This window comes from Calliopsis andreniformis, unplaced genomic scaffold (assembly GCF_051401765.1).
Source record: "Calliopsis andreniformis isolate RMS-2024a unplaced genomic scaffold, iyCalAndr_principal scaffold0002, whole genome shotgun sequence".
Classification (NCBI taxonomy): Eukaryota; Metazoa; Arthropoda; class Insecta; order Hymenoptera; family Andrenidae; genus Calliopsis; species Calliopsis andreniformis.
The window spans coordinates 4,071,220-4,215,398 of NW_027480423.1; positions in this window are offsets into that span (position 1 = coordinate 4,071,220).

Genomic DNA, 144,179 nt, shown 5'->3' on the forward strand with positions numbered 1-144,179 from the left:
AAAATACAATAAAGATGCAACAGTTTTTCCATCGTATGACAGGAATAATTGCAACCAGTGTGAAGGTAATGGTATGTTCTACGTTCCGGGCAACCTAGGCTTCACTCTAGGGTGGTGCTCCGCCTGGTTAAATAGTTAGGGCCTAAGAAGTCAACGCCAGAAGCACAAAATACAATATAAATACAACAGCCTTTCCATCGTATATAATGTATATTTGCAAACAGTGTGAAAGTAATGGTCATTTCTACGTTCCTGGCAACCTAGGCTTCACTCTAGGGCGTTGTTCCACCAGATCGAATAGTTAGGGCCTAAGAAGTCAACGCCAGAAGAATAAAATGCAATATAAGTACAACAGTTTACCATCGTATAAAATGAATAATTGCAAACATTGTGAAAGTAATGGTCATTTCTACGTGCCGGGCAACCTAGGCGTCACTCTAGGGCGTTGCTCCACCACATCGAATAGCTACGGCCTTAGAAGTCAACGCCTGAAGAAAAAAATGCAATAAAAATGCAACAGTTTTTTCATCGTATAACAGGAATAATTGCAACAAGCGTGAAGGTAATGATCATTTCTACGTTCCGGGCAACCTAGGCTTCACTCTAGGGCGTTGTTCCACCAGATCGAATAGTTATGGCCTAAGAAGTGAACGCCAGAAGCATAAAATACAATATAAATATAACTGATTTTCCATCGTTTATATCGAATAGTAGGAACCAGTGTGAAAGTTATGGTCATTTCTACGTTCCGGGCAACCTGAGCTTCACTCTAGGGCGTTGCTCCACCACATCAAACAGTTAGGGTCTTAGAAGCCCACGCCCGAAGCATTAAATACAAAATAAATAGAACAGTTTTTCCATCGTATAAAACGAATAATTGCAACCAGTATGAAAGTTAACGTCATTTCTACTTCCCGGGCAACATAGGCTTCACCCTAGGGCGTTGCTCCAACAGATTGAATAGTTAGGGCCTTAGAAGTCAACGCCCGAAGCATAAAAGGCAATAAAAATACAACAGTTCTTCCATCGTATAACAGGATTAATTGCAACCAGTTTGAAAGTGATGGCCAATTCTACGTCCCGGGCAATCTAGGCTTCACTCTAGGGCGTTGCTCCACCAGATCGAATGGTTAGTGCCTTAGAAGTCAACGCCGGAAGCATAAAATACAATATAAATACAACAGTTATTCCATCGTATAAAACGAATAATTGCAACCAGTACGAAACTTATGGTCATTTCTACTTTCCGAACAACCTAGGCTTCACCCTAGGGCGTTGCTCCAACAGATTGAATAGTTAGGGCCTTAGAAGTCAATGCCCGAAGCATAAAATGAAATAAAAATACAATAGCTTTTCCATTGTATAGCAGGAATAATTGCAACAAGTGTGAAAGTGATGGTCATTTCTACGATCCGGGTAACCCAGGTTTCACTCTAGGGCATTACTCCACCACATCGAATAGCTACGGCCGTAGAAGTCAATGACTGAAGCATAAAATGCAATAAAAGTACAACAGTTTTTTCATCTTATAACAGGAACAATTGCAGCAAGCGTGAAGGTAATGGTCATTTCTACGTTCCGGGCACCCTAGGCATCACTCTTGGGCGTTGTTCCACCAGATGGAATAGTTAGGGCCTAAGAAGTCAACGCCAGAAGCATAAAATACGATATAAATGCAACAGCTTTTCCATCGTAGAAAACGAATAATGGCAACCAGTGTGAAAGTTATGGTCATTTCCACGTTCCGAGCAACTTAGGCTTCACTCTAGGGACTTGCTCCACCAGATCGAATGGTTAGTGCCTTAGATGTCAACGCCACATGCATAAAATACAATAATGGTCCAACAGTTTTTCCATCGTATAACAGGAATAATTGCAACCAGTGTGAAGGTAACGGTATGTTCTACGTTCCGGGCAACCTAGGCTTCACTCTAGGGCGTTGCTCCACCAGATCGAATAGTTAGGGCCTTAGAAGTCAACGCCCGAAGCATAAAATGCAAAATAAATAGAACAGTTGTTCCATTGTATAAAACGAATAACTGCAACCAGTGTGAAAGTACTGGTCATTTCTATGTTCCGGGCAACCTAGGCTTCACACTAGGGCATTGCTCCACCAGATCCAATAGTTAGGGCCTTAGAAGTCAACGCCCGAAGCATAAAACGCAATAAAGGTGCAACAGTTTTTCCATTGTGTAACAGGAATAATTGCAAACAGTGTGAAAGTAATGGTCATTTCTACGTTCCGGGTAACCTAGGCGTCACTCTAGGGCGTTACTCCACCAGATCGAATAGTTAGGGCCTTAGAAATCAACGCCAGAAGCATAAAATACAATAAAGATGCAACAGTTTTTCCATTGTTTAACAGGAATAACTGCAACCAGTGTGAATGTACTGGTCATTTCTACGTTCCGGATAACCTAGGTTTCACTCTAGGGCGTTGCTCTACCAGATCGAATAGCTAGGGATTTAGAATTCAACGCCAGAAGGATAAAATACAATATAAGTACAACAGTTATTCCATCGTATAAAATGAATAGTTGCAAACATTGTAAAAGTAATGGTCATTTCTACGTTCCGGGCAACCTAGGCGTCACTCTAGGGCGTTGCTCCACCACATCTAATAGCTACGGCCTTAGAAGTCAACGCCAGAGGCGTAAAATACAATATAAATACAACAGCTTTTCCATCGTACAAAATGAATAATAGCAAACAGTGTGAAAGTAATTGTCATTTCTACGTTCCGGGCAACCTAGGCTTCACTCTAGGTCGTTGCTCCACCAGATCAAATAGCTAGCGACTTAGAATTAAACGCCAGAAGCATAGAATACAATAAAAATGCAACAGTTTTTCCATCGTATAACAGGAATAATTGCAACCAGTGTGAATGTAATGGTCATTTCTACGTTCCGGGCAACCTAGGTTTCACTCTAGGGCGTTGCTCCAGCAGGTCGAATAGTTAGGGCCTAAGAAGTCAACGCCAGAAGCATAAAATACAATATAAATACAACAGCTTTTACATCGTATAAAACGAGTAATTGCAACCAGTGTGGAAGTTATGGTCATTTCTACGTTCCGGGCAACCGAGGCTTCACTCTGGGGCATTGCTCGACCAGATCGAATAGCTAGGGCCTTAGAAGTCAACGCCCGAAGCATAAAATACAAAATAAATAGAACAGTTTTTCCATCGTATAAAACGAATAATTGCTACCATTGTGAAAGTTATGGTCATTGCTACGTTCCGCGCAACCTACCCTTCACCCTAGGGCGTTGCTCCACCAGATCGAATAGTTACGGCCTAAGAAGTCAACGCCTGAAGCAAAAAATGCAATAAAAATGCAACAGTTTTTTCATCGTATAACAGGAATAATTGCAACAAGCGTGAAGGTAATGATCATTTCTACGTTCCGGGCAACCTAGGCTTCACTCTAGGGCGTTGTTCCACCAGATCGAATAGTTAGGGCCTAAGAAGTGAACGCCAGAAGCATAAAATACAATATAAATATAACTGATTTTCCATCGTTTATATCGAATAATAGGAACCAGTGTGAAAGTTATGGTCACTTCTACGTTCCGGGCTACCTATGCTACACTCTAGGGCGGTGCTCTACCAGATTAAATAGATAGTGCCTAAGAAGTCAACGCCAGAAGTATAAAATACAATTAAATACAACAGCTTTTCCATCGTATATAATGTATATTTGCAAACAGTCCGAAAGTAATGGTCATTTCCATGTCCGGGCAACCTAGTCTTCACCCTAGGGCGTTGCTCCACCACATCTAATAGCTACGGCCTTAGAAGTCAGCCCCAGATGAATAAAATACAATAAAGATGCCACAGCTTTTCCATCGTATAAAACGAATAATTGCAACCAGTGTGAAAGTTATGGTCATTTCTACTTTCCCGGCAACCTAGGCTTCACCCTAGGGCGTTGTTCCACCAGATCGAATAGTTAGGTCCTAAGAAGTCAACGCCAGAAGCATAAAATACAATATAAATATAACAGTCTTTCCATCGTGTAAAACGAAAGATAGCAACCAGCGTGAAAGTTATGGTCATTTCTACGTTCCAGGCAACCTAGGCTTCACTCTAGGGCGTTGCTCCACCAGATCGAATAGTTAGGGCCTCAGAAGTCAACGCCCGATGCACAAAATACAAAATAAATAAAACTGTTTTTCCATCGTATAAAACGAATAATTGCTACCAGTGTGAAAGTTATGGTCATTTCTGCGTTCCGCGCAACCTGGGCTTTACCCTAGGGCGTTGTTCCACCAGATGTAATAGTTAGAGCCTAAGAAGTCAACGCCAGAATCATAAAATACGATATAAATACTACAGCTTTTCCATCGTGTAAAACGAATAATTGCAACCAGTGTGGAAGTTATGGTCATTTCTACGTTCCGGATAACCTAGGCTTCACTCTAGGGCGGTGCTCCACCAGATCAAATAGTTAGGGCCTAAGAAGTCAACGCCAGAAGCATAAAATACAACAAAAATAAAACAGATTTTCCATCGTATATAATGAATAATTACAAACATTGTGAAAGTAATGGTCATTTCTACGTTCCGGGCAACCTAGGCGTCACCCTAGGGCGTTGCTCCACCATATCTAATAGCTACGGCCTTAGAAGTCAGCCCCAGATGAATAAAATACAATAAAGGTGCCATAGCTTTTCCATCGTATAAAACGAATAATTGCAACCAGTGTGAAAGTTATGGTCATTTCTACTTTCCCGGCAACCTAGGCTTCACCCTAGGGCGTTGTTCCACCAGATCGAATAGTTAGGGCCTAAGAAGTAAACGCCTGAAGCAAAAAATGCAATAAAAATGCAACAGTTTTTTCATCGTATAACAGGAATAATTGCAACAAGCGTGAAGGTAATGATCATTTCTACGTTCCGGGCAACCTAGGCTTCACTCTAGGGCGTTGTTCCACCAGATCGAATAGTTAGGGCCTAAGAAGTGAACGCCAGAAGCATAAAATACAATATAAATATAACTGATTTTCCATCGTTTATATCGAATAATAGGAACCAGTGTGAAAGTTGTGGTCATTTCCACGTTCCGGGCAACCTAGGCTTCACCCTAATGCGTTGCTACACCAGATCGAATAGTTAGGGCCTTAGAAGTCATCGCCTGAAGCATACAATACAATAAAAATACAACAGTTTTACCATCGTATAACAGGAATAATTGCAACGATTCTGAGAGATATGGTCATAACCACGTTCCGGGCAACCTAGGCTTCACTCTAGGGCGTTGCTCCACCAGATCGAATAGGTAGGGACTTAGAATTCAACGCCAGAAGCATAAAATACAATATAAATACAACAGCTTTTACATCGTATAAAACGAGTAATTGCAACCAGTGTGGAAGTTATGGTCATTTCTACGTTCCGGGCAACCGAGGCTTCACTCTGGGGCATTGCTCGACCAGATCGAATAGCTAGGGCCTTAGAAGTCAACGCCCGAAGCATAAAATACAAAATAAATAGAACAGTTTTTCCATCGTATAAAACGAATAATTGCTACCATTGTGAAAGTTATGGTCATTGCTACGTTCCGCGCAACCTACCCTTCACCCTAGGGCGTTGCTCCACCAGATCGAATAGTTACGGCCTAAGAAGTCAACGCCTGAAGCAAAAAATGCAATAAAAATGCAACAGTTTTTTCATCGTATAACAGGAATAATTGCAACAAGCGTGAAGGTAATGATCATTTCTACGTTCCGGGCAACCTAGGCTTCACTCTAGGGCGTTGTTCCACCAGATCGAATAGTTAGGGCCTAAGAAGTGAACGCCAGAAGCATAAAATACAATATAAATATAACTGATTTTCCATCGTTTATATCGAATAATAGGAACCAGTGTGAAAGTTATGGTCACTTCTACGTTCCGGGCTACCTATGCTACACTCTAGGGCGGTGCTCTACCAGATTAAATAGATAGTGCCTAAGAAGTCAACGCCAGAAGTATAAAATACAATTAAATACAACAGCTTTTCCATCGTATATAATGTATATTTGCAAACAGTCCGAAAGTAATGGTCATTTCCATGTCCCGGGCAACCTAGTCTTCACCCTAGGGCGTTGCTCCACCACATCTAATAGCTACGGCCTTAGAAGTCAGCCCCAGATGAATAAAATACAATAAAGATGCCACAGCTTTTCCATCGTATAAAACGAATAATTGCAACCAGTGTGAAAGTTATGGTCGTTTCTACTTTCCCGGCAACCTAGGCTTCACCCTAGGGCGTTGTTCCACCAGATCGAATAGTTAGGTCCTAAGAAGTCAACGCCAGAAGCATAAAATACAATATAAATATAACAGTCTTTCCATCGTGTAAAACGAAAGATAGCAACCAGCGTGAAAGTTATGGTCATTTCTACGTTCCAGGCAACCTAGGCTTCACTCTAGGGCGTTGCTCCACCAGATCGAATAGTTAGGGCCTCAGAAGTCAACGCCCGATGCACAAAATACAAAATAAATAAAACTGTTTTTCCATCGTATAAAACGAATAATTGCTACCAGTGTGAAAGTTATGGTCATTTCTGCGTTCCGCGCAACCTGGGCTTTACCCTAGGGCGTTGTTCCACCAGATGTAATAGTTAGAGCCTAAGAAGTCAACGCCAGAATCATAAAATACGATATAAATACTACAGCTTTTCCATCGTGTAAAACGAATAATTGCAACCAGTGTGGAAGTTATGGTCATTTCTACGTTCCGGATAACCTAGGCTTCACTCTAGGGCGGTGCTCCACCAGATCAAATAGTTAGGGCCTAAGAAGTCAACGCCAGAAGCATAAAATACAACAAAAATAAAACAGATTTTCCATCGTATATAATGAATAATTACAAACATTGTGAAAGTAATGGTCATTTCTACGTTCCGGGCAACCTAGGCGTCACCCTAGGGCGTTGCTCCACCATATCTAATAGCTACGGCCTTAGAAGTCAGCCCCAGATGAATAAAATACAATAAAGGTGCCATAGCTTTTCCATCGTATAAAACGAATAATTGCAACCAGTACGAAACTTATGGTCATTTCTACTTTCCGAACAACCTAGGCTTCACCCTAGGGCGTTGCTCCAACAGATTGAATAGTTAGGGCCTTAGAAGTCAATGCCCGAAGCATAAAATGAAATAAAAATACAATAGCTTTTCCATTGTATAGCAGGAATAATTGCAACAAGTGTGAAAGTGATGGTCATTTCTACGATCCGGGTAACCCAGGTTTCACTCTAGGGCATTACTCCACCACATCGAATAGCTACGGCCGTAGAAGTCAATGACTGAAGCATAAAATGCAATAAAAGTACAACATTTTTTTCATCTTATAACAGGAACAATTGCAGCAAGCGTGAAGGTAATGGTCATTTCTACGTTCCGGGCACCCTAGGCATCACTCTTGGGCGTTGTTCCACCAGATGGAATAGTTAGGGCCTAAGAAGTCAACGCCAGAAGCATAAAATACGATATAAATGCAACAGCTTTTCCATCGTAGAAAACGAATAATGGCAACCAGTGTGAAAGTTATGGTCATTTCCACGTTCCGAGCAACTTAGGCTTCACTCTAGGGACTTGCTCCACCAGATCGAATGGTTAGTGCCTTAGATGTCAACGCCACATGCATAAAATACAATAATGGTCCAACAGTTTTTCCATCGTATAACAGGAATAATTGCAACCAGTGTGAAGGTAACGGTATGTTCTACGTTCCGGGCAACCTAGGCTTCACTCTAGGGCGTTGCTCCACCAGATCGAATAGTTAGGGCCTTAGAAGTCAACGCCCGAAGCATAAAATGCAAAATAAATAGAACAGTTGTTCCATTGTATAAAACGAATAACTGCAACCAGTGTGAAAGTACTGGTCATTTCTATGTTCCGGGCAACCTAGGCTTCACACTAGGGCATTGCTCCACCAGATCCAATAGTTAGGGCCTTAGAAGTCAACGCCCGAAGCATAAAACGCAATAAAGGTGCAACAGTTTCTCCATTGTGTAACAGGAATAATTGCAAACAGTGTGAAAGTAATGGTCATTTCTACGTTCCGGGTAACCTAGGCGTCACTCTAGGGCGTTACTCCACCAGATCGAATAGTTAGGGCCTTAGAAATCAACGCCAGAAGCATAAAATACAATAAAGATGCAACAGTTTTTCCATTGCTTAACAGGAATAACTGCAACCAGTGTGAATGTACTGGTCATTTCTACGTTCCGGATAACCTAGGTTTCACTCTAGGGCGTTGCTCTACCAGATCGAATAGCTAGGGATTTAGAATTCAACGCCAGAAGGATAAAATACAATATAAGTACAACAGTTATTCCATCGTATAAAATGAATAGTTGCAAACATTGTAAAAGTAATGGTCATTTCTACGTTCCGGGCAACCTAGGCGTCACTCTAGGGCGTTGCTCCACCACATCTAATAGCTACGGCCTTAGAAGTCAACGCCAGAGGCGTAAAATACAATATAAATACAACAGCTTTTCCATCGTACAAAATGAATAATAGCAAACAGTGTGAAAGTAATTGTCATTTCTACGTTCCGGGCAACCTAGGCTTCACTCTAGGTCGTTGCTCCACCAGATCAAATAGCTAGCGACTTAGAATTAAACGCCAGAAGCATAGAATACAATAAAAATGCAACAGTTTTTCCATCGTATAACAGGAATAATTGCAACCAGTGTGAATGTAATGGTCATTTCTACGTTCCGGGCAACCTAGGTTTCACTCTAGGGCGTTGCTCCACCAGGTCGAATAGTTAGGGCCTAAGAAGTCAACGCCAGAAGCATAAAATACAATATAAATACAACAGCTTTTACATCGTATAAAACGAATAATTGCAATCAGTGTGAAAGTTATGGTCATTTCTACATTCCGAGCAACCGAGGCTTCACTCTAGGGCGTTGCTCCACCAGATCGAATAGTTAGGTCCTTAGAAATCAACGCCAGAAGCATAAAATACGATATAAATACAACAGCTGTTCCATCGTATAAAAGGAATAATTGCAAACAGTGTGAAGGTAATGGTCATTTCTACGTTCCGGGCAACCTAGGCTTCACTCTACGGCGTTGTTCCACCAGATCGAATAGTTAGGGCCTAAGAAGTCAACACCAGAAGGATAAAATACAATAAAAATACAACAGACTCTCCATCCTATAAGAGGAATAATTGCAACCCGTGTGAAAGTGATGGTCATTTCTACGTTCCAGGCAACCTAGGCTTCACTCTAGGGCGTTGTTCCACAAGATCGAATAGTTAGTGCCTAAGTAGACAACGCCAGAAGCATAAAATACAATATAAATAGAACAGTTTTTCCATTGTATAAAGCGAATAATTGCTACCAGTGTGAAAGTTATGGTCATTTCTACGTTCCGCGCAACCTGGGCTTTACTCTAGGGCGCTGTTCCACCAGATGGAATAGTTAGGGCCTAAGAAGTCAACGCCAGAAGCATAAAATACGATATAAATACAACAGCTGTTCCATCGTATAAAACAAGTAATTGCAACCAGTGTGAAAGTTATGGTCATTTCAACGTTCCGGGCTACCTAGGCTTCACCCTAGGCCGTTGTTCCACCAGATCGAATAGTTAGGGCCTAAGAAGTGAACGCCAGAAGCATAAAATGCAATAAAAATACAACAGTTTTTCCATCGTATAGCAGGATAAATTGCAACCCGTTTGAAAGTAATGGCCATTTCTACGTTCCGGGCAACCTAGGTTTCACTCTAGGGCGTTGCTCCACCAGATTAAACAGTTAGGGACTTAGAAGTCAACGCCCGAAGCATAAAATACGATATAAATACAACAGCTTTTGCATCGTATAAAAGGAATAATTGCAAACAGTGTGGAAGTAATTGTCATTTCTATATTCTGAGCAACCTAGGCTTCACCCAAGGACGTTGCTCCACCAGATCAAACAGATAGGTCCTTAGATGTCAACGCCAGAAGCATACAATACGATATAAATACAACAGCTTTTCCATGGTATAACAGGATTAATTGCAACCAGTTTGAAAGTGATGGTCATTTCGACGTTACGGGCAGCCTAGACTTCACTCTAGGGCGTTGCTCCACTAGATCGAATAGCTAGGGCCTTAGAAGACAACGCCAGAAGCATAAAATACGATATAAATGCAACAGCTTTTCCATCGTAGAAAACGAATAATGGCAACCAGTGTGAAAGTTATGGTCATTTCCACGTTCCGAGCAACATAGGCTTCACTCTAGGGACTTGCTCCACCAGATCGAATGGTTAGTGCCTTAGATGTCAACACCACATGCATAAAATACAATAATGGTGCAACAGTTTTTCCATCGCATAACAGGAATAATTGCAACCAGTGTGAAGGTAACGGTATGTTCTACGTTCCGAGCAACCTAGGCTTCACTCTAGGGCGTTGCTCCACCAGATCGAATAGTTAGGGCCTTAGAAGTCAACGCCCGAAGCATAAAATGCAAAATAAATAGAACAGTTGTTCCATTGTATAAAACGAATAACTGCAACCAGTGTGAAAGTACTGGTCATTTCTATGTTCCGGGCAACCTAGGCTTCACACTAGGGCATTGCTCCACCAGATCCAATAGTTAGGGCCTTAGAAGTCGACGCCCGAAGCATAAAACGCAATAAAGGTGCAACAGTTTTTCCATTGTGTAACAGGAATAATTGCAAACAGTGTGAAAGTAATGGTCATTTCTACATTCCGAGCAACCTAGGCTTCACTCTAGGGCGCTGCTCCACCAGATCGAATAGCTAGGTCCTTAGAAGTCAACGCCAGAGGCATAAAATACGATATAAATACAACAGCTTTTCCATCGTATAAAAGGAATAATTGCAAACAGTGTGAAAGTAATGGTCATTTCTACGTTCCGGGCAACCTAGGCTTCACTCTAGGGCGTTGCTCGACCAGATCGAATAGTTAGGGCCTTAGAAGTCGACGCCCGAAGCTTAAAATACAAAATAAATAAAACAGTTTTACCATCGTATAAAACGAAAAATTGCTACCAGTGTGAAAGTTATGGTCATTTCTACGTTCCGTGCAATCTGGGCTTTACCCTAGGGCGTTGTTCCACCAGATGGAATAGTTAGGGCCTAAGAAGTCAACGCCAGAAGCATAAAGAACGATATAAATACAACAGCTTTTCCATCGTATAAAACGAATAATTGCAACCAGTGTGGAAGTTATGGTCATTTCTACGTTTTGGGCAACCTTGGCTTCACTCTAGGGCGGTGCTCCGCCAAATCGAATAGCTAGGGCCTTAGAAGTGAACGCCAGAAGCATAAAATAAAATAAAGATGCAATAGTTTTTCCATCGTATAACAGGAATAACTGCAAACAGTATGAAAGTACTGGACATTTCTACGTTCCGGGTAACCTAGGTTTCACTCTAGGGCGTTGCTCCACCAGATCGAATAGCTAGCGACTTACAATTCAACGCCATAAGAATAAAATACAATATACGTACCACAGTTTTTCCATCGTATAAAATGAAAAATTGCAACCAGTGTGAAAGTTATGGTCATTTCTACGTTCCGGGCAACCTAGGCTTCACTCTAGGGCGTTGCTCCTCCAGATCAAACAGTTAGGGGCTTAGAAGTCGACGCCCGAAGCATTAACTACAAAATAAATAGAACAGTTTTTCCATTGTATAAAACGAATAATTGCTACCAGTGGAATAGTTAGAGCCTAAGAAGTCAACGCCAGAAGCATAAAATACGGTTTAAATACAACAGCTTTTCCATCGTTTAAAACGAATAATTGCAACCAGTGTGAAAGTTATGGTCATTTCTACATTTCGAGCAACCTAGGCTTCACTCTAGGGCGTTGCTCCACCTGATCGAATAGTTAGGGCCTAAGAAGTCAACGCCAGAAGCATAAAATACGATATAAATACAACAGCTGTTCCATCGTATAAAACAAGTAATTGCAACCAGTGTGAAAGTTATGGTCATTTCAACGTTCCGGGCTACCTAGGCTTCACCCTAGGCCGTTGTTCCACCAGATCGAATAGTTAGGGCCTAAGAAGTGAACGCCAGAAGCATAAAATGCAATAAAAATACAACAGTTTTTCCATCGTATAGCAGGATAAATTGCAACCCGTTTGAAAGTAATGGCCATTTCTACGTTCCGGGCAACCTAGGTTTCACTCTAGGGCGTTGCTCCACCAGATTAAACAGTTAGGGACTTAGAAGTCAACGCCCGAAGCATAAAATACGATATAAATACAACAGCTTTTGCATCGTATAAAAGGAATAATTGCAAACAGTGTGGAAGTAATTGTCATTTCTATATTCTGAGCAACCTAGGCTTCACCCAAGGACGTTGCTCCACCAGATCAAACAGATAGGTCCTTAGATGTCAACGCCAGAAGCATACAATACGATATAAATACAACAGCTTTTCCACGGTATAACAGGATTAATTGCAACCAGTTTGAAAGTGATGGTCATTTCGACGTTACGGGCAGCCTAGACTTCACTCTAGGGCGTTGCTCCACTAGATCGAATAGCTAGGGCCTTAGAAGACAACGCCAGAAGCATAAAATACGATATAAATGCAACAGCTTTTCCATCGTAGAAAACGAATAATGGCAACCAGTGTGAAAGTTATGGTCATTTCCACGTTCCGAGCAACATAGGCTTCACTCTAGGGACTTGCTCCACCAGATCGAATGGTTAGTGCCTTAGATGTCAACACCACATGCATAAAATACAATAATGGTGCAACAGTTTTTCCATCGTATAACAGGAATAATTGCAACCAGTGTGAAGGTAACGGTATGTTCTACGTTCCGAGCAACCTAGGCTTCACTCTAGGGCGTTGCTCCACCAGATCGAATAGTTAGGGCCTTAGAAGTCAACGCCCGAAGCATAAAATGCAAAATAAATAGAACAGTTGTTCCATTGTATAAAACGAATAACTGCAACCAGTGTGAAAGTACTGGTCATTTCTATGTTCCGGGCAACCTAGGCTTCACACTAGGGCATTGCTCCACCAGATCCAATAGTTAGGGCCTTAGAAGTCGACGCCCGAAGCATAAAACGCAATAAAGGTGCAACAGTTTTTCCATTGTGTAACAGGAATAATTGCAAACAGTGTGAAAGTAATGGTCATTTCTACATTCCGAGCAACCTAGGCTTCACTCTAGGGCGCTGCTCCACCAGATCGAATAGCTAGGTCCTTAGAAGTCAACGCCAGAGGCATAAAATACGATATAAATACAACAGCTTTTCCATCGTATAAAAGGAATAATTGCAAACAGTGTGAAAGTAATGGTCATTTCTACGTTCCGGGCAACCTAGGCTTCACTCTAGGGCGTTGCTCGACCAGATCGAATAGTTAGGGCCTTAGAAGTCGACGCCCGAAGCTTAAAATACAAAATAAATAAAACAGTTTTACCATCGTATAAAACGAAAAATTGCTACCAGTGTGAAAGTTATGGTCATTTCTACGTTCCGTGCAATCTGGGCTTTACCCTAGGGCGTTGTTCCACCAGATGGAATAGTTAGGGCCTAAGAAGTCAACGCCAGAAGCATAAAGAACGATATAAATACAACAGCTTTTCCATCGTATAAAACGAATAATTGCAACCAGTGTGGAAGTTATGGTCATTTCTACGTTTTGGGCAACCTTGGCTTCACTCTAGGGCGGTGCTCCGCCAAATCGAATAGCTAGGGCCTTAGAAGTGAACGCCAGAAGCATAAAATAAAATAAAGATGCAATAGTTTTTCCATCGTATAACAGGAATAACTGCAAACAGTATGAAAGTACTGGACATTTCTACGTTCCGGGTAACCTAGGTTTCACTCTAGGGCGTTGCTCCACCAGATCGAATAGCTAGCGACTTACAATTCAACGCCATAAGAATAAAATACAATATACGTACCACAGTTTTTCCATCGTATAAAATGAAAAATTGCAACCAGTGTGAAAGTTATGGTCATTTCTACGTTCCGGGCAACCTAGGCTTCACTCTAGGGCGTTGCTCCTCCAGATCAAACAGTTAGGGGCTTAGAAGTCGACGCCCGAAGCATTAACTACAAAATAAATAGAACAGTTTTTCCATTGTATAAAACGAATAATTGCTACCAGTGGAATAGTTAGAGCCTAAGAAGTCAACGCCAGAAGCATAAAATACGGTTTAAATACAACAGCTTTTCCATCGTTTAAAACGAATAATTGCAACCAGTGTGAAAGTTATGGTCATTTCTACATTTCGAGCAACCTAGGCTTCGCTCTAGGGCGTTGCTCCACCTGATCGAATAGTTAGGGCCTTAGAAGTCAACGCCAGAAGCATAAAATACAATATAAATACAACAGTTTTTCCAGCATATGAAACGAATAATTACAACCAGTATGAAAGTTATGGTCATTTCTACTTTCCGGGAAACCTAGGCTTCACCCTAGGGCGGTGCTCCACCAGATCAAATAGTTAGGGCCTAAGAAGTCAACGCCAGAAGCATAAAATACAACAAAAATAAAACAGATTTTCCATCGTATATAATGAATAATTACAAACATTGTGAAAGTAATGGTCATTTCTACGTTCCGGGCAACCTAGTCGTCACCCTAGGGCGTTGCTCCACCACATCTAATAGCTACGGCCTTAGAAGTCAGCCCCAGATGAATAAAATACAATAAAGATGCCATAGCTTTTCCATCGTATAAAACGAATAATTGCAACCAGTGTGAAAGTTATGGTCATTTCTACTTTCCCGGCAAACTAGGCTTCACCCTAGGGCGCTGTTCCACCAGATCGAATAGTTAGGGCCCAAGAAGTCAACGCCAGAAGCATAAAGTACAATATAAATATAACAGTCTTTCCATCGTATAAAACGAAAGATAGCAACCAGTGTGAAAGTTATGGTCATTTCTACGTTCCGGGCAATCTAGGCTTCACTCTAGGGCGTTGCTCCACCAGGTCGTATAGTTAGGGCCTCAGAAGTCAACGCCCGAAGCATAAAATACAAAATAAATAAAACAGTTTTTCCATCGTATAACACGAATAATTGCTACCAGTGTGAAGGTTATGGTCATTTCTGCGTTCCGCGCAACCTGGGCTTTACCCTAGGGCGTTGTTCCACCAGATGGAATAGTCAGGGCCTTAGAAGTCAACGCCCGAAGCATAAAATACAAAATAAATAGAACAGTTTTTCCATCGTATAAAACGAATAATTGCAACCAGTGTGAAAGTTATGGTCATTTCTACGTTCCGGGCAACCTAGGCTTCCCCCTAGGGTGTTGCTCCAACAGATTGCATAGTTAGGGCCTTAGAAGTTAATGCCCGAAGCATAACATGCAGTAAAAATACAACAGTTTTTCCATCGTATAGCAGGAATAATTTCCAACCAGTGTGAAGGTTATGGTCGTATCTACGTTCCGGGCACCTAGGCATCACTGTAGGGTGTTGCTCCACCAGATCGAATAGTTAGGTCCTTCGAAGTCAACGCCAGAAGCATAAAATACGATATAAATACAACAGCTTTTCAATCGTATAAAAGGAATAATTGCAAACAGTGTGAAAGTAATGGTCATTCCTACGTTCCCGGCAACCTAGGCTTCTCTCTACGGCGTTGTTCAACCAGATCGCATAGCTAGGGCCTAAGAAATCAACACCAGAAGAATAAAATACAAAATAAGTAGAACAGCCTTTACACCGTATAAAACGAATAATTGCAACCTGTGTGAAGGTTATGGTCATATCTACGTTCCGGGCAACCTAGGCTTCACTGTAGGGCGTTGCTCCACCAGATCGAAATGTTAGGGTCTAAGAAGTCAACGCCCGAAGCATAAAATACGATATAAATACAACAGCTTTTCCATCGTATAAAATGAATAATTGCTACCAGTGTGAAAGTTATGGTCATTTCTACGTTCCGGGCAACCTAGGCTTCACCCTAGGGCGTTGTTCCACCAGATCGAATAGTTAGGGCCTAAGAAGTGAACGCCAGAAGCATAAAATACCATATAAATACAACAGTTTTTCCATCGTATAAAACGAATAATTGCAACCGGTTTGAAAGTTATGGTCATTTCTACATTCCGAGCAACCTAGGCTTTACTCTAGGGCGTTGCTCCAACAGGTTGAATAGTTAGGGCCTTAGAAGTCAACGCCAGAAGCATAAAATACGTTATAAATACAGCAGCTTTTCCATCGTATAAAATGAATAATTGCAAACAGTGTGAAAGTTATGGTCATTTCTACTTTCCGGGCAACCTAGGCTTCACCCTAGGCCGTTGTTCCACCAGATCGAATAGTTAGGGCCTAAGAAGTGAACGCCAGAAGCATAAAATACAATATAAATACAACAGTTTTTCCATCATATAAAACGAATGATAGCAACCAGTGTGAAAGATATGATCATTTCTACGTTCCGGGCAACCTAGGCTGCACTCTAGGGCGTTGGTCCACCAGATCGAATAGTTAGGGCCTTAGAAGTCAACGCCCGAAACATAAAATACAAAATAAATAAAACAGTTTTTCTATCGTATAAAGCGAAAAATTGCAAACAGTGTGAAAGATATGGACATTTCTACGTACCGGCCAACCTAGGCTTCACACTAGGGCGTTGCTCCACCAGATCGAATAGTTAGGGCCTTAGAAGTCAACGCCCGAAGCATAAAGTATAAAATAAATAGAACAGTTTTTCCATCGTATAAAACGAATAATTGCTACCAGTGTGAAAGTTATGGTCACTTCTACTTTCCGGGCAACCTAGACTTCACCCTAGGGCGTTGTTCCACCAGATGGAAAAGTTAGGGCCTAAGAAGTCAACGCCAGAAGCATAAACTACGATATAAATGCAACAGCATTTCCATCGTATAAAACGAATAATTGCAACCAGTGTGAAAGTTATGGTCATTTCTACATTCCCGGCAACCTAGGCTTCACCCTAGGGCGTTGTTCCTCCAGATCGAATAGTTAGGGCCCAAGAAATCAACGCCAGAAGCATAAAATACAATATAAATATAACAGTCTTTCCATCGTATAAAACGAAAGATAGCAACCAGTGTGAAAGTTATGGTCATTTCTACGTTCCGGGCAATCTAGGCTTCACTCTAGGGCGTTGCTCCACCAGGTCGTATAGTTAGGGCCTCAGAAGTCAACGCCCGAAGCATAAAATACAAAATAAATAAAACAGTTTTTCCATCGTATAAAACGAATAATTGCTACCAGTGTGAAAGTTATGGTCATTTCTGCGTTCCGCGCAACCTGGGCTTTACCGTAGGTCGTTGTTCCACCAGATGGAATAGTCAGGGCCTTAGAAGTCAACGCCCGAAGCATAAAATACAAAATAAATAGAACAGTTTTTCCATCCTATAAAACGAATAATTGCAACCAGTGTGAAAGTTATGGTCATTTCTACGTTCCGGGCAACCTAGGCCTCCCCCTAGGGCGTTGCTCCAACAGATTGCATAGTTAGGGCCTTAGAAGTTAATGCCCGAAGCATAACATGCAGTAAAAATACAACAGCTTTCCATCGTATAGCAGGAATAATTAGCAACCAGTGTGAAGGTTATGGTCGTATCTACGTTCCGGGCAACCTAGGCTTCACTGTAGGGCGTTGCTCCACCAGATCGAAATGTTAGGGTCTAAGAAGTCAACGCCCGAAGCATAAAATACGATATAAATACAACAGCTTTTCCATCGTATAAAACGAATAATTTCAACCAGTGTGAAAGTTATGGTCATTTCTACGTTCCGGGCAATCTAGGTTTCACTCCAGGGCGTTGCTCCACCAGATCGAATAGTTACGGCCTATGAAGTCAACGCCAGAAGCATAAAATACAATATAAATACAACAGTTTTTCTATCATATAAAACGAATGATAGCAACCAGTGTGAATGTTATGGTCATTTCTACCTTCCGCGCAATCTTGGCTTTACCCTAGGGCGTTGTTCCACCAGATGGAATAGTTAGGGCCTAAGAAGTCAACGCCAGAAGCATAAAACACGATATAAATACAACAGCTTTTCCATCGTATAAAACGAATAATTGCAACCAGTGTGAAAGTTATGGTCCTTTCTACATTTCGAGCAACCTAGGCTTCACTCTAGGGCTTTGCTCCACCTGATCGAATAGTTAGGGCCTTAGAAGTCAACGCCAGAAGCATAAAATACAATATAAATACTACAGCTTTTCCACCATATAAAACGAATAATTGCAACCAGTATGAAAGTTATGGTCATTTCTGCTTTCCGGGCAACCTAGGCTTCACCCTAGGGCGTTGTTCCACCAGATGGAATAGATAGGGCCTAAGAAGTCAACGCCAGAAGCATAAAATACGATATAAAAACAACAGCTTTTCCACCGTATAAAACAAATAATTGCAGCCAGTTTGATAGTGATGGTCATTTCTACGTACCGGGCAACCTAGGCTTCACACTAGGGCGTTGCTCCACCAGATCAAATAGTTAGGGCCTTAGAAGTCATCGCCCGAAGCATAAAACATAAAATAAATAGAACAGTTTTTCCATCGTATAAAACGAAAAATTGCTACCAGTGTGAAAGTTATGGTCATTTCTACGTTCCGCGCAATCTGGGCTTTACCCTAGTGCGTTGTTCCACCGGATGGAATAGTTAGGGCCTAAGAAGTCAACGCCAGGAGCATAAAAAACGATATAAATACAACAGCTTTTCCATCGTATAAAACGAATAATTGCAACCAGTGTGGAAGTTATGGTCATTTCTACGTTCCGGGCAACCTAGGCTTCACTCTAGGGCGATGCTCCACCAAATCGAATAGTTATGGCCTTAGAAGTCAACGCCCGAAGCATAAAATAAAAAATAAATAGAACAGTTTTTCCATCGTATAAAACGAATAATTGCTACCAGTGTGAAAGTTATGGTCATTTCTGCGTTCCGCGCAACCTGGGCTCTACCCTAGGGCGTTGTTCCACCAGATGGAATAGTCAGGGCCTTAGAAGTCAACGCCCGAAGCATAAAATACAAAATAAATAGAACAGTTTTTCCATCGTATAAAATGAATAATTGCTACCAGTGTGAAAGTTATGGTCATTTCTACTTTCCGGGCAACCTACGCTTCCCCCTAGGGCGTTGATCCACCAGATTGAATAGCTAGGGCCTGAGAAGTCAACGCCAGAAGCATAAAATACGATATAAATACAACAGCATTTCCATCGTATAAAACGAATAATTGCAACCAGTGTGAAAGTTATGGTCATTTCTACGTTCCGGGCAACCTGGGCTTCCCCCTAGGGCGTTGCTCCAACAGATTGCATAGTTAGGGCCTTAGAAGTTAATGCCCGAAGCATAACATGCAGTAAAAGTACAACAGTTTTTCCATCGTATAGCAGGAATAATTTGCAACCAGTGTGAAGGTTATGGTCGTATCTACGTTCCGGGCAACCTAGGCATCACTGTAGGGTGTTGCTCCACCAGATCGAATAGTTAGGTCCTTCGAAGTCAACGCCAGAAGCATAAAATACGATATAAATACAACAGCTTTTCAATCGTATAAAAGGAATAATTGCAAACAGTGTGAAAGTAATGGTCATTCCTACGTTCCCGGCAACCTAGGCTTCTCTCTACGGCGTTGTTCAACCAGATCGCATAGTTAGGGCCTAAGAAATCAACACCAGAAGAATAAAATACAAAATAAGTAGAACAGCCTTTACACCGTATAAAACGAATAATTGCAACCTGTGTGAAGGTTATGGTCATATCTACGTTCCGGGCAGCCTAGGCTTCACTGTAGGGCGTCGTTCCACCAGATCGAAATGTTAGGGTCTAAGAAGTCAACGCCCGAAGCATAAAATACGATATAAATACAACAGCTTTTCCATCGTATAAAATGAATAATTGCTACCAGTGTGAAAGTTATGGTCATTTCTACGTTCCGGGCAACCTAGGCTTCACCCTAGGGCGTTGTTCCACCAGATCGAATAGTTAGGGCCTAAGAAGTGAACGCCAGAAGCATAAAATACCATATAAATACAACAGTTTTTCCATCGTATAAAACGAATAATTGCAACCAGTTTGAAAGTTATGGTCATTTCTACATTCCGAGCAACCTAGGCTTCACTCTAGGGCGTTGCTCCAACAGGTTGAATAGTTAGGGCCTTAGAAGTCAGCGCCCGAAACATAAAATACAAAATAAATAAAACAGTTTTTCTATCGTATAAAACGAAAAATTGCAAACAGTGTGAAAGATATGGACATTTCTACGTACCGGGCAACCTAGGCTTCACACTAGGGCGTTGCTCCACCAGATCGAATAGTTAGGGCCTTAGAAGTCAACGCCCGAAGCATAAAGTATAAAATAAATAGAACAGTTTTTCCATCGTATAAAACGAATAATTGCTACCAGTGTGAAAGTTATGGTCACTTCTACTTTCCGGGCAACCTAGACTTCACCCTAGGGCGTTGTTCCACCAGATGGAAAAGTTAGGGCCTAAGAAGTCAACGCCAGGAGCATAAACTACGATATAAATACAACAGCATTTCCATCGTATAAAACGAATAATTGCAACCAGTGTGAAAGTTATGGTCATTTCTACTTTCCCGGCAACCTAGGCTTCACCCTAGGGCGTTGTTCCACCAGATCGAATAGTTAGGGCCCAAGAAGTCAACGCCAGAAGCATAAAATACAATATAAATATAACAGTCTTTCCATCGTATAAAACGAAAGATAGCAACCAGTGTGAAAGTTATGGTCATTTCTACGTTCCGGGCAATCTAGGCTTCACTCTAGGGCGTTGCTGCACCAGGTCGTATAGTTAGGGCCTCAGAAGTCAACGCCCGATGCATAAAATACAAAATAAATAAAACAGTTTTTCCATCGTATAAAACGAATAATTGCTACCAGTGTGAAAGTTATGGTCATTTCTGCGTTCCGCGCAACCTGGGCTTTACCCTAGGTCGTTGCTCCACCAGATGGAATAGTCATGGCCTTAGAAGTCAACGCCCGAAGCATAAAATACAAAATAAATAGAACAGTTTTTCCATCGTATAAAACGAATAATTGCAACCAGTGTGAAAGTTATGGTCATTTCTACGTTCCGGGCAACCTAGGCTTCCCCCTAGGGCGTTGCTCCAACAGATTGCATAGTTAGGGCCTTAGAAGTTAATGCCCGAAGCATAACATGCAGTAAAAATACAACAGTTTTTCCATCGTATAGCAGGAATAATTTGCAACCAGTGTGAAGGTTATGGTCGTATCTACGTTCCGGGCAACGTAGGCTTCACTGTAGGGCGTTGCTCCACCAGATCGAAATGTTAGGGTCTAAGAAGTCAACGCCCGAAGCATAAAATACGATATAAATACAACAGCTTTTCCATCGTATAAGACGAATAATTTCAACCAGTGTGAAAGTTATGGTCATTTCTACGTTCCGGGCAACCTAGGCTTCACCCTAGGGCGTTGTTCCACCAGATCGAATAGTTAGGGCCTAAGAAGTGAACGCCCGAAGCATAAAATATAAAATAAATAGAACAGTTTTTCCATCGTATAAAACGAAAAATTGCTACCAGTGTGAAAGTTATGGTCATTTCTACTTTCCGGGCAACCTAGGCTTCACTCTAGGCCGTTGTTCCACCAGATCGAATAGTTAGGGCCTAAGAAGTGAACGCCAGAAGCATAAAATACAATATAAATACAACAGTTTTTCCATCATATAAAACGAATGATAGCAACCAGTGTGAAAGATATGGTCATTTCTACGTTCCGGGCAACCTAGGCTGCACTCTAGGGCGTTGGTCCACCAGATCGAATAGTTAGGGCCTTAGAAGTCAACGCCCGAAACATAAAAAACAAAATAAATAAAACAGCTTTTCTATCGTATAAAACGAAAAATTGCAAACAGTGTGAAAGATATGGACATTTCTACGATCCGGGCTACCTAGGCTTCACTCTATGGCGTTCTTCCACCACATCGAATAGCAGCGGCCTCAGAAGTCAACGCCAGAAGCTTAAATACAATATAAATATAACAGTTTTTCCATCGTATAAAACGAATAATAGCAACCAGTGTGAAAGTTATGGTCATTTCTACGATCCGGGCAACCTAGGCTTCACTCTAGGGCGTTGTTGCACCAGATCGAATAGCTAGGGCCTTAGAAGTCAACGCCCGAAGCATAAAGTACAAAATAAATAGAACAGTTTTTCCATCGTATAAAACGAATAATTGCTACCAGTGTGAAAGTTATGGTTATTTCTACGTTCCGGGCAACCTAGGTTTCACTCCAGGGCGTTGCTCCACCAGATCGAATAGTTACGGCCTATGAAGTCAACGCCAGAAGCATAAAATACAATATAAATACAACAGTTTTTCTATCATATAAAACGAATGATAGCAACCAGTGTGAAAGTTATGGTCATTTCTACCTTCCGCGCAATCTTGGCTTTACCCTAGGGCGTTGTTCCACCAGATGGAATAGTTAGGGCCTAAGAAGTCAACGCCAGAAGCATAAAACACGATATAAATACAACAGCTTTTCCATCGTATAAAAGGAATAATTGCAACCAGTGTGAAAGTTATGGTCCTTTCTACATTTCGAGCAACCTAGGCTTCACTCTAGGGCTTTGCTCCACCTGATCGAATAGTTAGGGCCTTAGAAGTCAACGCCAGAAGCATAAAATACAATATAAATACTACAGCTTTTCCACCATATAAAACGAATAATTGCAACCAGTATGAAAGTTATGGTCATTTCTGCTTTCCGGGAAACCTAGGCTTCACCCTAGGGCGTTGTTCCACCAGATGGAATAGATAGGGCCTAAGAAGTCAACGCCAGAAGCATAAAATACGATATAAAAACAACAGCTTTTCCATCGTATAAAACAAATAATTGCAGCCAGTTTGATAGTGATGGTCATTTCTACGTACCGGTCAACCTAGGCTTCACTCTAGGGCGTTGTTCCACCAGATCGAATAGTTAGGGCCTTAGAAGTCAACGCCCGAAGCATAAAGTACAAAATAAATAGAACAGTTTTTCCATCGTATAAAACGAATAATTGCTACCAGTGTGAAAGTTATGGTCATTTCTACGTTCGGGCAACCTAGGTTTCACTCCAGGGCGTTGCTCCACCAGATCGAATAGTTACGGCCTATGAAGTCAACGCCAGAAGCATAAAATACAATATAAATACAACAGTTTTTCAATCATATAAAACGAATGATAGCAACCAGTGTGAAAGTTATGGTCATTTCTACCTTCCGCGCAATCTTGGCTTTACCCTAGGGCGTTGTTCCACCAGATGGAATAGTTAGGGCCTAAGAAGTCAACGCCAGAAGCATAAAACACGATATAAATACAACAGCTTTTCCATCGTATAAAACGAATAATTGCAACCAGTGTGAAAGTTATGGTCCTTTCTACATTTCGAGCAACCTAGGCTTCCCTCTATGGCTTTGCTCCACCTGATCGAATAGTTAGGGCCTTAGAAGTCAACGCCAGAAGCATAAAATACAATATAAATACTACAGCTTTTCCACCATATAAAACGAATAATTGCAACCAGTGTGAAAGTTATGGTCATTTCTACGTTCCGGGCAACCTAGGCTGCACTCTAGGGCGTTGCTCCTCCAGATCGAATAGCCAGGGAATTAGAAGTCAACGCCCGAAACATAAAAAACAAAATAAATAAAACAGCTTTTCTATCGTATAAAACGAAAAATTGCAAACAGTGTGAAAGATATGGACATTTCTACGATCCGGGCTACCTAGGCTTCACTCTATGGCGTTCTTCCACCACATCGAATAGCAGTGGCCTCAGAAGTCAACGCCAGAAGCTTAAATACAATATAAATATAGCAGTTTTTCCATCGTATAAAACGAATAATAGCAACCAGTGTGAAAGTTATGGTCATTTATACGATCCGGGCAACCTAGGCTTCACTCTAGGGCGTTGTTCCACCAGATCGAATAGTTAGGGCCTTAGAAGTCAACGCCCGAAGCATAAAGTACAAAATAAATAGAACAGTTTTTCCATCGTATAAAACGAATAATTGCTACCAGTGTGAAAGTTATGGTTATTTCTACGTTCCGGGCAACCTAGGTTTCACTCCAGGGCGTTGCTCCACCAGATCGAATAGTTACGGCCTATGAAGTCAACGCCAGAAGCATAAAATACAATATAAATACAACAGTTTTTCTATCATATAAAACGAATGATAGCAACCAGGGTGAAAGTTATGGTCATTTCTACCTTCCGCGCAATCTTGGCTTTACCCTAGGGCGTTGTTCCACCAGATGGAATAGTTAGGGCCTAAGAAGTCAACGCCAGAAGCATAAAACACGATATAAATACAACAGCTTTTCCATCGTATAAAACGAATAATTGCAACCAGTGTGAAAGTTATGGTCCTTTCTACATTTCGAGCAACCTAGGCTTCACTCTAGGGCTTTGCTCCACCTGATCGAATAGTTAGGGCCTTAGAAGTCAACGCCAGAAGCATAAAATACAATATAAATACTACAGCTTTTCCACCATATAAAACGAATAATTGCAACCAGTATGAAAGTTATGGTCATTTCTGCTTTCCGGGCAACCTAGGCTTCACCCTAGGGCGTTGTTCCACCAGATGGAATAGATAGGGCCTAAGAAGTCAACGCCAGAAGCATAAAATACGATATAAAAACAACAGCTTTTCCATCGTGTAAAACAAATAATTGCAGCCAGTTTGATAGTGATGGTCATTTCTACGTACCGGTCAACCTAGGCTTTACTCTAGGGCATTGTTCCACCAGATCGAATAGTTAGGGCCTTAGAAGTCAACGCCCGAAGCATAAAGTACAAAATAAATAGAACAGTTTTTCCATCGTATAAAACGAATAATAGCAACCAGTGTGAAAGTTATGGTCATTTCTACGTTCGGGCAACCTAGGTTTCACTCCAGGGCGTTGCTCCACCAGATCGAATAGTTACGGCCTATGAAGTCAACGCCAGAAGCATAAAATACAATATAAATACAACAGTTTTTCAATCATATAAAACGAATGATAGCAACCAGTGTGAAAGTTATGGTCATTTCTACCTTCCGCGCAATCTTGGCTTTACCCTAGGGCGTTGTTCCACCAGATGGAATAGTTAGGGCCTAAGAAGTCAACGCCAGAAGCATAAAACACGATATAAATACAACAGCTTTTCCATTGTATAAAACGAATAATTGCAACCAGTGTGAAAGTTATGGTCCTTTCTACATTTCGAGCAACCTAGGCTTCCCTCTAGGGCTTTGCTCCACCTGATCGAATAGTTAGGGCCTTAGAAGTCAACGCCAGAAGCATAAAATACAATATAAATACTACAGCTTTTCCACCATATAAAACGAATAATTGCAACCAGTGTGAAAGTTATGGTCATTTCTACGTTCCGGGCAACCTAGGCTGCACTCCAGGGCGTTGCTCCTCCAGATCGAATAGTTAGGGAATTAGAAGTCAACGCCCGAAACATAAAATACAAAATAAATAAAACATCTTTTCTATCGTATAAAACGAAAAATTGCAAACAGTGTGAAAGATATGGACATTTCTACGATTCGGGCTACCTAGGCTTCACTCTATGGCGTTCTTCCACCACATCGAATAGCAACGGCCTCAGAAGTCAACGCCAGAAGCTTAAATACAATATACATATAACAGTTTTTCCATCGTATAAAACGAATAATAGCAACCAGTGTGAAAGTTATGGTCATTTCTACGATCCAGGCAACATAGGCTTCACTCTACGGCGATGCTCCACCATATCAAACAGTTAGCGCCTTAGAAGTCAACGCCCGAAGCATAAAATACAAAATAAATAGAACGGTTTTTCCATTGTATAAAACGAATAATTGCTGCCAGTGTAAAAGTTATGGTCATTTCTACGTTCCGGGCAACCTAGGCTTCACCCTAGCGCGTTGTTCCACCAGATGGAATAGTTAGGGCCTAAGAAGTCAACGCCAGAAGCATAAAATACGATATTAATACAACAGCTTTTCCATCGTATAAAACAAATAATTGCAACCAGTTTGATAGCGATGGTCATTTCTACGTACCGGACAACCTAGGCTTCACTCTAGATCGTTGTTCCACCAGATCGAATAGTTAGGGCCTTAGAAGTCAACGCCCGAAGCATAAAGTACAAAATAAATAGAACAGTTTTTCCATCGTATAAAACGAATAATTGCTACCAGTGTGAAAGTTATGGTCATTTCTACGTTCGGGCAACCTAGGTTTCGCTCCAGGGCGTTGCTCCACCAGATCGAATAGTTACGGCCTATGAAGTCAACGCCAGAAGCATAAAATACAATATAAATACAACAGTTTTTCTATCATATAAAACGAATGATAGCAACCAGTGTGAAAGTTATGGTCATTTCTACCTTCCGCGCAATCTTGGCTTTACCCTAGGGCGTTGTTCCACCAGATGGAATAGTTAGGGCCTAAGAAGTCAACGCCAGAAGCATAAAACACGATATAAATACAACAGCTTTTCCATCGTATAAAACGAATAATTGCAACCAGTGTGAAAGTTATGGTCCTTTCTACATTTCGAGCAACCTAGGCTTCACTCTAGGGCTTTGCTCCACCTGATCGAATAGTTAGGGCCTTAGAAGTCAACGCCAGGAGCATAAAATACAATATAAATAATACAGCTTTTCCACCATATAACGAATAATTGGAACCAGTATGAAAGTTATGGTCATTTCTGCTTTCCGGACAACCTAGGCTTCACCCTAGGGCGTTGTTCCACCAGATGGAATAGTTAGGGCCTAAGAAGTCAACGCCAGAATCGTAAAATACGATATAAAAACAACAGCTTTTCCATCGTATAAAACAAATAATTGCAGCCAGTTTGATAGTGATGGTCATTTCTACGTACCGGGCAACCTAGGCTTCACACTAGTGCGTTGCTCCACCAGATCGAAAGTTAGGGCCTTAGAAGTCAACGCCTGAAGCATAAAGTATAAAATAAATAGAACGGTTTTTCCATCGTATAAAACGAATAATTGCTACCAGTGTGAAAGTTATGGTCACTTCTACTTTCCGGGCAACCTAGACTTCACCCTAGGGCGTTGTTCCACCAGATGGAATAGTTAGGGCCTAAGAAGTCAACGCCAGAAGCGTAAAATACGATATAAATACAACAGCTTTTCCATCGTATAAAACGAATAATTGCAACCAGTGTGAAAGTTATGGTCCTTTCTACATTTCGAGCAACCTAGGCTTCACTCTAGGGCTTTGCTCCACCTGATCGAATAGTTAGGGCCTTAGAAGTCAACGCCAGCAGCATAAAATACAATATAAATACTACAGCTTTTCCACCATATAAAACGAATAATTGCAACCAGTATGAAAGTTATGGTCATTTCTGCTTTCCGGGCAACCTAGGCTTCACCCTAGGGCGTTGTTCCACCGGATGGAATAGTTAGGGCCTAAGAAGTCAACGCCAGGAGCATAAAAAACGATATAAATACAACAGCTTTTCCATCGTATAAAACGAATAATTGCAACCAGTGTGGAAGTTATGGTCATTTCTACGTTCCGGGCAACCTAGGCTTCACTCTAGGGCGATGCTCCACCAAATCGAATAGTTAGGGCCTTAGAAGTCAACGCCCGAAGCATAAAATAAAAAATAAATAGAACAGTTTTTCCATCGTATAAAACGAATAATTGCTACCAGTGTGAAAGTTATGGTCATTTCTGCGTTCCGCGCAACCTGGGCTCTACCCTAGGGCGTTGTTCCACCAGATGGAATAGTCAGGGCCTTAGAAGTCAACGCCCGAAGCATAAAATACAAAATAAATACAACAGTTTTTCCATCGTATAAAATGAATAATTGCTACCAGTGTGAAAGTTATGGTCATTTCTACTTTCCGGGCAACCTACGCTTCCCCCTAGGGCGTTGATCCACCAGATTGAATAGCTAGGGCCTAAGAAGTCAACGCCAGAAGCATAAAATACGATATAAATACAACAGCATTTCCATCGTATAAAACGAATAATTGCAACCAGTGTGAAAGTTATGGTCATTTCTACGTTCCGGGCAACCTAGGCTTCCCCCTAGGGCGTTGCTCCAACTGATTGCATAGTTAGGGCCTTAGAAGTTGATGCCCGAAGCATAACATGCAGTAAAAGTACAACAGTTTTTCCATCGTATAGCAGGAATAATTTGCAACCAGTGTGAAGGTTATGGTCGTATCTACGTTCCGGGCAACCTAGGCATCACTGTAGGGTGTTGCTCCACCAGATCGAATAGTTAGGTCCTTCGAAGTCAACGCCAGAAGCATAAAATACGATATTAATACAACAGCTTTTCAATCGTATAAAAGGAATAATTGCAAACAGTGTGAAAGTAATGGTCATTCCTACGTTCCCGGCAACCTAGGCTTCTCTCTACGGCGTTGTTCAACCAGATCGCATAGTTAGGGCCTAAGAAATCAACACCAGAAGAATAAAATACAAAATAAGTAGAACAGCCTTTACACCGTATAAAACGAATAATTGCAACCTGTGTGAAGGTTATGGTCATATCTACGTTCCGGGCAGCCTAGGCTTCACTGTAGGGCGTTGTTCCACCAGATCGAAATGTTAGGGTCTAAGAAGTCAACGCCCGAAGCATAAAATACGATATAAATACAACAGCTTTTCCATCGTATAAAATGAATAATTGCTACCAGTGTGAATGTTATGGTCATTTCTACGTTCCGGGCAACCTAGGCTTCACCCTAGGGCGTTGTTCCACCAGATCGAATAGTTAGGGCCTAAGAAGTGAACGCCAGAAGCATAAAATACCATATAAATACAACAGTTTTTCCATCGTATAAAACGAATAATTGCAACCAGTTTGAAAGTTATGGTCATTTCTACATTCCGAGCAACCTAGGCTTTACTCTAGGGCGTTGCTCCAACAGGTTGAATAGTTAGGGCCTTAGAAGTCAACGCCCGAAACATAAAATACAAAATAAATAAAACAGTTTTTCTATCGTATAAAACGAAAAATTGCAAACAGTGTGAAAGATATGGACATTTCTACGTACCGGGCAACCTAGGCTTCACACTAGGGCGTTGCTCCACCAGATCGAATAGTTAGGGCCTTAGAAGTCAACGCCCGAAGCATAAAGTATAAAATAAATAGAACAGTTTTTCCATCGTATAAAACGAATAATTGCTACCAGTGTGAAAGTTATGGTCACTTCTACTTTCCGGGCAACCTAGACTTCACCCTAGGGCGTTGTTCCACCAGATGGAAAAGTTAGGGCCCAAGAAGTCAACGCCAGAAGCATAAACTACGATATAAATACAACAGCATTTCCATCGTATAAAACGAATAATTGCAACCAGTGTGAAAGTTATGGTCATTTCTACTTTCCCGGCAACCTAGGCTTCACCCTAGGGCGTTGTTCCACCAGATCGAATAGTTAGGGCCCAAGAAGTCAACGCCAGAAGCATAAAATACAATATAAATATAACAGTCTTTCCATCGTATAAAACGAAAGATAGCAACCAGTGTGAAAGTTATGGTCATTTCTACGTTCCGGGCAATCTAGGCTTCACTCTAGGGCGTTGCTGCACCAGGTCGTATAGTTAGGGCCTCAGAAGTCAACGCCCGAAGCATAAAATACAAAATAAATAAAACAGTTTTTCCATCGTATAAAACGAATAATTGCTACCAGTGTGAAAGTTATGGTCATTTCTGCGTTCCGGGCAACCTAGGCTTCACTCTAGGGCGATGCTCCACCAAATCGAATAGTTAGGGCCTTAGAAGTCAACGCCCGAAGCATAAAATAAAAAATAAATAGAACAGTTTTTCCATCGTATAAAACGAATAATTGCTACCAGTGTGAAAGTTATGGTCATTTCTGCGTTCCGCGCAACCTGGGCTCTACCCTAGGGCGTTGTTCCACCAGATGGAATAGTCAGGGCCTTAGAAGTCAACGCCCGAAGCATAAAATACAAAATAAATACAACAGTTTTTCCATCGTATAAAATGAATAATTGCTACCAGTGTGAAAGTTATGGTCATTTCTACTTTCCGGGCAACCTACGCTTCCCCCTAGGGCGTTGATCCACCAGATTGAATTGGTAGGGCCTAAGAAGTCAACGCCAGAAGCATAAAATACGATATAAATACAACAGCATTTCCATCGTATAAAACGAGTAATTGCAACCAGTGTGAAAGTTATGGTCATTTCTACGTTCCGGGCAACCTAGGCTTCCCCCTAGGGCGTTGCTCCAACAGATTGCATAGTTAGGGCCTTAGAAGTTAATGCCCGAAGCATAACATGCAGTAAAAGTACAACAGTTTTTCCATCGTATAGCAGGAATAATTTGCAACCAGTGTGAAGGTTATGGTCGTATCTACGTTCCGGGCAACCTAGGCATCACTGTAGGGTGTTGCTCCACCAGATCGAATAGTTAGGTCCTTCGAAGTCAACGCCAGAAGCATAAAATACGATATTAATACAACAGCTTTTCAATCGTATAAAAGGAATAATTGCAAACAGTGTGAAAGTAATGGTCATTCCTACGTTCCCGGCAACCTAGCCTTCTCTCTACGGCGTTGTTCAAGCAGATCGCATAGTTAGGGCCTAAGAAATCAACACCAGAAGAATAAAATACAAAATAAGTAGAACAGCCTTTACACCGTATAAAACGAATAATTGCAACCTGTGTGAAGGTTATGGTCATATCTACGTTCCAGGCAGCCTAGGCTTCACTGTAGGGCGTTGTTCCACCAGATCGAAATGTTAGGGTCTAAGAAGTCAACGCCCGAAGCATAAAATACGATATAAATACAACAGCTTTTCCATCGTATAAAATGAATAATTGCTACCAGTGTGAATGTTATGGTCATTTCTACGTTCCGGGCAACCTAGGCTTCACCCTAGGGCGTTGTTCCACCAGATCGAATAGTTAGGGCCTAAGAAGTGAACGCCAGAAGCATAAAATACCATATAAATACAACAGTTTTTCCATCGTATAAAACGAATAATTGCAACCAGTTTGAAAGTTATGGTCATTTCGACATTCCGAGCAACCTAGGCTTTACTCTAGGGCGTTGCTCCAACAGGTTGAATAGTTAGGGCCTTAGAAGTCAACGCCCGAAACATAAAATACAAAATAAATAAAACAGTTTTTCTATCGTATAAAACGAAAAATTGCAAACAGTGTGAAAGATATGGACATTTCTACGTACCGGGCAACCTAGGCTTCACACTAGGGCGTTGCTCCACCAGATCGAATAGTTAGGGCCTTAGAAGTCAACGCCCGAAGCATAAAGTATAAAATAAATAGAACAGTTTTTCCATCGTATAAAACGAATAATTGCTACCAGTGTGAAAGTTATGGTCACTTCTACTTTCCGGGCAACCTAGACTTCACCCTAGGGCGTTGTTCCACCAGATGGAAAAGTTAGGGCCTAAGAAGTCAACGCCAGAAGCATAAACTACGATATAAATACAACAGCATTTCCATCGTATAAAACGAATAATTGCAACCAGTGTGAAAGTTATGGTCATTTCTACTTTCCCGGCAACCTAGGCTTCACCCTAGGGCGTTGTTCCACCAGATCGAATAGTTAGGGCCCAAGAAGTCAACGCCAGAAGCATAAAATACAATATAAATATAACAGTCTTTCCATCGTATAAAACGAAAGATAGCAACCAGTGTGAAAGTTATGGTCATTTCTACGTTCCGGGCAATCTAGGCTTCACTCTAGGGCGTTGCTGCACCAGGTCGTATAGTTAGGGCCTCAGAAGTCAACGCCCGAAGCATAAAATACAAAATAAATAAAACAGTTTTTCCATCGTATAAAACGAATAATTGCTACCAGTGTGAAAGTTATGGTCATTTCTGCGTTCCGCGCAACCTGGGCTTTACCCTAGGTCGTTGTTCCACCAGATGGAATAGTCAGGGCCTTAGAAGTCAACGCCCGAAGCATAAAATACAAAATAAATAGAACAGTTTTTCCATCGTATAAAACGAATAATTGCAACCAGTGTGAAAGTTATGGTCATTTCTACGTTCCGGGCAACCTAGGCTTCCCCCTAGGGCGTTGCTCCAGCAGATTGCATAATTAGGGCCTTAGAAGTTAATGCCCGAAGCATAACATGCAGTAAAAATACAACAGTTTTTCCATCGTATAGCAGGAATAATTTGCAACCAGTGTGAAGGTTATGGTCGTATCTACGTTCCGGGCAACCTAGGCTTCACTGTAGGGCGTTGCTCCACCAGATCGAAATGTTAGGGTCTAAGAAGTCAACGCCCGAAGCATAAAATACGATATAAATACAACAGCTTTTCCATCGTATAAAACGAATAATTTCAACCAGTGTGAAAGTTATGGTCATTTCTACGTTCCGGGCAACCTAGGCTTCACCCTAGGGCGTTGTTCCACCAGATCGAATAGTTAGGGCCTAAGAAGTGAACGCCCGAAGCATAAAATATAAAATAAATAGAACAGTTTTTCCATCGTATAAAACGAAAAATTGCTACCAGTGTGAAAGGTATGGTCATTTCTACTTTCCGGGCAACCTAGGCTTCACTCTAGGCCGTTGTTCCGCCAGATCGAATAGTTAGGGCCTAAGAAGTGAACGCCAGAAGCATAAAATACAATATAAATACAACAGTTTTTCCATCATATAAAACGAATGATAGCAACCAGTGTGAAAGTTATGGTCATTTCTACGTTCCGGGCAACCTAGGCTGCACTCTAGAGCGTTGGTCCACCAGATCGAATAGTTAGGGCCTTAGAAGTCAACGCCCGAAGCATAAAGTACAAAATAAATAGAACAGTTTTTCCATCGTATAAAACGAATAATTGCTACCAGTGTGAAAGTTATGGTTATTTCTACGTTCCGGGCAACCTAGGTTTCACTCCAGGGCGTTGCTCCACCAGATCGAATAGTTACGGCCTATGAAGTCAACGCCAGAAGCATAAAATACAATATAAATACAACAGTTTTTCTATCATATAAAACGAATGATAGCAACCAGTGTGAAAGTTATGGTCATTTCTACCTTCCGCGCAATCTTGGCTTTACCCTAGGGCGTTGTTCCACCAGATGGAATAGTTAGGGCCTAAGAAGTCAACGCCAGAAGCATAAAACACGATATAAATACAACAGCTTTTCCATCGTATAAAACGAATAATTGCAACCAGTGTGAAAGTTATGGTCCTTTCTACACTTCGAGCAACCTAGGCTTCACTCTAGGGCTTTGCTCCACCTGATCGAATAGTTAGGGCCTTAGAAGTCAACGCCAGAAGCATAAAATACAATATAAATACTACAGCTTTTCCACCATATAAAACGAATAATTGCAACCAGTATGAAAGTTATGGTCATTTCTGCTTTCCGGGTAACCTAGGCTTCACCCTAGGGCGTTGTTCCACCAGATGGAATAGATAGGGCCTAAGAAGTCAACGCCAGAAGCATAAAATACAATATAAATACAACAGTTTTTCAATCATATAAAACGAATGATAGCAACCAGTGTGAAAGTTATGGTCATTTCTACCTTCCGCGCAATCTTGGCTTTACCCTAGGGCGTTGCTCCACCAGATGGAATAGGTAGGGCCTAAGAAGTCAACGCCAGAAGCATAAAACACGATATAAATTAAACAGCTTTTCCATCGTATAAAACGAATAATTGCAACCAGTGTGAAAGTTATGGTCCTTTCTACATTTCGAGCAGCCTAGGCTTCCCTCTAGGGCTTTGCTCCACCTGATCGAATAGTTAGGGCCTTAGAAGTCAACGCCAGAAGCATAAAATACAATATAAATACTACAGCTTTTCCACCATATAAAACGAATAATTGCAACCAGTGTGAAAGTTATGGTCATTTCTACGGTCCGGGCAACCTAGGCTGCACTCTAGGGCGTTGCTCCTCCAGATCGAATAGTTAGGGAATTAGAAGTCAACGCCCGAAACATAAAATACAAAATAAATAAAACAGCTTTTCTATCGTATAAAACGAAAAATTGCAAACAGTGTGAAAGATATGGACATTTCTACGATTCGGGCTACCTAGGCTTCACTCTATGGCGTTCTTCCACCACATCGAATAGCAACGGCCTCAGAAGTCAACGCCAGAAGCTTAAATACAATATACATATAACAGTTTTTCCATCGTATAAAACGAATAATAGCAACCAGTGTGAAAGTTATGGTCATTTCTACGATCCGGGCAACATAGGCTTCACTCTACGGCGATGCTCCACCATATCAAACAGTTAGCGCCTTAGAAGTCAACGCCCGAAGCATAAAATACAAAATAAATAGAACGGTTTTTCCATTGTATAAAACGAATAATTGCTGCCAGTGTAAAAGTTATGGTCATTTCTACGTTCCGGGCAACCTAGGCTTCACCCTAGCGCGTTGTTCCACCAGATGGAATAGTTAGGGCCTAAGAAGTCAACGCCAGAAGCATAAAATACGATATAAATACAACAGCTTTTCCATCGTATAAAACAAATAATTGCAACCAGTTTGATAGCGATGGTCATTTCTACGTACCGGACAACCTAGGCTTCACTCTAGGTCGTTGTTCCACCAGATCGAATAGTTAGGGCCTTAGAAGTCAACGCCCGAAGCATAAAGTACAAAATAAATAGAACAGTTTTTCCATCGTATAAAACGAATAATTGCTACCAGTGTGAAAGTTATGGTCATTTCCACGTTCGGGGAACCTAGGTTTCACTCCAGGGCGTTGCTCCACCAGATCGAATAGTTACGGCCTATGAAGTCAACGCCAGAAACATAAAATACAATATAAATACAACAGTTTTTCTACCATATAAAAAGAATGATAGCAACCAGTGTGAAAGTTATGGTCATTTCTACCTTCCGCGCAATCTTGGCTTTACCCTAGGGCGTTGTTCCACCAGATGGAATAGTTAGGGCATAAGAAGTCAACGCCAGAAGCATAAAACACGATATAAATACAACAGCTTTTCCATCGTATAAAACGAATAATTGCAACCAGTGTGAAAGTTATGGTCCTTTCTACATTTCGAGCAACCTAGGCTTCACTCTAGGGCTTTGCTCCACCTGATCGAATAGTTAGGGCCTTAGAAGTCAACGCCAGAAGCATAAAATACAATATAAATACTACAGCTTTTCCACCATATAACGAATAATTGGAACCAGTATGAAAGTTATGGTCATTTCTGCTTTCCGGACAACCTAGGCTTCACCCTAGGGCGTTATTCCACCAGATGGAATAGTTAGGGCCTTAGAAGTCAACGCCAGAAGCATAAAATACGATATAAATACAACAGCTTTTCCATCCTATAACAGGAGTAATTGCAACCTGTGTGAGAGTGACGGTCATTTCTACGTTCCGGGCAACCTAGGCTTCACCCTAGGGCGTTGTTCCACCACATCGAATAGTTAGGGCCTAACAAGTGAACGCCAGAAGCATAAAATACAATAAAAATACAACAGTTTTTCCATCGTATAAATCGAATCATTGCAACCAGTGTGAATGTAATGGTCATTTCTACGTTCCGGGCAACCTAGGCTTCACTCTAGGGCGTTGCTCCACTAGATCGAATAGCTAGGGCCTTAGAAGCCAACGCCAGAAGCATAAAGTATAAATAAATAGAACAGTTTTTCCATCGTATAAAACGAATAATTGCTACCAGTGTGAAAGTTATGGTCACTTCTACATTCCGGGCAACCTAGACTTCGCCCTAGGGCGTTGTTCCACCAGATGGAATAGTTAGGGCCTAAGAAGTCAACGCCAGAAGCATAAAATACGATATAAATACAACAGCTTTTCCATCGTACAAAACGAATAATTGCAGCCAGTGTGAAAGTTATGGTCATTTCTACGTTCTGGGCAACCTAGGCTTCCCACTAGGGCGTTGCTCCAACAGATTGCATAGCTAGGGCCTTAGAAGCCAATGCCCGAAGCATAAAATGCAATAAAAATACAACAGTTTTTCCATCGTATAGCAGGAATAATTTGCAACCAGTGTGAAGGTTATGGTCATATCCACGTTCCGGGCAACCTAGGCATCACTGTAGGGCGTTGCTCCACCAGATCGAATAGTTAGGTCCTTAGAGGTCAACGCCAGAAGCAAAAATACAATATAAATACAACAGTTTTTCCCTCGTATAAAACGAATAATTGCAACCAGTTTGAAAGTGATGGTCATTTCTACGTTCCGGGTAACCTAGGCTTCACTCTAGGGCGTTGCTCCAACAGATTGAATAGTTAGGGCCTTAGAAGTCAGCGCCCGAAGCATAAAATGCAATAAAAATACAACAGTTTTTCCATCGTATAACAGGATTAATTGCAACCAGTTTGAAAGTGTTGGTCATTTCTACGTCACGGGCAACCTAGGCTTCACCCTAGGGCGTTGCTCCACCATATCAAACAGTTAGGGCCTAAGAAGTGAACGCCAGAAGCATAAAATACAATATAAATACAACAGTTTTTCCATCGTATAAAACGAATAATTGCTACCAGTGTAAAAGTTATGGCAATTCTACGTTCCGGGCAGCCTAGGCTTCACTCTAGGGCGGAGCTCCACCATATCGAATAGCTACGGCCTTAGAAGCCTACGCCTGAAGCATAAAATACAATAAAAATACAACGGTCTTTTCATCGTATAACAGGAATAATTGCAACAAGCGTGAAAGTAATGATCATTTCGGCGTTTCGGGCATCCTAGTCTTAACTCTGAGGCATTGCTCCACCAGATCGAATAGTTAGGGCCTAAGAAGTCAACGCCAGAAGCATAAAATACCATATAAATACAACAGTTTTTCCATTGTATAAAACGAATAATTGCTACCAGTGTAAAAGTTATGGTCATTTCTACGTTCCGGGCAACCTAGGCTTCACCCTAGGGCGTTGTTCCACCAGATTGAATAGTTAGCGCCTAAGAAGTGAACGCCAGAAGCATAAAATACAATATAAAAACAACAGTTTTTCCATCGTAAAAGACGAATAATTGCAACCAGTGCGAAAGTTATGGTCATTTCTACATTCCGAGCAACCTAGGCTTCACTCTAGGTCGTTGCTCCAACAGATTGAATAGCTAGGGCCTTAGAAGTCAACGCCAGAGGCATAACATACAATATAAATACAACAGCTTTTCCATTGTATAAAACGAATAATTTCTACCAGTGTAAAAGTTATGGTCATTTCTACGTTCCGGGCAACCTACGCTTCACCCTAGGGCATTGTTCCATCAGATCGAATAGTTAGGGCCTAAGAAGTGAACGCCAGAAGCATAAAATACAATATAAATAAAACAGTTTTTCCATTGTAGAAAACGAATAATTGCAACCAGTGTGAAAGTTATGGTCATTTCTATATTCCGAGCAACCTAGGCTTCACTCTAGGGTGGTGCTCCACCAGATCGAATAGTTAGGTCCTTAGAAGTCAACGCCAGAAGCATAAAATACGATATAAATACAACAGCTTTTCCATGGTATAAAAGGAATAATTGCAAACAGTGTGAAAGTAATGGTCATTTCTACGTTCCGGGCAACCTAGGCTTCACTCTACGGCGTTGCTCCACCAGGTCGAATAGTTAGGGCCTAAGAAGTCAACGCCAGAAGCATAAAATATAATATAAATACAACAGTTCTTCCATTGTATAAAACGAATAATTGCTACCAGTGTAAAAGTTATGGTCATTTCTACGTTCCGGGCAACCTGGGCTTCACCCTAGGGCGTTGTTCCACCAGATCGAATAGTTAGGGCCTAAGAAGTGAACGCCAGAAGCATAAAATACAATATAAATACAACAGTTTTTCCATCGTATAAAACGAATAATTGCAACCAGTGTGAAAGTTATGGTCATTTCTACATTCCGAGCAACCTAGGCTTCACTCTAGGGTGTTGCTCCAACAGACTGAATAGTTAGGGCCTTAGAAGTCAGCGCCCGAAGCATAAAATGCAATAAAAATACAACAGTTTTTCCATCGTATAAAACGAATAATTGCAACCAGTTTGAAAGTTATAGTCATTTCTACATTCCGAGCAACCTAGGCTTTACTCTAGGGCGTTGCTCCAACAGGTTGAATAGTTAGGGCCTTAGAAGTCAACGCCCGAAACATAAAATACAAAATAAATAAAACAGTTTTTCTATCGTATAAAACGAAAAATTGCAAACAGTGTGAAAGATATGGACATTTCTACGTACCGGGCAACCTAGGCTTCACACTAGGGCGTTGCTCCACCAGATCGAATAGTTAGGGCCTTAGAAGTCAACGCCCGAAGCATAAAGTATAAAATAAATAGAACAGTTTTTCCATCGTATAAAACGAATAATTGCTACCAGTGTGAAAGTTATGGTCACTTCTACTTTCCGGGCAACCTAGACTTCACCCTAGGGCGTTGTTCCACCAGATGGAAAAGTTAGGGCCTAAGAAGTCAACGCCAGAAGCATAAACTACGATATAAATACAACAGCATTTCCATCGTATAAAACGAATAATTGCAACCAGTGTGAAAGTTATGGTCATTTCTACTTTCCCGGCAACCTAGGCTTCACCCTAGGGCGTTGCTCCACCAGATCGAATAGTTAGGGCCCAAGAAGTCAACGCCAGAAGCATAAAATACAATATAAATATAACAGTCTTTCCATCGTATAAAACGAAAGATAGCAACCAGTGTGAAAGTTATGGTCATTTCTACGTTCCGGGCAATCTAGGCTTCACTCTAGGGCGTTGCTGCACCAGGTCGTATAGTTAGGGCCTCAGAAGTCAACGCCCGAAGCATAAAATACAAAATAAATAAAACAGTTTTTCCATCCGTATAAAACGAATAATTGCTACCAGTGTGAAAGTTATGGTCATTTCTGCGTTCCGCGCAACCTGGGCTTTACCCTAGGTCGTTGTTCCACCAGATGGAATAGCCAGGGCCTTAGAAGTCAACGCCCGAAGCATAAAATACAAAATAAATAGAACAGTTTTTCCATCGTATAAAACGAATAATTGCAACCAGTGTGAAAGTTATGGTCATTTCTACGTTCCGGGCAACCTAGGCTTCCCCCTAGGGCGTTGCTCCAACAGATTGCATAGTTAGGGCCTTAGAAGTTAATGCCCGAAGCATAACATGCAGTAAAAATACAACAGTTTTTCCATCGTATAGCAGGAATAATTTGCAACCAGTGTGAAGGTTATGGTCGTATCTACGTTCCGGGCAACCTAGGCTTCACTGTAGGGCGTTGCTCCACCAGATCGAAATGTTAGGGTCTAAGAAGTCAACGCCCGAAGCATAAAATACGATATAAATACAACAGCTTTTCCATCGTATAAAACGAATAATTTCAACCAGTGTGAAAGTTATGGTCATTTCTACGTTCCGGGCAACCTAGGCTTCACCCTAGGGCGTTGTTCCACCAGATCGAATAGTTAGGGCCTAAGAAGTGAACGCCCGAAGCATAAAATATAAAATAAATAGAACAGTTTTTCCATCGTATAAAACGAATAATTGCTACCAGTGTGAAAGTTATGGTTATTGCTACGTTCCGGGCAACCTAGGTTTCACTCCAGGGCGTTGCTCCACCAGATCGAATAGTTACGGCCTATGAAGTCAACGCCAGAAGCATAAAATACAATATAAATACAACAGTTTTTCTATCATATAAAACGAATGATAGCAACCAGTGTGAAAGTTATGGTCATTTCTACCTTCCGCGCAATCTTGGCTTTACCCTAGGGCGTTGTTCCACCAGATGGAATAGTTAGGGCCTAAGAAGTCAACGCCAGAAGCATAAAACACGATATAAATACAACAGCTTTTCCATCGTATAAAACGAATAATTGCAACCAGTGTGAAAGTTATGGTCCTTTCTACATTTCGAGCAACCTAGGCTTCACTCTAGGGCTTTGCTCCACCTGATCGAATAGTTAGGGCCTTAGAAGTCAACGCCAGAAGCATAAAATACAATATAAATACTACAGCTTTTCCACCATATAAAACTAATAATTGCAACCTGTATGAAAGTTATGGTCATTTCTGCTTTCCGGGCAACCTAGGCTTCACCCTAGGGCGTTGTTCCACCAGATGGAATAGATAGGGCCTAAGAAGTCAACGCCAGAAGCATACAATACGATATAAAAACAACAGCTTTTCCATCGTATAAAACAAGTAATTGCAGCCAGTTTGATAGTGATGGTCATTTCTACGTACCGGGCAACCTAGGCTTCACTCTAGGGCGTTGTTCCACCAGATCGAAGAGTTAGGGCCTTAGAAGTCAACGCCAGAAGCATAAAGTACAAAGTAAATAGAACAGTTTTTCCATCGTATAAAACGAATAATTGCTACCAGTGTGAAAGTTATGGTCATTTCTACGTTCGGGCAACCTAGGTTTCACTCCAGGGCGTTGCTCCACCAGATCGAATAGTTACGGCCTATGAAGTCAACGCCAGAAGCATAAAATACAATATAAATACAACAGTTTTTCAATCATATAAAACGAATGATAGCAACCAGTGTGAAAGTTATGGTCATTTCTACCTTCCGCGCAATCTTGGCTTTACCCTAGGGCGTTGTTCCACCAGATGGAATAGTTAGGGCCTAAGAAGTCAACGCCAGAAGCATAAAACACGATATAAATACAACAGCTTTTCCATCGTATAAAACGAATAATTGCAACCAGTGTGAATGTTATGGTCCTTTCTACATTTCGAGCAACCTAGGCTTCCCTCTAGGGCTTTGCTCCACCTGATCGAATAGTTAGGGCCTTAGAAGTCAACGCCAGAAGCATAAAATACAATATAAATACTACAGCTTTTCCACCATATAAAACGAATAATTGCAACCAGTGTGAAAGTTATGGTCATTTCTACGTTCCGGGCAACCTAGGCTGCACTCTAGGGCGTTGCTCCTCCAGATCGAATAGTTAGGTCCTTAGAAGTCAACGCCAGAAGCATAAAACACGATATAAATACAACAGCTTTTCCATGGTATAAAAGGAATAATTGCAAACAGTGTGAAAGTAATGGTCATTTCTACATTCCGAGCAACCTAGGCTTCACTCTAGGGCGTTGCTCCAACAGATTGAATAGTTAGGGCCTTAGAAGTCAACACCCGAAGCATAAAATGCAATAAAAATACAACAGTTTTTCCATCGTATAACAGGATTAATTGCAACCCGTTTGAAAGTGATGGTCATTTCTACGTTCCGGGCAACCTAGGCTTCACTCTAGGGCGTTGCTCTACTAGATCGAATCGCTAGGGCCATAGAAGTCAACGCCAGAAGCATAAAATGCGATATAAATACAACAGCTTTTCCATCGTATAAAAGGAATAATTGCAAACAGTGCGAAAGTAATGGTCATTTCTACGTTCCGGGCAACCTAGGCTTCACCCTAGGGCGTTGCTCCACCAGATTAAACAGTTAGGGCCTTAGAAGTCAACGCCCGAAGCATAAAATACGATATAAATACAACAGCTTTTGCATCGTATAAAAGGAATAATTGCAAACAGTGTGAAAGTAATTGTCATTTCTATATTCTGAGCAACCTAGGCTTCACCCAAGGGCGTTGCTCCACCAGATCAAACAGATAGGTCCTTAGATGTCAACGCCAGAAGCATACAATACGATATAAATACAACAGCTTTTCCATCGTATAAAAGGAATAATTGCAAACAGTGTGAAAGTAATGGTCATTTCTACGTTCCGGGCAACCTAGGCTTCACTCTAGGGCGTTGCTCCACCAGATCAAACAGTTAGGGCCTTAGAAGTCAGCGCCCGAAGCATAAAATACAAAATAAATAGAACAGTTTTTCCATTGTATAAAACGAATAATTGCAACCAGTGTAAAAGTTATGGTCATTTCTACGTTCCGGGCAACCTAGGCTTCACCCTAGGGCGTTGTTCCACCAGATCGAATAGTTAGGGCCTAAGAAGTGAACGCCCGAAGCATAAAATATAAAATAAATAGAACAGTTTTTCCAACGTATAAAACGAAAAATTGCTACCAGTGTGAAAGTTATGGTCATTTCTACTTTCCGGGCAACCTAGGCTTCACTCTAGGCCGTTGTTCCACCAGATCGAATAGTTAGGGCCTAAGAAGTGAACGCCAGAAGCATAAAATACAATATAAATACAACAGTTTTTCCATCATATAAAACGAATAATAGCAACCAGTGTGAAAGTTATGGTCATTTCTACGATTCGGGCAACCTAGGCTTCACTCTAGGGCGTTGTTCCACCAGATCGAATAGTTAGGGCCTTAGAAGTCAACGCCCGAAGCATAAAGTACAAAATAAATAGAACAGTTTTTCCATCGTATAAAACGAATAATTGCTACCAGTGTGAAAGTTATGGTTATTTCTACGTTCCGGGCAACCTAGGTTTCACTCCAGGGCGTTGCTCCACCAGATCGAATAGTTACGGCCTATGAAGTCAACGCCAGAAGCATAAAATAAAAAATAAATAGAACAGTTTTTCCATCGTATAAAACGAATAATTGCTACCAGTGTGAAAGTTATGGTCATTTCTGCGTTCCGCGCAACCTGGGCTCTACCCTAGGGCGTTGTTCCACCAGATGGAATAGTCAGGGCCTTAGAAGTCAACGCCCGATGCATAAAATACAAAATAAATACAACAGTTTTTCCATCGTATAAAATGAATAATTGCTACCAGTGTGAAAGTTATGGTCATTTCTACTTTCCGGGCAACCTACGCTTCCCCCTAGGGCGTTGATCCACCAGATTGAATAGCTAGGGCCTAAGAAGTCAACGCCAGAAGCATTAAATACGATATAAATACAACAGCATTTCCATCGTATAAAACGAATAATTGCAACCAGTGTGAAAGTTATGGTCATTTCTACGTTCCGGGCAACCTAGGCTTCCCCCTAGGGCGTTGCTCCAACAGATTGCATAGTTAGGGCCTTAGAAGTTAATGCCCGAAGCATAACATGCAGTAAAAGTACAACAGTTTTTCCATCGTATAGCAGGAATAATTTGCAACCAGTGTGAAGGTTATGGTCGTATCTACGTTCCGGGCAACCTAGGCATCACTGTAGGGTGTTGCTCCACCAGATCGAATAGTTAGGACCTTCGAAGTCAACGCCAGAAGCATAAAATACGATATTAATACAACAGCTTTTCAATCGTATAAAAGGAATAATTGCAAACAGTGTGAAAGTAATGGTCATTCCTACGTTCCCGGCAACCTAGGCTTCTCTCTACGGCGTTGTTCAACCAGATCGCATAGTTAGGGCCTAAGAAATCAACACCAGAAGAATAAAATACAAAATAAGTAGAACAGCCTTTACACCGTATAAAACGAATAATTGCAACCTGTGTGAAGGTTATGGTCGTATCTACGTTCCGGGCAACCTAGGCATCACTGTAGGGCGTTGTTCCACCAGATCGAATAGTTAGGGCCTAAGAAGTGAACGCCAGAAGCATAAAATACCATATAAATACAACAGTTTTTCCATCGTATAAAACGAATAATTGCAACCAGTTTGAAAGTTATGGTCATTTCTACATTCCGAGCAACCTAGGCTTTACTCTAGGGCGTTGCTCCAACAGGTTGAATAGTTAGGGCCTTAGAAGTCAACGCCCGAAACATAAAATACAAAATAAATAAAACAGTTTTTCTATCGTATAAAACGAAAAATTGCAAACAGTGTGAAAGATATGGACATTTCTACGTACCGGGCAACCTAGGCTTCACACTAGGGCGTTGCTCCACCAGATCGAATAGTTAGGGCCTTAGAAGTCAACGCCCGAAGCATAAAGTATAAATTAAATAGAACAGTTTTTCCATCGTATAAAACGAATAATTGCTACCAGTGTGAAAGTTATGGTCACTTCTACTTTCCGAGCAACCTAGACTTCACCCTAGGGCGTTGTTCCACCAGATGGAAAAGTTAGGGCCTAAGAAGTCAACGCCAGAAGCATAAACTACGATATAAATACAACAGCATTTCCATCGTATAAAACGAATAATTGCAACCAGTGTGAAAGTTATGGTCATTTCTACTTTCCCGGCAACCTAGGCTTCACCCTAGGTCGTTGTTCCACCAGATCGAATAGTTAGGGCCCAAGAAGTCAACGCCAGAAGCATAAAATACAATATAAATATAACAGTCTTTCCATCGTATAAAACGAAAGATAGCAACCAGTGTGAAAGTTATGGTCATTTCTACGTTCCGGGCAATCTAGGCTTCACTCTAGGGCGTTGCTGCACCAGGTCGTATAGTTAGGGCCTCAGAAGTCAACGCCCGAAGCATAAAATACAAAATAAATAAAACAGTTTTTCCATCGTATAAAACGAATAATTGCTACCAGTGTGAAAGTTATGGTCATTTCTGCGTTCCGCGCAACCTGGGCTTTACACTAGGTCGTTGTTCCACCAGATGGAATAGTCAGGGCCTTACAAGTCAACGCCCGAAGCATAAAATACAAAATAAATAGAACAGTTTTTCCATCGTATAAAACGAATAATTGCAACCAGTGTGAAAGTTATGGTCATTTCTACGTTCCGGGCAACCTAGGCTTCCCCCTAGGGCGTTGCTCCAACAGATTGCATAGTTAGGGCCTTAGAAGTTAATGCCCGAAGCATAACATGCAGTAAAAATACAACAGTTTTTCCTTCGTATAGCAGGAATAATTTGCAACCAGTGTGAAGGTTATGGTCGTATCTACGTTCCGGGCAACCTAGGCTTCACTGTAGGGCGTTGCTCCACCAGATCGAAATGTTAGGGTCTAAGAAGTCAACGCCCGAAGCATAAAATACGATATAAATACAACAGCTTTTCCATCGTATAAAACGAATAATTTCAACCAGTGTGAAAGTTATGGTCATTTCTACATTTCGAGCAACCTAGGCTTCCCTCTAGGGCTTTGCTCCACCTGATCGAATAGTTAGGGCCTTAGAAGTCAACGCCAGAAGCATAAAATACAATATAAATACTACAGCTTTTCCACCATATAAAACGAATAATTGCAACCAGTGTGAAAGTTATGGTCATTTCTACGTTCCGGGCAACCTAGGCTGCACTCTAGGGCGTTGCTCCACTAGATCGAATAGCTAGGGCCATAGAAGTCAACGCCAGAAGCATAAAATGCGATATAAATACAACAGCTTTTCCATCGTATAAAAGGAATAATTGCAAACAGTGCGAAAGTAATGGTCATTTCTACGTTCCGGGCAACCTAGGCTTCACCCTAGGGCGTTGCTCCACCAGATTAAACAGTTAGGGCCTTAGAAGTCAACGCCAGAAGCATAAAACACGATATAAATACAACAGCTTTTCCATGGAAAAAAAAGGAATAATTGCAAACAGTGTGAAAGTAATGGCCATTTCTACATTCCGAGCAACCTAGGCTTCACTCTAGGGCGTTGCTCCAACAGATTCAATAGTTAGGGCCTTAGAAGTCAACACCCGAAGCATAAAATGCAATAAAAATACAACAGTTTTTCCATCGTATAACAGGATTAATTGCAACCCGTTTGAAAGTGATGGTCATTTCTACGTTCCGGGCAACCTAGGCTTCACTCTAGGGCGTTGCTCCACTAGATCGAATAGCTAGGGCCATAGAAGTCAACGCCAGAAGCATAAAATGCGATATAAATACAACAGCTTTTCCATCGTATAAAAGGAATAATTGCAAACAGTGCGAAAGTAATGGTCATTTCTACGTTCCGGGCAACCTAGGCTTCACCCTAGGGCGTTGCTCCACCAGATTAAACAGTTAGGGCCTTAGAAGTCAACGCCCGAAGCATAAAATACGATATAAATACAACAGCTTTTGCATCGTATAAAAGGAATAATTGCAAACAGTGTGAAAGTAATTGTCATTTCTATATTCTGAGCAACCTAGGCTTCACCCAAGGGCGTTGCTCCACCAGATCAAACAGATAGGTCCTTAGATGTCAACGCCAGAAGCATACAATACGATATAAATACAACAGTTTTTCCAACGTATAAAACGAAAAATTGCTACCAGTGTGAAAGTTATGGTCATTTCTACTTTCCGGGCAACCTAGGCTTCACTCTAGGCCGTTGTTCCACCAGATCGAATAGTTAGGGCCTAAGAAGTGAACGCCAGAAGAATAAAATACAATATAAATACAACAGTTTTTCCATCATATAAAACGAATAATAGCAACCAGTGTGAAAGTTATGGTCATTTCTACGATCCGGGCAACCTAGGCTTCACTCTAGGGCGTTGTTCCACCAGATCGAATAGTTAGGGCCTTAGAAGTCAACGCCCGAAGCATAAAGTACAAAATAAATAGAACAGTTTTTCCATCGTATAAAACGAATAATTGCTACCAGTGTGAAAGTTATGGTTATTTCTACGTTCCGGGCAACCTAGGTTTCACTCCAGGGCGTTGCTCCACCAGATCGAATAGTTACGGCCTATGAAGTCAACGCCAGAAGCATAAAATACAATATAAATACAACAGTTTTTCTATCATATAAAACGAATGATAGCAACCAGTGTGAAAGTTATGGTCATTTCTACCTTCCGCGCAATCTTGGCTTTACCCTAGGGCGTTGTTCCACCAGATGGAATAGTTAGGGCCTAAGAAGTCAACGCCAGAAGCATAAAACACGATATAAATACAACAGCTTTTCCATCGTATAAAACGAATAATTGCAACCAGTGTGAAAGTTATGGTCCTTTCTACATTTCGAGCAACCTAGGCTTCACTCTAGGGCTTTGCTCCACCTGATCGAATAGTTAGGGCCTTAGAAGTCAACGCTAGAAGCATAAAATACAATATAAATACTACAGCTTTTCCACCATATAAAACGAATAATTGCAACCAGTATGAAAGTTATGGTCATTTCTGCTTTCCGGGCAACCTAGGCTTCACCCTAGGGCGTTGTTCCACCGGATGGAATAGTTAGGGCCTAAGAAGTCAACGCCAGGAGCATAAAAAACGATATAAATACAACAGCTTTTCCATCGTATAAAACGAATAATTGCAACCAGTGTGGAAGTTATGGTCATTTCTACGTTCCGGGCAACCTAGGCTTCACTCTAGGGCGATGCTCCACCAAATCGAATAGTTAGGGCCTTAGAAGTCAACGCCCGAAGCATAAAATAAAAAATAAATAGAACAGTTTTTCCATCGTATAAAACGAATAATTGCTACCAGTGTGAAAGTTATGGTCATTTCTGCGTTCCGCGCAACCTGGGCTCTACCCTAGGGCGTTGTTCCACCAGATGGAATAGTCAGGGCCTTAGAAGTCAACGCCCGAAGCATAAAATACAAAATAAATACAACAGTTTTTCCATCGTATAAAATGAATAATTGCTACCAGTGTGAAAGTTATGGTCATTTCTACTTTCCGGGCAACCTTCGCTTCCCCCTAGGGCGTTGATCCTCCAGATTGAATAGCTAGGGCCTAAGAAGTCAACGCCAGAAGCATTAAATACGATATAAATACAACAGCATTTCCATCGTATAAAACGAATAATTGCAACCAGTGTGAAAGTTATGGTCATTTCTACGTTCCGGGCAACCTAGGCTTCCCCCTAGGGCGTTGCTCCAACAGATTGCATAGTTAGGGCCTTAGAAGTTAATGCCCGAAGCATAACATGCAGTAAAAGTACAACAGTTTTTCCATCGTATAGCAGGAATAATTTGCAACCAGTGTGAAGGTTATGGTCGTATCTACGTTCCGTGCAACCTAGGCATCACTGTAGGGTGTTGCTCCACCAGATCGAATAGTTAGGTCCTTCGAAGTCAACGCCAGAAGCATAAAATACGATATTAATACAACAGCTTTTCAATCGTATAAAAGGAATAATTGCAAACAGTGTGAAAGTAATGGTCATTCCTACGTTCCCGGCAACCTAGGCTTCTCTCTACGGCGTTGTTCAACCAGATCGCATTGTTAGGGCCTAAGAAAACAACACCAGAAGAATAAAATACAAAACAAGTAGAACAGCCTTTACACCGTATAAAACGAATAATTGCAACCTGTGTGAAGGTTATGGTCATATCTACGTTCCGGGCAGCCTAGGCTTCACTGTAGGGCGTTGTTCCACCAGATCGAAATGTTAGGGTCTAAGAAGTCAACGCCCGAAGCATAAAATACGATATAAATACAACAGCTTTTCCATCGTATAAAATGAATAATTGCTACCAGTGTGAATGTTATGGTCATTTCTACGTTCCGGGCAACCTAGGCTTCACCCTAGGGCGTTGTTCCACCAGATCGAATAGTTAGGGCCTAAGAAGTGAACGCCAGAAGCATAAAATACCATATAAATACAACAGTTTTTCCATCGTATAAAACGAATAATTGCAACCAGTTTGAAAGTTATGGTCATTTCTACATTCCGAGCAACCTAGGCTTTACTCTAGGGCGTTGCTCCAACAGGTTGAATAGTTAGGGCCTTAGAAGTCAACGCCCGAAACATAAAATACAAAATAAATAAAACAGTTTTTCTATCGTATAAAACGAAAAATTGCAAACAGTGTGAAAGATATGGACATTTCTACGTACCGGGCAACCTAGGCTTCACACTAGGGCGTTGCTCCACCAGATCGAATAGTTAGGGCCTTAGAAGTCAACGCCCGAAGCATAAAGTATAAAATAAGTAGAACAGTTTTTCCATCGTATAAAACGAATAATTGCTACCAGTGTGAAAGTTATGGTCACTTCTACTTTCCGAGCAACCTAGACATCACCCTAGGGCGTTGTTCCACCAGATGGAAAAGTTAGGGCCTAAGAAGTCAACGCCAGAAGCATAAACTACGATATAAATACAACAGCATTTCCATCGTATAAAACGAATAATTGCAACCAGTGTGAAAGTTATGGTCATTTCTACTTTCCCGGCAACCTAGGCTTCACCCTAGGGCGTTGTTCCACCAGATCGAATAGTTAGGGCCCAAGAAGTCAACGCCAGAAGCATAAAATACAATATAAATATAACAGTCTTTCCATCGTATAAAACGAAAGATAGCAACCAGTGTGAAAGTTATGGTCATTTCTACGTTCCGGGCAATCTAGGCTTCACTCTAGGGCGTTGCTGCACCAGGTCGTATAGTTAGGGCCTCAGAAGTCAACGCCCGAAGCATAAAATACAAAATAAATAAAACAGTTTTTCCATCGTATAAAACGAATAATTGCTACCAGTGTGAAAGTTATGGTCATTTCTGCGTTCCGCGCAACCTGGGCTTTACCCTAGGTCGTTGTTCCACCAGATGGAATAGTCAGGGCCTTAGAAGTCAACGCCCGAAGCATAAAATACAAAATAAATAGAACAGTTTTTCCATCGTATAAAACGAATAATTGCAACCAGTGTGAAAGTTATGGTCATTTCTACGTTCCGGGCAACCTAGGCTTCCCCCTAGGGCGTTGCTCCAACAGATTGCATAGTTAGGGCCTTAGAAGTTAATGCCCGAAGCATAACATGCAGTAAAAATACAACAGTTTTTCCATCGTATAGCAGGAATAATTTCCAACCAGTGTGAAGGTTATGGTCGTATCTACGTTCCGGGCAACCTAGGCTTCACTGTAGGGCGTTGCTCCACCAGATCGAAATGTTAGGGTCTAAGAAGTCAACGCCCGAAGCATAAAATACGATATAAATACAACAGCTTTTCCATCGTATAAAACGAATAATTTCAACCAGTGTGAAAGTTATGGTCATTTCTACGTTCCGGGCAACCTAGGCTTCACCCTAGGGCGTTGTTCCACCAGATCGAATAGTTAGGGCCTAAGAAGTGAACGCCCGAAGCATAAAATATAAAATAAATAGAACAGTTTTTCCATCGTATAAAACGAAAAATTGCTACCAGTGTGAAAGGTATGGTCATTTCTACGTTCCGGGCAACCTAGGCTTCCCCCTAGGGCGTTGCTCCAACAGATTGCATAGTTAGGGCCTTAGAAGTTAATGCCCGAAGCATAACATGCAGTAAAAATACAACAGTTTTTCCATCGTATAGCAGGAATAATTTGCAACCAGTGTGAAGGTTATGGTCGTATCTACGTTCCGGGCAACCTAGGCTTCACTGTAGGGCGTTGCTCCACCAGATCGAAATGTTAGGGTCTAAGAAGTCAACGCCCGAAGCATAAAATACGATATAAATACAACAGCTTTTCCATCGTATAAAACGAATAATTTCAACCAGTGTGAAAGTTATGGTCATTTCTACGTTCCGGGCAACCTAGGCTTCACCCTAGGGCGTTGTTCCACCAGATCGAATAGTTAGGGCCTAAGAAGTGAACGCCCGAAGCATAAAATATAAAATAAATAGAACAGTTTTTCCATCGTATAAAACGAAAAATTGCTACCAGTGTGAAAGGTATGGTCATTTCTACTTTCCGGGCAACCTAGGCTTCACTCTAGGCCGTTGTTCCACCAGATCGAATAGTTAGGGCCTAAGAAGTGAACGCCAGAAGCATAAAATACAATATAAATACAACAGTTTTTCCATCATATAAAACGAATGATAGCAACCAGTGTGAAACTTATGGTCATTTCTACGTTCCGGGCAACCTAGGCTGCACTCTAGGGCGTTGGTCCACCAGATCGAATAGTTAGGGCCTTAGAAGTCAACGCCCGAAGCATAAAGTACAAAATAAATAGAACAGTTTTTCCATCGTATAAAACGAATAATTGCTACCAGTGTGAAAGTTATGGTTATTTCTACGTTCCGGGCAACCTAGGTTTCACTCCAGGGCGTTGCTCCACCAGATCGAATAGTTACGGCCTATGAAGTCAACGCCAGAAGCATAAAATACAATATAAATACAACAGTTTTTCTATCATATAAAACGAATGATAGCAACCAGTGTGAAAGTTATGGTCATTTCTACCTTCCGCGCAATCTTGGCTTTACCCTAGGGCGTTGTTCCACCAGATGGAATAGTTAGGGCCTAAGAAGTCAACGCCAGAAGCATAAAACACGATATAAATACAACAGCTTTTCCATCGTATAAAACGAATAATTGCAACCAGTGTGAAAGTTATGGTCCTTTCTACATTTCGAGCAACCTAGGCTTCACTCTAGGGCTTTGCTCCACCTGATCGAATAGTTAGGGCCTTAGAAGTCAACGCCAGAAGCATAAAATACAATATAAATACTACAGCTTTTCCACCATATAAAACGAATAATTGCAACCAGTATGAAAGTTATGGTCATTTCTGCTTTCCGGGCAACCTAGGCTTCACCCTAGGGCGTTGTTCCAACGGATGGAATAGTTAGGGCCTAAGAAGTCAACGCCAGGAGCATAAAAAACGATATAAATACAACAGCTTTTCCATCGTATAAAACGAATAATTGCAACCAGTGTGGAAGTTATGGTCATTTCTACGTTCCGGGCAACCTAGGCTTCACTCTAGGGCGATGCTCCACCAAATCGAATAGTTAGGGCCTTAGAAGTCAACGCCCGAAGCATAAAATAAAAAATAAATAGAACAGTTTTTCCATCGTATAAAACGAATAATTGCTACCAGTGTGAAAGTTATGGTCATTTCTGCGTTCCGCGCAACCTGGGCTCTACCCTAGGGCGTTGTTCTACCAGATGGAATAGTCAGGGCCTTAGAAGTCAACGCCCGAAGCATAAAATACAAAATAAATACAACAGTTTTTCCATCGTATAAAATGAATAATTGCTACCAGTGTGAAAGTTATGGTCATTTCTACTTTCCGGGCAACCTACGCTTCCCCCTAGGGCGTTGATCCACCAGATTGAATAGCTAGGGCCTAAGAAGTCAACGCCAGAAGCATTAAATACGATATAAATACAACAGCATTTCCATCGTATAAAACGAATAATTGCAACCAGTGTGAAAGTTATGGTCATTTCTACGTTCCGGGCAACCTAGGCTTCCCCCTAGGGCGTTGCTCCAACAGATTGCATAGTTAGGGCCTTAGAAGTTAATGCCCGAAGCATAACATGCAGTAAAAGTACAACAGTTTTTCCATCGTATAGCAGGAATAATTTGCAACCAGTGTGAAGGTTATGGTCGTATCTACGTTCCGGGCAACCTAGGCATCACTGTAGGGTGTTGCTCCACCAGATCGAATAGTTAGGACCTTCGAAGTCAACGCCAGAAGCATAAAATACGATATTAATACAACAGCTTTTCAATCGTATAAAAGGAATAATTGCAAACAGTGTGAAAGTAATGGTCATTCCTACGTTCCCGGCAACCTAGGCTTCTCTCTACGGCGTTGTTCAACCAGATCGCATAGTTAGGGCCTAAGAAATCAACACCAGAAGAATAAAATACAAAATAAGTAGAACAGCCTTTACACCGTATAAAACGAATAATTGCAACCTGTGTGAAGGTTATGGTCGTATCTACGTTCCGGGCAACCTAGGCATCACTGTAGGGCGTTGTTCCACCAGATCGAATAGTTAGGGCCTAAGAAGTGAACGCCAGAAGCATAAAATACCATATAAATACAACAGTTTTTCCATCGTATAAAACGAATAATTGCAACCAGTTTGAAAGTTATGGTCATTTCTACATTCCGAGCAACCTAGGCTTTACTCTAGGGCGTTGCTCCAACAGGTTGAATAGTTAGGGCCTTAGAAGTCAACGCCCGAAACATAAAATACAAAATAAATAAAACAGTTTTTCTATCGTATAAAACGAAAAATTGCAAACAGTGTGAAAGATATGGACATTTCTACGTACCGGGCAACCTAGGCTTCACACTAGGGCGTTGCTCCACCAGATCGAATAGTTAGGGCCTTAGAAGTCAACGCCCGAAGCATAAAGTATAAATTAAATAGAACAGTTTTTCCATCGTATAAAACGAATAATTGCTACCAGTGTGAAAGTTATGGTCACTTCTACTTTCCGAGCAACCTAGACTTCACCCTAGGGCGTTGTTCCACCAGATGGAAAAGTTAGGGCCTAAGAAGTCAACGCCAGAAGCATAAAATACAATATAAATACTACAGCTTTTCCACCATAGAAAACGAATAATTGCAACCAGTGTGAAAGTTATGGTCATTTCTACGTTCCGGGCAACCTAGGCTGCACTCTAGGGCGTTGCTCCACTAGATCGAATAGCTAGGGCCATAGAAGTCAACGCCAGAAGTATAAAATGCGATATAAATACAACAGCTTTTCCATCGTATAAAAGGAATAATTGCAAACAGTGCGAAAGTAATGGTCATTTCTACGTTCCGGGCAACCTAGGCTTCACCCTAGGGCGTTGCTCCACCAGATTAAACAGTTAGGGCCTTAGAAGTCAACGCCAGAAGCATAAAACACGATATAAATACAACAGCTTTTCCATGGTATAAAAGGAATAATTGCAAACAGTGTGAAAGTAATGGCCATTTCTACATTCCGAGCAACCTAGGCTTCACTCTAGGGCGTTGCTCCAACAGATTCAATAGTTAGGGCCTTAGAAGTCAACACCCGAAGCATAAAATGCAATAAAAATACAACAGTTTTTCCATCGTATAACAGGATTAATTGCAACCCGTTTGAAAGTGATGGTCATTTCTACGTTCCGGGCAACCTAGGCTTCACTCTAGGGCGTTGCTCCACTAGATCGAATAGCTAGGGCCATAGAAGTCAACGCCAGAAGCATAAAATGCGATATAAATACAACAGCTTTTCCATCGTATAAAAGGAATAATTGCAAACAGTGCGAAAGTAATGGTCATTTCTACGTTCCGGGCAACCTAGGCTTCACCCTAGGGCGTTGCTCCACCAGATTAAACAGTTAGGGCCTTAGAAGTCAACGCCCGAAGCATAAAATACGATATAAATACAACAGCTTTTGCATCGTATAAAAGGAATAATTGCAAACAGTGTGAAAGTAATTGTCATTTCTATATTCTGAGCAACCTAGGCTTCACCCAAGGGTGTTGCTCCACCAGATCGAATAGTTAGGACCTTCGAAGTCAACGCCAGAAGCATAAAATACGATATTAATACAACAGCTTTTCAATCGTATAAAAGGAATAATTGCAAACAGTGTGAAAGTAATGGTCATTCCTACGTTCCCGGCAACCTAGGCTTCTCTCTACGGCGTTGTTCAACCAGATCGCATAGTTAGGGCCTAAGAAATCAACACCAGAAGAATAAAATACAAAATAAGTAGAACAGCCTTTACACCGTATAAAACGAATAATTGCAACCTGTGTGAAGGTTATGGTCGTATCTACGTTCCGGGCAACCTAGGCATCACTGTAGGGCGTTGTTCCACCAGATCGAATAGTTAGGGCCTAAGAAGTGAACGCCAGAAGCATAAAATACCATATAAATACAACAGCTTTTCCATCGTATAAAAGGAATAATTGCAAACAGTGTGAAAGTAATGGTCATTTCTACGTTCCGGGCAACCTAGGCTTCACTCTAGGGCGTTGCTCCACCAGATCAAACAGTTAGGGCCTTAGAAGTCAGCGCCCGAAGCATAAAATACAAAATAAATAGAACAGTTTTTCCATTGTATAAAACGAATAATTGCAACCAGTGTAAAAGTTATGGTCATTTCTACGTTCCGGGCAACCTAGGCTTCACCCTAGGGCGTTGTTCCACCAGATCGAATAGTTAGGGCCTAAGAAGTGAACGCCCGAAGCATAAAATATAAAATAAATAGAACAGTTTTTCCAACGTATAAAACGAAAAATTGCTACCAGTGTGAAAGTTATGGTCATTTCTACTTTCCGGGCAACCTAGGCTTCACTCTAGGCCGTTGTTCCACCAGATCGAATAGTTAGGGCCTAAGAAGTGAACGCCAGAAGCATAAAATACAATATAAATACAACAGTTTTTCCATCATATAAAACGAATAATAGCAACCAGTGTGAAAGTTATGGTTATTTCTACGTTCCGGGCAACCTAGGTTTCACTCCAGGGCGTTGCTCCACCAGATCGAATAGTTACGGCCTATGAAGTCAACGCCAGAAGCATAAAATAAAAAATAAATAGAACAGTTTTTCCATCGTATAAAACGAATAATTGCTACCAGTGTGAAAGTTATGGTCATTTCTGCGTTCCGCGCAACCTGGGCTCTACCCTAGGGCGTTGTTCCACCAGATGGAATAGTCAGGGCCTTAGAAGTCAACGCCCGATGCATAAAATACAAAATAAATACAACAGTTTTTCCATCGTATAAAACGAATAATTGCAACCAGTGTGAAAGTTATGGTCCTTTCTACATTTCGAGCAACCTAGGCTTCACTCTAGGGCTTTGCTCCACCTGATCGAATAGTTAGGGCCTTAGAAGTCAACGCTAGAAGCATAAAATACAATATAAATACTACAGCTTTTCCACCATATAAAACGAATAATTGCAACCAGTGTGAAAGTTATGGTCATTTCTGCTTTCCGGGCAACCTAGGCTTCACCCTAGGGCGTTGTTCCACCGGATGGAATAGTTAGGGCCTAAGAAGTCAACGCCAGGAGCATAAAAAACGATATAAATACAACAGCTTTTCCATCGTATAAAACGAATAATTGCAACCAGTGTGGAAGTTATGGTCATTTCTACGTTCCGGGCAACCTAGGCTTCACTCTAGGGCGATGCTCCACCAAATCGAATAGTTAGGGCCTTAGAAGTCAACGCCCGAAGCATAAAATAAAAAATAAATAGAACAGTTTTTCCATCGTATAAAACGAATAATTGCTACCAGTGTGAAAGTTATGGTCATTTCTGCGTTCCGCGCAACCTGGGCTCTACCCTAGGGCGTTGTTCCACCAGATGGAATAGTCAGGGCCTTAGAAGTCAACGCCCGAAGCATAAAATACAAAATAAATACAACAGTTTTTCCATCGTATAAAATGAATAATTGCTACCAGTGTGAAAGTTATGGTCATTTCTACTTTCCGGGCAACCTACGCTTCCCCCTAGGGCGTTGATCCTCCAGATTGAATAGCTAGGGCCTAAGAAGTCAACGCCAGAAGCATTAAATACGATATAAATACAACAGCATTTCCATCGTATAAAACGAATAATTGCAACCAGTGTGAAAGTTATGGTCATTTCTACGTTCCGGGCAACCTAGGCTTCCCCCTAGGGCGTTGCTCCAACAGATTGCATAGTTAGGGCCTTAGAAGTTAATGCCCGAAGCATAACATGCAGTAAAAGTACAACAGTTTTTCCATCGTATAGCAGGAATAATTTGCAACCAGTGTGAAGGTTATGGTCGTATCTACGTTCCGTGCAACCTAGGCATCACTGTAGGGTGTTGCTCCACCAGATCGAATAGTTAGGTCCTTCGAAGTCAACGCCAGAAGCATAAAATACGATATTAATACAACAGCTTTTCAATCGTATAAAAGGAATAATTGCAAACAGTGTGAAAGTAATGGTCATTCCTACGTTCCCGGCAACCTAGGCTTCTCTCTACGGCGTTGTTCAACCAGATCGCATTGTTAGGGCCTAAGAAATCAACACCAGAAGAATAAAATACAAAACAAGTAGAACAGCCTTTACACCGTATAAAACGAATAATTGCAACCTGTGTGAAGGTTATGGTCATATCTACGTTCCGGGCAGCCTAGGCTTCACTGTAGGGCGTTGTTCCACCAGATCGAAATGTTAGGGTCTAAGAAGTCAACGCCCGAAGCATAAAATACGATATAAATACAACAGCTTTTCCATCGTATAAAATGAATAATTGCTACCAGTGTGAATGTTATGGTCATTTCTACGTTCCGGGCAACCTAGGCTTCACCCTAGGGCGTTGTTCCACCAGATCGAATAGTTAGGGCCTAAGAAGTGAACGCCAGAAGCATAAAATACCATATAAATACAACAGTTTTTCCATCGTATAAAACGAATAATTGCAACCAGTTTGAAAGTTATGGTCATTTCTACATTCCGAGCAACCTAGGCTTTACTCTAGGGCGTTGCTCCAACAGGTTGAATAGTTAGGGCCTTAGAAGTCAACGCCCGAAACATAAAATACAAAATAAATAAAACAGTTTTTCTATCGTATAAAACGAAAAATTGCAAACAGTGTGAAAGATATGGACATTTCTACGTACCGGGCAACCTAGGCTTCACACTAGGGCGTTGCTCCACCAGATCGAATAGTTAGGGCCTTAGAAGTCAACGCCCGAAGCATAAAGTATAAAATAAGTAGAACAGTTTTTCCATCGTATAAAACGAATAATTGCTACCAGTGTGAAAGTTATGGTCACTTCTACTTTCCGAGCAACCTAGACATCACCCTAGGGCGTTGTTCCACCAGATGGAAAAGTTAGGGCCTAAGAAGTCAACGCCAGAAGCATGAACTACGATATAAATACAACAGCATTTCCATCGTATAAAACGAATAATTGCAACCAGTGTGAAAGTTATGGTCATTTCTACTTTCCCGGCAACCTAGGCTTCACCCTAGGGCGTTGTTCCACCAGATCGAATAGTTAGGGCCCAAGAAGTCAACGCCAGAAGCATAAAATACAATATAAATATAACAGTCTTTCCATCGTATAAAACGAAAGATAGCAACCAGTGTGAAAGTTATGGTCATTTCTACGTTCCGGGCAACCTAGGCTTCACTGTAGGGCGTTGCTCCACCAGATCGAAATGTTAGGGTCTAAGAAGTCAACGCCCGAAGCATAAAATACGATATAAATACAACAGCTTTTCCATCGTATAAAACGAATAATTTCAACCAGTGTGAAAGTTATGGTCATTTCTACGTTCCGGGCAACCTAGGCTTCACCCTAGGGCGTTGTTCCACCAGATCGAATAGTTAGGGCCTAAGAAGTGAACGCCCGAAGCATAAAATATAAAATAAATAGAACAGTTTTTCCATCGTATAAAACGAAAAATTGCTACCAGTGTGAAAGGTATGGTCATTTCTACTTTCCGGGCAACCTAGGCTTCACTCTAGGCCGTTGTTCCACCAGATCGAATAGTTAGGGCCTAAGAAGTGAACGCCAGAAGCATAAAATACAATATAAATACAACAGTTTTTCCATCATATAAAACGAATGATAGCAACCAGTGTGAAAGTTATGGTCATTTCTACGTTCCGGGCAACCTAGGCTGCACTCTAGGGCGTTGGTCCACCAGATCGAATAGTTAGGGCCTTAGAAGTCAACGCCCGAAGCATAAAGTACAAAATAAATAGAACAGTTTTTCCATCGTATAAAACGAATAATTGCTACCAGTGTGAAAGTTATGGTTATTTCTACGTTCCGGGCAACCTAGGTTTCACTCCAGGGCGTTGCTCCACCAGATCGAATAGTTACGGCCTATGAAGTCAACGCCAGAAGCATAAAATACAATATAAATACAACAGTTTTTCTATCATATAAAACGAATGATAGCAACCAGTGTGAAAGTTATGGTCATTTCTACCTTCCGCGCAATCTTGGCTTTACCCTAGGGCGTTGTTCCACCAGATGGAATAGTTAGGGCCTAAGAAGTCAACGCCAGAAGCATAAAACACGATATAAATACAACAGCTTTTCCATCGTATAAAACGAATAATTGCAACCAGTGTGAAAGTTATGGTCCTTTCTACATTTCGAGCAACCTAGGCTTCACTCTAGGGCTTTGCTCCACCTGATCGAATAGTTAGGGCCTTAGAAGTCAACGCTAGAAGCATAAAATACAATATAAATACTACAGCTTTTCCACCATATAAAACGAATAATTGCAACCAGTATGAAAGTTATGGTCATTTCTGCTTTCCGGGCAACCTAGGCTTCACCCTAGGGCGTTGTTCCACCGGATGGAATAGTTAGGGCCTAAGAAGTCAACGCCAGGAGCATAAAAAACGATATAAATACAACAGCTTTTCCATCGTATAAAACGAATAATTGCAACCAGTGTGGAAGTTATGGTCATTTCTACGTTCCGGGCAACCTAGGCTTCACTCTAGGGCGATGCTCCACCAAATCGAATAGTTAGGGCCTTAGAAGTCAACGCCCGAAGCATAAAATAAAAAATAAATAGAACAGTTTTTCCATCGTATAAAACGAATAATTGCTACCAGTGTGAAAGTTATGGTCATTTCTGCGTTCCGCGCAACCTGGGCTCTACCCTAGGGCGTTGTTCCACCAGATGGAATAGTCAGGGCCTTAGAAGTCAACGCCCGAAGCATAAAATACAAAATAAATACAACAGTTTTTCCATCGTATAAAATGAATAATTGCTACCAGTGTGAAAGTTATGGTCATTTCTACTTTCCGGGCAACCTACGCTTCCCCCTAGGGCGTTGATCCTCCAGATTGAATAGCTAGGGCCTAAGAAGTCAACGCCAGAAGCATTAAATACGATATAAATACAACAGCATTTCCATCGTATAAAACGAATAATTGCAACCAGTGTGAAAGTTATGGTCATTTCTACGTTCCGGGCAACCTAGGCTTCCCCCTAGGGCGTTGCTCCAACAGATTGCATAGTTAGGGCCTTAGAAGTTAATGCCCGAAGCATAACATGCAGTAAAAGTACAACAGTTTTTCCATCGTATAGCAGGAATAATTTGCAACCAGTGTGAAGGTTATGGTCGTATCTACGTTCCGTGCAACCTAGGCATCACTGTAGGGTGTTGCTCCACCAGATCGAATAGTTAGGTCCTTCGAAGTCAACGCCAGAAGCATAAAATACGATATTAATACAACAGCTTTTCAATCGTATAAAAGGAATAATTGCAAACAGTGTGAAAGTAATGGTCATTCCTACGTTCCCGGCAACCTAGGCTTCTCTCTACGGCGTTGTTCAACCAGATCGCATTGTTAGGGCCTAAGAAATCAACACCAGAAGAATAAAATACAAAACAAGTAGAACAGCCTTTACACCGTATAAAACGAATAATTGCAACCTGTGTGAAGGTTATGGTCATATCTACGTTCCGGGCAGCCTAGGCTTCACTGTAGGGCGTTGTTCCACCAGATCGAAATGTTAGGGTCTAAGAAGTCAACGCCCGAAGCATAAAATACGATATAAATACAACAGCTTTTCCATCGTATAAAATGAATAATTGCTACCAGTGTGAATGTTATGGTCATTTCTACGTTCCGGGCAACCTAGGCTTCACCCTAGGGCGTTGTTCCACCAGATCGAATAGTTAGGGCCTAAGAAGTGAACGCCAGAAGCATAAAATACCATATAAATACAACAGTTTTTCCATCGTATAAAACGAATAATTGCAACCAGTTTGAAAGTTATGGTCATTTCTACATTCCGAGCAACCTAGGCTTTACTCTAGGGCGTTGCTCCAACAGGTTGAATAGTTAGGGCCTTAGAAGTCAACGCCCGAAACATAAAATACAAAATAAATAAAACAGTTTTTCTATCGTATAAAACGAAAAATTGCAAACAGTGTGAAAGATATGGACATTTCTACGTACCGGGCAACCTAGGCTTCACACTAGGGCGTTGCTCCACCAGATCGAATAGTTAGGGCCTTAGAAGTCAACGCCCGAAGCATAAAGTATAAAATAAGTAGAACAGTTTTTCCATCGTATAAAACGAATAATTGCTACCAGTGTGAAAGTTATGGTCACTTCTACTTTCCGAGCAACCTAGACATCACCCTAGGGCGTTGTTCCACCAGACGGAAAAGTTAGGGCCTAAGAAGTCAACGCCAGAAGCATAAACTACGATATAAATACAACAGCATTTCCATCGTATAAAACGAATAATTGCAACCAGTGTGAAAGTTATGGTCATTTCTACTTTCCCGGCAACCTAGGCTTCACCCTAGGGCGTTGCTGCACCAGATCGAAATGTTAGGGTCTAAGAAGTCAACGCCCGAAGCATAAAATACGATATAAATACAACAGCTTTTCCATCGTATAAAACGAATAATTTCAACCAGTGTGAAAGTTATGGTCATTTCTACGTTCCGGGCAACCTAGGCTTCACCCTAGGGCGTTGTTCCACCAGATCGAATAGTTAGGGCCTAAGAAGTGAACGCCCGAAGCATAAAATATAAAATAAATAGAACAGTTTTTCCATCGTATAAAACGAAAAATTGCTACCAGTGTGAAAGGTATGGTCATTTCTACTTTCCGGGCAACCTAGGCTTCACTCTAGGCCGTTGTTCCACCAGATCGAATAGTTAGGGCCTAAGAAGTGAACGCCAGAAGCATAAAATACAATATAAATACAACAGTTTTTCCATCATATAAAACGAATGATAGCAACCAGTGTGAAAGTTATGGTCATTTCTACGTTCCGGGCAACCTAGGCTGCACTCTAGGGCGTTGGTCCACCAGATCGAATAGTTAGGGCCTTAGAAGTCAACGCCCGAAGCATAAAGTACAAAATAAATAGAACAGTTTTTCCATCGTATAAAACGAATAATTGCTACCAGTGTGAAAGTTATGGTTATTTCTACGTTCCGGGCAACCTAGGTTTCACTCCAGGGCGTTGCTCCACCAGATCGAATAGTTACGGCCTATGAAGTCAACGCCAGAAGCATAAAATACAATATAAATACAACAGTTTTTCTATCATATAAAACGAATGATAGCAACCAGTGTGAAAGTTATGGTCATTTCTACCTTCCGCGCAATCTTGGCTTTACCCTAGGGCGTTGTTCCACCAGATGGAATAGTTAGGGCCTAAGAAGTCAATGCCAGAAGCATGAAACACGATATAAATACAACAGCTTTTCCATCGTATAAAACGAATAATTGCAACCAGTGTGAAAGTTATGGTCCTTTCTACATTTCGAGCAACCTAGGCTTCACTCTAGGGCTTTGCTCCACCTGATCGAATAGTTAGGGCCTTAGAAGTCAACGCCAGAAGCATAAAATACAATATAAATACTACAGCTTTTCCACCATATAAAACGAATAATTGCAACCAGTATGAAAGTTATGGTCATTTCTGCTTTCCGGGCAACCTAGGCTTCACCCTAGGGCGTTGTTCCAACGGATGGAATAGTTAGGGCCTAAGAAGTCAACGCCAGGAGCATAAAAAACGATATAAATACAACAGCTTTTCCATCGTATAAAACGAATAATTGCAACCAGTGTGGAAGTTATGGTCATTTCTACGTTCCGGGCAACCTAGGCTTCACTCTAGGGCGATGCTCCACCAAATCGAATAGTTAGGGCCTTAGAAGTCAACGCCCGAAGCATAAAATAAAAAATAAATAGAACAGTTTTTCCATCGTATAAAACGAATAATTGCTACCAGTGTGAAAGTTATGGTCATTTCTGCGTTCCGCGCAACCTGGGCTCTACCCTAGGGCGTTGTTCCACCAGATGGAATAGTCAGGGCCTTAGAAGTCAACGCCCGAAGCATAAAATACAAAATAAATACAACAGTTTTTCCATCGTATAAAATGAATAATTGCTACCAGTGTGAAAGTTATGGTCATTTCTACTTTCCGGGCAACCTAGGCTTCACTCTAGGCCGTTGTTCCACCAGATCGAATAGTTAGGGCCTAAGAAGTGAACGCCAGAAGCATAAAATACAATATAAATACAACAGTTTTTCCATCATATAAAACGAATGATAGCAACCAGTGTGAAAGTTATGGTCATTTCTACGTTCCGGGCAACCTAGGCTGCACTCTAGGGCGTTGGTCCACCAGATCGAATAGTTAGGGCCTTAGAAGTCAACGCCCGAAGCATAAAGTACAAAATAAATAGAACAGTTTTTCCATCGTATAAAACGAATAATTGCTACCAGTGTGAAAGTTATGGTTATTTCTACGTTCCGGGCAACCTAGGTTTCACTCCAGGGCGTTGCTCCACCAGATCGAATAGTTACGGCCTATGAAGTCAACGCCAGAAGCATAAAATACAATATAAATACAACAGTTTTTCTATCATATAAAACGAATGATAGCAACCAGTGTGAAAGTTATGGTCATTTCTACCTTCCGCGCAATCTTGGCTTTACCCTAGGGCGTTGTTCCACCAGATGGAATAGTTAGGGCCTAAGAAGTCAACGCCAGAAGCATAAAACACGATATAAATACAACAGCTTTTCCATCGTATAAAACGAATAATTGCAACCAGTGTGAAAGTTATGGTCCTTTCTACATTTCGAGCAACCTAGGCTTCACTCTAGGGCTTTGCTCCACCTGATCGAATAGTTAGGGCCTTAGAAGTCAACGCCAGAAGCATAAAATACAATATAAATACTACAGCTTTTCCACCATATAAAACGAATAATTGCAACCAGTATGAAAGTTATGGTCATTTCTGCTTTCCGGGCAACCTAGGCTTCACCCTAGGGCGTTGTTCCATCGGATGGAATAGTTAGGGCCTAAGAAGTCAACGCCAGGAGCATAAAAAACGATATAAATACAACAGCTTTTCCATCGTATAAAACGAATAATTGCAACCAGTGTGGAAGTTATGGTCATTTCTACGTTCCGGGCAACCTAGGCTTCACTCTAGGGCGATGCTCCACCAAATCGAATAGTTAGGGCCTTAGAAGTCAACGCCCGAAGCATAAAATAAAAAATAAATAGAACAGTTTTTCCATCGTATAAAACGAATAATTGCTACCAGTGTGAAAGTTATGGTCATTTCTGCGTTCCGCGCAACCTGGGCTCTACCCTAGGGCGTTGTTCCACCAGATGGAATAGTCAGGGCCTTAGAAGTCAACGCCCGAAGCATAAAATACAAAATAAATACAACAGTTTTTCCATCGTATAAAATGAATAATTGCTACCAGTGTGAAAGTTATGGTCATTTCTACTTTCCGGGCAACCTACGCTTCCCCCTAGGGCGTTGATCCACCAGATTGAATAGCTAGGGCCTAAGAAGTCAACGCCAGAAGCATTAAATACGATATAAATACAACAGCATTTCCATCGTATAAAACGAATAATTGCAACCAGTGTGAAAGTTATGGTCATTTCTACGTTCCGGGCAACCTAGGCTTCCCCCTAGGGCGTTGCTCCAACAGATTGCATAGTTAGGGCCTTAGAAGTTAATGCCCGAAGCATAACATGCAGTAAAAGTACAACAGTTTTTCCATCGTATAGCAGGAATAATTTGCAACCAGTGTGAAGGTTATGGTCGTATCTACGTTCCGGGCAACCTAGGCATCACTCTAGGGTGTTGCTCCACCAGATCGAATAGTTAGGACCTTCGAAGTCAACGCCAGAAGCATAAAATACGATATTAATACAACAGCTTTTCAATCGTATAAAAGGAATAATTGCAAACAGTGTGAAAGTAATGGTCATTCCTACGTTCCCGGCAACCTAGGCTTCTCTCTACGGCGTTGTTCAACCAGATCGCATAGTTAGGGCCTAAGAAATCAACACCAGAAGAATAAAATACAAAATAAGTAGAACAGCCTTTACACCGTATAAAACGAATAATTGCAACCTGTGTGAAGGTTATGGTCGTATCTACGTTCCGGGCAACCTAGGCATCACTGTAGGGCGTTGTTCCACCAGATCGAATAGTTAGGGCCTAAGAAGTGAACGCCAGAAGCATAAAATACCATATAAATACAACAGTTTTTCCATCGTATAAAACGAATAATTGCAACCAGTTTGAAAGTTATGGTCATTTCTACATTCCGAGCAACCTAGGCTTTACTCTAGGGCGTTGCTCCAACAGGTTGAATAGTTAGGGCCTTAGAAGTCAACGCCCGAAACATAAAATACAAAATAAATAAAACAGTTTTTCTATCGTATAAAACGAAAAATTGCAAACAGTGTGAAAGATATGGACATTTCTACGTACCGGGCAACCTAGGCTTCACACTAGGGCGTTGCTCCACCAGATCGAATAGTTAGGGCCTTAGAAGTCAACGCCCGAAGCATAAAGTATAAATTAAATAGAACAGTTTTTCCATCGTATAAAACGAATAATTGCTACCAGTGTGAAAGTTATGGTCACTTCTACTTTCCGAGCAACCTAGACTTCACCCTAGGGCGTTGTTCCACCAGATGGAAAAGTTAGGGCCTAAGAAGTCAACGCCAGAAGCATAAAATACAATATAAATACTACAGCTTTTCCACCATAGAAAACGAATAATTGCAACCAGTGTGAAAGTTATGGTCATTTCTACGTTCCGGGCAACCTAGGCTGCACTCTAGGGCGTTGCTCCACTAGATCGAATAGCTAGGGCCATAGAAGTCAACGCCAGAAGTATAAAATGCGATATAAATACAACAGCTTTTCCATCGTATAAAAGGAATAATTGCAAACAGTGCGAAAGTAATGGTCATTTCTACGTTCCGGGCAACCTAGGCTTCACCCTAGGGCGTTGCTCCACCAGATTAAACAGTTAGGGCCTTAGAAGTCAACGCCAGAAGCATAAAACACGATATAAATACAACAGCTTTTCCATGGTATAAAAGGAATAATTGCAAACAGTGTGAAAGTAATGGCCATTTCTACATTCCGAGCAACCTAGGCTTCACTCTAGGGCGTTGCTCCAACAGATTCAATAGTTAGGGCCTTAGAAGTCAACACCCGAAGCATAAAATGCAATAAAAATACAACAGTTTTTCCATCGTATAACAGGATTAATTGCAACCCGTTTGAAAGTGATGGTCATTTCTACGTTCCGGGCAACCTAGGCTTCACTCTAGGGCGTTGCTCCACTAGATCGAATAGCTAGGGCCATAGAAGTCAACGCCAGAAGCATAAAATGCGATATAAATACAACAGCTTTTCCATCGTATAAAAGGAATAATTGCAAACAGTGCGAAAGTAATGGTCATTTCTACGTTCCGGGCAACCTAGGCTTCACCCTAGGGCGTTGCTCCACCAGATTAAACAGTTAGGGCCTTAGAAGTCAACGCCCGAAGCATAAAATACGATATAAATACAACAGCTTTTGCATCGTATAAAAGGAATAATTGCAAACAGTGTGAAAGTAATTGTCATTTCTATATTCTGAGCAACCTAGGCTTCACCCAAGGGTGTTGCTCCACCAGATCGAATAGTTAGGACCTTCGAAGTCAACGCCAGAAGCATAAAATACGATATTAATACAACAGCTTTTCAATCGTATAAAAGGAATAATTGCAAACAGTGTGAAAGTAATGGTCATTCCTACGTTCCCGGCAACCTAGGCTTCTCTCTACGGCGTTGTTCAACCAGATCGCATAGTTAGGGCCTAAGAAATCAACACCAGAAGAATAAAATACAAAATAAGTAGAACAGCCTTTACACCGTATAAAACGAATAATTGCAACCTGTGTGAAGGTTATGGTCGTATCTACGTTCCGGGCAACCTAGGCATCACTGTAGGGCGTTGTTCCACCAGATCGAATAGTTAGGGCCTAAGAAGTGAACGCCAGAAGCATAAAATACCATATAAATACAACAGTTTTTCCATCGTATAAAACGAATAATTGCAACCAGTTTGAAAGTTATGGACATTTCTACATTCCGAGCAACCTAGGCTTCACTCTAGGGCGTTGCTGCACCAGGTCGTATAGTTAGGGCCTCAGAAGTCAACGCCCGAAGCATAAAATACAAAATAAATAAAACAGTTTTTCCATCGTATAAAACGAATAATTGCTACCAGTGTGAAAGTTATGGTCATTTCTGCGTTCCGCGCAACCTGGGCTTTACCCTAGGTCGTTGTTCCACCAGATGGAATAGTCAGGGCCTTACAAGTCAACGCCCGAAGCATAAAATACAAAATAAATGGAACAGTTTTTCCATCGTATAAAACGAATAATTGCAACCAGTGTGAAAGTTATGGTCATTTCCACGTTCCGGGCAACGTAGGCTTCCCCCTAGGGCGTTGCTCCAACAGATTGCATAGTTAGGGCCTTAGAAGTTAATGCCCGAAGCATAACATGCAGTAAAAATACAACAGTTTTTCCTTCGTATAGCAGGAATAATTTGCAACCAGTGTGAAGGTTATGGTCGTATCTACGTTCCGGGCAACCTAGGCATCACTCTAGGGTGTTGCTCCACCAGATCGAATAGTTAGGACCTTCGAAGTCAACGCCAGAAGCATAAAATACGATATTAATACAACAGCTTTTCCATCGTATAAAACGAATAATTTCAACCAGTGTGAAAGTTATGGTCATTTCTACATTTCGAGCAACCTAGGCTTCCCTCTAGGGCTTTGCTCCACCTGATCGAATAGTTAGGGCCTTAGAAGTCAACGCCAGAAGCATAAAATACAATATAAATACTACAGCTTTTCCACCATATAAAACGAATAATTGCAACCAGTGTGAAAGTTATGGTCATTTCTACGTTCCGGGCAACCTAGGCTGCACTCTAGGGCGTTGCTCCACTAGATCGAATAGCTAGGGCCATAGAAGTCAACGCCAGAAGCATAAAATGCGATATAAATACAACAGCTTTTCCATCGTATAAAAGGAATAATTGCAAACAGTGCGAAAGTAATGGTCATTTCTACGTTCCGGGCAACCTAGGCTTCACCCTAGGGCGTTGCTCCACCAGATTAAACAGTTAGGGCCTTAGAAGTCAACGCCAGAAGCATAAAACACGATATAAATACAACAGCTTTTCCATGGTATAAAAGGAATAATTGCAAACAGTTTGAAAGTTATGGTCATTTCTACATTCCGAGCAACCTAGGCTTTACTCTAGGGCGTTGCTCCAACAGGTTGAATAGTTAGGGCCTTAGAAGTCAACGCCCGAAACATAAAATACAAAATAAATAAAACAGTTTTTCTATCGTATAAAACGAAAAATTGCAAACAGTGTGAAAGATATGGACATTTCTACGTACCGGGCAACCTAGGCTTCACACTAGGGCGTTGCTCCACCAGATCGAATAGTTAGGGCCTTAGAAGTCAACGCCCGAAGCATAAAGTATAAATTAAATAGAACAGTTTTTCCATCGTATAAAACGAATAATTGCTACCAGTGTGAAAGTTATGGTCACTTCTACTTTCCGAGCAACCTAGACTTCACCCTAGGGCGTTGTTCCACCAGATGGAAAAGTTAGGGCCTAAGAAGTCAACGCCAGAAGCATAAAATACAATATAAATACTACAGCTTTTCCACCATAGAAAACGAATAATTGCAACCAGTGTGAAAGTTATGGTCATTTCTACGTTCCGGGCAACCTAGGCTGCACTCTAGGGCGTTGCTCCACTAGATCGAATAGCTAGGGCCATAGAAGTCAACGCCAGAAGTATAAAATGCGATATAAATACAACAGCTTTTCCATCGTATAAAAGGAATAATTGCAAACAGTGCGAAAGTAATGGTCATTTCTACGTTCCGGGCAACCTAGGCTTCACCCTAGGGCGTTGCTCCACCAGATTAAACAGTTAGGGCCTTAGAAGTCAACGCCAGAAGCATAAAACACGATATAAATACAACAGCTTTTCCATGGTATAAAAGGAATAATTGCAAACAGTGTGAAAGTAATGGCCATTTCTACATTCCGAGCAACCTAGGCTTCACTCTAGGGCGTTGCTCCAACAGATTCAATAGTTAGGGCCTTAGAAGTCAACACCCGAAGCATAAAATGCAATAAAAATACAACAGTTTTTCCATCGTATAACAGGATTAATTGCAACCCGTTTGAAAGTGATGGTCATTTCTACGTTCCGGGCAACCTAGGCTTCACTCTAGGGCGTTGCTCCACTAGATCGAATAGCTAGGGCCATAGAAGTCAACGCCAGAAGCATAAAATGCGATATAAATACAACAGCTTTTCCATCGTATAAAAGGAATAATTGCAAACAGTGCGAAAGTAATGGTCATTTCTACGTTCCGGGCAACCTAGGCTTCACCCTAGGGCGTTGCTCCACCAGATTAAACAGTTAGGGCCTTAGAAGTCAACGCCCGAAGCATAAAATACGATATAAATACAACAGCTTTTGCATCGTATAAAAGGAATAATTGCAAACAGTGTGAAAGTAATTGTCATTTCTATATTCTGAGCAACCTAGGCTTCACCCAAGGGTGTTGCTCCACCAGATCGAATAGTTAGGACCTTCGAAGTCAACGCCAGAAGCATAAAATACGATATTAATACAACAGCTTTTCAATCGTATAAAAGGAATAATTGCAAACAGTGTGAAAGTAATGGTCATTCCTACGTTCCCGGCAACCTAGGCTTCTCTCTACGGCGTTGTTCAACCAGATCGCATAGTTAGGGCCTAAGAAATCAACACCAGAAGAATAAAATACAAAATAAGTAGAACAGCCTTTACACCGTATAAAACGAATAATTGCAACCTGTGTGAAGGTTATGGTCGTATCTACGTTCCGGGCAACCTAGGCATCACTGTAGGGCGTTGTTCCACCAGATCGAATAGTTAGGGCCTAAGAAGTGAACGCCAGAAGCATAAAATACCATATAAATACAACAGTTTTTCCATCGTATAAAACGAATAATTGCAACCAGTTTGAAAGTTATGGACATTTCTACATTCCGAGCAACCTAGGCTTCACTCTAGGGCGTTGCTGCACCAGGTCGTATAGTTAGGGCCTCAGAAGTCAACGCCCGAAGCATAAAATACAAAATAAATAAAACAGTTTTTCCATCGTATAAAACGAATAATTGCTACCAGTGTGAAAGTTATGGTCATTTCTGCGTTCCGCGCAACCTGGGCTTTACCCTAGGTCGTTGTTCCACCAGATGGAATAGTCAGGGCCTTACAAGTCAACGCCCGAAGCATAAAATACAAAATAAATGTAACAGTTTTTCCATCGTATAAAACGAATAATTGCAACCAGTGTGAAAGTTATGGTCATTTCCACGTTCCGGGCAACGTAGGCTTCCCCCTAGGGCGTTGCTCCAACAGATTGCATAGTTAGGGCCTTAGAAGTTAATGCCCGAAGCATAACATGCAGTAAAAATACAACAGTTTTTCCTTCGTATAGCAGGAATAATTTGCAACCAGTGTGAAGGTTATGGTCGTATCTACGTTCCGGGCAACCTAGGCTTCACTGTAGGGCGTTGCTCCACCAGATCGAAATGTTAGGGTCTAAGAAGTCAACGCCCGAAGCATAAAATACGATATAAATACAACAGCTTTTCCATCGTATAAAACGAATAATTTCAACCAGTGTGAAAGTTATGGTCATTTCTACATTTCGAGCAACCTAGGCTTCCCTCTAGGGCTTTGCTCCACCTGATCGAATAGTTAGGGCCTTAGAAGTCAACGCCAGAAGCATAAAATACAATATAAATACTACAGCTTTTCCACCATATAAAACGAATAATTGCAACCAGTGTGAAAGTTATGGTCATTTCTACGTTCCGGGCAACCTAGGCTGCACTCTAGGGCGTTGCTCCACTAGATCGAATAGCTAGGGCCATAGAAGTCAACGCCAGAAGCATAAAATGCGATATAAATACAACAGCTTTTCCATCGTATAAAAGGAATAATTGCAAACAGTGCGAAAGTAATGGTCATTTCTACGTTCCGGGCAACCTAGGCTTCACCCTAGGGCGTTGCTCCACCAGATTAAACAGTTAGGGCCTTAGAAGTCAACGCCAGAAGCATAAAACACGATATAAATACAACAGCTTTTCCATGGTATAAAAGGAATAATTGCAAACAGTGTGAAAGTAATGGCCATTTCTACATTCCGAGCAACCTAGGCTTCACTCTAGGGCGTTGCTCCAACAGATTCAATAGTTAGGGCCTTAGAAGTCAACACCCGAAGCATAAAATGCAATAAAAATACAACAGTTTTTCCATCGTATAACAGGATTAATTGCAACCCGTTTGAAAGTGATGGTCATTTCTACGTTCCGGGCAACCTAGGCTTCACTCTAGGGCGTTGCTCCACTAGATCGAATAGCTAGGGCCATAGAAGTCAACGCCAGAAGCATAAAATGCGATATAAATACAACAGCTTTTCCATCGTATAAAAGGAATAATTGCAAACAGTGCGAAAGTAATGGTCATTTCTACGTTCCGGGCAACCTAGGCTTCACCCTAGGGCGTTGCTCCACCAGATTAAACAGTTAGGGCCTTAGAAGTCAACGCCCGAAGCATAAAATACGATATAAATACAACAGCTTTTGCATCGTATAAAAGGAATAATTGCAAACAGTGTGAAAGTAATTGTCATTTCTATATTCTGAGCAACCTAGGCTTCACCCAAGGGCGTTGCTCCACCAGATCAAACAGATAGGTCCTTAGATGTCAACGCCAGAAGCATACAATACGATATAAATACAACAGCTTTTCCATCGTATAAAAGGAATAATTGCAAACAGTGTGAAATGGTCATTTCTACGTTCCGGGCAACCTAGGCTTCACTCTAGGGCGTTGCTCCACCAGATCAAACAGTTAGGGCCTTAGAAGTCAGCGCCCGAAGCATAAAATACAAAATAAATAGAACAGTTTTTCCATTGTATAAAACGAATAATTGCTACCAGTGTAAAAGTTATGGTCATTTCTACGTTCCGGGCAACCTAGGCTTCACCCTAGGGCGTTGTTCCACCAGATCGAATAGTTAGGGCCTAAGAAGTGAACGCCCGAAGCATAAAATATAAAATAAATAGAACAGTTTTTCCAACGTATAAAACGAAGAATTGCTACCAGTGTGAAAGTTATGGTCATTTCTACTTTCCGGGCAACCTAGGCTTCACTCTAGGCCGTTGTTCCACCAGATCGAATAGTTAGGGCCTAAGAAGTGAACGCCAGAAGAATAAAATACAATATAAATACAACAGTTTTTCCATCATATAAAACGAATAATAGCAACCAGTGTGAAAGTTATGGTCATTTCTACGATCCGGGCAACCTAGGCTTCACTCTAGGGCGTTGTTCCACCAGATCGAATAGTTAGGGCCTTAGAAGTCAACGCCCGAAGCATAAAGTACAAAATAAATAGAACAGTTTTTCCATCGTATAAAACGAATAATTGCTACCAGTGTGAAAGTTATGGTTATTTCTACGTTCCGGGCAACCTAGGTTTCACTCCAGGGCGTTGCTCCACCAGATCGAATAGTTACGGCCTATGAAGTCAACGCCAGAAGCATAAAATACAATATAAATACAACAGTTTTTCTATCATATAAAACGAATGATAGCAACCAGTGTGAAAGTTATGGTCATTTCTACCTTCCGCGCAATCTTGGCTTTACCCTAGGGCGTTGTTCCACCAGATGGAATAGTTAGGGCCTAAGAAGTCAACGCCAGAAGCATAAAACACGATATAAATACAACAGCTTTTCCATCGTATAAAACGAATAATTGCAACCAGTGTGAAAGTTATGGTCCTTTCTACATTTCGAGCAACCTAGGCTTCACTCTAGGGCTTTGCTCCACCTGATCGAATAGTTAGGGCCTTAGAAGTCAACGCCAGAAGCATAAAATACAATATAAATACTACAGCTTTTCCACCATATAAAACGAATAATTGCAACCAGTATGAAAGTTATGGTCATTTCTGCTTTCCGGGCAACCTAGGCTTCACCCTAGGGCGTTGTTCCACCGGATGGAATAGTTAGGGCCTAAGAAGTCAACGCCAGGAGCATAAAAAACGATATAAATACAACAGCTTTTCCATCGTATAAAACGAATAATTGCAACCAGTGTGGAAGTTATGGTCATTTCTACGTTCCGGGCAACCTAGGCTTCACTCTAGGGCGATGCTCCACCAAATCGAATAGTTAGGGCCTTAGAAGTCAACGCCCGAAGCATAAAATAAAAAATAAATAGAACAGTTTTTCCATCGTATAAAACGAATAATTGCTACCAGTGTGAAAGTTATGGTCATTTCTGCGTTCCGCGCAACCTGGGCTCTACCCTAGGGCGTTGTTCCACCAGATGGAATAGTCAGGGCCTTAGAAGTCAACGCCCGAAGCATAAAATACAAAATAAATACAACAGTTTTTCCATCGTATAAAATGAATAATTGCTACCAGTGTGAAAGTTATGGTCATTTCTACTTTCCGGGCAACCTACGCTTCCCCCTAGGGCGTTGATCCTCCAGATTGAATAGCTAGGGCCTAAGAAGTCAACGCCAGAAGCATTAAATACGATATAAATACAACAGCATTTCCATCGTATAAAACGAATAATTGCAACCAGTGTGAAAGTTATGGTCATTTCTACGTTCCGGGCAACCTAGGCTTCCCCCTAGGGCGTTGCTCCAACAGATTGCATAGTTAGGGCCTTAGAAGTTAATGCCCGAAGCATAACATGCAGTAAAAGTACAACAGTTTTTCCATCGTATAGCAGGAATAATTTGCAACCAGTGTGAAGGTTATGGTCGTATCTACGTTCCGTGCAACCTAGGCATCACTGTAGGGTGTTGCTCCACCAGATCGAATAGTTAGGTCCTTCGAAGTCAACGCCAGAAGCATAAAATACGATATTAATACAACAGCTTTTCAATCGTATAAAAGGAATAATTGCAAACAGTGTGAAAGTAATGGTCATTCCTACGTTCCCGGCAACCTAGGCTTCTCTCTACGGCGTTGTTCAACCAGATCGCATTGTTAGGGCCTAAGAAATCAACACCAGAAGAATAAAATACAAAATAAGTAGAACAGCCTTTACACCGTATAAAACGAATAATTGCAACCTGTGTGAAGGTTATGGTCATATCTACGTTCCGGGCAGCCTAGGCTTCACTGTAGGGCGTTGTTCCACCAGATCGAAATGTTAGGGTCTAAGAAGTCAACGCCCGAAGCATAAAATACGATATAAATACAACAGCTTTTCCATCGTATAAAATGAATAATTGCTACCAGTGTGAATGTTATGGTCATTTCTACGTTCCGGGCAACCTAGGCTTCACCCTAGGGCGTTGTTCCACCAGATCGAATAGTTAGGGCCTAAGAAGTGAACGCCAGAAGCATAAAATACCATATAAATACAACAGTTTTTCCATCGTATAAAACGAATAATTGCAACCAGTTTGAAAGTTATGGTCATTTCTACATTCCGAGCAACCTAGGCTTTACTCTAGGGCGTTGCTCCAACAGGTTGAATAGTTAGGGCCTTAGAAGTCAACGCCCGAAACATAAAATACAAAATAAATAAAACAGTTTTTCTATCGTATAAAACGAAAAATTGCAAACAGTGTGAAAGATATGGACATTTCTACGTACCGGGCAACCTAGGCTTCACACTAGGGCGTTGCTCCACCAGATCGAATAGTTAGGGCCTTAGAAGTCAACGCCCGAAGCATAAAGTATAAAATAAGTAGAACAGTTTTTCCATCGTATAAAACGAATAATTGCTACCAGTGTGAAAGTTATGGTCACTTCTACTTTCCGAGCAACCTAGACTTCACCCTAGGGCGTTGTTCCACCAGATGGAAAAGTTAGGGCCTAAGAAGTCAACGCCAGAAGCATAAACTACGATATAAATACAACAGCATTTCCATCGTATAAAACGAATAATTGCAACCAGTGTGAAAGTTATGGTCATTTCTACTTTCCCGGCAACCTAGGCTTCACCCTAGGGCGTTGTTCCACCAGATCGAATAGTTAGGGCCCAAGAAGTCAACGCCAGAAGCATAAAATACAATATAAATATAACAGTCTTTCCATCGTATAAAACGAAAGATAGCAACCAGTGTGAAAGTTATGGTCATTTCTACGTTCCGGGCAATCTAGGCTTCACTCTAGGGCGTTGCTGCACCAGGTCGTATAGTTAGGGCCTCAGAAGTCAACGCCCGAAGCATAAAATACAAAATAAATAAAACAGTTTTTCCATCGTATAAAACGAATAATTGCTACCAGTGTGAAAGTTATGGTCATTTCTGCGTTCCGCGCAACCTGGGCTTTACCCTAGGTCGTTGTTCCACCAGATGGAATAGTCAGGGCCTTAGAAGTCAACGCCCGAAGCATAAAATACAAAATAAATAGAACAGTTTTTCCATCGTATAAAACGAATAATTGCAACCAGTGTGAAAGTTATGGTCATTTCTACGTTCCGGGCAACCTAGGCTTCCCCCTAGGGCGTTGCTCCAACAGATTGCATAGTTAGGGCCTTAGAAGTTAATGCCCGAAGCATAACATGCAGTAAAAATACAACAGTTTTTCCATCGTATAGCAGGAATAATTTGCAACCAGTGTGAAGGTTATGGTCGTATCTACGTTCCGGGCAACCTAGGCTTCACTGTAGGGCGTTGCTCCACCAGATCGAAATGTTAGGGTCTAAGAAGTCAACGCCCGAAGCATAAAATACGATATAAATACAACAGCTTTTCCATCGTATAAAACGAATAATTTCAACCAGTGTGAAAGTTATGGTCATTTCTACGTTCCGGGCAACCTAGGCTTCACCCTAGGGCGTTGTTCCACCAGATCGAATAGTTAGGGCCTAAGAAGTGAACGCCCGAAGCATAAAATATAAAATAAATAGAACAGTTTTTCCATCGTATAAAACGAAAAATTGCTACCAGTGTGAAAGGTATGGTCATTTCTACTTTCCGGGCAACCTAGGCTTCACTCTAGGCCGTTGTTCCACCAGATCGAATAGTTAGGGCCTAAGAAGTGAACGCCAGAAGCATAAAATACAATATAAATACAACAGTTTTTCCATCATATAAAACGAATGATAGCAACCAGTGTGAAAGTTATGGTCATTTCTACGTTCCGGGCAACCTAGGCTGCACTCTAGGGCGTTGGGCCACCAGATCGAATAGTTAGGGCCTTAGAAGTCAACGCCCGAAGCATAAAGTACAAAATAAATAGAACAGTTTTTCCATCGTATAAAACGAATAATTGCTACCAGTGTGAAAGTTATGGTTATTTCTACGTTCCGGGCAACCTAGGTTTCACTCCAGGGCGTTGCTCCACCAGATCGAATAGTTACGGCCTATGAAGTCAACGCCAGAAGCATAAAATACAATATAAATACAACAGTTTTTCTATCATATAAAACGAATGATAGCAACCAGTGTGAAAGTTATGGTCATTTCTACCTTCCGCGCAATCTTGGCTTTACCCTAGGGCGTTGTTCCACCAGATGGAATAGTTAGGGCCTAAGAAGTCAACGCCAGAAGCATAAAACACGATATAAATACAACAGCTTTTCCATCGTATAAAACGAATAATTGCAACCAGTGTGAAAGTTATGGTCCTTTCTACATTTCGAGCAACCTAGGCTTCACTCTAGGGCTTTGCTCCACCTGATCGAATAGTTAGGGCCTTAGAAGTCAACGCCAGAAGCATAAAATACAATATAAATACTACAGCTTTTCCACCATATAAAACGAATAATTGCAACCAGTATGAAAGTTATGGTCATTTCTGCTTTCCGGGCAACCTAGGCTTCACCCTAGGGCGTTGTTCCAACGGATGGAATAGTTAGGGCCTAAGAAGTCAACGCCAGGAGCATAAAAAACGATATAAATACAACAGCTTTTCCATCGTATAAAACGAATAATTGCAACCAGTGTGGAAGTTATGGTCATTTCTACGTTCCGGGCAACCTAGGCTTCACTCTAGGGCGATGCTCCACCAAATCGAATAGTTAGGGCCTTAGAAGTCAACGCCCGAAGCATAAAATAAAAAATAAATAGAACAGTTTTTCCATCGTATAAAACGAATAATTGCTACCAGTGTGAAAGTTATGGTCATTTCTGCGTTCCGCGCAACCTGGGCTCTACCCTAGGGCGTTGTTCCACCAGATGGAATAGTCAGGGCCTTAGAAGTCAACGCCCGAAGCATAAAATACAAAATAAATACAACAGTTTTTCCATCGTATAAAATGAATAATTGCTACCAGTGTGAAAGTTATGGTCATTTCTACTTTCCGGGCAACCTACGCTTCCCCCTAGGGCGTTGATCCACCAGATTGAATAGCTAGGGCCTAAGAAGTCAACGCCAGAAGCATTAAATACGATATAAATACAACAGCATTTCCATCGTATAAAACGAATAATTGCAACCAGTGTGAAAGTTATGGTCATTTCTACGTTCCGGGCAACCTAGGCTTCCCCCTAGGGCGTTGCTCCAACAGATTGCATAGTTAGGGCCTTAGAAGTTAATGCCCGAAGCATAACATGCAGTAAAAGTACAACAGTTTTTCCATCGTATAGCAGGAATAATTTGCAACCAGTGTGAAGGTTATGGTCGTATCTACGTTCCGGGCAACCTAGGCATCACTGTAGGGTGTTGCTCCACCAGATCGAATAGTTAGGTCCTTCGAAGTCAACGCCAGAAGCATAAAATACGATATTAATACAACAGCTTTTCAATCGTATAAAAGGAATAATTGCAAACAGTGTGAAAGTAATGGTCATTCCTACGTTCCCGGCAACCTAGGCTTCTCTCTACGGCGTTGTTCAACCAGATCGCATAGTTAGGGCCTAAGAAATCAACACCAGAAGAATAAAATACAAAATAAGTAGAACAGCCTTTACACCGTATAAAACGAATAATTGCAACCTGTGTGAAGGTTATGGTCATATCTACGTTCCGGGCAGCCTAGGCTTCACTGTAGGGCGTTGTTCCACCAGATCGAAATGTTAGGGTCTAAGAAGTCAACGCCCGAAGCATAAAATACGATATAAATACAACAGTTTTTCCATCGTATAAAACGAATAATTGCAACCAGTTTGAAAGTTATGGTCATTTCTACATTCCGAGCAACCTAGGCTTTACTCTAGGGCGTTGCTCCAACAGGTTGAATAGTTAGGGCCTTAGAAGTCAACGCCCGAAACATAAAATACAAAATAAATAAAACAGTTTTTCTATCGTATAAAACGAAAAATTGCAAACAGTGTGAAAGATATGGACATTTCTACGTACCGGGCAACCTAGGCTTCACACTAGGGCGTTGCTCCACCAGATCGAATAGTTAGGGCCTTAGAAGTCAACGCCCGAAGCATAAAGTATAAAATAAATAGAACAGTTTTTCCATCGTATAAAACGAATAATTGCTACCAGTGTGAAAGTTATGGTCACTTCTACTTTCCGAGCAACCTAGACTTCACCCTAGGGCGTTGTTCCACCAGATGGAAAAGTTAGGGCCTAAGAAGTCAACGCCAGAAGCATAAACTACGATATAAATACAACAGCATTTCCATCGTATAAAACGAATAATTGCAACCAGTGTGAAAGTTATGGTCATTTCTACTTTCCCGGCAACCTAGGCTTCACCCTAGGGCGTTGTTCCACCAGATCGAATAGTTAGGGCCCAAGAAGTCAACGCCAGAAGCATAAAATACAATATAAATATAACAGTCTTTCCATCGTATAAAACGAAAGATAGCAACCAGTGTGAAAGTTATGGTCATTTCTACGTTCCGGGCAAACTAGGCTTCACTCTAGGGCGTTGCTGCACCAGGTCGTATAGTTAGGGCCTCAGAAGTCAACGCCCGAAGCATAAAATACAAAATAAATAAAACAGTTTTTCCATCGTATAAAACGAATAATTGCTACCAGTGTGAAAGTTATTGTCATTTCTGCGTTCCGCGCACCCTGGGCTTTACCCTAGGTCGTTGTTCCACCAGATGGAATAGTCAGGGCCTTAGAAGTCAACGCCCGAAGCATAAAATACAAAATAAATAGAACAGTTTTTCCATCGTATAAAACGAATAATTGCAACCAGTGTGAAAGTTATGGTCATTTCTACGTTCCGGGCAACCTAGGCTTCCCCCTAGGGCGTTGCTCCAACAGATTGCATAGTTAGGGCCTTAGAAGTTAATGCCCGAAGCATAACATGCAGTAAAAATACAACAGTTTTTCCATCGTATAGCAGGAATAATTTGCAACCAGTGTGAAGGTTATGGTCGTATCTACGTTCCGGGCAACCTAGGCTTCACTGTAGGGCGTTGCTCCACCAGATCGAAATGTTAGGGTCTAAGAAGTCAACGCCCGAAGCATAAAATACGATATAAATACAACAGCTTTTCCACCGTATAAAACGAATAATTTCAACCAGTGTGAAAGTTATGGTCATTTCTACGTTCAGGGCAACCTAGGCTTCACCCTAGGGCGTTGTTCCACCAGATCGAATAGTTAGGGCCTAAGAAGTGAACGCCCGAAGCATAAAATATAAAATAAATAGAACAGTTTTTCCATCGTATAAAACGAAAAATTGCTACCAGTGTGAAAGGTATGGTCATTTCTACTTTCCGGGCAACCTAGGCTTCACTCTAGGCCGTTGTTCCACCAGATCGAATAGTTAGGGCCTAAGAAGTGAACGCCAGAAGCATAAAATACAATATAAATACAACAGTTTTTCCATCATATAAAACGAATGATAGCAACCAGTGTGAAAGTTATGGTCATTTCTACGTTCCGGGCAACCTAGGCTGCACTCTAGGGCGTTGGTCCACCAGATCGAATAGTTAGGGCCTTAGAAGTCAACGCCCGAAGCATAAAGTACAAAATAAATAGAACAGTTTTTCCATCGTATAAAACGAATAATTGCTACCAGTGTGAAAGTTATGGTTATTTCTACGTTCCGGGCAACCTAGGTTTCACTCCAGGGCGTTGCTCCACCAGATCGAATAGTTACGGCCTATGAAGTCAACGCCAGAAGCATAAAATACAATATAAATACAACAGTTTTTCTATCATATAAAACGAATGATAGCAACCAGTGTGAAAGTTATGGTCATTTCTACCTTCCGCGCAATCTTGGCTTTACCCTAGTGCGTTGCTCCACCAGATGGAATAGTTAGGGCCTAAGAAGTCAACGCCAGAAGCATAAAACACGATATAAATACAACAGCTTTTCCATCGTATAAAACGAATAATTGCAACCAGTGTGAAAGTTATGGTCCTTTCTACATTTCGAGCAACCTAGGCTTCACTCTAGGGCTTTGCTCCACCTGATCGAATAGTTAGGGCCTTAGAAGTCAACGCCAGAAGCATAAAATACAATATAAATACTACAGCTTTTCCACCATATAAAACGAATAATTGCAACCAGTATGAAAGTTATGGTCATTTCTGCTTTCCGGGCAACCTAGGCTTCACCCTAGGGCGTTGTTCCACCGGATGGAATAGTTAGGGCCTAAGAAGTCAACGCCAGGAGCATAAAAAACGATATAAATACAACAGCTTTTCCATCGTATAAAACGAATAATTGCAACCAGTGTGGAAGTTATGGTCATTTCTACGTTCCGGGCAACCTAGGCTTCACTCTAGGGCGATGCTCCACCAAATCGAATAGTTAGGGCCTTAGAAGTCAACGCCCGAAGCATAAAATAAAAAATAAATAGAACAGTTTTTCCATCGTATAAAACGAATAATTGCAACCAGTTTGAAAGTTATGGTCATTTCTACATTCCGAGCAACCTAGACTTTACTCTAGGGCGTTGCTCCAACAGGTTGAGTAGTTAGGGCCTTAGAAGTCAACGCCCGAAACATAAAATACAAAATAAATAAAACAGTTTTTCTATCGTATAAAACGAAAAATTGCAAACAGTGTGAAAGATATGGACATTTCTACGTACCGGGCAACCTAGGCTTCACACTAGGGCGTTGCTCCACCAGATCGAATAGTTAGGGCCTTAGAAGTCAACGCCCGAAGCATAAAGTATAAAATAAATAGAACAGTTTTTCCATCGTATAAAACGAATAATTGCTACCATTGTGAAAGTTATGGTCATTTCTACGTTCCGGGCAATCTAGGCTTCACTCTAGGGCGTTGCTGCACCAGGTCGTATAGTTAGGGCCTCAGAAGTCAACGCCCGAAGCATAAAATACAAAATAAATAAAACAGTTTTTCCATCGTATAAAACGAATAATTGCTACCAGTGTGAAAGTTATGGTCATTTCTGCGTTCCGCGCAACCTGGGCTTTACCCTAGGTCGTTGTTCCACCAGATGGAATAGTCAGGGCCTTAGAAGTCAACGCCCGAAGCATAAAATACAAAATAAATAGAACAGTTTTTCCATCGTATAAAACGAATAATTGCAACCAGTGTGAAAGTTATGGTCATTTCTACTTTCCGGGCAACCTACGCTTCCCCCTAGGGCGTTGTTCCACCAGATTGAATAGCTAGGGCCTAAGAAGTCAACGCCAGAAGCATTAAATACGATACAAATACAACAGCATTTCCATCGTATAAAACGAATAATTGCAACCAGTGTGAAAGTTATGGTCATTTCTACGTTCCGGGCAACCTAGGCTTCCCCCTAGGGCGTTGCTCCAACAGATTGCATAGTTAGGGCCTTAGAAGTTAATGCCCGAAGCATAACATGCAGTAAAAGTACAACAGTTTTTCCATCGTATAGCAGGAATAATTTGCAACCAGTGTGAAGGTTATGGTCGTATCTACGTTCCGGGCAACCTAGGCTTCACTGTAGGGCGTTGCTCCACCAGATCGAAATGTTAGGGTCTAAGAAGTCAACGCCCGAAGCATAAAATACGATATAAATACAACAGCTTTTCCATCGTATAAAACGAATAATTTCAACCAGTGTGAAAGTTATGGTCATTTCTACGTTCCGGGCAACCTAGGCTTCACCCTAGGGCGTTGTTCCACCAGATCGAATAGTTAGGGCCTAAGAAGTGAACGCCCGAAGCATAAAATATAAAATAAATAGAACAGTTTTTCCATCGTATAAAACGAAAAATTGCTACCAGTGTGAAAGGTATGGTCATTTCTACTTTCCGGGCAACCTAGGCTTCACTCTAGGCCGTTGTTCCACCAGATCGAATAGTTAGGGCCTAAGAAGTGAACGCCAGAAGCATAAAATACAATATAAATACAACAGTTTTTCCATCATATAAAACGAATGATAGCAACCAGTGTGAAAGTTATGGTCATTTCTACGTTCCGGGCAACCTAGGCTGCACTCTAGGGCGTTGGTCCACCAGATCGAATAGTTAGTGCCTTAGAAGTCAACGCCCGAAGCATAAAGTACAAAATAAATAGAACAGTTTTTCCATCGTATAAAACGAATAATTGCTACCAGTGTGAAAGTTATGGTCATTTCTACGTTCGGGCAACCTAGGTTTCACTCCAGGGCGTTGCTCCACCAGATCGAATAGTTACGGCCTATGAAGTCAACGCCAGAAGCATAAAATACAATATAAATACAACAGTTTTTCAATCATATAAAACGAATGATAGCAACCAGTGTGAAAGTTATGGTCATTTCTACCTTCCGCGCAATCTTGGCTTTACCCTAGGGCGTTGTTCCACCAGATGGAATAGTTAGGGCCTAAGAAGTCAACGCCAGAAGCATAAAACACGATATAAATACAACAGCTTTTCCATCGTATAAAACGAATAATTGCAACCAGTGTGAAAGTTATGGTCCTTTCTACATTTCGAGCAACCTAGGCTTCCCTCTAGGGCTTTGCTCCACCTGATCGAATAGTTAGGGCCTTAGAAGTCAACGCCAGAAGCATAAAATACATTATAAATACTACAGCTTTTCCACCATATAAAACGAATAATTGCAACCAGTGTGAAAGTTATGGTCATTTCTACGTTCCGGGCAACCTAGGCTACACTCTAGGGCGTTGCTCCTCCAGATCGAATAGTTAGGGAATTAGAAGTCAACGCCCGAAACATAAAATACAAAATAAATAAAACAGCTTTTCTATCGTATAAAACGAAAAATTGCAAACAGTGTGAAAGATATGGACATTTCTACGATTCGGGCTACCTAGGCTTCACTCTATGGCGTTCTTCCACCACATCGAATAGCAACGGCCTCAGAAGTCAACGCCAGAAGCTTAAATACAATATACATATAACAGTTTTTCCATCGTATAAAACGAATAATAGCAACCAGTGTGAAAGTTATGGTCATTTCTACGTTCCGGGCAACCTAGGCTTCACCGTAGCGCGTTGTTCCACCAGATGGAATAGTTAGGGCCTAAGAAGTCAACGCCAGAAGCATAAAATACGATATAAATACAACAGCTTTTCCATCGTATAAAACAAATAATTGCAACCAGTTTGATAGCGATGGTCATTTCTACGTACCGGACAACCTAGGCTGCACTCTAGGGCGTTGGTCCACCAGATCGAATAGTTAGGGCCTTAGAAGTCAACGCCCGAAGCATAAAGTACAAAATAAATAGAACAGTTTTTCCATCGTATAAAACGAATAATTGCTACCAGTGTGAAAGTTATGGTCATTTCTACGTTCGGGCAACCTAGGTTTCACTCCAGGGCGTTGCTCCACCAGATCGAATAGTTATGGCCTATGAAGTCAACGCCAGAAGCATAAAATACAATATAAATACAACAGTTTTTCTATCATATAAAACGAATGATAGCAACCAGTGTGAAAGTTATGGTCATTTCTACCTTCCGCGCAATCTTGGCTTTACCCTAGGGCGTTGTTCCACCAGATGGAATAGTTAGGGCCTAAGAAGTCAACGCCAGAAGCATAAAACACGATATAAATACAACAGCTTTTCCATCGTACAAAACGAATAATTGCAACCAGTGTGAAAGTTATGGTCCTTTCTACATTTCGAGCAACCTAGGCTTCACTCTAGGGCTTTGCTCCACCTGATCGAATAGTTAGGGCCTTAGAAGTCAACGCCAGAAGCATAAAATACAATATAAATACTACAGCTTTTCCACCATATAACTAATAATTGGAACCAGTATGAAAGTTATGGTCATTTCTGCTTTCCGGACAACCTAGGCTTCACCCTAGGGCGTTGTTCCACCAGATGGAATAGTTAGGGCCTAAGAAGTCAACGCCAGAAGCGTAAAATACGATATAAAAACAACAGCTTTTCCATCGTATAAAACAAATAATTGCAGCCAGTTTGATAGTGATGGTCATTTCTACGTACCGGGCAACCTAGGCTTCACACTAGTGCGTTGCTCCACCAGATCGAATAGTTAGGGCCTTAGAAGTCAACGCCCGAAGCATAAAATACAAAATAAATAAAACAGTTTTTCCATCGTATAAAACGAATAATTGCTACCAGTGTGAAAGTTATGGTCATTTCTGCGTTCCGCGCAACCTGGGCTTTACCCTAGGTCGTTGTTCCACCAGATGGAATAGTCAGGGCCTTAGAAGTCAACGCCCGAAGCATAAAATACAAAATAAATAGAACAGTTTTTCCATCGTATAAAACGAATAATTGCAACCAGTGTGAAAGTTATGGTCATTTCTACGTTCCGGGCAACCTAGGCTTCCCCCTAGGGCGTTGCTCCAACAGATTGCATAGTTAGGGCCTTAGAAGTTAATGCCCGAAGCATAACATGCAGTAAAAATACAACAGCTTTTCCATCGTATAGCAGGAATAATTTGCAACCAGTGTGAAGGTTATGGTCGTATCAACGTTCCGGGCAACCTAGGCTTCACTGTAGGGCGTTGCTCCACCAGATCGAAATGTTAGGGTCTAAGAAGTCAACGCCCGAAGCATAAAATACGATATAAATACAACAGCTTTTCCATCGTATAAAACGAATAATTTCAACCAGTGTGAAAGTTATGGTCATTTCTACGTTCCGGGCAACCTAGGCTTCACCCTAGGGCGTTGTTCCACCAGATCGAATAGTTAGGGCCTAAGAAGTCAACGCCAGAAGCATAAAATACAATATAAATACTACAGCTTTTCCACCATATAAAACGAATAATTGCAACCAGTGTGAAAGTTATGGTCATTTCTACGTTCCGGGCAACCTAGGCTGCACTCTAGGGCGTTGCTCCTCCAGATCGAATAGTTAGGGAATTAGAAGTCAACGCCCGAAACATAAAATACAAAATAAATAAAACAGCTTTTCTATCGTATAAAACGAAAAATTGCAAACAGTGTGAAAGATATGGACATTTCTACGATTCGGGCTACCTAGGCTTCACTCTATGGCGTTCTTCCACCACATCGAATAGCAACGGCCTCAGAAGTCAACGCCAGAAGCTTAAATACAATATACATATAACAGTTTTTCCATCGTATAAAACGAATAATAGCAACCAGTGTGAAAGTTATGGTCATTTCTACGATCCGGGCAACATAGGCTTCACTCTACGGCGATGCTCCACCATATCAAACAGTTAGCGCCTTAGAAGTCAACGCCCGAAGCATAAAATACAAAATAAATAGAACGGTTTTTCCATTGTATAAAACGAATAATTGCTGCCAGTGTAAAAGTTATGGTCATTTCTACGTTCCGGGCAACCTAGGCTTCACCCTAGCGCGTTGTTCCACCAGATGGAATAGTTAGGGCCTAAGAAGTCAACGCCAGAAGCATAAAATACGATATAAATACAACAGCTTTTCCATCGTATAAAACAAATAATTGCAACCAGTTTGATAGCGATGGTCATTTCTACGTACCGGACAACCTAGGCTTCACTCTAGGTCGTTGTTCCACCAGATCGAATAGTTAGGGCCTTAGAAGTCAACGCCCGAAGCATAAAGTACAAAATAAATAGAACAGTTTTTCCATCGTATAAAACGAATAATTGCTACCAGTGTGAAAGTTATGGTCATTTCTACGTTCGGGCAACCTAGGTTTCACTCCAGGGCGTTGCTCCACCAGATCGAATAGTTACGGCCTATGAAGTCAACGCCAGAAGCATAAAATACAATATAAATACAACAGTTTTTCTATCATATAAAACGAATGATAGCAACCAGTGTGAAAGTTATGGTCATTTCTACCTTCCGCGCAATCTTGGCTTTACCCTAGGGCGTTGTTCCACCAGATGGAATAGTTAGGGCCTAAGAAGTCAACGCCAGAAGCATAAAACACGATATAAATACAACAGCTTTTCCATCGTATAAAACGAATAATTGCAACCAGTGTGAAAGTTATGGTCCTTTCTACATTTCGAGCAACCTAGGCTTCACTCTAGGGCTTTGCTCCACCTGATCGAATAGTTAGGGCCTTAGAAGTCAACGCCAGAAGCATAAAATACAATATAAATACTACAGCTTTTCCACCATATAACGAATAATTGGAACCAGTATGAAAGTTATGGTCATTTCTGCTTTCCGGACAACCTAGGCTTCACCCTAGGGCGTTGTTCCACCAGATGGAATAGTTAGGGCCTAAGAAGTCAACGCCAGAAGCGTAAAATACGATATAAAAACAACAGCTTTTCCATCGTATAAAACAAATAATTGCAGCCAGTTTGATAGTGATGGTCATTTCTACGTACCGGGCAACCTAGGCTTCACACTAGTGCGTTGCTCCACCAGATCGAATAGTTAGGGCCTTAGAAGTCAACGCCCGAAGCATAAAGTATAAAATAAATAGAACAGTTTTTCCATCGTATAAAACGAATAATTGCTACCAGTGTGAAAGTTATGGTCACTTCTACTTTCCGGGCAACCTAGACTTCACCCTAGGGCGTTGATCCACCAGATGGAATAGTTAGGGCCTCAGAAGTCAACGCCAGAAGCGTAAAATACGATATAAAAACAACAGCTTTTCCATCGTATAAAACAAATAATTGCAGCCAGTGTGAAAGTTATGGTCATTTCTACATTCCGAGCAACCTAGGCTTCACTCTAGGGCGTTGCTCCAACAGATTGAATAGTTAGGGCCTTAGAAGTCAACGCCCGAAGCATAAAATGCAATAAAAATACAACAGTTTTCCCATCGTATAACAGGATTAATTGCAACCAGTTTGAAAGTGATGGTCATTTCTACGTTCCGGTCCACCTAGGCTTCACTCTAGGGCGCTGCTTCACTAGATTGAATAGCTAGGGCCATAGAAGGCAACGCCAAAAGCATAAAATACAATATAAATACAACAGTTTTTCCATCGTGTAAAACGCATAATTGCAACCAGTGTGAAAGCTATGGTCATTTCTACGATCCGGGCAACATAGGCTTCACTCTACGGCGATGCTCCACCATATCAAACAGTTAGCGCCTTAGAAGTCAACGCCCGAAGCATAAAATACGATATAAATACAACAGCTTTTCCATCGTATAAAACGAATAATTTCAACCAGTGTGAAAGTTATGGTCATTTCTACGTTCCGGGCAACCTAGGCTTCACCCTAGGGCGTTGTTCCACCAGATCGAATAGTTAGGGCCTAAGAAGTCAACGCCAGAAGCATAAAATACAATATAAATACTACAGCTTTTCCACCATATAAAACGAATAATTGCAACCAGTGTGAAAGTTATGGTCATTTCTACGTTCCGGGCAACCTAGGCTGCACTCTAGGGCGTTGCTCCTCCAGATCGAATAGTTAGGGAATTAGAAGTCAACGCCCGAAACATAAAATACAAAATAAATAAAACAGCTTTTCTATCGTATAAAACGAAAAATTGCAAACAGTGTGAAAGATATGGACATTTCTACGATTCGGGCTACCTAGGCTTCACTCTATGGCGTTCTTCCACCACATCGAATAGCAACGGCCTCAGAAGTCAACGCCAGAAGCTTAAATACAATATACATATAACAGTTTTTCCATCGTATAAAACGAATAATAGCAACCAGTGTGAAAGTTATGGTCATTTCTACGATCCGGGCAACATAGGCTTCACTCTACGGCGATACTCCACCATATCAAACAGTTAGCGCCTTAGAAGTCAACGCCCGAAGCATAAAATACAAAATAAATAGAACGGTTTTTCCATTGTATAAAACGAATAATTGCTGCCAGTGTAAAAGTTATGGTCATTTCTACGTTCCGGGCAACCTAGGCTTCACCCTAGCGCGTTGTTCCACCAGATGGAATAGTTAGGGCCTAAGAAGTCAACGCCAGAAGCATAAAATACGATATAAATACAACAGCTTTTCCATCGTATAAAACAAATAATTGCAACCAGTTTGATAGCGATGGTCATTTCTACGTACCGGACAACCTAGGCTTCACTCTAGGTCGTTGTTCCACCAGATCGAATAGTTAGGGCCTTAGAAGTCAACGCCCGAAGCATAAAGTACAAAATAAATAGAACAGTTTTTCCATCGTATAAAACGAATAATTGCTACCAGTGTGAAAGTTATGGTCATTTCTACGTTCGGGCAACCTAGGTTTCACTCCAGGGCGTTGCTCCACCAGATCGAATAGTTACGGCCTATGAAGTCAACGCCAGAAGCATAAAATACAATATAAATACAACAGTTTTTCTATCATATAAAACGAATGATAGCAACCAGTGTGAAAGTTATGGTCATTTCTACCTTCCGCGCAATCTTGGCTTTACCCTAGGGCGTTGTTCCACCAGATGGAATAGTTAGGGCCTAAGAAGTCAACGCCAGAAGCATAAAACACGATATAAATACAACAGCTTTTCCATCGTATAAAACGAATAATTGCAACCAGTGTGAAAGTTATGGTCCTTTCTACATTTCGAGCAACCTAGGCTTCACTCTAGGGCTTTGCTCCACCTGATCGAATAGTTAGGGCCTTAGAAGTCAACGCCAGAAGCATAAAATACAATATAAATACTACAGCTTTTCCACCATATAACGAATAATTGGAACCAGTATGAAAGTTATGGTCATTTCTGCTTTCCGGACAACCTAGGCTTCACCCTAGGGCGTTGTTCCACCAGATGGAATAGTTAGGGCCTAAGAAGTCAACGCCAGAAGCGTAAAATACGATATAAAAACAACAGCTTTTCCATCGTATAAAACAAATAATTGCAGCCAGTTTGATAGTGATGGTCATTTCTACGTACCGGGCAACCTAGGCTTCACACTAGTGCGTTGCTCCACCAGATCGAATAGTTAGGGCCTTAGAAGTCAACGCCCGAAGCATAAAGTATAAAATAAATAGAACAGTTTTTCCATCGTATAAAACGAATAATTGCTACCAGTGTGAAAGTTATGGTCACTTCTACTTTCCGGGCAACCTAGACTTCACCCTAGGGCGTTGATCCACCAGATGGAATAGTTAGGGCCTAAGAAGTCAACGCCAGAAGCATAAAATACAATATAAATACAACAGTTCTTCCATTGTATAAAACGAATAATTGCTACCAGTGTAAAAGTTATGGTCATTTCTACGTTCCGGGCAACCTAGGCTTCACACTAGGGCGTTGTTCCACCAGATCGAATAGTTAGGGCCTAAGAAGTGAACGCCAGAAGCATAAAATACAATATAAATACAACAGTTTTTCCATCGTATAAAACGAATAATTGCAACCAGTGTGAAAGTTATGGTCATTTCTACATTCCGAGCAACCTAGGCTTCACTCTAGGGCGTTGCTCCAACAGATTGAATAGTTAGGGCCTTAGAAGTCAACGCCCGAAGCATAAAATGCAATAAAAATACAACAGTTTTCCCATCGTATAACAGGATTAATTGCAACCAGTTTGAAAGTGATGGTCATTTCTACGTTCCGGGCCACCTAGGCTTCACTCTAGGGCGCTGCTCCACTAGATTGAATAGCTAGGGCCATAGAAGTCAACGCCAAAAGCATAAAATACAATATAAATACAACAGTTCTTCCATTGTATAAAACGAATAATTGCTACCAGTGTAAAAGTTATGGTCATTTCTACGTTCCGGGCAACCTAGGCTTCACCCTAGGGCGTTGTTCCACCAGATCGAATAGTTAGGGCTTAAGAAGTGAACGCCAGAAGCATAAAATACAATATAAATACAACAGTTTTTCCATCGTATAAAACGAATAATTGCAACCAGTGTGAAAGTTATGGTCGTTTCTACGTTCCGGGCAACCTAGGCTTCCCCCTAGGGCGTTGCTCCAACAGATTGCATAGTTAGGGCCTTAGAAGTTAATGCCCGAAGCATAACATGCAGTAAAAATACAACAGTTTTTCCATCGTATAGCAGGAATAATTTGCAACCAGTGTGAAGGTTATGGTCGTATCTACGTTCCGGGCAACCTAGGCTTCACTGTAGGGCGTTGCTCCAACAGGTTGAATAGTTAGGGCCTTAGAAGTCAACGCCCGAAACATAAAATACAAAATAAATAAAACAGTTTTTCTATCGTATAAAACGAAAAATTGCAAACAGTGTGAAAGATATGGACATTTCTACGTACCGGGCAACCTAGGCTTCACACTAGGGCGTTGCTCCACCAGATCGAATAGTTAGGGCCTTAGAAGTCAACGCCCGAAGCATAAAGTATAAAATAAATAGAACCGTTTTTCCATCGTATAAAACGAATAATTGCTACCAGTGTGAAAGTTATGGTCACTTCTACTTTCCGGGCAACCTAGACTTCACCCTAGGGCGTTGTTCCACCAGATGGAAAAGTTAGGGCCTAAGAAGTCAACGCCAGAAGCATAAACTACGATATAAATACAACAGCATTTCCATCGTATAAAACGAATAATTGCAACCAGTGTGAAAGTTATGGTCATTTCTACTTTCCCGGCAACCTAGGCTTCACCCTAGGGCGTTGTTCCACCAGATCGAATAGTTAGGGCCCAAGAAGTCAACGCCAGAAGCATAAAATACAATATAAATATAACAGTCTTTCCATCGTATAAAACGAAAGATAGCAACCAGTGTGAAAGTTATGGTCATTTCTACGTTCCGGGCAATCTAGGCTTCACTCTAGGGCGTTGCTGCACCAGGTCGTATAGTTAGGGCCTCAGAAGTCAACGCCCGAAGCATAAAATACAAAATAAATAAAACAGTTTTTCCATCGTATAAAACGAATAATTGCTACCAGTGTGAAAGTTATGGTCATTTCTGCGTTCCGCGCAACCTGGGCTTTACCCTAGGTCGTTGTTCCACCAGATGGAATAGTCAGGGCCTTACAAGTCAACGCCCGAAGCATAAAATACAAAATAAATAGAACAGTTTTTCCATCGTATAAAACGAATAATTGCAACCAGTGTGAAAGTTATGGTCATTTCTACGTTCCGGGCAACCTAGGCTTCCCCCTAGGGCGTTGCTCCAACAGATTGCATAGTTAGGGCCTTAGAAGTTAATGCCCGAAGCATAACATGCAGTAAAAATACAACAGTTTTTCCATCGTATAGCAGGAATAATTTGCAACCAGTGTGAAGGTTATGGTCGTATCTACGTTCCGGGCAACCTAGGCTTCACTGTAGGGCGTTGCTCCACCAGATCGAAATGTTAGGGTCTAAGAAGTCAACGCCCGAAGCATAAAATACGATATAAATACAACAGCTTTTCCATCGTATAGAACGAATAATTGCAACCAGTGTGAAAGTTATGGTCCTTTCTACATTTCGAGCAACCTAGGCTTCACTCTAGGGCTTTCCTCCACCTGATCGAATAGTTAGGGCCTTAGAAGTCAACGCCAGAGGCATAAAATACAATATAAATACTACAGCTTTTCCACCATATAAAACGAATAATTGCAACCAGTATGAAAGTTATGGTCATTTCTGCTTTCCGGGCAACCTAGGCTTCACCCTAGGGCGTTGTTCCACCAGATGGAATAGATAGGGCCTAAGAAGTCAACGCCAGATGCATAAAATACGATATAAAAACAACAGCTTTTCCATCGTATAAAACAAATAATTGCAGCCAGTTTGATAGTGATGGTCATTTCTACGTACCGGGCAACCTAGGCTTCACTCTAGGGCGTTGTTCCACCAGATCGAATAGTTAGGGCCTTAGAAGTCAACGCCAGAAGCATAAAGTACAAAATAAATAGAACAGTTTTTCCATCGTATAAAACGAATAATTGCTACCAGTGTGAAAGTTATGGTCATTTCTACGTTCGGGCAACCTAGGTTTCACTCCAGGGCGTTGCTCCACCAGATCGAATAGTTACGGCCTATGAAGTCAACGCCAGAAGCATAAAATACAATATAAATACAACAGTTTTTCAATCATATAAAACGAATGATAGCAACCAGTGTGAAAGTTATGGTCATTTCTACCTTCCGCGCAATCTTGGCTTTACCCTAGGGCGTTGTTCCACCAGATGGAATAGTTAGGGCCTAAGAAGTCAACGCCAGAAGCATAAAACACGATATAAATACAACAGCTTTTCCATCGAATAAAACGAATAATAGCAACCAGTGTGAAAGTTATGGTCCTTTCTACATTTCGAGCAACCTAGGCTTCCCTCTAGGGCTTTGCTCCACCTGATCGAATAGTTAGGGCCTTAGAAGTCAACGCCAGATGCATAAAATACAATATAAATACTACAGCTTTTCCACCATATAAAACGAATAATTGCAACCAGTGTGAAAGTTATGGTCATTTCTACGTTCCTGGCAACCTAGGCTGCACTCTAGGGCGTTGCTCCTCCAGATCGAATAGTTAGGGAATTAGAAGTCAACGCCCGAAACATAAAATACAAAATAAATAAAACAGCTTTTCTATCGTATAAAACGAAAAATTGCAAACAGTGTGAAAGATATGGAGATTTCTACGATTCGGGCTACCTAGGCTTCACTCTATGGCGTTCTTCCACCACATCGAATAGCAACGGCCTCAGAAGTCAACGCCAGAAGCTTAAATACAATATACATATAACAGTTTTTCCATCGTATAGAACGAATAATAGCAACCAGTGTGAAAGTTATGGTCATTTCTACGATCCGGGCAACATAGGCTTCACTCTACGGCGATGCTCCACCATATCAAACAGTTAGCGCCTTAGAAGTCAACGCCCGAAGCATAAAATACAAAATAAATAGAACGGTTTTTCCATTGTATAAAACGAATAATTGCTGCCAGTGTAAAAGTTATGGTCATTTCTACGTTCCGGGCAACCTAGGCTTCACCCTAGCGCGTTGTTCCACCAGATGGAATAGTTAGGGCCTAAGAAGTCAACGCCAGAAGCATAAAATACGATATAAATACAACAGCTTTTCCATCGTATAAAACAAATAATTGCAACCAGTTTGATAGCGATGGTCATTTCTACGTACCGGACAACCTAGGCTTCACTCTAGGTCGTTGTTCCACCAGATCGAATAGTTAGGGCCTTAGAAGTCAACGCCCGAAGCATAAAGTACAAAATAAATAGAACAGTTTTTCCATCGTATAAAACGAATAATTGCTACCAGTGTGAAAGTTATGGTCATTTCTACGTTCGGGCAACCTAGGCTTCACTCTAGGCCGTTGTTCCACCAGATCGAATAGTTACGGCCTATGAAGTCAACGCCAGAAGCATAAAATACAATATAAATACAACAGTTTTTCTATCATATAAAACGAATGATAGCAACCAGTGTGAAAGTTATGGTCATTTCTACGTTCCGGGCAACGTAGGCTGCACTCTAGGGCGTTGGTCCACCAGATCGAATAGTTAGGGCCTTAGAAGTCAACGCCCGAAGCATAAAGTACAAAATAAATAGAACAGTTTTTCCATCGTATAAAACGAATAATTGCTACCAGTGTGAAAGTTATGGTTATTTCTACGTTCCGGGCAACCTAGGTTTCACTCCAGGGCGTTGCTCCACCAGATCGAAAAGTTACGACCTATGAAGTCAACGCCAGAAGCATAAAATACAATATAAATAAAACAGTTTTTCTATCATATAAAACGAATGATAGCAACCAGTGTGAAAGTTATGGTCATTTCTACCTTCCGCGCAATCTTGGCTTTACCCTAGGGCGTTGTTCCACCAGATGGAATAGTTAGGGCCTAAGAAGTCAACGCCAGAAGCATAAAACACGATATAAATACAACAGCTTTTCCATCGTATAAAACGAATAATTGCAACCAGTGTGAAAGTTATGGTCCTTTCTACATTTCGAGCAACCTAGGCTTCACTCTAGGGCTTTGCTCCACCTGATCGAATAGTTAGGGCCTTAGAAGTCAACGCCAGAGGCATAAAATACAATATAAATACTACAGCTTTTCCACCATATAAAACGAATAATTGCAACCAGTATGAAAGTTATGGTCATTTCTGCTTTCCGGGCAACCTAGGCTTCACCCTAGGGCGTTGTTCCACCAGATGGAATAGATAGGGCCTAAGAAGTCAACGCCAGAAGCATAAACTACGATATAAATACAACAGCATTTCCATCGTATAAAACGAATAATTGCAACCAGTGTGAAAGTTATGGTCATTTCTACTTTCCCGGCAACCTAGGCTTCACCCTAGGGCGTTGTTCCACCAGATCGAATAGTTAGGGCCCAAGAAGTCAACGCCAGAAGCATAAAATACAATATAAATATAACAGTCTTTCCATCGTATAAAACGAAAGATAGCAACCAGTGTGAAAGTTATGGTCATTTCTACGTTCCGGGCAATCTAGGCTTCACTCTAGGGCGTTGCTGCACCAGGTCGTATAGTTAGGGCCTCAGAAGTCAACGCCCGAAGCATAAAATACAAAATAAATAAAACAGTTTTTCCATCGTATAAAACGAATAATTGCTACCAGTGTGAAAGTTATGGTCATTTCTGCGTTCCGCGCAACCTGGGCTTTACCCTAGGTCGTTGTTCCACCAGATGGAATAGTCAGGGCCTTAGAAGTCAACGCCCGAAGCATAAAATACAAAATAAATAGAACAGTTTTTCCATCGTATAAAACGAATAATTGCAACCAGTGTGAAAGTTATGGTCATTTCTACGTTCCGGGCAACCTAGGCTTCCCCCTAGGGCGTTGCTCCAACAGATTGCATAGTTAGGGCCTTAGAAGTTAATGCCCGAAGCATAACATGCAGTAAAAATACAACAGTTTTTCCATCGTATAGCACGAATAATTTGCAACCAGTGTGAAGGTTATGGTCGTATCTACGTTCCGGGCAACCTAGGCTTCACTGTAGGGCGTTGCTTCACCAGATCGAAATGTTAGGGTCTAAGAAGTCAACGCCCGAAGCATAAAATACGATATAAATACAACAGCTTTTCCATCGTATAAAACGAATAATTTCAACCAGTGTGAAAGTTATGGTCATTTCTACGTTCCGGGCAACCTAGGCTTCACCCTAGGGCGTTGTTCCACCAGATCGAATAGTTAGGGCCTAAGAAGTGAACGCCCGAAGCATAAAATATAAAATAAATAGAACAGTTTTTCCATCGTATAAAACGAAAAATTGCTACCAGTGTGAAAGTTATGGTCATTTCTACTTTCCGGGCAACCTAGGCTTCACCCTAGGCCGTTGTTCCACCAGATCGAATAGTTAGGGCCTAAGAAGTGAACGCCAGAAGCATAAAATACAATATAAATACAACAGTTTTTCCATCGTATAAAACGAATAATTGCTACCAGTGTGAAAGTTATGGTCATTTCTACGTTCGGGCAACCTAGGTTTCACTCCAGGGCGTTGCTCCACCAGATCGAATAGTTACGGCCTATGAAGTCAACGCCAGAAGCATAAAATACAATATAAATACAACAGTTTTTCAATCATATAAAACGAATGATAGCAACCAGTGTGAAAGTTATGGTCATTTCTACCTTCCGCGCAATCTTGGCTTTACCCTAGGGCGTTGTTCCACCAGATGGAATAGTTAGGGCCTAAGAAGTCAACGCCAGAAGCATAAAACACGATATAAATACAACAGCTTTTCCATCGTATAAAACGAATAATAGCAACCAGTGTGAAAGTTATGGTCCTTTCTACATTTCGAGCAACCTAGGCTTCCCTCTAGGGCTTTGCTCCACCTGATCGAATAGTTAGGGCCTGAGAAGTCAACGCCAGAGGCATAAAATACAATATAAATACTACAGCTTTTCCACCATATAAAACGAATAATTGCAACCAGTGTGAAAGTTATGGTCATTTCTACGTTCCGGGCAACCTAGGCTGCACTCTAGGGCGTTGCTCCTCCAGATCGAATAGTTAGGGAATTAGAAGTCAACGCCCGAAACATAAAATACAAAATAAATAAAACAGCTTTTCTATCGTATAAAACGAAAAATTGCAAACAGTGTGAAAGATATGGAGATTTCTACGATTCGGGCTACCTAGGCTTCACTCTATGGCGTTCTTCCACCACATCGAATAGCAACGGCCTCAGAAGTCAACGCCAGAAGCTTAAATACAATATACATATAACAGTTTTTCCATCGTATAAAACGAATAATAGCAACCAGTGTGAAAGTTATGGTCATTTCTACGATCCGGGCAACATAGGCTTCACTCTACGGCGATGCTCCACCATATCAAACAGTTAGCGCCTTAGAAGTCAACGCCCGAAGCATAAAATACAAAATAAATAGAACGGTTTTTCCATTGTATAAAACGAATAATTGCTGCCAGTGTAAAAGTTATGGTCATTTCTACGTTCCGGGCAACCTAGGCTTCACCCTAGCGCGTTGTTCCACCAGATGGAATAGTTAGGGCCTAAGAAGTCAACGCCAGAAGCATAAAATACGATATAAATACAACAGCTTTTCCATCGTATAAAACAAATAATTGCAACCAGTTTGATAGCGATGGTCATTTCTACGTACCGGACAACCTAGGCTTCACTCTAGGTCGTTGTTCCACCAGATCGAATAGTTAGGGCCTTAGAAGTCAACGCCCGAAGCATAAAGTACAAAATAAATAGAACAGTTTTTCCATCGTATAAAACGAATAATTGCTACCAGTGTGAAAGTTATGGTCATTTCTACGTTCGGGCAACCTAGGTTTCACTCCAGGGCGTTGCTCCACCAGATCGAATAGTTACGGCCTATGAAGTCAACGCCAGAAGCATAAAATACAATATAAATACAACAGTTTTTCTATCATATAAAACGAATGATAGCAACCAGTGTGAAAGTTATGGTCATTTCTACCTTCCGCGCAATCTTGGCTTTACCCTAGGGCGTTGTTCCACCAGATGGAATAGTTAGGGCCTAAGAAGTCAACGCCAGAAGCATAAAACACGATATAAATACAACAGCTTTTCCATCCTATAAAACGAATAATTCCAACCAGTGTGAAAGTTATGGTCCTTTCTACATTTCGAGCAACCTAGGCTTCACTCTAGGGCTTTGCTCCACCTGATCGAATAGTTAGGGCCTTAGAAGTCAACGCCAGAAGCATAAAATACAATATAAATACTACAGCTTTTCCACCATATAACGAATAATTGGAACCAGTATGAAAGTTACGGTCATTTCTGCTTTCCGGTCAACCTAGGCTTCACCCTAGGGCGTTGTTCCACCAGATGGAATAGTTAGGGCCTAAGAAGTCAACGCCAGAAGCGTTAAATACGATATAAAAACAACAGCTTTTCCATCGTATAAAACAAATAATTGCAGCCAGTTTGATAGTGATGGTCATTTCTACGTACCGGGCAACCTAGGCTTCACACTAGTGCGTTGCTCCACCAGATCGAATAGTTAGGGCCTTAGAAGTCAACGCCCGAAGCATAAAGTATAAAATAAATAGAACAGTTTTTCCATCGTATAAAACGAATAATTGCTACCAGTGTGAAAGTTATGGTCACTTCTACTTTCCGGGCAACCTAGACTTCACCCTAGGGCGTTGTTCCACCAGATGGAATAGTTAGGGCCTAAGAAGTCAACGCCAGAAGCATAAAATACGATATAAATACAACAGCTTTTCCATCGTACAAAACGAATAATTGCAGCCAGTGTGAAAGTTATGGTCATTTCTACGTTCTGGGCAACCTAGGCTTCCCACTAGGGCGTTGCTCCAACAGATTGCATAGCTAGGGCCTTAGAAGCCAATGCCCGAAGCATAAAATGCAATAAAAATACAACAGTTTTTCCATCGTATAGCAGGAATAATTTGCAACCAGTGTGAAGGTTATGGTCATATCCACGTTCCGGGCAACCTAGGCATCACTGTAGGGCGTTGCTCCACCAGATCGAATAGTTAGGTCCTTAGAGGTCAACGCCAGAAGCATAAAATACAATATAAATACAACAGTTTTTCCCTCGTATAAAACGAATAATTGCAACCAGTTTGAAAGTGATGGTCATTTCTACGTTCCGGGCAACCTAGGCTTCACTCTACGGCGTTGTTCCACCAGATCGAATAGTTAGGGCCTAAGAAGTCAACACCAGAAGAATAAAGTACAAAATAAATACAACAGCCTTTACACCGTATAAAATGAATAATTGCAACCTGTGTGAAGGTTATGGTCATATCTACGTTCCGGGCAACCTAGGCTTCACCCTAGGGCGTTGTTCCAACAGATTGAATAGTTAGGGCCTTAGAAGTCAACACCCGAAGCATAAAATGCAATAAAAATACAACAGTTTTTCCATCGTATAACAGGATTAATTGCAACCCGTTTGAAAGTGATGGTCATTTCTACGTTCCGGGCAACCTAGGCTTCACTCTAGGGCGTTGCTCCACTAGATCGAATAGCTAGGGCCATAGAAGTCAACGCCAGAAGCATAAAATGCGATATAAATACAACAGCTTTTCCATCGTATAAAAGGAATAATTGCAAACAGTGCTAAAGTAATGGTCATTTCTACGTTCCGGGCAACCTAGGCTTCACCCTAGGGCGTTGCTCCACCAGATTAAACAGTTAGGGCCTTAGAAGTCAACGCCCGAAGCATAAAATACGATATAAATACAACAGCTTTTGCATCGTATAAAACGAATAATGGTAACCAGTGTGAAAGTTATGATCATTTCTTCGTTCCGGGCAACCTAGGCTTCACTCTAAGGCGTTGCTCCACTAGATCGAATAGCTAGGGCCTTAGAAGACGACGCCAGAAGCATAAAATACGATATAAATGCAACAGCTTTTCCATCGTATAAAAGGAATAATTGCAAACAGTGTGAAAGTAATGGTCATTTCTACGTTCCGGGCAACCTAGGCTTCACTCTAGGGCGTTGCTCCACCAGATCAAACAGTTAGGGCCTTAGAACTCAACGCCCGAAGCATAAAATACAAAATAAATAGAACAGTTTTTCCATTGTATAAAACGGATAATTGCTACCAGTGTAAAAGTTATGATCATTTCTACGTTCCGGGCAACCTAGGCTTCACCCACGGGCGTTGTTCCACCAAATCGAATAGTTAGGGCCTAAGAAGTGAACGCCAGAAGCATAAAATACAATATAAATACAACAGCCTTTCCATCGCATAAAAGGAATAATTGCAAACAGTGTGAAAGTAATTGTCATTTCTACGTTCCCGGCAACCTAGGCTACACTCTAGGGCGTTGCTCCACCAGATCAAACAGTTAGGTCCTCAGAAGTCAACGCCCGAAGCATAAAATACGGTATAAATACAACAGCTTTTCCATCGTATAAAAGGAATAATTGCAAACAGTGTGAAAGTAATGGTCATTTCTACGTTCCGGGCAGCCTAGGCTTCACCCTAGGGCGCTGTTCCACCAGATCGAATAGTTAGGGCCTAAGAAGTCAACGCCAGATGCATAAAATACAATATAAATACAACAGCTTTTCCAATGTATAGAACGAATAATTGCTACCAGTGTAGAAGTTATGATCATTTCTTCGTTCCGGGCAACCTAGGCTTCACCCTAGGGCGTTGCTCCACTAGATCGAATGGTTAGGGCAATAGAAGTCAACGCCAGAAGCATAAAATACGATATAAATACAACAGCTTTTCAATCGTATAAAAGGAATAATTGCAAACAGTGTGAAAGTAATGGTCATTTCTACGTTCCGGGCAACCTAGGCTTCACCTTAGGGCGTTGCTCCACCAGATTAAACAGTTAGGGCCTTAGAAGTCAACGCCCGAAGCATAAAATACGAAATAAATAGAAAAGTTTTTCCATTGTATAAAACGAATAATTGCTACCAGTGCAAAGTTATGGTCATTTCTACGTTCCGGGCAACCTAGGCTTCACCCTAGGGCGTTGCTCCACTAGATCGAATAGTTAGGGCAATAGAAGTCAACGCCAGAAGCATAAAATACGATATAAATACAACAGCTTTTCAATCGTATAAAAGGAATAATTGCAACCAGTGTGAAAGTAATGGTCATTTCTACGTTCCGGGCAGCCTAGGCTTCACTCTAAGGCGTTGCTCCACTAGATCGAATAGCTAGGGCCTTAGAAGACGACGCCAGAAGCATAAAATACGATATAAATGCAACAGCTTTTCCATCGTATAAAAGGAATAATTGCAAACAGTGTGAAAGTAATGGTCATTTCTACGTTCCGGGCAACCTAGGCTTCACTCTAGGGCGTTGCTCCACCAGATCAAACAGTTAGGGCCTTAGAAGTCAACGCCCGAAGCATAAAATACAAAATAAATAGAACAGTTTTTCCATTGTATAAAACGGATAATTGCTACCAGTGTAAAAGTTATGATCATTTCTACGTTCCGGGCAACCTAGGCTTCACCCACGGGCGTTGTTCCACCAAATCGAATAGTTAGGGCCTAAGAAGTGAACGCCAGAAGCATAAAACACAATATAAATACAACAGCCTTTCCATCGCATAAAAGGAATAATTGTACCCAGTGAGAAAGTAATGGTCATTTCTACGTTCCGGGCAACCTAGGCTTCACTCAAGGGCGTTGCTCCACCAGATCAAACAGTTAGGGCCTAAGTAGTCAACGCCAGAAGCATAAAATACGATATAAATACAACAGCTTTTCCATCGTACAAAACGAATAATTGCAACCAGTGTGAAAGTTATGGTCATTTCTAGGTTCTGGGCAATCTAGGCTTCCCCCTAGGGCGTTGCTCCAACAGATTGCATAGCTAGGGCCTTAGAAGCCAATGCCCGAAGCATAAAATGCAATATAAATACAACAGTTTTTCCATCGTATAGCAGGAATAATTTGCAACCAGTGTGAAGGTTATGGTCATATCTACATTCCGGGCAACCTAGGCATCACTGTAGGGCGTTGCTGCACCAGATCGAATAGTTAGGTCCTTAGAAGTCAACGCCCGAAGCATAAAGTATAAAATAAATAGAACAGTTTTTCCATCGTATAAAACGAATAATTGCTACCAGTGTGAAAGTTATGGTCACTTCTACTTTCCGGGCAACCTAGACTTCACCCTAGGGCGTTGTTCCACCAGATGGAATAGTTAGGGCCTAAGAAGTCAACGCCAGAAGCATAAAATACGATATAAATACAACAGCTTTTCCATCGTACAAAACGAATAATTGCAACCAGTGTGAAAGTTATGGTCATTTCTACGTTCTGGGCAACCTAGGCTTCCCACTAGGGCGTTGCTCCAACAGATTGCATAGCTAGGGCCTTAGAAGCCAATGCCCGAAGCATAAAATGCAATAAAAATACAACAGTTTTTCCATCGTATAGCAGGAATAATTTGCAACCAGTGTGAAGGTTATGGTCATATCCACGTTCCGGGCAACCTAGGCATCACTGTAGGGCGTTGCTCCACCAGATCGAATAGTTAGGTCCTTAGAAGTCAAAGCCAGAAGCATAAAATACAATATAAATACAACAGTTTTTCCCTCATATAAAACGAATAATTGCAACCAGTTTGAAAGTGATGGTCATTTCTACGTTCCGGGTAACCTAGGCTTCACTCTAGGGCGTTGCTCCAACAGATTGAATAGTTAGGGCCTTAGAAGTCAGCGCCCGAAGCATAAAATGCAATAAAAATACAACAGTTTTTCCACCGTATAACAGGATTAATTGCAACCAGTTTGAAAGTGTTGGTCATTTCTACGTCACGGGCAACCTAGGCTTCACTCTAGGGCGTTGCTCCACCATATCAAACAGTTAGGGCCTAAGAAGTGAATGCCAGAAGCATAAAATACAATATAAGTACAACAGTTTTTCCATCGTATAAAACGAATAATTGCTACCAGTGTAAAAGTTATGGTCATTTCTACGTTCCGGGCAACCTAGGCTTCACCCTAGGGCGTTGTTCCACCAGATTGAATAGTTAGGGCCTAAGAAGTGAACGCCAGAAGCATAAAATACAATATAAAAACAACAGTTTTTCCATCGTAAAAAACGAATAATTGCAACCAGTGTGAAAGTTATGGTCATTTCTACATTCCGAGCAACCTAGGCTTCACTCTAGGTCGTTGCTCCAGCAGATTGAGTAGCTAGGGCCTTAGAAGTCAACGCCAGAGGCATAACATACAATATAAATACAACAGCTTTTCCATTGTATAAAACGAATAATTTCTACCAGTGTAAAAGTTATGGTCATTTCTACGTTCCGGGCAACCTACGCTTCACCCTAGGGCATTGTTCCATCAGATCGAATAGTTAGGCCCTAAGAAGTGAACGCCAGAAGCATAAAATACAATATAAAAAAAACAGTTTTTCCATTGTAGAAAACGAATAATTGCAACCAGTGTGAAAGTTATGGTCATTTCTATATTCCGAGCAACCTAGGCTTCACTCTAGGGTGGTGCTCCACCAGATCGAATAGTTAGGTCCTTAGAAGTCAACGCCAGAAGCATAAAATACGATATAAATACAACAGCTTTTCCATGGTATAAAACGAATAATTGCTACCAGTGTGAAAGTTATGGTCATTTCTACATTCCGAGCAACCTAGGCTTCACTCTAGGTCGTTGCTCCAGCAGATTGAGTAGCTAGGGCCTTAGAAGTCAACGCCAGAGGCATAACATACAATATAAATACAACAGCTTTTCCATTGTATAAAACGAATAATTTCTACCAGTGTAAAAGTTATGGTCATTTCTACGTTCCGGGCAACCTACGCTTCACCCTAGGGCATTGTTCCATCAGATCGAATAGTTAGGCCGTAAGAAGTGAACGCCAGAAGCATAAAATACAATATAAATAAAACAGTTTTTCCATTGTAGAAAACGAATAATTGCAACCAGTTTGAAAGTGATGGTCATTTCTACGTTCCGGGTAACCTAGGCTTCACTCTAGGGCGTTGCTCCAACAGATTGAATAGTTAGGGCCTTAGAAGTCATTGCCCGAAGCATAAAATGCAATAAAAATACAACAGTTTTTCCATCGTATAACAGGATTAATTGCAACCAGTTTGAAAGTGTTGGTCATTTCTACGTCACGGGCAACCTAGGCTTCACCCTAGGGCGTTGTTCCACCACATCGAATAGTTAGGGCCTAACAAGTGAACGCCAGAAGCATAAAATACAATAAAAATACAACAGTTTTTCCATCGTATAATTCGAATAATTGCAACCAGTGTGAATGTAATGGTCATTTCTACGTTCCGGGCAACCTAGGCTTCACTCTAGGGCGTTGCTCCACTAGATCGAATAGCTAGGGCCTTAGAAGCCAACGCCAGAAGCATAAAATACGATAGAAATACAACAGCTTTTCCATCGTATAAAAGGTATAAATGCAAACAGTGTGAAGGTAATGGTCATTTCTACGTTCCGGGCAACCTAGGCTTCACTCTAGGGCGTTGCTCCACCAGATCAAACAGTTAGGGCCTTAGAAGTCAACGCCCGAAGCATAAAATACAAAATAAATAGAACAGTTTTTCCCTTGTATAAAACGAATAATTGCTACCAGTGTAAAAGTTATGGTCATTTCTACGTTCCGGGCAACATAGGCTTCACCCTAGGGCGTTGTTCCACCAGATCGAATAGTTAGGGCCTAGGAAGTGAACGCCAGAAGCATAAAATACAATATAAATACAACAGTTTTTCCATCGTGTAAAACGCATAATTGCAACCAGTGTGAAAGCTATGGTCATTTCTACATTCCGAGCAACCTAGGCTTCACTCTAGGGCGTTGCTCCTCCAGATCGAATAGTTAGGTCCTTAGAAGTCAACGCCAGAAGCATAAAATACGATATAAACACAACAGCTTTTCCATGGTATAAAAGGAATAATTGCAAACAGTGTGAAAGTAATGGTCATTTCTACATTCCGAGCAACCTAGGCTTCACTCTAGGGCGTTGCTCCAACAGATTGAATAGTTAGGGCCTTAGAAGTCAACACCCGAAGCATAAAATGCAATAAAAATACAACAGTTTTTCCATCGTATAACAGGATTAATTGCAACCCGTTTGAAAGTGATGGTCATTTCTACGTTCCGGGCAACCTAGGCTTCACCCTAGGGCGTTGTTCCACCAGATCGAATAGTTAGGGCCTAGGAAGTGAACGCCAGAAGCATAAAATACAATATAAATACAACAGTTTTTCCATCGTGTAAAACGCATAATTGCAACCAGTGTGAAAGCTATGGTCATTTCTACATTCCGAGCAACCTAGGCTTCACTCTAGGGCGTTGCTCCGACAGATTGAATAGTAAGGTCCTTAGAAGTCAACGCCCGAAGCATAAAATGCAACAAAAATACAACAGTTCTTCCATCGTACAACAGGATTAATTGCAACCAGTTTGAAAGTGATGGTCATTTCTACGTTCCGGGCAACCTAGGCTTGACTCTAGGGCGTTCCTCCACTAGATCGAATAGCTAGGGCCTTAGAAGTCAACGCCCGAAGCATAAAATACAAAATAAATAGAACAGTTTTTCCATTGTATAAAACGGATAATTGCTAACAGTGTAAAAGTTATGATCATTTCTACGTTCCGGGCAACCTAGGCTTCACTCTACGCCGTTGTTCCACCAGATCGAATAGTTAGGGACTAAGAAGTCAACACCAGAAGAATAAAGTACAAAATAAATACAACAGCCTTTACACCGTATAAAATGAATAATTGCAACCTGTGTGAAGGTTATGGTCATATCTACGTTCCGGGCAACCTAGGCTTCACTGTAGTGCGTTGCCCCACCAGATCGAAGTGTTAGGGCCTAAGAAATCAACGCCCGAAGCATAAAATACAATATAAATACAACAGTTTTTCTATCGCAGAAAACGAATAATTGCAACCAGTGTGAAAGTTATGGTCATTTCTATATTCCGAGCAACCTAGGCTTCTCTCGAGGCCGTTGCTCCTCCAGATCGAATTGTTAGGTCCTTAGAAGTCAACGCCAGGAGCATAAAACACGATATAAACACAACAGCTTTTCCATGGTATAAAAGGAATAATTGCAAACAGTGTGAAAGTAATGGTCATTTCTACATTCCGAGCAACCTAGGCTTCACTCTAGGGCGTTGCTCCAACAGATTGAATAGTTAGGGCCTTAGAAGTCAACACCCGAGGCATAAAATGCAATAAAAATACAACAGTTTTTCCATCGTATAACAGGATTAATTGCAACCAGTTTGAAAGTGATGGCCATTTCTACGTTCCGGGCAACCTAGGCTTCACTCTAGGGCGTTGCTCCACTAGATCGAATAGCTAGGGCCTTAGAAGTCAACGCCAGAAGCATAAAATACAATATAAATACAACAGCCTTTCCATCCTATAACAGGAATAATTGCAATCCGTGTGAAAGTGATGGTCATTTGTACGTTCCAGGCAACCTAGGCTTCACCCTAGGGCGTTGTTCCACCAGATCGGATAGTTAGGGCCTAAGAAGTGAACGCCAGAAGCATAAAATGCAATAAAAATACAACAGCCTTTCCATCCTATAACAGGAATAATTGCAATCCGTGTGAAAGTGATGGTCATTTGTACGTTCCAGGCAACCTAGGCTTCACTCTAGGGCGTTGCTCCACCAGATCGAATAGTTAGGGAATTAGAAGTCAACGCCCGAAACATAAAATACAAAATAAATAAAACAGCTTTTCTATCGTATAAAACGAAAAATTGCAAACAGTGTGAAAGATATGGAGATTTCTACGATTCGGGCTACCTAGGCTTCACTCTATGGCGTTCTTCCACCACATCGAATAGCAACGGCCTCAGAAGTCAACGCCAGAAGCTTAAATACAATATACATATAACAGTTTTTCCATCGTATAGAACGAATAATAGCAACCAGTGTGAAAGTTATGGTCATTTCTACGATCCGGGCAACATAGGCTTCACTCTACGGCGATGCTCCACCATATCAAACAGTTAGCGCCTTAGAAGTCAACGCCCGAAGCATAAAATACAAAATAAATAGAACGGTTTTTCCATTGTATAAAACGAATAATTGCTGCCAGTGTAAAAGTTATGGTCATTTCTACGTTCCGGGCAACCTAGGCTTCACCCTAGCGCGTTGTTCCACCAGATGGAATAGTTAGGGCCTAAGAAGTCAACGCCAGAAGCATAAAATACGATATAAATACAACAGCTTTTCCATCGTATAAAACAAATAATTGCAACCAGTTTGATAGCGATGGTCATTTCTACGTACCGGACAACCTAGGCTTCACTCTAGGGCTTTGCTCCACCTGATCGAATAGTTAGGGCCTTAGAAGTCAACGCCAGAGGCATAAAATACAATATAAATACTACAGCTTTTCCACCATATAAAACGAATAATTGCAACCAGTATGAAAGTTATGGTCATTTCTGCTTTCCGGGCAACCTAGGCTTCACCCTAGGGCGTTGTTCCACCAGATGGAATAGATAGGGCCTAAGAAGTCAACGCCAGAAGCATAAAATACGATATAAATACAACAGCTTTTCCATCGTATAAAACAAATAATTGCAACCAGTTTGATAGTGATGGTCATTTCTACGTACCGGGCAACCTAGGCTTCACTCTAGGGCGTTGTTCCACCAGATCGAATAGTTAGGGCCTAAGAAGTCAACGCCAGAAGCATAAAATACGATATAAATACAACAGCTTTTCCATCGTATAAAACGAATAATAGCAACCAGTGTGAAAGTTATGGTCCTTTCTACATTTCGAGCAACCTAGGCTTCCCTCTAGGGCTTTGCTCCACCTGATCGAATAGTTAGGGCCTGAGAAGTCAACGCCAGAGGCATAAAATACAATATAAATACTACAGCTTTTCCACCATATAAAACGAATAATTGCAACCAGTGTGAAAGTTATGGTCATTTCTACGTTCCGGGCAACCTAGGCTGCACTCTAGGGCGTTGCTCCACCAGATCGAATAGTTAGGGCCTTAGAAGTCAACGCCCGAAGCATAAAGTATAAAATAAATAGAACAGTTTTTCCATCGTATAAAACGAATAATTGCTACCAGTGTGAAAGTTATGGTCACTTCTACTTTCCGGGCAACCTAGACTTCACCCTAGGGCGTTGTTCCACCAGATGGAATAGTTAGGGCCTAAGAAGTCAACGCCAGAAGCATAAAATACGATATAAATACAACAGCTTTTCCATCGTACAAAACGAATAATTGCAGCCAGTGTGAAAGTTATGGTCATTTCTACGTTCTGGGCAACCTAGGCTTCCCACTAGGGCGTTGCTCCAACAGATTGCATAGCTAGGGCCTTAGAAGCCAATGCCCGAAGCATAAAATGCAATAAAAATACAACAGTTTTTCCATCGTATAGCAGGAATAATTTGCAACCAGTGTGAAGGTTATGGTCATATCCACGTTCCGGGCAACCTAGGCATCACTGTAGGGCGTTGCTCCACCAGATCGAATAGTTAGGTCCTTAGAGGTCAACGCCAGAAGCATAAAATACAATATAAATACAACAGTTTTTCCCTCGTATAAAACGAATAATTGCAACCAGTTTGAAAGTGATGGTCATTTCTACGTTCCGGGCAACCTAGGCTTCACTCTACGGCGTTGTTCCACCAGATCGAATAGTTAGGGCCTAAGAAGTCAACACCAGAAGAATAAAGTACAAAATAAATACAACAGCCTTTACACCGTATAAAATGAATAATTGCAACCTGTGTGAAGGTTATGGTCATATCTACGTTCCGGGCAACCTAGGCTTCACCCTAGGGCGTTGTTCCAACAGATTGAATAGTTAGGGCCTTAGAAGTCAACACCCGAAGCATAAAATGCAATAAAAATACAACAGTTTTTCCATCGTATAACAGGATTAATTGCAACCCGTTTGAAAGTGATGGTCATTTCTACGTTCCGGGCAACCTAGGCTTCACTCTAGGGCGTTGCTCCACTAGATCGAATAGCTAGGGCCATAGAAGTCAACGCCAGAAGCATAAAATGCGATATAAATACAACAGCTTTTCCATCGTATAAAAGGAATAATTGCAAACAGTGTTAAAGTAATGGTCATTTCTACGTTCCGGGCAACCTAGGCTTCACCCTAGGGCGTTGCTCCACCAGATTAAACAGTTAGGGCCTTAGAAGTCAACGCCCGAAGCATAAAATACGATATAAATACAACAGCTTTTGCATCGTATAAAACGAATAATGGTAACCAGTGTGAAAGTTATGATCATTTCTTCGTTCCGGGCAACCTAGGCTTCACTCTAAGGCGTTGCTCCACTAGATCGAATAGCTAGGGCCTTAGAAGACGACGCCAGAAGCATAAAATACGATATAAATGCAACAGCTTTTCCATCGTATAAAAGGAATAATTGCAAACAGTGTGAAAGTAATGGTCATTTCTACGTTCCGGGCAACCTAGGCTTCACTCTAGGGCGTTGCTCCACCAGATCAAACAGTTAGGGCCTTAGAACTCAACGCCCGAAGCATAAAATACAAAATAAATAGAACAGTTTTTCCATTGTATAAAACGGATAATTGCTACCAGTGTAAAAGTTATGATCATTTCTACGTTCCGGGCAACCTAGGCTTCACCCACGGGCGTTGTTCCACCAAATCGAATAGTTAGGGCCTAAGAAGTGAACGCCAGAAGCATAAAATACAATATAAATACAACAGCCTTTCCATCGCATAAAAGGAATAATTGCAAACAGTGTGAAAGTAATTGTCATTTCTACGTTCCCGGCAACCTAGGCTACACTCTAGGGCGTTGCTCCACCAGATCAAACAGTTAGGTCCTCAGAAGTCAACGCCCGAAGCATAAAATACGGTATAAATACAACAGCTTTTCCATCGTATAAAACGAATAATTGCAAACAGTGTGAAAGTAGTGGTCATTTCTACGTTCCGAGCAACCTAGGCCTCAATCTAGGGCGGTGCTCCACCATATCGAATAGCTACGGCCTTAGAAGCCTACGCCTGAAGCATAAAATACAATAAAAATACAACGGCCTTTTCATCGTATAACAGGAATAATTGCATCAAGCGTGAAAGTAATGATCATTTCGGCGTTTCGGGCATCCTAGACTTAACTCTGAGGAATTGCTCCACCAGATCGAATAGTTAGGGCCTAAGAAGTCAACGCCAGAAGCATAAAATACAATATAAATACAACAGCTTTGCCATCGTATAAAATGAACAATTGCAAACAGTGAGAAAGATATGGACATTTCTACGTTCTGGGCAACCTAGGCTTCACTCTATGGCGTTCTTCCACCACTTCGAATAGCTACGGCCTCAGAAGTCAACGCCTGAAGGATAAAATACAATAAAAATGCAACAGTCTTTCCATCCTATAACAGGAATAATTCCAACCCGTGTGAAAGTGATGGTTATTTCTACGTTCCGGGCAGCCTAGGCTTCACCCTAGGGCGCTGTTCCACCAGATCGAATAGTTAGGGCCTAAGAAGTCAACGCCAGATGCATAAAATACAATATAAATACAACAGCTTTTCCAATGTATAGAACGAATAATTGCTACCAGTGTAGAAGTTATGATCATTTCTTCGTTCCGGGCAACCTAGGCTTCACCCTAGGGCGTTGCTCCACTAGATCGAATGGTTAGGGCAATAGAAGTCAACGCCAGAAGCATAAAATACGATATAAATACAACAGCTTTTCAATCGTATAAAAGGAATAATTGCAAACAGTGTGAAAGTAATGGTCATTTCTACGTTCCGGGCAACCTAGGCTTCACCTTAGGGCGTTGCTCCACCAGATTAAACAGTTAGGGCCTTAGAAGTCAACGCCCGAAGCATAAAATACGAAATAAATAGAAAAGTTTTTCCATTGTATAAAACGAATAATTGCTACCAGTGCAAAGTTATGGTCATTTCTACGTTCCGGGCAACCTAGGCTTCACCCTAGGGCGTTGCTCCACTAGATCGAATAGTTAGGGCAATAGAAGTCAACGCCAGAAGCATAAAATACGATATAAATACAACAGCTTTTCAATCGTATAAAAGGAATAATTGCAACCAGTGTGAAAGTAATGGTCATTTCTACGTTCCGGGCAGCCTAGGCTTCACTCTAAGGCGTTGCTCCACTAGATCGAATAGCTAGGGCCTTAGAAGACGACGCCAGAAGCATAAAATACGATATAAATGCAACAGCTTTTCCATCGTATAAAAGGAATAATTGCAAACAGTGTGAAAGTAATGGTCATTTCTACGTTCCGGGCAACCTAGGCTTCACTCTAGGGCGTTGCTCCACCAGATCAAACAGTTAGGGCCTTAGAAGTCAACGCCCGAAGCATAAAATACAAAATAAATAGAACAGTTTTTCCATTGTATAAAACGGATAATTGCTACCAGTGTAAAAGTTATGATCATTTCTACGTTCCGGGCAACCTAGGCTTCACCCACGGGCGTTGTTCCACCAAATCGAATAGTTAGGGCCTAAGAAGTGAACGCCAGAAGCATAAAACACAATATAAATACAACAGCCTTTCCATCGCATAAAAGGAATAATTGTACCCAGTGAGAAAGTAATGGTCATTTCTACGTTCCGGGCAACCTAGGCTTCACTCAAGGGCGTTGCTCCACCAGATCAAACAGTTAGGGCCTAAGTAGTCAACGCCAGAAGCATAAAATACGATATAAATACAACAGCTTTTCCATCGTACAAAACGAATAATTGCAACCAGTGTGAAAGTTATGGTCATTTCTAGGTTCTGGGCAACCTAGGCTTCCCCCTAGGGCGTTGCTCCAACAGATTGCATAGCTAGGGCCTTAGAAGCCAATGCCCGAAGCATAAAATGCAATATAAATACAACAGTTTTTCCATCGTATAGCAGGAATAATTTGCAACCAGTGTGAAGGTTATGGTCATATCTACATTCCGGGCAACCTAGGCATCACTGTAGGGCGTTGCTGCACCAGATCGAATAGTTAGGTCCTTAGAAGTCAACGCCCGAAGCATAAAATACGATAGAAATACAACAGCTTTTCCATCGTATAAAACGCATAATTGCAACCAGTGTGAAAGCTATGGTCATTTCTACATTCCGAGCAACCTAGGCTTCACTCTAGGGCGTTGCTCCTCCAGATCGAATAGTTAGGTCCTTAGAAGTCAACGCCCGAAGCATAAAATACAAAATAAATAGAACAGTTTTTCCCTTGTATAAAACGAATAATTGCTACCAGTGTAAAAGTTATGGTCATTTCTACGTTCCGGGCAACATAGGCTTCACCCTAGGGCGTTGTTCCACCAGATCGAATAGTTAGGGCCTAGGAAGTGAACGCCAGAAGCATAAAATACAATATAAATACAACAGTTTTTCCATCGTGTAAAACGCATAATTGCAACCAGTGTGAAAGCTATGGTCATTTCTACATTCCGAGCAACCTAGGCTTCACTCTAGGGCGTTGCTCCTCCAGATCGAATAGTTAGGTCCTTAGAAGTCAACGCCAGAAGCATAAAATACGATATAAACACAACAGCTTTTCCATGGTATAAAAGGAATAATTGCAAACAGTGTGAAAGTAATGGTCATTTCTACATTCCGAGCAACCTAGGCTTCACTCTAGGGCGTTGCTCCAACAGATTGAATAGTTAGGGCCTTAGAAGTCAACACCCGAAGCATAAAATGCAATAAAAATACAACAGTTTTTCCATCGTATAACAGGATTAATTGCAACCCGTTTGAAAGTGATGGTCATTTCTACGTTCCGGGCAACCTAGGCTTCACCCTAGGGCGTTGTTCCACCAGATCGAATAGTTAGGGCCTAGGAAGTGAACGCCAGAAGCATAAAATACAATATAAATACAACAGTTTTTCCATCGTGTAAAACGCATAATTGCAACCAGTGTGAAAGCTATGGTCATTTCTACATTCCGAGCAACCTAGGCTTCACTCTAGGGCGTTGCTCCGACAGATTGAATAGTAAGGTCCTTAGAAGTCAACGCCCGAAGCATAAAATGCAACAAAAATACAACAGTTCTTCCATCGTACAACAGGATTAATTGCAACCAGTTTGAAAGTGATGGTCATTTCTACGTTCCGGGCAACCTAGGCTTGACTCTAGGGCGTTCCTCCACTAGATCGAATAGCTAGGGCCTTAGAAGTCAACGCCCGAAGCATAAAATACAAAATAAATAGAACAGTTTTTCCATTGTATAAAACGGATAATTGCTAACAGTGTAAAAGTTATGATCATTTCTACGTTCCGGGCAACCTAGGCTTCACTCTACGCCGTTGTTCCACCAGATCGAATAGTTAGGGACTAAGAAGTCAACACCAGAAGAATAAAGTACAAAATAAATACAACAGCCTTTACACCGTATAAAATGAATAATTGCAACCTGTGTGAAGGTTATGGTCATATCTACGTTCCGGGCAACCTAGGCTTCACTGTAGTGCGTTTCCCCCTCCAGATCGAAGTGTTAGGGCCTAAGAAATCAACGCCCGAAGCATAAAATACAATATAAATACAACAGTTTTTCTATCGCAGAAAACGAATAATTGCAACCAGTGTGAAAGTTATGGTCATTTCTATATTCCGAGCAACCTAGGCTTCTCTCTAGGCCGTTGCTCCTCCAGATCGAATAGTTAGGTCCTTAGAAGTCAACGCCAGGAGCATAAAACACGATATAAACACAACAGCTTTTCCATGGTATAAAAGGAATAATTGCAAACAGTGTGAAAGTAATGGTCATTTCTACATTCCGAGCAACCTAGGCTTCACTCTAGGGCGTTGCTCCAACAGATTGAATAGTTAGGGCCTTAGAAGTCAACACCCGAGGCATAAAATGCAATAAAAATACAACAGTTTTTCCATCGTATAACAGGATTAATTGCAACCAGTTTGAAAGTGATGGCCATTTCTACGTTCCGGGCAACCTAGGCTTCACTCTAGGGCGTTGCTCCACTAGATCGAATAGCTAGGGCCTTAGAAGTCAACGCCAGAAGCATAAAATACAATATAAATACAACAGCCTTTCCATCCTATAACAGGAATAATTGCAATCCGTGTGAAAGTGATGGTCATTTGTACGTTCCAGGCAACCTAGGCTTCACCCTAGGGCGTTGTTCCACCAGATCGGATAGTTAGGGCCTCAGAAGTGAACGCCAGAAGCATAAAATGCAATAAAAATACAACAGCCTTTCCATCCTATAACAGGAATAATTGCAATCCGTGTGAAAGTGATGGTCATTTGTACGTTCCAGGCAACCTAGGCTTCACTCTAGGGCGTTGCTCCACCAGATCGAATTGTTAGGGCCAAAGAAGTCAACGCCCGAAGAATAAAATACAAAATAAATACAACAGCCTTTACACCGTATAAAACGAATAATTGCAACCTGTGTGAAGGTTATGGCCATATCTACGTTCCGGGCAACCTAGGCTTCACTGTAGGGCGTTGCTCCAACAGATTGAATAGTTAGGGCCTTAGAAGTCATTGCCCGAAGCATAAAATGCAATAAAAATACAACAGTTTTTCCATCGTATAACAGGATTAATTGCAACCAGTTTGAAAGTGTTGGTCATTTCTACGTCACGGGCAACCTAGGCTTCACCCTAGGGCGTTGTTCCACCACATCGAATAGTTAGGGCCTAACAAGTGAACGCCAGAAGCATAAAATACAATAAAAATACAACAGTTTTTCCATCGTATAAATCGAATAATTGCAACCAGTGTGAATGTAATGGTCATTTCTACGTTCCGGGCAACCTAGGCTTCACTCTAGGGCGTTGCTCCACTAGATCGAATAGCTAGGGCCTTAGAAGCCAACGCCAGAAGCATAAAATACGATAGAAATACAACAGCTTTTCCATCGTATAAAACGCATAATTGCAACCAGTGTGAAAGCTATGGTCATTTCTACATTCCGAGCAACCTAGGCTTCACTCTAGGGCGTTGCTCCTCCAGATCGAATAGTTAGGTCCTTAGAAGTCAACGCCCGAAGCATAAAATACAAAATAAATAGAACAGTTTTTCCCTTGTATAAAACGAATAATTGCTACCAGTGTAAAAGTTATGGTCATTTCTACGTTCCGGGCAACATAGGCTTCACCCTAGGGCGTTGTTCCACCAGATCGAATAGTTAGGGCCTAGGAAGTGAACGCCAGAAGCATAAAATACAATATAAATACAACAGTTTTTCCATCGTGTAAAACGCATAATTGCAACCAGTGTGAAAGCTATGGTCATTTCTACATTCCGAGCAACCTAGGCTTCACTCTAGGGCGTTGCTCCTCCAGATCGAATAGTTAGGTCCTTAGAAGTCAACGCCAGAAGCATAAAATACGATATAAACACAACAGCTTTTCCATGGTATAAAAGGAATAATTGCAAACAGTGTGAAAGTAATGGTCATTTCTACATTCCGAGCAACCTAGGCTTCACTCTAGGGCGTTGCTCCAACAGATTGAATAGTTAGGGCCTTAGAAGTCAACACCCGAAGCATAAAATGCAATAAAAATACAACAGTTTTTCCATCGTATAACAGGATTAATTGCAACCCGTTTGAAAGTGATGGTCATTTCTACGTTCCGGGCAACCTAGGCTTCACCCTAGGGCGTTGTTCCACCAGATCGAATAGTTAGGGCCTAGGAAGTGAACGCCAGAAGCATAAAATACAATATAAATACAACAGTTTTTCCATCGTGTAAAACGCATAATTGCAACCAGTGTGAAAGCTATGGTCATTTCTACATTCCGAGCAACCTAGGCTTCACTCTAGGGCGTTGCTCCGACAGATTGAATAGTAAGGTCCTTAGAAGTCAACGCCCGAAGCATAAAATGCAACAAAAATACAACAGTTCTTCCATCGTACAACAGGATTAATTGCAACCAGTTTGAAAGTGATGGTCATTTCTACGTTCCGGGCAACCTAGGCTTGACTCTAGGGCGTTCCTCCACTAGATCGAATAGCTAGGGCCTTAGAAGTCAACGCCCGAAGCATAAAATACAAAATAAATAGAACAGTTTTTCCATTGTATAAAACGGATAATTGCTAACAGTGTAAAAGTTATGATCATTTCTACGTTCCGGGCAACCTAGGCTTCACTCTACGCCGTTGTTCCACCAGATCGAATAGTTAGGGACTAAGAAGTCAACACCAGAAGAATAAAGTACAAAATAAATACAACAGCCTTTACACCGTATAAAATGAATAATTGCAACCTGTGTGAAGGTTATGGTCATATCTACGTTCCGGGCAACCTAGGCTTCACTGTAGTGCGTTTCCCCCTCCAGATCGAAGTGTTAGGGCCTAAGAAATCAACGCCCGAAGCATAAAATACAATATAAATACAACAGTTTTTCTATCGCAGAAAACGAATAATTGCAACCAGTGTGAAAGTTATGGTCATTTCTATATTCCGAGCAACCTAGGCTTCTCTCTAGGCCGTTGCTCCTCCAGATCGAATAGTTAGGTCCTTAGAAGTCAACGCCAGGAGCATAAAACACGATATAAACACAACAGCTTTTCCATGGTATAAAAGGAATAATTGCAAACAGTGTGAAAGTAATGGTCATTTCTACATTCCGAGCAACCTAGGCTTCACTCTAGGGCGTTGCTCCAACAGATTGAATAGTTAGGGCCTTAGAAGTCAACACCCGAGGCATAAAATGCAATAAAAATACAACAGTTTTTCCATCGTATAACAGGATTAATTGCAACCAGTTTGAAAGTGATGGCCATTTCTACGTTCCGGGCAACCTAGGCTTCACTCTAGGGCGTTGCTCCACTAGATCGAATAGCTAGGGCCTTAGAAGTCAACGCCAGAAGCATAAAATACAATATAAATACAACAGCCTTTCCATCCTATAACAGGAATAATTGCAATCCGTGTGAAAGTGATGGTCATTTGTACGTTCCAGGCAACCTAGGCTTCACCCTAGGGCGTTGTTCCACCAGATCGGATAGTTAGGGCCTCAGAAGTGAACGCCAGAAGCATAAAATGCAATAAAAATACAACAGCCTTTCCATCCTATAACAGGAATAATTGCAATCCGTGTGAAAGTGATGGTCATTTGTACGTTCCAGGCAACCTAGGCTTCACTCTAGGGCGTTGCTCCACCAGATCGAATTGTTAGGGCCAAAGAAGTCAACGCCCGAAGAATAAAATACAAAATAAATACAACAGCCTTTACACCGTATAAAACGAATAATTGCAACCTGTGTGAAGGTTATGGCCATATCTACGTTCCGGGCAACCTAAGCTTCACTGTAGGGCGTTGCTCCACCAGATCGAAGTGTTAGGGACTAAGAAGTCAACGCCCGAAGCATAAAATACAATGGAAATGCAACAGTTTTTCCATCGTATAAAACGAATAATTGCAACCATTATGAAACTTATGGTCATTTCTACGTTCCGGGCAACCTAGGCTTCACTCTAGGGCGTTGCTCCACCAGATCGAATAGTTAAGTCCTTAGAAGTCAACGCCAGAAGCATAAAATACGATATTAATACAGCAGCTTTTCCATCGTATAGAAGGGATAATTGCAAACAGTGTGAAAGTAATGGTTATATCTACGTTCCGGGCAACCTAGGCTTCACTCTAGGGCGTTGCTCCACGAGATCGAATTGTTAGGGCCAAAGATGTCAACGCCCGAAGCATAAAAGACAAAATAAATAGAACAGTTTTTCGATTGTATAAAACGAATAATTGCTACCAGTGTAAAAGTTATGGTCATTTCTACGTTCCGGGCAACCTAGGCTTCACCCTAGGGCGTTGTTCCACAAGATCGAATAGTTAGGGCCTAAGAAGTGAACGCCAGAAGCATAAAATGCAATAAAAATACAACAGTCTTTCCATCCTATAACAGGAATAATTGCAATCCGTGTGAAAGTGATGGTCATTTGTACGTTCCAGGCAACCTAACCTTCACTCTAGGGCGTTGCTCCACGAGATCTAATTGTTAGGGCCAAAGAAGTCAACGCCCGAAGCATAAAATACAAAATAAATAGAACAGTTTTTCCATTGTATAAAATGAATAATTGCTACCAGTGTAAAAGTTATGGTCATTTCTACGTTCCGGGCAACCTAGGCTTCATCCTAGGGCATTGTTCCATCAGATCGAACAGTGAGGCCCTAAGAAGTGAACGCCAGAAGCATAAAATACAATATAAATACAACAGTTTTTCCATCGTAGAAAACGAATAATTGCAGCCAGTGTGAAAGTTATGGTCATTTGTATATTCCGAGCAACCTAGGCTTCACTCTAGGGCGGTGCTCCACCATATCGAATAGCTACGGCCTGAGAAGCCTACGCCTGAAGCATAACATACAATAAAAATACAACGGTCTTTTCATCGTATAACAGGAATAATTGCAACAAGCGTGAAAGTAATGATCATTTCGGCGTTTCGGGCATCCTAGACTTAACTCTGAGGCATTGCTCCACCAGATCGAATAGCTAGGGCCTAAGAAGTCAACGCCAGAAGCATAAAATACAATATAAATACAACAGTTTTTCCAGTGTATAAAATGAATAATTGCTACCAGTGTAAAAGTTATGGTCATTTCTACGTTCCGGGCAACCTAGGCTTCACCCTAGGGCGTTGTTCCACCAGATCGAATAGTTAGGGCCTAAGAAGTGAACGCCAGAAGCATAAAATACAATATAAATACAACAGTTTTTCTATCGTATAAAACGAATAATTGCAGCCAGTGTGAAAGTTATGGTCATTTCTACGTTCCGGGCAACCTAGGCTTCACCCTAGGGCGTTGTTCCACCAGATCGAATAGTTAGGGCCTAAGAAGTGAACGCCAGAAGCATAAAATGCAATAAAAATACAACAGCCTTTCCATCCTATAACAGGAATAATTGCAATCCGTGTGAAAGTGATGGTCATTTGTACGTTCCAGGCAACCTAGGCTTCACTCTAGGGCGTTGCTCCACCAGATCGAATTGTTAGGGCCAAAGAAGTCAACGCCCGAAGAATAAAATACAAAATAAATAGAACAGTTTCTCCATCGTATAAAAGGAATAATTGCAAACAGTGTGAAAGTAATGGTCATTTCTACGTTCCGGGCAACCTAGGCTTCACTCTACGGCTTTGTTCCGCCAGATCGAATAGTTAGGGCCTAAGAAGTCAACACCAGAAGAATAAAATACAAAATAAATACAACAGCCTTTACACCGTATAAAACGAATAATTGCAACCTGTGTGAAGGTTATGGCCATATCTACGTTCCGGGCAACCTAGGCTTCACTGTAGGGCGTTGCTCCACCAGATCGAAGTGTTAGGGACTAAGAAGTCAACGCCCGAAGCATAAAATACAATGGAAATGCAACAGTTTTTCCATCGTATAAAACGAATAATTGCAACCATTATGAAACTTATGGTCATTTCTACGTTCCGGGCAACCTAGGCTTCACTCTAGGGCGTTGCTCCACCAGATCGAATAGTTAAGTCCTTAGAAGTCAACGCCAGAAGCATAAAATACGATATTAATACAGCAGCTTTTCCATCGTATAGAAGGGATAATTGCAAACAGTGTGAAAGTAATGGTTATATCTACGTTCCGGGCAACCTAGGCTTCACTCTAGGGCGTTGCTCCACGAGATCGAATAGCTAGGGCCAAAGAAGTCAACGCCCGAAGCATAAAAGACAAAATAAATAGAACAGTTTTTCGATTGTATAAAACGAATAATTGCTACCAGTGTAAAAGTTATGGTCATTTCTACGTTCCGGGCAACCTAGGCTTCACCCTAGGGCGTTGTTCCACAAGATCGAATAGTTAGGGCCTAAGAAGTGAACGCCAGAAGCATAAAATGCAATAAAAATACAACAGTCTTTCCATCCTATAACAGGAATAATTGCAATCCGTGTGAAAGTGATGGTCATTTGTACGTTCCAGGCAACCTAGGCTTCACTCTAGGGCGTTGCTCCACGAGATCGAATTGTTAGGGCCAAAGAAGTCAACGCCCGAAGCATAAAATACAAAATAAATAGAACAGTTTTTCCATTGTATAAAATGAATAATTGCTACCAGTGTAAAAGTTATGGTCATTTCTACGTTCCGGGCAACCTAGGCTTCATCCTAGGGCTTTGTTCCATCAGATCGAACAGTGAGGCCCTAAGAAGTGAACGCCAGAAGCATAAAATACAATATAAATACAACAGTTTTTCCATCGTAGAAAACGAATAATTGCAGCCAGTGTGAAAGTTATGGTCATTTGTATATTCCGAGCAACCTAGGCTTCACTCTAGGGCGGTGCTCCACCATATCGAATAGCTACGGCCTGAGAAGCCTACGCCTGAAGCATAACATACAATAAAAATACAACGGTCTTTTCATCGTATAACAGGAATAATTGCAACAAGCGTGAAAGTAATGATCATTTCGGCGTTTCGGGCATCCTAGACTTAACTCTGAGGCATTGCTCCACCAGATCGAATAGCTAGGGCCTAGGATGTCAACGCCAGAAGCATAAAATACAATATAAATACAACAGTTTTTCCAGTGTATAAAATGAATAATTGCTACCAGTGTAAAAGTTATGGTCATTTCTACGTTCCGGGCAACCTAGGCTTCACCCTAGGGCGTTGTTCCACCAGATCGAATAGTTAGGGCCTAAGAAGTGAACGCCAGAAGCATAAAATACAATATAAATACAACAGTTTTTCTATCGTATAAAACGAATAATAGCAGCCAGTGTGAAAGTTATGGTCATTTCAACATTCCGAGCAACCTAGGCTTCACTCTAGGGCGTTGCTCCAACAGATTGAATAGTCAGGGCCTTATAAGTCAACGCCCGAAGCATAAAATGCAATAAAAATACAACAGTTTTTCCATCGTATAACAGGATTAATTGCAACCAGTTTGAAAGTTATGGTCATTTCTACGTTCCGGGCAACCTAGGCTTCACCCTAGGGCGTTGTTCCACCAGATCGAATAGTTAGGGCCTAAGAAGTGAACGCCAGAAGCATAAAATGCAATAAAAATACAACAGCCTTTCCATCCTATAACAGGAATAATTGCAATCCGTGTGAAAGTGATGGTCATTTGTACGTTCCAGGCAACCTAGGCTTCACTCTAGGGCGTTGCTCCACCAGATCGAATTGTTAGGGCCAAAGAAGTCAACGCCCGAAGAATAAAATACAAAATAAATAGAACAGTTTTTCCATCGTATAAAAGGAATAATTGCAAACAGTGTGAAAGTAATGGTCATTTCTACGTTCCGGGCAACCTAGGCTTCACTCTACGGCTTTGTTCCGCCAGGTCGAATAGTTAGGGCCTAAGAAGTCAACACCAGAAGAATAAAATACAAAATAAATACAACAGCCTTTACACCGTATAAAACGAATAATTGCAACCTGTGTGAAGGTTATGGCCATATCTACGTTCCGGGCAACCTAGGCTTCACAGTAGGGCGTTGCTCCACCAGATCGAAGTGTTATGGACTAAGAAGTCAACGCCCGAAGCATAAAATACAATGGAAATGCAACAGTTTTTCCATCGTATAAAACGAATAATTGCAACCATTATGAAACTTATGGTCATTTCTACGTTCCGGGCAACCTAGGCTTCACTCTAGGGCGTTGCTCCACCAGATCGAATAGTTAAGTCCTTAGAAATCAACGCCAGAAGCATAAAATACGATATTAATACAGCAGCTTTTCATCGTATAGAAGGGATAATTGCAAACAGTGTGAAAGTAATGGTTATATCTACGTTCCGGGCAACCTAGGCTTCACTCTAGGGCGTTGCTCCACGAGATCGAATTGTTAGGGCCAAAGAAGTCAACGCCCGAAGCATAAAATACAAAATAAATAGAACAGTTTTTCCATTGTATAAAACGAATAATTGCTACCAGTGTAAAAGTTATGGTCATTTCTACGTTCCGGGCAACCTAGGCTTCACCCTAGGGCGTTGTTCCACAAGATCGAATAGTTAGGGCCTAAGAAGTGAACGCCAGAAGCATAAAATGCAATAAAAATACAACGGTCTTTTCATCGTATAACAGGAATAATTGCAACAAGCGTGAAAGTAATGATCATTTCGGCGTTTCGGGCATCCTAGACTTAACTCTGAGGCATTGCTCCACCAGATCGAATAGTTAGGGCCTAAGAAGTGAACGCCAGAAGCATAAAATACTTTATAAATACAACAGTTTCTCCATCGTAGAAAACGAATAATTGCAGCCAGTGTGAAAGTTATGGTCATTTGTATATTCCGAGCAACCTAGGCTTCACTCTAGGGCGGTGCTCCACCATATCGAATAGCTACGGCCTTAGAAGCCTACGCCTGAAGCATAACATACAATAAAAATACAACGGTATTTTCATCGTATAACAGGAATAATTGCAACAAGCGTGAAAGTAATGATCATTTCGGCGTTTCGGGCATCCTAGACTTAACTCTGAGGCATTGCTCCACCAGATCGAATAGTTAGGGCCTAAGAAGTGAACGCCAGAAGCATAAAATACTTTATAAATACAACAGTTTTTCCATCGTATAAAACGAATAATTGCAACCAGTGTGAAAGTTATGGTTATATCTACATTCCGAGCAACCTAGGCTTCACTCTAGGGCGTTGTTCCACCAGCTCGAATAGTTAGGGCCTAAGAAGTGAACGCTAGAAGCATTAAATACAATAAAAATACAACAGTTTTTCCATCGTATAACAGGTTTAATTGCAACCAGTTTGAAAGTGATGGTCACTTCTACGTTCCGGGCAACCTTGGCTTCACTCTAGGGCGTTGCTACACTAGATCGAATAGCTAGGGCCTTAGAAGTCAACGCCAGAGTCATAAAATACAATATAAATACAACAGCTTTTCCATCGTAAAGAACGTATAATTGCAACCAGTGTGAAAGTTATGGAAATTTCTACATTCCGAGCAACCTAGGCTTCACTCTAGGGCGTTGCTCCACCAGATCGAATAGTTAAGTCCTTAGAAGTCAACGCCAGAACCATAAAATACGATATAAATACAACCGCTTTTGCATCGTATAAAAGGAATAATTGCAAACAGTGTGAAAGTAATTGTCATTTCTACGTTCCGGGCAACCTAGGCTACACTCTAGGGCGTTGCTCCACCAGATCAGACAGTTAGGGCCTTAGAAGTCAACGCCCGAAGCATAAAATACAAAATAAATAGAACAGTTTTTCCATCGCAGAAAACGAATAATTGCAACCAGTGTGAAAGTTATGGTCATGTCTATATTCCGAGCAACCTAGGCTTCACTCTAGGGCGTTGGTCTACCAGGTCGAATAGTTAGGGCCTAAGAAGTGACCGCCAGAAGCATAAAATACAATATAAATACAACAGTTTTTCCATCGTATAAAACGAATAATTGCAACCAGTGTGAAAGTAATGATCATTTCTACATTCCGAGCAACCTAGGCTTCACTCTAGGGCGTTGCTCCAACAGATTGAATAGTTAGGGCCTTAGAAGTCAACGCCCGAGGCATAAAATGCAATAAAAATACAACAGTTTGTCCACCGTATAACAGGATTAATTGCAACCAGTTTGAAAGTGATGGTCATTTCTACGTTCCGGGCAACCTAGGCTTCACTCTAGGGCGTTGCTCCACTAGATCGAATAGCTAGGGCCTTAGAAGTCAACGCCAGAGGCATATAATACAATATAAATACAACAGCTTTTCCATCGTAAAAAACGAATAATTGCAAACAGTGTGAAAGTAATTGTCATTTCTTCGTTCCGGGCAACCTAGTCTTCACTCTAGGGCGTTGCTCCACCAGATCAAACAGTTACGGCCTTAGAAGTCAACGCCCGAAGTATAAAATACAAAATAAAAAGAAAAGTTTTTCCATTGTATAAAACGAATAATTGCTACCAGTGTAAATGTTATGGTCATTTCTACGTTCCGGGCAACCTAGGCTTCACCCTAGGGCGTTGTTCCACCAGATTGAATAGTTAGGGCCCAAGAAGTGAACGCCAGAAGCATAAAATACAATATAAATACAACAGTTTTTGCATCGTATAAAACGAATAATTGCAACCTGTGTGAAGGTTATGGTCATATCTACGTTCCGCGCAACCTAGGCTTCACTGTAGGGCGTTGCTCCACCAGATCGAAGTGTTAGGGCCTAAGATGTCAACGCCCGAAGCATAAAATACAATAGAAATACAACAGTTTTTCCATCGTATAAAACGAATAATTGCAACCATTACGAAACTTATGGTCATTTCTACGTTCGGGGCAACCTAGGCTTCACCCTAGGGCGTTGTTCCACCAGATCGAATAGTTAGGGCCTAAGAAGTGAACGCCAGAAGCATAAAATGCAATAAAAATACAACAGTTTTTCCATCGTATAACAGGATTAATTGCAACCAGTTTTATAGTGAAGGTCATTTCTACGTTCCGGGCAACCTAGGCTTCACTCTAGGGCGTTGCTCCACCAGGTCGAATTGTTAGGGCCAAAGAAGTCAACGCCCGAAGCATAAAATACAAAATAAATAGAACAGTTTTTCCATTGTATAAAACGAATAATTGCTACCAGTGTAAAAGTTATGGTCATTTCTACGGTCCAGGCAACCTAGGTTTCACTCTAGGGCGTTGCTCCACCAGATCAAACAGTAAGGTCCTTAGAGGTCAACGCCCGAAGCATAAAATACAAAATAAATAGATCAGTTTTTCCATTGTATAAAACGAATAATTGCTACCAGTGTAAAAGTTATGGTCATTTCTACGTTCCGGGCAACCTAGGCTTCACCCTAGGGCGTTGTTCCACCAGATCGAATAGTCAGGGCCTAAGAAGTGAACGCCAGAAGCATAAAATGCAATAAAAATACAACAGTCTTTCCATCCTATAACAGGAATAATTGCAACCCGTTTGAAAGCGATGGTCATTTGTACGTTCCAGGGAACCTAGGCTTCACTCTAGGGCGTTGCTCCACCAGATCGAATTGTTAGGGCCAAAGAAGTCAACGCCCGAAGCATAAAATACAAAATAAATACAACAGCCTTTACACCGTATAAAACGAATAATTGCAACCTGTGTGAAGGTTATGGCCATATCTACGTTCCGGGCAACCTAGGCTTCACTGTAGGGCGTTGCTCCACCAGATCGAAGTGTTAGGGACTAAGAAGTCAACGCCCGAAGCATAAAATACAATGGAAATGCAACAGTTTTTCCATCGTATAAAACGAATAATTGCAACCATTATGAATCTTATGGTCATTTCTACGTTCCGGGCAACCAAGGCTTCACTCTAGGGCGTTGCTCCACCAGATCGAATAGTTAAGTCCTTAGAAGTCAACGCCAGAAGCATAAAATACGATATTAATACAGCAGCTTTTCCATCGTATAGAAGGGATAATTGCAAACAGTGTGAAAGTAATGGTTATATCTACGTTCCGGGCAACCTAGGCTTCACTCTAGGGCGTTGCTCCACGAGATCGAATTGTTAGGGCCAAAGAAGTCAACGCCCGAAGCATAAAATACAAAATAAATAGAACAGTTTTTCCACTGTATAAAACGAATAATTGCTACCAGTGTAAAAGTTATGGTCATTTCTACGTTCCGGGCAACCTAGGCTTCACCCTAGGGCGTTGTTCCACAAGATCGAATAGTTAGGGCCTAAGAAGTGAACGCCAGAAGCATAAAATGCAATAAAAATACAACAGTCTTTCCATCCTATAACAGGAATAATTGCAATCCGTGTGAAAGTGATGGTCATTTGTACGTTCCAGGCAACCTAGGCTTCACTCTAGGGCGTTGCTCCACGAGATCGAATTGTTAGGGCCAAAGAAGTCAACGCCCGAAGCATAAAATACAAAATAAATAGAACAGTTTTTCCATCGTATAAAAGGAATAATTGCAAACAGTGTGAAAGTAATGGTCATTTCTACGTTCCGGGCAACCTAGGCTTCACTCTACGGCTTTGTTCCGCCAGATCGAATAGTTAGGGCCTAAGAAGTCAACACCAGAAGAATAAAATACAAAATAAATACAACAGCCTTTACACCGTATAAAACGAATAATTGCAACCTGTGTGAAGGTTATGGCCATATCTACGTTCCGGGCAACCTAGGCTTCACTGTAGGGCGTTGCTCCACCAGATCGAAGTGTTAGGGACTAAGAAGTCAACGCCCGAAGCATAAAATACAATGGAAATGCAACAGTTTTTCCATCGTATAAAACGAATAATTGCAACCATTATGAAACTTATGGTCATTTCTACGTTCCGGGCAACCTAGGCTTCACTCTAGGGCGTTGCTCCACCAGATCGAATAGTTAAGTCCTTAGAAGTCAACGCCAGAAGCATAAAATACGATATTAATACAGCAGCTTTTCCATCGTATAGAAGGGATAATTGCAAACAGTGTGAAAGTAATGGTTATATCTACGTTCCGGGCAACCTAGGCTTCACTCTAGGGCGTTGCTCCACGAGATCGAATTGTTAGGGCCAAAGAAGTCAACGCCCGAAGCATAAAATACAATATAAATAGAACAGTTTCTCCATGGCAGAAAACGAATAATTGCAACCAGTGTGAAAGTTATGGTCATTTCTATATTCCGAGCAACCTAGGCTTCACTCTAGGGCGTTGCTCGACCAGATCGAATAGTTAGGTCCTTAGAAGTCAACGCCAGAAGCATAAAATACGATATAAATACAACAGCTTTTCCATGGTATAAAAGGAATAATTGCAAACAGTGTGAAAGTAATAGTTAGGGCATAAGAAGTGAACGCCAGAAGCATAAAATACAATATAAATACAACAGTTTTTCCATCATATAAAACGAATAATTGCAACCAGTATGAAAGTGATGGCCGATTCTACGTTCCGGGTAACCTAGGCTTCACTCTAGGGCGTTGCTCCTACAGATTGAATAGTTAGGACCTTAGAAGTCAACGCCAGGAGCATAAAATACAATATAAATACAGCAGCTTTTCCATCATATAAAACGAATAATGGTAACCAGTGTGAAAGTTATGGTCATTTCTACGTGCCGGTCAACCTAGGCTTCACTCTAGGACGCTGCTCCACCAGATCGAATGGTTTGGGCCTATGCAGTCAACGCCAGAAGCATAAAATACAATAAAGGTGCAACAGTTTTTCCATCGTATAACAGGAATAATTGCAAACAGTGTGAAGGTAATGGTATGTTCTACGTTCCGGGCAACCTAGGCTTCACTCTAGGGCAGTGCTCCACCAGATCAAATAGTTAGGGCCTAAGAAGTCAACGCCAGAAGCATAAATTACAATATAAGTACAACAGCTTTTCCATCGTATATAATGTATATTTGCAAACAGTGTGAAGGTAATGGTCATTTCTACGTACCGAGCAACCTAGGCTTCACTCTAGGGCGTTGCTCCACCAGATCGAATAGCTAGGGACTTAGAATTCAATGCCAGAAGCATAATATGCAATATAAATATAACAGCTTTTCCATCGTATAAAACGAATAATAGCAACCAGTGTGAAAGTTATGGTCATTTCTACTTCCGGGCAACCTAGGCTTCACTCTAGGGCGTTGCTCCACCAGATGGAATAGTTAGGGCCTAAGAAGTCAACGCCAGAAGCATAAAATACGATATAAATACCACAGCTTTTCCATCGTATAAAACGAATAATGGTAACCAGTGTGAAAGTTATTGTCATTTCTACGTTCCGGTCAACCTAGGCTTCACTCTAGGACGTTGCTCCACCAGATCGAATAGTTAGGGCCTATGAAGTCAACGCCAGAATCTAAAATACAATAAAGGTGCAACAGTTTTTGCATCGTATAACAGGAATAACTGCAAACAGTGTGATAGTACTGGTCATTACTACGTTCCGTGTAATCTAGGCTTCACTATAGGGCGTTGCTCCACCAGATCGAATAGTTAGTGCCTTAGAAGTCAACGCCAGAAGCATAAAATACAATATAAATACAACGGTTTTTCCATCGTATAAAACGAATAATTGCTACCCGTATGGAAGTGATGGTCATTTCTACGTTCCGGGCAACCTAGGCCTCACTCTAGGGTGTTGTTCCACCAGATTGAATAGTTAGGGCCTACGAAATCAACGACAGAAGCATAAAATACAATATAAATATAACAGTTTTTCCATCGTATAAAACGAATAATAGCAACCAGCGTTAAAGTTATGGTCATTTCTACGTTTCGGGCAACCTAGGCTTCACCCCAGGGCGTTGCTCCACCAGATCGAATAGTTAGGGCCGAAGAAGTGAACGCCAGCAGCATTAAATACAATATAAATACAACAGTTTTTCCATCATATAAAACGAATAATTGCAACCAGTATGAAAGTTCTGGTCATTTCTACGTTCCGGGCAACCTAGGCTTCACCCTATGGCGTTCTTCCACCACATCGAATAGCTACGGCCTCAGAAGTCAACGCCTGAAGCATAAAATACAATAAAAATACAACAGTCTTTCCATCCTATAACAGGAATAATTGCAACCCGTGTGAAAGTGATGGTCATTTCTACGTTCCGGGCAGCCTCGGCTTCACTCTAGGGCGTTGCACCACTAGATCAAACAGTTAGGGCCTTAGAAGTCAACGCCCGAAGCATAAAATACAAAATAAATAGAACAGTTTTTCCATCGTATAAAACGAATAATAGCAACCAGTGTGAAAGTTATGGTCATTTCTACGTTCCGGGCAACCTAGGCTTCAACCCAGGGCGTTGTTCCACCAGATTGAATAGTTAGGGCCTAAGAAGTGAACGCCAGCAACATAAAATACAATATAAATACAACAGTTCTTCCATCATATAAAACGAATGATTGCAACCAGTATGAAAGTTATGGTCATTTCTTCGTTCGGAGCAACCTAGGCTTCACTCTATGGCGTTCATCCACCACATCGAATAGCTACGGCCTCAGAAGTCAACGCCCGAAGCATAAAATGCAATAAAAGTACAACAGTGTTTCCATCATATAAGAGGAATAATTGCAACCAGTTTGAAAGTGATGGCCGATTCTACGTTCCGGGCAACCTAGGCTTCACTCTAGGGCGTTGCTCCTACAGATTGAATAGTTAGGACCTTAGAAGTCAATGCACGAAGCATAAAATGCAATAAAAATACAACAGTTTTTCCATCATATAACAGGAATAATTGCAACCAGATAGAAAGTGATGGTCATTTCAACGTTCCGGGCAACCTAGGCTTCACTCTTGGGCGTTGCTCCACCAGATAGAATAGTTAGTGCCTTCGAAGTCAACGCCAGAAGCATAAAATTCAATAAAGATGCAACAGTTTTTCCATCGTATAGCAGGAGTATCTGCAAACAGTGTGAAAGTACTGGTCATGTCTACGTTCCGGGTAACCTAGGCTTCACTCTAGGGCGTTGTTCCAACAGATCGAACTGTGAGGGCCTAAGAAGGCAACGCCAGGAGCATAAAATACAATATAAATACAACAGCTTTTCCACCGTATAAAATGAATAATAGCAAACAGTGTGAAAGTAATGGTCATTTCTACGTTCCGGTTAACCTAGGCTGCACTCTAGGGTCTTGCACCACCAGATGGAATAGCTAGGGCCTTAGAAGTCAACGCCCGAAGCATAAAATGCAAAATAAATATAACAGCTTTTCCATCGTATGAAACGAATAACAGCAACCAGTCTGAAAGTACTGGACATTTCTACGTTCCGGGTAACCTAGGTTTCACACTAGGGCGTTGCTCCACCAGATCGAATAGCTAGGGCCTTAGAAGTCAACGCCCGAAGCATAAAATACAATACAAATACAACAGCTTTGCCATCGTATAAAACGAATAATTGCAAACAGTGTGGAAGTAATGGTCACTTCTACGTTCCGGGCAACCTAGGCTGCACTCTAGGGTGTTGCTCCACCAGATCGAATAGTTTGGGCCTATGATGTCAACGCCAGAAGTATAAAATACAATAAAGGTGCAACAGTTTTTCCATCGTATAGCAGGAATAATTGCAACCAGTGTGAAGGTAATGGTATGTTCTACGTTCCGGGCAACCTAGGCTTCACTCTAGGGCGGTGCTGCACCAGATCAAATAGTTAGGGCCTAAGAAGTCAACGCCAGTAGCATAAATTACAATATGAGTACAACAGCTTTTACATCGTATATAATGTATATTTGCAAACAGTGTGGAAGTAATGGTCACTTCTACGTTCCGGGCAACCTAGGCTTCACTCTAGGCTGTTGCTCCACCAGATGGAATTGCTAGTGTCTTAGAATTCAATGCCAGAAGCATAAAATGCAAAATAAATAGAACAGTTTTTCCATTGTATAAAACGAATAACTGCAACCAGTCTGAAAGTACTGGTCATTTCTACGTTCCGGGTAACCTAGGTTTCACACTAGGGCGTTGCTCCACCAGATCGAATAGCTAGGGTCTTCGAACTCAACGCCAGAAGGATAAAATACAATATAAGTACAAAAGTTTTTCCATCGTATAAAATGAATAATTGCAGACATTGTGAAAGTAATGGTCATTTCTACGTTCCGGTCAACCCAGGTGTCACTCTAGGGCGTTGCTCCACCACATCTAATAGCTACGGCTTTAGAAGTCGACGCCAGGAGCATAAAATACAATATAAATACAACAGCTTTTCCATCGTATAAAATGAATAATTGCAAACAATGTGAAAGTAATGGTCATTTCTACGTTCCGGGCAACCTAGGCTGCACTCTAGGGTGTTGCTCCACCAGATGGAATTGCTAGGGACTTAGAATTCAACGCAGGAAGCATAAAATGCAAAATAAATGGAACACTTTTTCCATTGTATAAAACGAATAACTGCAACCAGTCTGAAAGTACTGGTCATTTCTACGTTCCGGGTAACCTAGGCTTCACTCTAGGACGTTGCTCCACCAGATCGAATAGTTAGGGCCTATGAAGTCAACGCCAGAAGCTAAAATACAATAAAGGTGCAACAGTTTTTCCATCGTATAACAGGAATAACTGCAAACAGTGTGATAGTACTGGTCATTACTACGTTCCGTGTAATCTAGGATTCACTCTAGGGCGTTGCTCCACCAGATCGAATAGTTAGTGCCTTAGAAGTCAACGCCAGAAGCATAAAATACAATATAAATACAACAGTTTTTCCATCGTATAAAACGAATAATTGCTACCCGTATGGAAGTGATGGTCATTTCTACGTTCCGGGCAACCTAGGCCTCACTCTAGGGTGTTGTTCCACCAGATTGAATAGTTAGGGCCTAAGAAATCAACGCCAGAAGCATAAAATACAATATAAATATAACAGTTTTTCCATCGTATAAAACGAATAATAGCAACCAGCGTGAAAGCTATGGTCATTTCTACGTTCCGGGCAACCTAGGCTTCACCCTAGGGCGTTGTTCCACCAGATGGAATAGTTAGGGCCTAAGAAGTCAACGCCAGAAGCATAAAATACGATATAAATACAACAGCTTTTCCATCGTATAAAACGAATAATGGTAACCAGTGTGAAAGTTATGGTCATTTCTACGTTCCGGTCAACCTAGACTTCACTCTAGGAAGTTGCTCCACCAGAAAGAATAGTTAGGGCCTGTGAAGTCAACGCCAGAAGCATTAAAAACAATAAAGGTGCAACAGTTTTTCCATCGTATAACAGGAATAATTGCAACCAGTGTGAAGGTAATGGTATGGTCTTCGTTCCGGGCAACCTAGGCTTCACCCTAGGGCGGTGCTCCACCAGATCAAATAGTTACGGCCTAAGAAGTCAACGCCAGAAGCATAAATTACAATATAAGTACAACAGCTTTTCCATTGTATATAATGTATATTTGCAAACAGTGTGGAAGTAATGGTCATTTCTACGTTCCGGGCAACCTAGGCTTCACTCTAGGGTGTTGCTCCACCAGATGGAATTGCTAGGGACTTAGAATTCAACGCCCGAAGCATAAAATGCAAAATAAATAGAACAGTTTTTCCATTGTATAAAACGAATAACTGCAACCAGTCTGAAAGTACTGGTCATTTCTACGTTCCGGGTAACCTAGGTTTCACACTAGGGCGTTGCTCCACCAGATCGAATAGCTAGGGTCTTCGAACTCAACGCCAGAAGGATAAAATACAATATAAGTACAAAAGTTTTTCCATCGTATAAAATGAATAATTGCAGACATTGTGAAAGTAATGGTCATTTCTACGTTCCGGTCAACCCAGGTGTCACTCTAGGGCGTTGCTCCACCACATCTAATAGCTACGGCTTTAGAAGTCGACGCCAGGAGCATAAAATACAATATAAATACAACAGCTTTTCCATCGTATAAAATGAATAATTGCAAACAATGTGAAAGTAATGGTCATTTCTACGTTCCGGGCAACCTAGGCTGCACTCTAGGGTGTTGCTCCACCAGATGGAATTGCTAGGGACTTAGAATTCAACGCAGGAAGCATAAAATGCAAAATAAATGGAACACTTTTTCCATTGTATAAAACGATTAACTGCAACCAGTCTGAAAGTACTGGTCATTTCTACGTTCCGGGCAACCTAGGCTTCACTCTAGGGCGTTGCTCCACTAGATCGAATTGCTAGGGCCTTAGAAGCCAACGCCAGAAGCATAAAGTATAAAATAAATAGAACAGTTTTTCCATCGTATAAAACGAATAATTGCTACCAGTGTGAAAGTTATGGTCACTTCTACATTCCGGGCAACCTAGACTTCGCCCTAGGGCGTTGTTCCACCAGATGGAATAGTTAGGGCCTAAGAAGTCAACGCCAGAAGCATAAAATACGATATAAATACAACAGCTTTTCCATCGTACAAAACGAATAATTGCAGCCAGTGTGAAAGTTATGGTCATTTCTACGTTCTGGGCAACCTAGGCTTCCCACTAGGGCGTTGCTCCAACAGATTGCATAGCTAGGGCCTTAGAAGCCAATGCCCGAAGCATAAAATGCAATAAAAATACAACAGTTTTTCCATCGTATAGCAGGAATAATTTGCAACCAGTGTGAAGGTTATGGTCATATCCACGTTCCGGGCAACCTAGGCATCACTGTAGGGCGTTGCTCCACCAGATCGAATAGTTAGGTCCTTAGAGGTCAACGCCAGAAGCATAAAATACAATATAAATACAACAGTTTTTCCCTCGTATAAAACGAATAATTGCAACCAGTTTGAAAGTGATGGTCATTTCTACGTTCCGGGTAACCTAGGCTTCACTCTAGGGCGTTGCTCCAACAGATTGAATAGTTAGGGCCTTAGAAGTCAGCGCCCGAAGCATAAAATGCAATAAAAATACAACAGTTTTTCCATCGTATAACAGGATTAATTGCAACCAGTTTGAAAGTGTTGGTCCTTTCTACATTTCGAGCAACCTAGGCTTCACTCTAGGGCTTTGCTCCACCTGATCGAATAGTTAGGGCCTAAGAAGTGAACGCCAGAAGCATAAAATACAATATAAATACAACAGTTTTTCCATCGTATAAAACGAATAATTGCTACCAGTGTAAAAGTTATGGCAATTCTACGTTCCGGGCAGCCTAGGCTTCACTCTAGGGCGGAGCTCCACCATATCGAATAGCTACGGCCTTAGAAGCCTACGCCTGAAGCATAAAATACAATAAAAATACAACGGTCTTTTCATCGTATAACAGGAATAATTGCAACAAGCGTGAAAGTAATGATCATTTCGGCGTTTCGGGCATCCTAGTCTTAACTCTGAGGCATTGCTCCACCAGATCGAATAGTTAGGGCCTAAGAAGTCAACGCCAGAAGCATAAAATACCATATAAATACAACAGTTTTTCCATTGTATAAAACGAATAATTGCTACCAGTGTAAAAGTTATGGTCATTTCTACGTTCCGGGCAACCTAGGCTTCACCCTAGGGCGTTGTTCCACCAGATTGAATAGTTAGGGCCTAAGAAGTGAACGCCAGAAGCATAAAATACAATATAAAAACAACAGTTTTTCCATCGTAAGAGACGAATAATTGCAACCAGTGTGAAAGTTATGGTCATTTCTACATTCCGAGCAACCTAGGCTTCACTCTAGGTCGTTGCTCCAACAGATTGAATAGCTAGGGCCTTAGAAGTCAACGCCAGAGGCATAACATACAATATAAATACAACAGCTTTTCCATTGTATAAAACGAATAATTTCTACCAGTGTAAAAGTTATGGTCATTTCTACGTTCCGGGCAACCTACGCTTCACCCTAGGGCATTGTTCCATCAGATCGAATAGTTAGGGCCTAAGAAGTGAACGCCAGAAGCATAAAATACAATATAAATAAAACAGTTTTTCCATTGTAGAAAACGAATAATTGCAACCAGTGTGAAAGTTATGGTCATTTCTATATTCCGAGCAACCTAGGCTTCACTCTAGGGTGGTGCTCCACCAGATCGAATAGTTAGGTCCTTAGAAGTCAGCGCCAGAAGCATAAAATACGATATAAATACAACAGCTTTTCCATGGTATAAAAGGAATAATTGCAAACAGTGTGAAAGTAATGGTCATTTCTACGTTCCGGGCAACCTAGGCTTCACTCTACGGCGTTGCTCCACCAGGTCGAATAGTTAGGGCCTAAGAAGTCAACGCCAGAAGCATAAAATATAATATAAATACAACAGTTCTTCCATTGTATAAAACGAATAATTGCTACCAGTGTAAAAGTTATGGTCATTTCTACGTTCCGGGCAACCTGGGCTTCACCCTAGGGCGTTGTTCCACCAGATCGAATAGTTAGGGCCTAAGAAGTGAACGCCAGAAGCATAAAATACAATATAAATACAACAGTTTTTCCATCGTATAAAACGAATAATTGCAACCAGTGTGAAAGTTATGGTCATTTCTACATTCCGAGCAACCTAGGCTTCACTCTAGGGTGTTGCTCCAACAGACTGAATAGTTAGGGCCTTAGAAGTCAGCGCCCGAAGCATAAAATGCAATAAAAATACAACAGTTTTTCCATCGTATAAAACGAATAATTGCAACCAGTTTGAAAGTTATGGTCATTTCTACATTCCGAGCAACCTAGGCTTTACTCTAGGGCGTTGCTCCAACAGGTTGAATAGTTAGGGCCTTAGAAGTCAACGCCCGAAACATAAAATACAAAATAAATAAAACAGTTTTTCTATCGTATAAAACGAAAAATTGCAAACAGTGTGAAAGATATGGACATTTCTACGTACCGGGCAACCTAGGCTTCACACTAGGGCGTTGCTCCACCAGATCGAATAGTTAGGGCCTTAGAAGTCAACGCCCGAAGCATAAAGTATAAAATAAATAGAACAGTTTTTCCATCGTATAAAACGAATAATTGCTACCAGTGTGAAAGTTATGGTCACTTCTACTTTCCGGGCAACCTAGACTTCACCCTAGGGCGTTGTTCCACCAGATGGAAAAGTTAGGGCCTAAGAAGTCAACGCCAGAAGCATAAACTACGATATAAATACAACAGCATTTCCATCGTATAAAACGAATAATTGCAACCAGTGTGAAAGTTATGGTCATTTCTACTTTCCCGGCAACCTAGGCTTCACCCTAGGGCGTTGCTCCACCAGATCGAATAGTTAGGGCCCAAGAAGTCAACGCCAGAAGCATAAAATACAATATAAATATAACAGTCTTTCCATCGTATAAAACGAAAGATAGCAACCAGTGTGAAAGTTATGGTCATTTCTACGTTCCGGGCAATCTAGGCTTCACTCTAGGGCGTTGCTGCACCAGGTCGTATAGTTAGGGCCTCAGAAGTCAACGCCCGAAGCATAAAATACAAAATAAATAAAACAGTTTTTCCATCCGTATAAAACGAATAATTGCTACCAGTGTGAAAGTTATGGTCATTTCTGCGTTCCGCGCAACCTGGGCTTTACCCTAGGTCGTTGTTCCACCAGATGGAATAGCCAGGGCCTTAGAAGTCAACGCCCGAAGCATAAAATACAAAATAAATAGAACAGTTTTTCCATCGTATAAAACGAATAATTGCAACCAGTGTGAAAGTTATGGTCATTTCTACGTTCCGGGCAACCTAGGCTTCGCCCTAGGGCGTTGCTCCAACAGATTGCATAGTTAGGGCCTTAGAAGTTAATGCCCGAAGCATAACATGCAGTAAAAATACAACAGTTTTTCCATCGTATAGCAGGAATAATTTGCAACCAGTGTGAAGGTTATGGTCGTATCTACGTTCCGGGCAACCTAGGCTTCACTGTAGGGCGTTGCTCCACCAGATCGAAATGTTAGGGTCTAAGAAGTCAACGCCCGAAGCATAAAATACGATATAAATACAACAGCTTTTCCATCGTATAAAACGAATAATTTCAACCAGTGTGAAAGTTATGGTCATTTCTACGTTCCGGGCAACCTAGGCTTCACCCTAGGGCGTTGTTCCACCAGATCGAATAGTTAGGGCCTAAGAAGTGAACGCCCGAAGCATAAAATATAAAATAAATAGAACAGTTTTTCCATCGTATAAAACGAATAATTGCTACCAGTGAGAAAGTTATGGTTATTTCTACGTTCCGGGCAACCTAGGTTTCACTCCAGGGCGTTGCTCCACCAGATCGAATAGTTACGGCCTATGAAGTCAACGCCAGAAGCATAAAATACAATATAAATACAACAGTTTTTCTATCATATAAAACGAATGATAGCAACCAGTGTGAAAGTTATGGTCATTTCTACCTTCCGCGCAATCTTGGCTTTACCCTAGGGCGTTGTTCCACCAGATGGAATAGTTAGGGCCTAAGAAGTCAACGCCAGAAGCATAAAACACGATATAAATACAACAGCTTTTCCATCGTATAAAACGAATAATTGCAACCAGTGTGAAAGTTATGGTCCTTTCTACATTTCGAGCAACCTAGGCTTCACTCTAGGGCTTTGCTCCACCTGATCGAATAGTTAGGGCCTTAGAAGTCAACGCCAGAAGCATAAAATACAATATAAATACTACAGCTTTTCCACCATATAAAACGAATAATTGCAACCTGTATGAAAGTTATGGTCATTTCTGCTTTCCGGGCAACCTAGGCTTCACCCTAGGGCGTTGTTCCACCAGATGGAATAGATAGGGCCTAAGAAGTCAACGCCAGAAGCATACAATACGATATAAAAACAACAGCTTTTCCATCGTATAAAACAAGTAATTGCAGCCAGTATGATAGTGATGGTCATTTCTACGTACCGGGCAACCTAGGCTTCACTCTAGGGCGTTGTTCCACCAGATCGAATAGTTAGGGCCTTAGAAGTCAACGCCAGAAGCATAAAGTACAAAGTAAATAGAACAGTTTTTCCATCGTATAAAACGAATAATTGCTACCAGTGTGAAAGTTATGGTCATTTCTACGTTCGGGCAACCTAGGTTTCACTCCAGGGCGTTGCTCCACCAGATCGAATAGTTACGGCCTATGAAGTCAACGCCAGAAGCATAAAATACAATATAAATACAACAGTTTTTCAATCATATAAAACGAATGATAGCAACCAGTGTGAAAGTTATGGTCATTTCTACCTTCCGCGCAATCTTGGCTTTACCCTAGGGCGTTGTTCCACCAGATGGAATAGTTAGGGCCTAAGAAGTCAACGCCAGAAGCATAAAACACGCTATAAATACAACAGCTTTTCCATCGTATAAAACGAATAATTGCAACCAGTGTGAAAGTTATGGTCCTTTCTACATTTCGAGCAACCTAGGCTTCCCTCTAGGGCTTTGCTCCACCTGATCGAATAGTTAGGGCCTTAGAAGTCAACGCCAGAAGCATAAAATACAATATAAATACTACAGCTTTTCCACCATATAAAACGAATAATTGCAACCAGTGTGAAAGTTATGGTCATTTCTACGTTCCGGGCAACCTAGGCTGCACTCTAGGGCGTTGCTCCTCCAGATCGAATAGTTAGGTCCTTAGAAGTCAACGCCAGAAGCATAAAACACGATATAAATACAACAGCTTTTCCATGGTATAAAAGGAATAATTGCAAACAGTGTGAAAGTAATGGTCATTTCTACATTCCGAGCAACCTAGGCTTCACTCTAGGGCGTTGCTCCAACAGATTGAATAGTTAGGGCCTTAGAAGTCAACACCCGAAGCATAAAATGCAATAAAAATACAACAGTTTTTCCATCGTATAACAGGATTAATTGCAACCCGTTTGAAAGTGATGGTCATTTCTACGTTCCGGGCAACCTAGGCTTCACTCTAGGGCGTTGCTCCACTAGATCGAATAGCTAGGGCCATAGAAGTCAACGCCAGAAGCATAAAATGCGATATAAATACAACAGCTTTTCCATCGTATAAAAGGAATAATTGCAAACAGTGCGAAAGTAATGGTCATTTCTACGTTCCGGGCAACCTAGGCTTCACCCAAGGGCGTTGCTCCACCAGATCAAACAGATAGGTCCTTAGATGTCAACGCCAGAAGCATACAATACGATATAAATACAACAGCTTTTCCATCGTATAAAAGGAATAATTGCAAACAGTGTGAAAGTAATGGTCATTTCTACGTTCCGGGCAACCTAGGCTTCACTCTAGGGCGTTGCTCCACCAGATCAAACAGTTAGGGCCTTAGAAGTCAGCGCCCGAAGCATAAAATACAAAATAAATAGAACAGTTTTTCCATTGTATAAAACGAATAATTGCTACCAGTGTAAAAGTTATGGTCATTTCTACGTTCCGGGCAACCTATGCTTCACCCTAGGGCGTTGTTCCACCAGATCGAATAGTCAGGGCCTAAGAAGTGAACGCCCGAAGCATAAAATATAAAATAAATAGAACAGTTTTTCCAACGTATAAAACGAAAAATTGCTACCAGTGTGAAAGTTATGGTCATTTCTACTTTCCGGGCAACCTAGGCTTCACTCTAGGCCGTTGTTCCACCAGATCGAATAGTTAGGGCCTAAGAAGTGAACGCCAGAAGCATAAAATACAATATAAATACAACAGTTTTTCCATCATATAAAACGAATAATAGCAACCAGTGTGAAAGTTATGGTCATTTCTACGATCCGGGCAACCTAGGCTTCACTCTAGGGCGTTGTTCCACCAGATCGAATAGTTAGGGCCTTAGAAGTCAACGCCCGAAGCATAAAGTACAAAATAAATAGAACAGTTTTTCCATCGTATAAAACGAATAATTGCTACCAGTGTGAAAGTTATGGTTATTTCTACGTTCCGGGCAACCTAGGTTTCACTCCAGGGCGTTGCTCCACCAGATCGAATAGTTACGGCCTATGAAGTCAACGCCAGAAGCATAAAATAAAAAATAAATAGAACAGTTTTTCCATCGTATAAAACGAATAATTGCTACCAGTGTGAAAGTTATGGTCATTTCTGCGTTCCGCGCAACCTGGGCTCTACCCTAGGGCGTTGTTCCACCAGATGGAATAGTCAGGGCCTTAGAAGTCAACGCCCGATGCATAAAATACAAAATAAATACAACAGTTTTTCCATCGTATAAAATGAATAATTGCTACCAGTGTGAAAGTTATGGTCATTTCTACTTTCCGGGCAACCTACGCTTCCCCCTAGGGCGTTGATCCACCAGATTGAATAGCTAGGGCCTAAGAAGTCAACGCCAGAAGCATTAAATACGATATAAATACAACAGTTTTTCCATCGTATAACAGGATTAATTGCAACCCGTTTGAAAGTGATGGTCATTTCTACTTTCCCGGCAACCTAGGCTTCACCCTAGGTCGTTGTTCCACCAGATCGAATAGTTAGGGCCCAAGAAGTCAACGCCAGAAGCATAAAATACAATATAAATATAACAGTCTTTCCATCGTATAAAACGAAAGATAGCAACCAGTGTGAAAGTTATGGTCATTTCCACGTTGCGGGCAATCTAGGCTTCACTCTAGGGCGTTGCTGCACCAGGTCGTATAGTTAGGGCCTCAGAAGTCAACGCCCGAAGCATAAAATACAAAATAAATAAAACAGTTTTTCCATCGTATAAAACGAATAATTGCTACCAGTGTGAAAGTTATGGTCATTTCTGCGTTCCGCGCAACCTGGGCTTTACCCTAGGTCGTTGTTCCACCAGATGGAATAGTCAGGGCCTTACAAGTCAACGCCCGAAGCATAAAATACAAAATAAATCGAACAGTTTTTCCATCGTATAAAACGAATAATTGCAACCAGTGTGAAAGTTATGGTCATTTCTACGTTCCGGGCAACCTAGGCTTCCCCCTAGGGCGTTGCTCCAACAGATTGCATAGTTAGGGCCTTAGAAGTTAATGCCCGAAGCATAACATGCAGTAAAAATACAACAGTTTTTCCATCGTATAGCAGGAATAATTTGCAACCAGTGTGAAGGTTATGGTCGTATCTACGTTCCGGGCAACCTAGGCTTCACTGTAGGGCGTTGCTCCACCAGATCGAAATGTTAGGGTCTAAGAAGTCAACGCCCGAAGCATAAAATACGATATAAATACAACAGCTTTTCCATCGTATAAAACGAATAATTTCAACCAGTGTGAAAGTTATGGTCATTTCTACATTTCGAGCAACCTAGGCTTCCCTCTAGGGCTTTGCTCCACCTGATCGAATAGTTAGGGCCTTAGAAGTCAACGCCAGAAGCATAAAATACAATATAAATACTACAGCTTTTCCACCATATAAAACGAATAATTGCAACCAGTGTGAAAGTTATGGTCATTTCTACGTTCCGGGCAACCTAGGCTGCACTCTAGGGCGTTGCTCCACTAGATCGAATAGCTAGGGCCATAGAAGTCAACGCCAGAAGCATAAAATGCGATATAAATACAACAGCTTTTCCATCGTATAAAAGGAATAATTGCAAACAGTGCGAAAGTAATGGTCATTTCTACGTTCCGGGCAACCTAGGCTTCACCCTAGGGCGTTGCTCCACCAGATTAAACAGTTAGGGCCTTAGAAGTCAACGCCAGAAGCATAAAACACGATATAAATACAACAGCTTTTCCATGGTATAAAAGGAATAATTGCAAACAGTGTGAAAGTAATGGCCATTTCTACATTCCGAGCAACCTAGGCTTCACTCTAGGGCGTTGCTCCAACAGATTCAATAGTTAGGGCCTTAGAAGTCAACACCCGAAGCATAAAATGCAATAAAAATACAACAGTTTTTCCATCGTATAACAGGATTAATTGCAACCCGTTTGAAAGTGATGGTCATTTCTACGTTCCGGGCAACCTAGGCTTCACTCTAGGGCGTTGCTCCACTAGATCGAATAGCTAGGGCCATAGAAGTCAACGCCAGAAGCATAAAATGCGATATAAATACAACAGCTTTTCCATCGTATAAAAGGAATAATTGCAAACAGTGCGAAAGTAATGGTCATTTCTACGTTCCGGGCAACCTAGGCTTCACCCTAGGGCGTTGCTCCACCAGATTAAACAGTTAGGGCCTTAGAAGTCAACGCCCGAAGCATAAAATACGATATAAATACAACAGCTTTTGCATCGTATAAAAGGAATAATTGCAAACAGTGTGAAAGTAATTGTCATTTCTATATTCTGAGCAACCTAGGCTTCACCCAAGGGCGTTGCTCCACCAGATCAAACAGATAGGTCCTTAGATGTCAACGCCAGAAGCATACAATACGATATAAATACAACAGCTTTTCCATCGTATAAAAGGAATAATTGCAAACAGTGTGAAATGGTCATTTCTACGTTCCGGGCAACCTAGGCTTCACTCTAGGGCGTTGCTCCACCAGATCAAACAGTTAGGGCCTTAGAAGTCAGCGCCCGAAGCATAAAATACAAAATAAATAGAACAGTTTTTCCATTGTATAAAACGAATAATTGCTACCAGTGTAAAAGTTATGGTCATTTCTACGTTCCGGGCAACCTAGGCTTCACCCTAGGGCGTTGTTCCACCAGATCGAATAGTTAGGGCCTAAGAAGTGAACGCCCGAAGCATAAAATATAAAATAAATAGAACAGTTTTTCCAACGTATAAAACGAAAAATTGCTACCAGTGTGAAAGTTATGGTCATTTCTACTTTCCGGGCAACCTAGGCTTCACTCTAGGCCGTTGTTCCACCAGATCGAATAGTTAGGGCCTAAGAAGTGAACGCCAGAAGAATAAAATACAATATAAATACAACAGTTTTTCCATCATATAAAACGAATAATAGCAACCAGTGTGAAAGTTATGGTCATTTCTACGATCCGGGCAACCTAGGCTTCACTCTAGGGCGTTGTTCCACCAGATCGAATAGTTAGGGCCTTAGAAGTCAACGCCCGAAGCATAAAGTACAAAATAAATAGAACAGTTTTTCCATCGTATAAAACGAATAATTGCTACCAGTGTGAAAGTTATGGTTATTTCTACGTTCCGGGCAACCTAGGTTTCACTCCAGGGCGTTGCTCCACCAGATCGAATAGTTACGGCCTATGAAGTCAACGCCAGAAGCATAAAATACAATATAAATACAACAGTTTTTCTATCATATAAAACGAATGATAGCAACCAGTGTGAAAGTTATGGTCATTTCTACCTTCCGCGCAATCTTGGCTTTACCCTAGGGCGTTGTTCCACCAGATGGAATAGTTAGGGCCTAAGAAGTCAACGCCAGAAGCATAAAACACGATATAAATACAACAGCTTTTCCATCGTATAAAACGAATAATTGCAACCAGTGTGAAAGTTATGGTCCTTTCTACATTTCGAGCAACCTAGGCTTCACTCTAGGGCTTTGCTCCACCTGATCGAATAGTTAGGGCCTTAGAAGTCAACGCCAGAAGCATAAAATACAATATAAATACTACAGCTTTTCCACCATATAAAACGAATAATTGCAACCAGTATGAAAGTTATGGTCATTTCTGCTTTCCGGGCAACCTAGGCTTCACCCTAGGGCGTTGTTCCACCGGATGGAATAGTTAGGGCCTAAGAAGTCAACGCCAGGAGCATAAAAAACGATATAAATACAACAGCTTTTCCATCGTATAAAACGAATAATTGCAACCAGTGTGGAAGTTATGGTCATTTCTACGTTCCGGGCAACCTAGGCTTCACTCTAGGGCGATGCTCCACCAAATCGAATAGTTAGGGCCTTAGAAGTCAACGCCCGAAGCATAAAATAAAAAATAAATAGAACAGTTTTTCCATCGTATAAAACGAATAATTGCTACCAGTGTGAAAGTTATGGTCATTTCTGCGTTCCGCGCAACCTGGGCTCTACCCTAGGGCGTTGTTCCACCAGATGGAATAGTCAGGGCCTTAGAAGTCAACGCCCGAAGCATAAAATACAAAATAAATACAACAGTTTTTCCATCGTATAAAATGAATAATTGCTACCAGTGTGAAAGTTATGGTCATTTCTACTTTCCGGGCAACCTACGCTTCCCCCTAGGGCGTTGATCCTCCAGATTGAATAGCTAGGGCCTAAGAAGTCAACGCCAGAAGCATTAAATACGATATAAATACAACAGCATTTCCATCGTATAAAACGAATAATTGCAACCAGTGTGAAAGTTATGGTCATTTCTACGTTCCGGGCAACCTAGGCTTCCCCCTAGGGCGTTGCTCCAACAGATTGCATAGTTAGGGCCTTAGAAGTTAATGCCCGAAGCATAACATGCAGTAAAAGTACAACAGTTTTTCCATCGTATAGCAGGAATAATTTGCAACCAGTGTGAAGGTTATGGTCGTATCTACGTTCCGTGCAACCTAGGCATCACTGTAGGGTGTTGCTCCACCAGATCGAATAGTTAGGTCCTTCGAAGTCAACGCCAGAAGCATAAAATACGATATTAATACAACAGCTTTTCAATCGTATAAAAGGAATAATTGCAAACAGTGTGAAAGTAATGGTCATTCCTACGTTCCCGGCAACCTAGGCTTCTCTCTACGGCGTTGTTCAACCAGATCGCATTGTTAGGGCCTAAGAAATCAACACCAGAAGAATAAAATACAAAATAAGTAGAACAGCCTTTACACCGTATAAAACGAATAATTGCAACCTGTGTGAAGGTTATGGTCATATCTACGTTCCGGGCAGCCTAGGCTTCACTGTAGGGCGTTGTTCCACCAGATCGAAATGTTAGGGTCTAAGAAGTCAACGACCGAAGCATAAAATACGATATAAATACAACAGCCTTTCCATCGTATAAAATGAATAATTGCTACCAGTGTGAATGTTATGGTCATTTCTACGTTCCGGGCAACCTAGGCTTCACCCTAGGGCGTTGTTCCACCAGATCGAATAGTTAGGGCCTAAGAAGTGAACGCCAGAAGCATAAAATACCATATAAATACAACAGTTTTTCCATCGTATAAAACGAATAATTGCAACCAGTTTGAAAGTTATGGTCATTTCTACATTCCGAGCAACCTAGGCTTTACTCTAGGGCGTTGCTCCAACAGGTTGAATAGTTAGGGCCTTAGAAGTCAACGCCCGAAACATAAAATACAAAATAAATAAAACAGTTTTTCTATCGTATAAAACGAAAAATTGCAAACAGTGTGAAAGATATGGACATTTCTACGTACCGGGCAACCTAGGCTTCACACTAGGGCGTTGCTCCACCAGATCGAATAGTTAGGGCCTTAGAAGTCAACGCCCGAAGCATAAAGTATAAAATAAGTAGAACAGTTTTTCCATCGTATAAAACGAATAATTGCTACCAGTGTGAAAGTTATGGTCACTTCTACTTTCCGAGCAACCTAGACTTCACCCTAGGGCGTTGTTCCACCAGATGGAAAAGTTAGGGCCTAAGAAGTCAACGCCAGAAGCATAAACTACGATATAAATGCAACAGCATTTCCATCGTATAAAACGAATAATTGCAACCAGTGTGAAAGTTATGGTCATTTCTACTTTCCCGGCAACCTAGGCTTCACCCTAGGGCGTTGTTCCACCAGATCGAATAGTTAGGGCCCAAGAAGTCAACGCCAGAAGCATAAAATACAATATAAATATAACAGTCTTTCCATCGTATAAAACGAAAGATAGCAACCAGTGTGAAAGTTATGGTCATTTCTACGTTCCGGGCAATCTAGGCTTCACTCTAGGGCGTTGCTGCACCAGGTCGTATAGTTAGGGCCTCAGAAGTCAACGCCCGAAGCATAAAATACAAAATAAATAAAACAGTTTTTCCATCGTATAAAACGAATAATTGCTACCAGTGTGAAAGTTATGGTCATTTCTGCGTTCCGCGCAACCTGGGCTTTACCCTAGGTCGTTGTTCCACCAGATGGAATAGTCAGGGCCTTAGAAGTCAACGCCCGAAGCATAAAATACAAAATAAATAGAACAGTTTTTCCATCGTATAAAACGAATAATTGCAACCAGTGTGAAAGTTATGGTCATTTCTACGTTCCGGGCAACCTAGGCTTCCCCCTAGGGCGTTGTTCCACCAGATGGAATAGTTAGGGCCTAAGAAGTCAACGCCAGAAGCATAAAACACGATATAAATACAACAGCTTTTCCATCGTATAAAACGAATAATTGCAACCAGTGTGAAAGTTATGGTCCTTTCTACATTTCGAGCAACCTAGGCTTCACTCTAGGGCTTTGCTCCACCTGATCGAATAGTTAGGGCCTTAGAAGTCAACGCCAGAAGCATAAAATACAATATAAATACTACAGCTTTTCCACCATATAAAACGAATAATTGCAACCAGTATGAAAGTTATGGTCATTTCTGCTTTCCGGGCAACCTAGGCTTCACCCTAGGGCGTTGTTCCAACGGATGGAATAGTTAGGGCCTAAGAAGTCAACGCCAGGAGCATAAAAAACGATATAAATACAACAGCTTTTCCATCGTATAAAACGAATAATTGCAACCAGTGTGGAAGTTATGGTCATTTCTACGTTCCGGGCAACCTAGGCTTCACTCTAGGGCGATGCTCCACCAAATCGAATAGTTAGGGCCTTAGAAGTCAACGCCCGAAGCATAAAATAAAAAATAAATAGAACAGTTTTTCCATCGTATAAAACGAATAATTGCTACCAGTGTGAAAGTTATGGTCATTTCTGCGTTCCGCGCAACCTGGGCTCTACCCTAGGGCGTTGTTCCACCAGATGGAATAGTCAGGGCCT